The sequence below is a fragment of the Amblyomma mixtum genome, chromosome 6 (assembly GCF_055824585.1).
Source record: "Amblyomma mixtum isolate Tamu chromosome 6, ASM5582458v1, whole genome shotgun sequence".
NCBI lineage: Eukaryota > Metazoa > Arthropoda > Arachnida > Ixodida > Ixodidae > Amblyomma > Amblyomma mixtum.
The window spans coordinates 49,322,912-49,467,090 of NC_143017.1; the positions used below are offsets into that span (position 1 = coordinate 49,322,912).

Genomic DNA, 144,179 nt, shown 5'->3' on the forward strand with positions numbered 1-144,179 from the left:
TCTAATGCCACGGCGCTTGAAAGTGAGGCAAGAAGTAAACTAAGTAGAAACGTCTGGTGAGAGATCGATGCGAAAATAGGACTAACGCAGAATGATTGAGGCTAAGAATGTAAAGTCATGGACAGAACTTTTCGGGACACAGGTTCGCGAAAAGAAAATTAATTTCCACGTTGTCTCGCCTTCTAGTCACATGATATTCTTCTACTAGAAATAATAAAATAATACGCATCTCTTCACGCTTCTATGCCTTTCACAGGCATTTTGCGCCTAATCGCTCGGCTGTAAAGTTTTTCCGCGAATTTGCATCCCGCAAACTTTTGTCAATGACTCCACATAGAAAGGACGTATGCCATTAAACTTTTTTTGTGGAAATGAACGAGCATTGACCATCGAGTTGACAGGTCTCGTATCACGGAGCGCAACGCTGATTAGGCGGGAATATGCACGTGTGAGCAAGAAGTAGTCCCGTCCAAAGTGCCCTTCCCTAGGCTGTTCCGGTTAAGGGGCCCAACCCCTCTAGCAAGGGAGCCCGTTATCGCCTTCTGTTCTGATTTCTGAACGCCCTTGAGTAGCAATTAGAAAAAAAAAACTCGTAACACTCTCTTTCCTTCTGTAGAAAAGAAGAGCGTGAAGTTATAAAATTAAATATTGCGATTAGATATCACTGCTATCGCGTTTCATAGTATATAACAACGTCTTTCGACTGAACCTGTCCGCTCCAGTCTACTTAGTTTGATTTAGACAGCCTATTGCTTGCTCCACTTCCCCTTGCGTTAAATCCTGCTCTAATTTGTCTTTTATCTCGGCTATCTCGGTATCTCGGCTAGAAACACCTTCTTAGATGTGCTAGCATCTACCGGATCGATGCGAAGAGCGCCTGATAATGCTCGAAAAAGGGTGCTTTGATGCAATTGATGTCCGTTGTTAAAACACCTCTCCATTCTATTTCGTTAATGTCGTTTCTTTCAGCACGGGCGTTTTCTAAACCAAGCGCCCGTTTCGTTGGCGCTTCCCCTGCAACTGTGTCTTCAGCCCTTGCCCTCACCAGCGCTCCCCGATAGCGTTTTTCCTCGATTAGCTCTAGCTTTTGGATTCTACTTCCTCACGCGAAAGCGGGTGGTCGCAGGATCATGGACTCCCACGGAGCGGCGATAGGAGCCGTTGCTGGCCGCGAAAACAGGTTTACCAGCGACGAAGATATGGAATACAAGATCGTTCTGCCTCTCCTTGCCCACCGGTCGTGTCGTTTTAAATACGGTGTTCCCGCAAGGTGACGTGCGTGTGAGACCATACAGGTTCGAGGACTTCCGATACGCCCTCGCCGACGTTGGTGCGCTCTTCGATGTTGTGGCGTTTGGGAACGTATGAGATAAACCACGTGTGGGCGGTTACGTTCATTAGTGCGGATGCCGCAAAGAAACTGGCCGCCTTGAAGGAGCTCGAAGTGAAGGGACGCCTCTGCATCGTCTTCGAACCGGATGACCACCAGGTAAAGTTGCGCCTCCTGGATGCAACACGGCGTCACCGACGAGGACATGCGCACGGCATTCGCGGCGTTCGGCAACGTTACCGAGGCCACCCAGGAGCGTTGGCGCGTCGCCGGTATGAAGGAGAAGGGGTCCACCACGAGGACCGTGCTCCTAAAGATAAAGCCAGGCATGAAGGTGGGCGACCTGCCCCAGCAGGTTAGAGTCGGTGGCGAGTTGGCTGTCGTGGTGGTGCCCCGGGCGGCCGATGAAGTGTCTGCGCTGCGGCGGCACGGGGCACGTTCGCCGCGATTGCAAGGAGCCCAGGTGCTCGAAGTGCAGACGCTATGGCCGCTCGTAGGCTGACTGCGTTCGCACCTACGCGTTGGCTACCGGATGCGTAGCGGCGAGCGACTCGGCAAAACTCGTGGACGTCGTCGAAGCGGTGGAAGCAGCGAGCGGTGGTGACGACGCGGGCAAAATCAAGGGGGTGGTGGTTGAGCCAGCTGTTGCGAGGAGCAACACCGACACGACGGTCGCACAGGAGAGCGGGTCGCCAACTAGCGACCCATCTTTGACGGCGCCAAAAAATGGAGCGAGCCCGCCAGTGCCCGTGGACGTGGAATCAAAGGCGGCCTGCGAGAACCAGGACGATAAGGCCGACGCCCGCATCACTACCGGCGTCACTACCCTGGCGAAGCGTCCGCAGGCCGAGACCAAGCCCGACGGGGACAAGTCAGCAGAGCCCAGTGTCGAGGAACCACATGCAAAAGCGCCTCAAGCACGACGGTCCAGTCCACGGCCGCGTCCAAAGGTTCCGTCTGACAAGCGTGGCAGCGACAAGGCGCCTCCTAACAGGGGCAAGTGCTCGCGGCGGATGATACCGGCGACGAAGGCAACGTCTAGCGACATGCTAGACGCAGGAGGTAAGCACCGTGCTTCCGGTCTCTTCTTCCTATGTAAAAATGGCTTCTGCACCGCCGTTGAAAGTCGCCACCCTAAATGTTAGAGGTCTGCCAGGTAAAAGAAAACAAAGCCAGCTGTACCGACTTATGACGGAGCAAGATATTGATGTACTGGCTGTTCAGGAGACTAAAGTTGACGGCGAACAAGAGACCGGGAGCATGGTGCGACGCTTCACGTCTAGGTATATTGCCGCCGTTAGCCATGCTGTGGGCACATCGGCTGGTTGTGTCCTTTTTGTTAAGAAGTTGCCGGGGCTAGAGGTACACGGTCATCATTCGTGCATGTCGGGTCGATACCTGTCACTCGCTTTTTCGCTGAGCAACACTGACTGGAGTATTCTTTGCTTGTACGCGCCTAATGCGGTTGATGGCCGAGCCGCGTTTTTTGAAAATGTCGAAAACCGGCTTCGCACGCACAGGCAACTCATTGTTATGATCGATTACAACTGTGTCCCTAGCGGGCGCGGTTAGACAAGCGTATACGTTTTTCGAGATAAAGCACCGAGGTGTTGTTGCGAATGGTCGAGAACTGCAACCTAGAGGATGTGGCAGAGTGGCTCGAAGGATCGCGTGCTGTAAAGTGCATACGATATTAGGGCTCAAGTCACGCTCGGCTAGATCTTATTTATGCATCTGGGGCTACCGTACCTAAATGCAATAGTTATAGAGTTACGCCGGTATCATTTTCTGACCATTTTTTGGCTCAATGCATCATAGGAATCTTTAGGAAGGGGAGTAGGTTTTCGTGAGAAATGTGGAATTTAAATGACACGTTACTTCTAGACGAATTTTATAACCGAAATGTGAAAGAAATATCAAAAATAGAACCCAGTAGAAACATGAGGTTATGGCAGCAGTGGGAGCTCACTAAAGCAAGTTTAAAATTAAGAGGCCCCGCCACGGTGGCGCAGTAGTTAGGGCGCTCAGCTACTGGCCCGAAAGACGCGGGATCAATCCCGGCCGCGGCGGCCGAATTTCGATGGAGGCGAAATTCTAGAGGCCCGTCTACTGTGCGATGTCAGTGAACGTTAAAGAACCTCAGGTGGTCGAAATTTCCGGAGCCCTTCACTACGGCGTCCCTCATAGCCTGAGTTGCTTTGGGGCGTTAAACATAAACCAAACATAAACCAAAACATAAATCAATCAACATAAACCAAAATTAAAAGCAATAAAAAGAGCTACCTGTATACATTATGAGGTGAAACAACAGGAAACGGAGCTAAAGGCACTGCTTCAGAAGATGCTAAAACAGGAATGCCGAGCGCCTGGTAAATGGATAGAAGGCATAAGAAAAACCAAAGCTAGAACTAATCGAAGATAAACTTTATCGGGGAGCGCTGGTGAGGGCAAGGGCAGAAGACACCGTTGCAGGGGAAGCGCCAACGAAACGAGCTCTTGGTTTAGAAAAAGCTCGGGCCGAAAGAAACCACATTAACGAAATAGAATGAAGAGGTGTTTCAAACGGACATCGATGACATCAAAGCACCCTTTTTCGAGCATTATCAGGCGCTCTTCGCATCGCATCCGGTTGAGGTTAGCACATTTAAAGGGCAACTCCGGCGATTTTTCAGCCATTTTAAGTCGATGGCTGTTTTGTGTTCCTAATAACCTCCTGGAATTTGTACGATACAAGGTTTTCAAAAGCGACCCTAAAATAATTTTTAAACAGCAAGAAATGCACAACTCGAAACCGAAACCGCAAAACCGAAACCGGGGAGGGGCCTTCGTGCGGTATTGACTGTGACGTCACCGGCGTGGTCGCCGCGCTGTGATGTCCCCGAAGATATCGCAACTAACCTGAGCCGCGCTGCCGACATGACTGAAAGCTTTTGACTGAAAGGAGAACAACTCTTCTGAGACCAGCGAGTCTTTAGAAGACGACTTATTGGACGATTATGGACTGGACGAGTCGCCTTTCAGGTATGATCAACCGCCGCTCGAGCCCGCCGAGTCACACCACAGGCCGCGTCACCTGCAGCATGGAGACGGTCTGAACTCGGAGAAGTAATTACTTGAGTCATTTCTCGTGCATGCATTTGTGACATAGTCGTCAGAACAAAAGTTAATGTGATGCTCCCGCTGACAGCTGTTCGTACGGCGAGTGCCGGCCTACCCAGCCTGATGAAAGAATCTGCTGCCCGAACGTTGCTGCGGTGCACAACGTCCTTACAGGGGCATGCACCACCAACAGTCCTCTCTTAGCGAAGCTTTGTCTCGACGGCGAGCTTTTCGAAGTGAGTTCATGCCATAATCCAACATACCGCTTCCTCTTGACGGCCGCGCTTCGTTCAGCTGGCCACTGCGATGGGCGGTTGTACTCGAATAACGTTGGCACAGAATATGCCTTCAAGCGTCGGTTGAACGAAGCCTTAGCGAGTCCAAAGCTCTCTCTGAAGTACACGCTGTCTTCATAGCAATCTGGCGCGAAATGTTCCGAGCACAAGCGGGAATGCTTCCTCGGAGACCAATTGACACAGCGGACAGCTCTCACCCACTTGTCGCGAAGGTTCTTATTGCTAGGAAACCTATGGTAGATCACGCCCGTTGCCACAGATGAAGAGTTTGTGCATCCCACAGCACAACAGATGTTGCCGTGACCCATCACTCTGGCGTACACATCACATCAGGCACGTTGAGATGGCGCGAAATTGTACAGGCGGTCGAAATAATTCCGGAAACCTCCACTACGGTCCCTCTTTCTTCCTTTCTTCTTTCACTCCCCCTTACTTCGCGGTTCGGGCTGGAGTTCGGGTGTCCGTTACTGCGTCATTTACTTTCCTCAAAACCAATCTTCAGTTTTCCCCTGCACTGCCAACGCTAACGCGCGCCCGACCAGCCTGACACGCCGACTCGCCAGTGACGTCACAGTACAGGGGGGCCTGTAGAAGTTGCTCGATCAATGGATGCCGCTCGCGTCGAGGAGCGCTTGTCTTCAAAATTCGCTGGCGGAAAAACTACGCCGCTTTCAGGTGCGAAATTTTACAGAGGACATCAGACTACCATATAGAATGCAGACTTAAAATTTCATTTCGATCGATGAATATCGAAAAATCGTCGGAGTTGCCTTTTAAAGGGCAACTGCAGCACTTTTTTGACAATTTCGCGATATTCAAGGATTCAAATGTATATAGGCTGTAGGTAAAGCATGCCAAGTATTTTTGCACTAGCATTTAAAATAATCGATTATTGAATTTTGCGCTTCTCCTCAGCGCACCGGAGGAGTGCAGGGAAACTCAGCGTGACGTCTCGGAAGGTATGATTTCAAATTATCGCTGTCGTCAGCCACACCTTGCCCTGACGTGTTAGACAATGGCAAACAACTCTCGGCGGGGTTTGCCTTCGGTGGCGTTGGTTTTTTTCCTTCAAAGCAGGCGTTTGTGCGTTGGAAATGTACCGATACCTTCCATGACGTCATCATGCGCCCCCCACTTGGTGTTGTGCGCTGCGGAGAAGCTTGAAGGGCATCCGGATTTTAATCGGCGATTACTTCACTATTTAAAGTGCTAGCCCAAACAGTCTTCGCATGGTTTACCTGCAAGTTTCACACATTCGACTCTCTTAAGCTCGTTGATTTCTAAAACCTATGCTGTTTCCCTTTAAGGAGGTGTTTCTAGCCCACGTACCGCGTCTTGACGACGAAACAAAAGACAGATTAGAGCGGGAGATAACGCAAGGCGAAGTGGAGCAAGCAATAGACAGTTTAAACCCTGGTAAGTCGCCTGGACCGGACGGGTTCAGTGCGGCTTTCTATAAAGAATTCAAACATGTAATTTTCCTGGTCTTGAACGGAATCTTTAATGAAGCTTTTAAAGTAAAACCACTGCCTCCGTCATACAGGTCGTCCCACACTGTTCTGCTTCCCAAAACAGAAGGCACTGATAGATTACGATAGGTTACAGCATACCGACCAATAGCCCTCACTAACGTCGAGTACAAAATTTTCATGAAGGTTCTGGCGCGAAGGTTGCAGACTGTCATTCATTCCTTAGTTGGTCCCCATCAGACCTGCGGGATTAAAGGCCGGTCCAGTTTTACCAATATTCACGTAGCGCGCAGTCTTAGAATGCTGTGATGGCACTGATGGTCGGGTGGCTATTCTGCAAATTGATTTAGAAAAGGCATTTGACTGCGCCGCCCATGAACTTTTGTTTGCTGTATTAGGCCACGTTAAGGTAGGTTCTGTTATCCGTGAGGGTGTTGTCATGGCATAACGGAACTGCGCGACGAGATTGATTGTTAACTAGAGTTTGGGGGCCGCCATTCGCGCGAAGCGTTCGGTGCGCCAGGGCTGTCCCCTCATACTCCTGTTATTTTGTATTTATGTCGAGAGCCTTTTTTGAAAATACTGAAAAACGGGAGTATCAATGGATTCAATTTAAAAACAGCTGAAGTAAAGCTCTTGGCTTACGCAGATGGCATTGCTGTATCTGTGTCTGTCTTTTGCTCCTTCGTGTATAGCCCCGTTCCTTGCGCTGTTTTATTTCACCTCACTGTTTAAATTGCAGAAAGCCGGAAACGATTGACCACGTGCTCTTCAATAGTGTGAGGCACGTGTTTGAGAAGGAAAGTCTCATCATCATCATTACCATGATCAGCCTGACTACGCCCATTACAGGCCAAAGGCCTCTCCCATGTCTGGAATTAATTAATCATCTCTTTTGCCACCTGCGGCCACCGTATCCTCGGTAAATTCATAATCTCATCCGCCCACCTAACTTTCTGCCGCCTCCTGCCGCGCTTGCTTACTCTTAGAGTCCACTCCGTTGCCCTTAAGGACCTGCGGTTATCTTGCCTTCGCATTATACACCCTGCCCAAGTTCATTTCTTCCTCTTGATTTTGACTATAATTAACCCAGGCTTGTTCCCTCACCAACTCTGTCTGCTTCGGTCTCTTAATGTTACACTTTTCATTTTTCTTTCCATAACTCCCTGCGTTTTCCTTAACGTAAGCTGAGTCCTTTTCTTTAGCCTCCATGACTTAGCCCCTTAAGTGAGTGTCGGTAAGATACAGCCAGCAAGGAGACGATAACTGCATGGCTCTTCATTTCCTGACTGTGCCAAAGTTCTGACAGGGTTACCTAAAGCAATAAACTAGCAGAGGTTTATCGCTTGTTAAACCTAGTGATAAGAGCGAAAGCTCTGTTAAGCAAGGTTATGAATGGTTTGGCGCCGGAGTCGGTCCGGCGCACGCCTCATCCATGGCAAGACTGAGCGACCGAGTGCCAGCGAAGCAGCAGTTATAGCCCCCTAGTCACGTGATACAGCAGCGGTGAGGCTCCAGGGAAGCGCAGCTACGGTGCCTTACCACAGCGAGTGACGTTGTATGACGTCACTTGCCACACCTCCGCTCCGCCTGCTCAAGGTCAAACGCGCACCAAACTTGACTTTGAAAGTTGTAGTGCGAAGAGTAGAGCTTTCGCTCAAAAACCATTTTGTACCTATGACGTACAGGATAATGTGCCATCTATAATATCTGGTCTCATGTGCAGACGGAAACAGGCATAGAGACTGTAAATATATTATTAAGCATGAAATGCTTTTAGCTCCCGTTGTCGGCAGTGTGGTGACGTCACGCCGAGACCGAGAGCCATCATCCGGGCACTGAAATCCACTCATCCGGGCACTGAAATCCACTCATCCGGGCACTGAATTCCAGTCATCCGGGCACTGAAATCCACTCATCCGGGCACTGAATTCCAGTCATCCGGGCACTGAAATCCAATCATCCGGGCACTGAATTCCAGTCATCCGGGCACTGAATTCCAGTCATCCGGGCTCTAAAACGAGAACATCCGGGCACCGTACGAGACTTAACGAGATTTAACGAGACTGTCTAAGCCCTCCTACGCGACCGGCATGCAAGCGCCGGTTGGTCTCCAAACGAGACAAAAAATAACTGCTGCCAGTGCCTTCTCAATGTTTATCAAGATATCAGTGGAGCTGTGGGTTTGATAATGCACGGAATTATAATTTCCGATTTCTAATAACGCGTGCAAAAAGCACATAAATGCCATGTTACACTTCGTTGTCATACGTGATCCGGGGGAGAAGCGCTGCGTTCAAAGGGCAAGGCATCGCGCCGAACGGGTGATGGCGTTCCTCCCTTCCTTTACGGTGCGGTTCGGGTGTCCACCGAGATGGCAGAGAATTACTGCGCCATTTCCTTTCCTCAAAAAACCTTGCGTTCAAATGGCAAGGCATCGCGCTGAACGGGTGGTGGCGTTCCTTCCTTCCTGTACGGTGCGGTTCGGGTGTCCACCGAGATGACATTAGGCCCGTAAACATTTCATGCTTACTCTACTCTCGTTTACAAGAGAGGCAGAGATTTTTTTTTAAGCATGAAATGCTTTTAGCCCCCGTTGTCGGCAGTGTGGTGACGTCAAGCCGAGACCGAGAGCCATCATCCGGGCACTGAAATCCACTCATCCGCGCACTGAAATCCACTCATCCGGGCACTGAATTCCAGTCATCCGGGCTCTGAAACGAGAACATCCGGGCACCGTACGAGACTTCACGAGATTTAACGAGACTCTCTAAGCCCTCCTACGCGACCGGCATGCAAGCGCCGGTTGGTCTCCAAAGGAGTCACAAAAAAATAACTGCTGCCTGTGCCTTCTCAATGTTTATCAAGATATCAGTCGCTGTGCGTTTGATAATGCACGGAATTATAACTTCCGATTTCTAATAACGCGGGCAAAAAGCACATAAATGCCACGATACACTTCGTTGTCATACGTGATCTCTTAGGGGCTTCGCGCATCGAAGCAAAGCCGCGCAGGCGCACAGGGGCTCGGGGGAGAAGCGCTGCGTTCAAAGGGCAAGGCATCGCGCCGAACGGGTGGTGGCGTTCCTCCCTTCCATTACGGTGTGGTTCGGGTGTCCACCGAGATGACATTAGGCCCGTAAACATTTCATGCTTACTCTACTCTCGGTTACGGGAGAGGCAGAGATTTTTTATGATCATTTAACATTTTTTACAAGTGGCCACGCATACAGTGAACTACATCAGTCATTGAAACCGGCGTCAGCAGCGATCACAAGCTCTACACGCTGTCGAAACGACCGCAGGCAGTGCTGAGATGTGTCTACAGAACGTTAACAAAGACATCAACAACTTCTCCGAGTGCTACAATGGCGTTGTGTGGGTGCTTATTAGACTCCCTCTCAACCACAGCCCATACGTAGTAGTCCATTGGGAGGCCACGTGTTCGGAGTAACATGGGCATGAAAATCAGTGTATAACGCGTGTGTCGGTCCACAGTCTTCCTGGCAAACATACGGCCTCCAACCTGCTACAGAGTAATCCAGGGCCTCACAGCCGTGTTTAATACATCAGTGCAAGAAAGAGCATAGACTCTGGCACCTTGAAGAAAAAAAAATATTGAGGCATCACGTAGCCTTCACTGGTCACGACCCCGAAAACTATCAGTGACACAAGAAATTTTGTGTGCATGACAGCTGGAACATCCTCAGGGTCTGCTCACAGCTACCGATGATTGTGGCGGTTCAGGTTGTGGTTCTGGACAAAGTTATTCTGATCGGAGGAAAACCACAACATTCCAGGCTCCTTCTAGATATTTCAATTGGTTCACGAGGCGCTTGGCTCTGGTCAGGTGGTTGTCCTTGTTTGTTTTTGTCAGACAAGAGCTGTCCTTGCCGCATAACGAGACTTGTACCGAAGATTATTATGAACGACACGACTGAGATTGGCTTCATAAATCCCTGCTTCTTTGGCGAGGGCCCTCATTGACTTCCATGGGTCCTCATAAATGAAACTTTGGATGCGACTAATGAATTCCCGTGTCTTAAGAATCTCAGGACGCCGATAATGTCGTTTCCTGCGGCAAACGTTGTCCACGTCACCCCTGGCAACCTCCTATTTTTTTCAGACTTTGCACACGGTTGCCCAGGCAACCTTAAAGAATGTAGCGATGGCTGGATAGCGGTAGCCTGCAGCCAAGGAGACGATAACTGCATGGCTCTTCATTTCCTGATTTCGCCGAAGTTTTGCCATGGTTACCTGGAACAAAAAGGACTTTGTAACTATGACGCACAGGATGATATGCCATCTATAATGAGTGTTCACAAATACCTTCTGTACACCTTCACAGTCCAAAACCGCTACTGGTACCACGTTCTTGCATATGTTTTTTTGCCTGTAGCGGAAGCCTCAGATCTACAATGTCGTGATATTCCCTAAAGTAATGCAGCTTTAGTGCGAATGAACTCACCGCTTTCAGTTTCTCGGCTGGTTTGCGACGATGTCTTAGTAGTTTGAGCATCCGGTTTGTATGCGGGAACTCTGGGGTTCGATCGCCTGTGCTGCTGGGTACACAATGGTTACTTTTTTGCGGAGACACCGATGGTTTGTTGAGGCCCGATGTACATGAAATGAACATTAAGAGGGTTTCAAATTGGGCTAGCTGGTAGTTAGCATGGTGATACCCAATTGCGCTTTTGAAACGACTTGGGACAACACAGGGACGACACAAACACAGGTGCGCGAACTGTCAACTGAAGCTTTATTGTGATGTGCACACAAATATGCGTGTTAGCGTAGACACTGATTTTATGTTGAGGCACGATGTACACGAATGAGTGTTTCAAATTGGGCTCCTTGGTAGTTAACATGTTGACACATAACTGCGCTTTTGAAAACACTTGGGACAACACACGGAAGACACAAACACTGGTGCTCACACTGTTCTAACTGCTCACTTCGTGTACATCGGACCTCAACATACCATCAGTGTCTCCGCTAACCCGCATAGTGTGCGCGTTGCAATAAAACTTCAGTCGACAGTTTTAGCACCAGTGTTTATGTCGTCCGTGTGTTGTCCCGACTCTTTTCAAAAGCGCAGTTATGTGTGACCATGTTAACTACCAACTAGACCCATTTGAAACGCTCTTAATATTCATTTCGTGTACATTGGGCCTCAACATACCATTAGTGTCTCCGGAAACACGCATATATGTGTGCGCATCGCAATAGCCTCCTGTTTGGCACAAACTTTTCCCCTTCCTGGTAATAGGTTTCTGTGAACTCAAAATATGCTTAGGAAGAAAGATGAAACACTGTACCCGTGGCGTCCCTTGGCCAGGATGATCTAACGCCAGTAAAGATCAATCAGCAGCAGCATTCGGCACAACTATGCTCAAAGAGTGGAGTAAAAGGAAATATGCCTTGCCTGCACCGCTACCTTGACAGGCTTAACCTTTTCAACCACCGCTGACCAATTAGATTCGATTGAAACAGGGCATTTTTAGGTCTGAATAATATATTAAGGCTTCAAAGATGTCAGTACCTTCATTTCTGAGCGGTGGACCTCATCGGTTTATTTTTTTAATCACTTGCACAAAATTTCATGCAAATTGCCAAAGTGGTGTTGAAAAGTGCAACACTGAACTACCAGTATTTGTGAAATGAACTCCTCAGGGAGCGTGGAATCATTTTATGTTCCAAAGATGCATATAACTCTAAACAAAAAAATTGATGTAAATGCTGTTGGCACAACTTGTATGCGGAAAAATGGCGCAGGATATACACGGCTTCCTTCGCTGCTTCGTGAAGGACAGCGCATTCAGCTTCTCTCGCTGCTTAAGCTGTTTAAGGCGCCATGGTTCTCTCTCGCACTTAACGCACTTAATCAGCCTTATCGACGCGTTTGGCGGCCTTCTCACATAAGTTGGACGCGTGTTGGGTTTTCCAGGGGACCCGGAAATCAGAACACTGTGCGCAAAAAAAATTCTCCCCTTTTCCCGGCATTCGAGCTGCCTCGTTACACTGACGAATCAAACTGTTTACGGCGCTGTTTAAGGCATGCTCCCCCTTTGTTGGCTTCAGCGCAGTGTGTGGGAGGGAAAGAGACGTGCTTACCAATGACAGCCCTGGTTTTTTTCTTCCTTTCATTTGCGTCTATTCTCGAGCGGCAGCCCCATCCGCGACTTGACGTCACACAACTTGCAGTTTTTCGGCATGTGCCGATATGCATGTTCAATGCGTGTATTTATTTTCAATCTGCAGCTGCCGCGGTCCTGAACTTCGAGGCTCCGTCTCGGGGAGGCGGAGAGAAGCTCGAGTAGGAGCTGAGCGACCAGCCGAAGATCGCACGGGCCGTTGCCTCGTTTCAGGGATTCAACGCCCATTTCTATAATAAAAGTTCTATCAGTTTGAAATGTCTAAAATTGCTTAGTCCACTTGTGCACTTCATATTTCTTATGATATGGTACCACTCCTGTAGCGAAACCGCATCGCCTCCCAGTGGTCTTGTCTGGAACCAGGGAACGAGGAATGGAAGAGGCCCGTCGACTGGCACTATAACTAGACCATTTACCCATTTCCAAGGGCATAAAGAAAGCGAAAAGGGCAAGGACAGATAAGACACCCGGCGCAGCCACCATATCGAAGACTGCAACTGCACCCGAGCCTTCCAACCAGAAGTGGAAGCCTCCAAAGTGCGTCAGCTTCGTGCATTCTCTTGGCGGCCATGTGGTAGCGGCTAATCCTTTCGGTTGTCTATAGACTGGCAGTGATTCCAGACTTGTGGCACTTTGCCTACTCCGGTCATGGTCGTCAGGCAGTTGCGCTTAGCTGTCTTCGAAGCGGAATAAAGCAGTGACGTACAGCGGCCTACAGATGACAATCCCTAGAAAAAACCTTGAAACTTGGGGCCCAGAAAGGAAATAAACATTGGAGGGGAACTTAAGCTGCGCGTTAAGGGTATTACTCGATAGCGTTGATCGGTTAATGCCCATATATGCAGAATTGGTCCTCCACTAATCATTCATAGGTCCATGAGAGTCCTCGGACCAATCCTGGTGCAGCGGTTCAGTCATGAGCCACTCACTGCCCTGCTATGGCAAGTGCTGCCACCGGCGGGGGATTCTGCTACCCGGGTTGCTCTTCCCGAGAAACCTCTCGCCACCAATTGTCAATTTAACTGCCACCTGCAAACGGTGGTTATTTTATTCACATTCCGGTGGGCAGATTGTGAAGAAGTCACAAGGTCAGGTGAACGGTCAGTTGCTCCGGTGGGTCCGGCTGCGAGGATTGAAACGGCCGGCGCTGATGCCGGACGAATATTTCCGACATGTGGTGTACTAACGCTCTCACGTTTAAAAGCTGGCAAAATTTCCCAACGGAGTTGTCTGCACAGTGTCATCTCACTACGCATTGTAAAAGTTCTACGTCCTCCCTTACTGATTCAGGCTCCCCCTATCCGTTAAAAACATATTCAAAAATATTACAACATTCGCGCCTTGAAAGGCGCGAACTCCCGAGGCCCGCTAAGGGTCTAAGTAAATCAGAAGAATGTCACCTTCGCAGGCCAGAAACCATGTCTTTCAATAATCCAGCTACGCTTCACGCCATTGAGCCCGAGTCCTTTTCGGCACAGTGCAAAATTTTGTGGCCAGAAGGCAAACATGTACCATATAGCATGGGATTGTCAGGCAAATAACAGTATTGAAATCATAAATCAGCCAATGAGGGAGGGCTGGGAGGCGGCCCTGTTTAGCTCGGACCTCGAGGAACAACGGCCCTCGTCGCCAGAGCACGGGCAGCGGCTTTTGCCAACGGCCTCCCGGACTAGCGACCCGATCAGCCTTCCCTTCAACTAAGGCAATGTGGCTTTAATAAACGTTTTCATCATCATCATCATCTGAATAAACTGTTTTAGAGTCTGCCAAGCATCTGGAGCCGTCCACGTGGTGTTGAGGTCTTTGTAGCAACCAACTGCTGACGTCAGTCCCATGTCGGCTACTCCTAAATCCGCCATAGTCTACTACTTCAGAGATCAAGGCCCCCAAGCGACAGCACCCCACCTGTGCCAGAAGGGAGCCTTCCTCTTCAAAGACTCTATAAATAAAGTTTATTCTCTATCTCTCTCGGGTGAAAGAAACTAGTCGAAGTTCGGTAACGTGCATATGAAGCTGCGCAACATGCATTGCGGGTAAGGGCGAAAAAACTTTTTTGCACGCACACGAGCCTCAACGCGCTAAAAGGCGAATAAGGTAGCCTTTTCCGAGAAAGCAGTGATGAGTCATACTGATGCATTGCTTTGCGTCGATTATTTTGTATCCACGATGCCACCATCTTTTCCTGAAAAGCTTTGCAGCATGTATGTCCGGGCGCAAAAATGTAATTCAGTTACTTATCTCTGAGTTAAAAACTAAATACACTTAATTAAATGCGTTCTGGTTTATTACCAAAACTTCGTATCTTTGGCGAAAAAAATTTTTTCAGAGGTTGAAACGTTTCTTAACATTTTACGCCTCTAGCAGCCTCAAAATACGATGCATTGGGAGTATTTTTTCGGGGTGCCTGCTTCAACGGCACAGTACAGGGTATGAACTGTCCCTTACGAATGTCCTGAGGTAAAGAAGACGTATGATACATATAATATTGACCGCTGTGGTTGCAATTTCTGTGCAACCGCACCGCTTTACTGAATACTGCTGCTTTGACAAGCTTAAGCCAGAAACTGCTGCTGTCGCCTTTCACCACCCCACTTTTCATTCCCTTCCTGGGGCTGCCCTGTCGGGCTTAGACCCGAGCGACAAGCAATCGCTGATCGAGAAGGCTAGCCGGATGGCGTCATCCATCGGCGTCTTAGACTGAGGACTCCACCCATCAGTAAAGGCTATGATTAAGCCTATATAAATCTTCTCACCACTACCGTTATACTCTGTTTTATGGACCGGGGCACTTGTTCATACCTCTTCGACCATCCCAAAATGGCGTTTGCCATCCAGCTCCGCGTTGTGCGCGCAAGACAACGTCCGAGAGGATATCAAAGCGAGTGTAAGCGCAGCCTCTCAATGTGGCAACACGACTGATATGCCAAACCATAACCGGATACAACTCAAGAACGAAGTGGCTTTTCCTCGACAAAGGACCCCCTTCCAGCCAATGGCGGCGGCTGATTATCATGGCCCTGCTAGCCTTAAAGTGCAGGGAGCGGCCTGAAAAAACAGAGAGGGGTCTATCCTCGGCAAGGAGGAAGGTGACTATCCCCTTTCACCTACCACTTCCTGCATTGACACGAAGCAGCGTTATAATATTCGGTCGACGCCATTTTCTGGAAGGGGGTCCTTTGTCGGGGAAAACACATTTCGTTCTTGAGTTGTATACGACTGCAGCATGTTATCGAAATTATGTGAGCCTGACTAGCCTTCTGCACTATATTAAGGGCTAACAATTCACGTACTAAAATCTCGTCACGTGACTGTCAGCCACTACGCAGTCAACACAGAAGTTCAGCGGAACAGACAGCGACCAAAACGTCTGCGCAACATCAGCGGTTTGCGTGCACCAAGAGTCTTCTTTGCACAGACTCTCCTGCTTGCATTCAATGACTGCATACCTCACCCGACAGCCACGGATAGTCTGTGCAGAAAGACAATCTGGGCCACTAAAAGCACGCAGTTCCGTTTTTGGGCGCTCCTGGTCGATCTTGGTCGCTTGGACGCTCTTACCAGCCAGCTTGACGCCTTCGCGTTTTTGTCACGGCGTCCTTGGTCGAGGTTGCCTTCCCACCGTCGCTGCTAGGCGCCTTCATGCTCCCCGGAGCTTCAACCATACGTGTGGCAACACGCCTCAACCAGGGCTTTTTGCTGGTGCCACCAACGTGTCCAAAGCAGCTCTGACCGCAAGTGCACCCGCCCGTGCCTCTGGACGAGAAGTGCTGTGACCGGCCACACTGACGGCGCACAAGTGGTGGTTTTTAATTGCGACAGCGTTCCTGCTGGCATACAGTATTGTCTACAAATGCAAATACACACTGGATTCTCCAAGTCCAGTAACCAGTACCTAATCCTGTCGAGCCTTTTGGGTGCCAAAAACCAACAGGCGCACTTTAAAATACGTAAAAACATTGAATGCATACATTGGTGCTAAATTTCCTTCAAGAACACAGAAATGGCCATCACTGCCTTATCAGATTCTTGAAACTGATACCCTGGAGGTAGCAGCGCAGAACTAGAGGAATGAATATTTTTATCAAACAACACGTGCATTCTGTACCGAAAAATGGGGACAGGAATGTCTAACTGCTTTCTGGTTGTTCTACTCGAGTAGCATTTGAAAGACTGCGGCCGTGTCAGCGCCACTTCCTCGCATCAGGTTTCTGAAATCCACGACACGTTAATGGACCAGGAAGAGTACTATCGTTGATTAATGGGATAAAATTAAAGGAAGATTACTCTCACACGCGATTGGAAATGGGCTCCATGCATTCATGTACGGACTCATTCTCATTCAAGCCAGCAAAGCTGCAAATGAAGCTAGCCGCTTGCAAGCGCTACATTTTATATGACGCGGCATCCGAACATTCGCCTATACTATATATTTATGCCTTAACGTTCATAAGATAACATTTAAGTACCAATAGAGAATGCTCTCTGCAACTGCGCAAGTGTCGGTACTCCCTGAGAAGTGTAAATTTTCCGTTCTAACAGGCAAGTGCACTTTGAAGATAGCTGCTTTCTGAATCTTCGTGAAGCGATTAGTCCAAAATACACGCACGCGCCTCAAAATGCTGCTGCATTTTAAGTTCGTTCATGATGCAGTCTGAAGGCCGATGAGCTACTTCCGAGAATTGTCAATCTGCACACGTAGACGCCATCACACCAGAGTTCATCAGAGATAAATACTTTCTGAAGTCCCGTTAATTTCATTTACACATACACGCACTTATAGGCTTAGGCAGGCAAAAACTGGATGCGATTGCAGAAGAAAAGAAAACTATGGAATTCTCCGCCAATGTTTCGCATGAAACGGTGTCCAAGAATATGTTTTTCAGTGTAACAAAAGTTATTGTCATAAAAACATCCTATTTGCCGCGGTCGAAGAAAAACTTCGCTCGACAGTCGCCAGTGCCTAGGCATTGCACTTTTGATGCGACGACATGAACGAGCCCGGCGGACAGTTGAACACCTGGACGAAAGCAGGGTTCTCGGCCAGTGGCCAGATGCACTTGTGGCGCGCGCTAACTGCTGTGGCGGTCGACGACTCGCAGGCCGTGAGGCAGAAGCGCAGGAAGAACTGCCTCTGCACCGCCGTCCACGACTGGTATTTGGGGATCGAGTCGGAAAAGTCGTTCCTCAGTGCGTCGTACGCCCCCGGAGCACTCGTCAACCATAGAAAGAGCTCCAACTTGAATTCGGTCGCGTTCCCTAATTGCTGGGAGACGCCGGTACCCACGTAGCAAGCCATGTTCTTCAAGAACGACTGCGTGGCTTCTTGGGACCACAGCGGCTCGTCTTGGTTGAAACGGGCGGCAGGAGAGACGGATTTCACCAGCTCCCTGGCCAGCACAGCCCCGAGGGTGCCGTAGTTGAGCAGATGCTGTCGTTCTTCCCTGTAGAAGACGTGGGGGATCTGAAGCGCCGTGGAAATGTACAGAGAAGAGGTTTCATCCCTGTAGGAGGCACTCGCTTCGATCTCCAGAACCGACGCTATGTCCCAGAAGACGTTCGGCGGCCATATCAGCGACTGGGATCGGGTTTGGTGGCGGATGGCTACGTAGTTCCGGATGAACTTCTCGGTCGGCGATGACAAAGAACCGCTCTTCAACATGAGGCTGAGCTGACTTTCTAAGAGCTTCCCATTGGACACGAATGAAATACTGCCGAGGGCCTCCTGTATCCTGTAAAAGGTGCTGTTGTCCACAAAGTTTATGAAGTAGCTCTGATTGGAAGTGAGCGTTGATTTGATGATCTCGAAGATGTCAGAGACGTAGTCGTGGCTCGTTTTGTTCAGCATCAGCTGCTTCCCCAGGGAGGACCACACATTGGTCACCGCCTTGTACACGGCCCCAGAGCAGGCACGCATCACATTCCACTTGTCGTTCAGCTCAAACCTCGTTATGTAGTCGAAGAGCAGAAGGTCAGCTAGCATTTGAACGACGAGGTACCACGAGACGTCCGCATGCGCCGCGCTTTCGAAGAACCGAATCACCGCCAGTGTGTTCTCATAGTCGCGGACGAGCAGGAAGCCACTGGTCAGGGTAGACATGGCAGTCAGGCGCTTCATCGGCACATCAGTGAGCGACCACAGCGCCGGCGCTTCTTGCTGAAGCTCTGCTGCGGGGATCTTTCTGTGCGCTGACTTCTGGCGATGCTTATGCGCGACAACGATGCCGTCAAGGGCCACTACAGCGGTCGCTAGGGTCGGAGCCGCTGGCGCGCTGGCGGCCTCAAGGATGATCCTGATATAGAGCTGCAAATCGGCCACAGCCGGGAAAGACGTCTGCAGAGCGGTGCCCTTGAATGCGTACACCACTGCGGCTGCGTCGAGCCGCTGAGGGCGCTAGCGTCAGCAATCCGTTGAGGCCGAACGTGAACGATGTCTCCGCGCCCACCTTCATAGAATCGTGTGTCGTCCTGCTGTCGGTTATTCTACTCACGAGGAACTTGCGCAAAAAGAAAAACATGTCTTCCTCCAGGGTGAGTGCCCTGATCTCCATCGCAGCCAGACATTGCGAGTAGAGGCCGCCGCCGGCCCGCAGGCCACCAGCGAGCTCCGCTCCTGCGGCTTTGGCGCTGGGACTATCGAAGATGGCGCGCATCTGGACCAGGTAGTTGTCCAGGGACTCCTGAAGGAATCCCAGGTGCTCCCAGTTCCAGGTCCAGCGACTGCACACGTGTTCGTAGATGTCGTCGCATGGTTTTACGGTGTGGTTCAGAAGGCTTTCCAGAGCTTCGTACGGGTCGCTGCAAGCCAGGCCCTCACAGCGACGGACTGTTCCCGGCGGTTTGCCTCCCAACTTGGTCGCGAGCAAATATATGACACCGCACGCGAGCAAAATGGTGACGACGGCTACTGGCAGCGTAGATTTGCACAATGCGTCGATTCCAGTGTCATAGCCGCTGGTCATGAAACCTGCGCGAAAAAGAAAAGAGGATTGACTTCCACTGTTTTTCGATCAGAATACGGCCGGGTCACTGCGAAACTGCAATATTCTCAGAGACTTTTAACTTTAGCTTTTTTAAATAACGTGCTATGTATCTCCGCCAGGGTTCGGTAAAAATTGGTAAGTTGGTTTTTGAGGAAAGGAAATGGCGCAGTATCTGTCTCACATATCTCGGCGGACACCTGAACCGCGCCATAAGGGAAGGCAGGAAGGTGGGATTGAAAGAAGAAAGAGAGGAAGAGGTGCCGTAGTGGATTGGATTGGAAAACGTTTATTGTCAGCACTGAGCCCTAGTGGGTATTATACTAGGTGGCTTCGAGCCCATGGCTCTTGGCGACCTTGTGAGCCCACTCAGTGGCCCGGACTTGCGTCAACGGGTCTGAGCTGGCCAGTATAGCCTCCCACCGCTCTAGAGAAGGGACTGGTAGTAGGTCCGCCGGTGGCGGCGCCTTTTTGCAGCTCCATAAAATGTGGTCATATCCGGCTATCTCGCCGCATTGTTTGCAAGTAGCGTTGTATTGTGTTGGATACATGTGTGCTAGTCTCGACGGGCTAAAGAAGGCTCGCGTCTGGAGCCGACGCCACGTTACCTCCTGGCTTTTGTCGAGCTTTTTGTCTGGTGGCGGATAGATCCTCCTTTCCAGTTTAAACTGATTGGTGTATTCGTGAAATGATATGAATGCATCTCTCGTGAAATTTGGGGACTCGAACCGGCTCACTGCTCGGCTGACATAACCTCGAGCTATACTGTGAGCCAACTCGTTTCCCCTGTTCCCCGAGTGTGCCGGCACCCATAGTAGTGGAGGTCTCCGGAATAATTTCGACCACCTGGGGATCTTTAACGTGCACTGACATCGCACAGCACACGGGCTGCTCTTGCGTGTCGCCTCCATCATAACGCGGCCTCATTATTATTGCGAAAGCAATACTACTTGCCCTTTCACTTCTTTGCCGTGCCGCGGCGGTGACCACCATTGACCTTCATTTCACCTTGATTGCATTAGATTGGATGAGATTAGATTGAATTGGACAGGACTGGACTGGATTGGATTGGATTAGATTACATTAGATTACAGTAGATTAGATTACAGTGGATTGGATTGGAATGGATTGAATTGAATTGGATTGGATTGTATAACAGATGCATCACCACAAGTCTAACCACAAACACCACCACCAGCTACACTACCAGCTGTACCATGGCGCAGGTACGGATATTGCTTTCGCAATTACCGGGCTCAACCAAGCTAAGCCAATGCGAATTTTTTTCTTTCTCACGCGAGGCAGGCTGTCTACTGTAAGGTCTTTAAACCTCAGGCCGGCCAAGGCCGGAAGCTAACGGCAAGCAAGCCCAGAAGGCACAAGGTGGATGACATAGATCTCCTGCCCGCCGCTTTGAGTGAAAGCAATTTTTTTTATGTATTAAAGCGTTGTACTTTCCAACCAAACACACTAGAACATTTTATAAACCATAAATTAAAATTATTTTTTAAATGGTTACAAATCACAAATATGTCATTATCATCAGCAGCAGCCTGACTACGCCCACTGCAGGCCAAAGGTCTCTGCATATATTTCAAATTAACCCTGTCCCGTGCAGCTGCGGCTGCCTTATCCCTGCATATTTCTTAACGTGACCTTCCCACCTAAATTTTTAATGCCTGAACCCATCAACTAATGTTGATAATACTGCAGGGCGCCGCCCTGGTGAGCTGGCTGCCTATCGTGCTCTGCTTTAACCTGTCCCTGGCCTGGTCCAGGGCCTCGCACGCCCCTGGATTTACACTCCATCGTTTCAGGAAGGCTTCCGAAGCCGTGAAAACCATCGGCATCACGGCCGGCTGCCGAACTGGACCTCCAAGCATCTCCAAAACTGTGAAGCGGCGCGCCGCCTCGCTAACCCTAACGCGCCGCGCCTGCACCGCCGCAATGCAGCGTCTGACCGAGACCCTGCAGCCCAGACCCACCGATGCCGCCACCGCGGGTCGTGCTCCAACCACGCCGACAGCTGTCTCTTAAACGGCTACGTTAAATGCTGCCCACGCCACCGAGCACATTCCTGCCGCATTCAACGCCGTGAGCGACGGACGGCCGCGGCGCAGCCGGCAGCGTTCGTCGTCGGCGCAGCGCCCACTGCTACCCGGGATGCCAAGAGCTTCGGGGCCATAGACGCGTCGCAGCAGGCTGCGTTCGTCGCCGCCGCTGGAGCCGCTGCACCTACTACAGCCACATGTCCCACTGACACCGAGACCTGCAGCCCGGCACCCGCGTCGCAGATTGAGACTCCGGCCTAGGACTCAGACTTGCACCTTACGGCGTCCCCGGTAGACGACACTCCATCCCCGGAAATCGGCTGGAGCACCATCGGTACCAACCGTAATCCTCCCTCCGTAACCCGACCCCGCGCCGAGCTCATCACAGTTGCCATCCAGCTGCCCCCTGGGACCCTCACCCCTAAGCTACCTCTCTACGACGCACTCGCCGCAGTCACCTGCGCTGCACAACTCTCCGCCAAGAGCAGCGCAGAGATCACCCTGAAGCGGTTGTCGCCACTTGGCAGTGGCGACAACCGCTGTGAGCATGGAATGAGCATCGCTCTGCTTTTCCGCTGCAGGTTGGTGCTCGCACTGGTGGTGTTTTCACTATCAGCAGCTGCTACAGGAACCGTGACTGTCATCAGCCGTGTGTGCCTGCTGGGAAACGTATCGGCTGCATCCTCGACATCATTGACATCGGCTGCATCAGCGACACCTGCTATCTGCTACGCGGCCAGTGACGTCATCGCAACAGCTACAAAAGAGCGCGCTCGGGAACCGGACCATCACTTGGCAGTGGCGACAACCGCTGTGAGCATGGAATGAGCATCGCTCTGCTTTTCCGCTGCAGGTTGGTGCTCGCACTGGTGGTGTTTTCACTATCAGCAGCTGCTACAGGAACCGTGACTGTCATCAGCCGTGTGTGCCTGCTGGGAAACGTATCGGCTGCATCCTCGACATCATTGATATCGGCTGCATCAGCGACACCTGCTATCTGCTACGCGGCCAGTGACGTCATCCCAACAGCTACAAAAGGGCGCGCTCGGGAACCGGACCATCACTTGGCAGTGGCGACAACCGCTGTGAGCATGGAATGAGCATCGCTCTGCTTTTCCGCTGCAGGTTGGTGTTCGCACTGCATGTTACGTTGCACATTTGTTACATTCTTCCTGATCTTTCGTCGCTGCTGCCAAGTGGTGTTTTTGAGTGCTCTTTTTGCGTGGAACAGATTGAACAATGACTAAAGATCTTGCGAAATATAAGGAAGAGCTCAAAAATGATTTTGTAAAGCTGAGAGAGGAATTGAAGCTGGAAATCAAAACGGCACGAGAATCACTGGAAAGAGACCTGCGCAATGAGATACGGGAATTGCGGACTGAACAGAGGAACATGACTGACAGTCTGGATTTTGCACATAAGGATATTGAGGAGTTAAAGCAAAACCTTCAGGCTGAAATTGCCAAAAATGCAATGCTAGCCGCAGAGAACGAGGTACTGCAAGCTAAATGCTCTAAATTAGAAAGCAAAGCTAGCGACCTTGAAAATCAGCTGGTAGGTCTGGAACAGTATTCAAGATCTGCCAATCTGGAGATTAAAGGAGTCGCGAAGGCTGACAATGAGGATGTTCTGCAAATTGTATCCAAAATTGGAGGACTCATCAAGGAGCCTATCAATGAGTGCGATATTGAAGCCTGCCACCGTGTTCCAATTCGAACACCTGACACATCAAATATTGTAGTTAAATTCAAGTCTCGCGCGAAACGGGACACCACTCTCTATAAAGCTAGGAAGGCCAGAATCAGTAATGAAAACATTGGACTCGACAGCACGGACGCCATTTACATTAATGAGCACCTCTGCCCAACTCTGAAGCGGCTTCTTGGACAGGCAATCAAACGTAAAAAGGAGCAACGCTGGAAGTCTGTTTGGACGCAAAACGGGAAGATTTTCGCTCGCCAAAGTGACTCATCACAAAGTATTCAGATCATCAGTGAGAAAGACCTTGTTAAGATAGTCTCGCCGCCGACCCCCGACAGTTCAGCCCACTAGGCTTACATCTTTGCCTTCCCTGAAATGAATTACCTCGAGCTTGTTTTTCCCCACAGTGTTCGATCTCCTCTCCCATCAGAAAACTCAGTGTTTCATTTCAATGCGCGCTCCGCTATAAACAAAGAAGATGATATTGCCGATCTACTGAGCAAGTTTTCATTTAAATATGACGTTATAATGATTACCGAAACTTGGTACTATGATGGCGGCGATAGGGTTCACCTTGATGGTTACAAAAGCTTCGTCATTAATCGTGATGGCCGCCGTGGAGGAGGCGTAGCCATCTATATTGATGATTCCTGGGATTATGAGCCTGTACCTGCGTACTGCCTGATTACGAATGACTATGAAATTTTAACACTTAAGCATAACCTTGAAATCTTCGCCGTTGTTTACCGTCCCCCCAATGGCAGGTATGGACAGTTTATTGATTTTTTTCAGAGCTTTTTGGAATATTCGTGCGCGAATAGTTGTCAGCTAATTTGTGGCGGTGATTTTAATTTGAACATGCTAGACGCTAGCGCTAGTACCTATGATTTTGTGACAAGTTTCACTTCAACTGGTTTCACAAATGTGATCACGACGCCAACCCGTGTCACAGTGTCCACATCCTCTGCTCTTGATCTGTTAATCACAAATATTGAAACAGCTGTGCACCTCGCTGGTACGGTCACTGCAGATATAAGTGACCATTGCCCTGTTTTCATGTTTTATCGTTCACCCAAAATGTCGAAGAAAAAGCGCCCCGACGCTTTTACTTTCCAACACATTTCAGACGAAGCACTTAAATCTTTCGAGCAAGACATTAGAGCACAAGACTGGTCATTTATACTTGGGAAGCGAAATTCGAATGATGCATACACAGGTTTCATTGAAACGTTTATAAAAATATATTGTGCGAACTTTCCCTTCAGAACATTTCACCAATCAAAAAAGATAAAGAAGCCATGGGTGACTCCTGTTCATTTAGCAATGATAAGAAAGAAAAACAATCTGTATCATGCATTTTTAACTGCGCGCACACTGAATGCGTTCAAAGAATTCAAAGCTGCTCGAAATAAGTTAAACAGTGAACTTCGGCGTGCAAAGGCTGCCTACTTTGAGCACCTGTTTCTTGACGTAACAAAGAAAAAACCAGAAGCCGCCTGGAAAGCGATCAACAGAGTCTTAGGTCGTCAGACTAAAAATTCCGCGCCTGATAAGATAATATTCAATAGCCGTGAACTTTCTGGCCAAGAACTGACTGATCACTTCAATAAAGAATTTGTCGATAGCATAACGCCAGACGACAGTCTGCTCTCTGCAGCACCTTTAATCAATAGCCCAGTTAATAGTTTTGTTTGTCACCCAGTTACCGAGGAAGAAGTATCTAGAACATTTATGCAACTTAAGAATAGCAAAGCTCTTGACATTAATAATTTGCAAATAAAACCCATAAAGCATGTTTTGCAGTTAATTGTTCCTGTTCTCACGTACATTTTTAATTTGATCATTAAGGATGGTGAGTTTCCTATGGAAATGAAAAAATCAAGGGTAACAGTCATACACAAAGGTGGCGACCGAAATGATGTTAAGAATTACAGGCCAATATCAGTAATACCGGTGTTTTCGAAAGGGCTAGAAAAAATACTGTCATCTAGATTAACACATTTTTTTGATAAGATGAAGCTTTTTTCTGACGCGCAGTATGGATTTAGAAAGGGGAGATCTACTGAAAATGCTTTGTTAACATTGAAAGAAAAAATCCTGGAAAACGTAGAAGATAAGCTTTTCACCCTCGGCCTATTCATCGACTTTTCTAAGGCGTTTGACTCCCTCAGCCATGACATTCTTTTACACAAATTACATCTACACGGAGTACGAGGAACACCCCTTAACCTCATCGGATCTTATTTACGCAACAGAAGCCAGTCTGTGCATGTTAGTAATAAACAGTCCTCTTTTCTACCCATTAAAGCCGGAGTGCCACAGGGCAGTATTTTAGGACCCTTTCTCTTTAATGTATACATTAATGACATTGTAACCATTGATTCAAAGGCTCAATTTATTATTTATGCCGATGACAGTAACATACTGTTATCTGGCCCGGATGAAAATAAACTTGTAATATGGTGTAATGACCTGCTCGAAAAATTGGTTTTCTGGTCACAGTCTAATGGACTAAAGATTAATCCGAGAAAAACAAAAGTAATTATTTTTCGGCCACGAAACAAAATGGTGAATCTACAACAAGTTGTTCAGTGCGAAGGGGAAGAAATTGCTATTGTTAAGGAACATAAAATTCTAGGAGTCACCTTTTCAGAAACATTAACGTGGGATTCACACATTGACAACATGTGCACAAAACTTTGGAGAACAGCCGGCGCCTTATCGCGATGCCGTTCTTTTCTCCCAGTTCATATTAAACTTCAAATATACCACGCCTTGTTCTCGTCATATATTAATTATTGCAATTTAGTATGGCTAACAACTACTAAAGGGAACATTAAAAAGATCCACATGTTACAAAAAAAGATTGTGCGCAACATAGCTAACATTGACTACTTTTCTTCTACTCAACAGTATTTCCGTCAGTACAATATCATCCCGATACAAAATATGTATGAATTTCGCATGTTGCGCTCATTTTATGTTTCATCACGCCCTTTCAGACAATTTATTTCTACAATCGCATCCCTTCAACATAACAGCAATAATGCATTTACACGTAGCACTGATTTGTGGCAAATTCCCCGTTTCCGCACCAATTACAAACTACAGTCCCTTAAGCACAACCTCCCGTTAATTTTAAATAAACACTCGCAATTTACCAAACCCAGCCTTAACCAGTTGCGACAGTACTTTTTATCCGTATAGATGTTCTGGTGAATAACTGTTTTCCATTGTCCCAAATATCTTTCTTTATATTTTGTTTCACATCATACAATCATTGTAACCACATTATATAACTGTTTGTTATTTTCTTGTGCTCTGTTTTTCTCTCTTGTGTTCGACTGATGTTATTTATTTTGATTTTGAATGTGTTGAAATCATTCATATGTATGTTTTTTCGAGTTTTTACATTACTTCAAAACTGTACACACGTTTCTACTTGTTACCGCATTTTACACGTCTTTCTGTGCTGTGTGTTTAAGTATTGATAATTTTATGTTCCTTTATTTTGCTGTTTTTCAATCTCTGTATGACTTGCCCTGCCTTGTATGCTGGGCCCTGGGCCTCGTAAAGCTGACAAAAGCAGCTTTTAGCCCAGGTGTCCCACCAGAATTTTGTTTTCTGGAAATAAACTGAAACTGAACTGAACTGAACTGAAACTGAACTGAACTGAAGGCCAAGCCAGCCCAAAGCCTTGTTTTTAAAAACCCATTCTCCTCTCACCACCCACCACCTACTTTCTACCACGCATCTTCAGCTTCATGGTAAGCCTACCACCCTCAAAACATATGCCCCTAGTCCTCCCATCTCATGCATCGGCGTCATCCATAACGTCGGTGGCCACTTCACCCCTGATGACCTCATGCATGATATCGAATAATTCAAAACCGATATTCTTTCTGCTCGCATGATGGGCACCACTCAGTCGGTACTCATAACTTTCGCTGGAACCGTCATACCCCACTCTGTGTATTTTAAAGGCGTTGCCTTCCGGTGCCGCCCCCATCAGCCTAAGCCTCCCACCTGCACCCGTTGTCTCGCTCTTGGACACCGCGCCCACCAATGCCCCCAGCACAGCGTTCCGGCCAAGTGCCGTCGCTGTGCTGCTCCTGTACCCGCCGACCCTTCCGCTCATGTATGTGCCCAGCCCTGGTGCGTTCTTTGCCAGGTAAGCACCCACCATCCCTCGACCCCACTTGCCTCTTTCTCCTCGCTAAACAACGCGAGTGCGCCAAAGCTACAGATGCAACGCCACTAGGCGCGACGAGAGCAGACGCACCTTACTTCGACTCCCGCGATCTTCACCCGGAACGCAGAAATTTTTGGCGGAACCTTGGATTATTCAGCTCCATCGTGTGCCGCAAACCATCAGGACCAAGTAGACACCAAGTGTGCTCAGGTGGGATCATGTTTCGGCATGCCGATTATTGATTTCCCCCCGAGCAGCTGTTGCACTAAGCCTAACGCGTAGCCGCTGCATCGGGAATCCCCGAGCCACCGCCCAGCATGGCGACCTCCGCTTGTCGGGGATATGACCCTTTAACTGCGTCGTGCACTGAAATAATCCCTAAAGAACCTCTATAAAACGACCTGCCCGCAGAAGAAATTAGTGATGAGCATCTTGCAGCGTGGATCACTTTTCATAATGGTGGCCACCGCTCCAAGCGAGACGCCGCCTCGAACGCTAACGTGACGGCAAGAAAACAGCTGCAGACCGGCGGCTTCCGGTCATCACCTCCAGCCAAACTTTCCTGGCGACCCAGTCGAACACCGAAATTCCAAAAACAAGACATCATTATTGTGGTCAAGCCACGCATATCCATCGACCTACGGGCAGCATTCCCACCGGGCGAACTTGGCCACGCCTTGACCGCCTATGTTGGCATCGACGCGGCTCAGCAGGCCTCGCTCGTGAACTGGCCCCTGTGGGACCAAAACCTCTTTATTTGCGCAAGCCAAGACACCACCATCGCTAACAACTTGGCCAGGGAATTCATCCTTTCTTCCAGCAAAGGTCAGGTTCCCGTGCAAGGACACGTAAAATTGAACGGTGAAGTGTGCCGTGGCATTATTACCGTCAACGAGCGGGAGACCACGGCAACGCTCAAAGGCAAGATTGTGTGGAGGGACGGGGACATTGCCTTCGTCCGAAAACTGGGAAAATCTTCGATAGCGCTCATAACCTTCGTGGGTAGAAGAGTGCCGCGCTTCGTCCGCTATAGCACGACTATCACACCGGTGCGAGAACACAAGCGCACTATTCCCGCCTGCTACCGGTGTGGTACCATTGGCCATCGTGCGAACATCTGCCCCAGGCCAGTGGAAGAAAGATGCGGCCATTGTGCACAGAATGTGGGGACAACGGCCGAGGGTATGAAACCTCATGAGTGCAAGCCATCGTGCCTCGCGTGCGGGGAAGCCCACCTTACGGGCTCCCAGGCATGCAAGGGCAACTTCCGTCGTCTCCAGGCGGCGCAGCAACCCCCCGTGGTACGCCCGCCCAAGGACACTGCGGTGCAACGCCAAAAGTTTTTGCCAGGCACCGTGCCAGGAGGTGCTTCCGGCTGCCCAGCTGCGGGATCGCGGCGAGAAGGCGGCGACGCCCGGCCCCCGCCAGCCAACCCGAAGACGCCACAGCAGCCGCAGAAGACGCCGCCGCAGCAAAACCGACAAACGTCAGATCAGGGCGCTCCGGTCTTCCTGCCTGAGGACTCCCCGGATCTCGGAGGGGCTACCCAGCAGAAGGCCTCCAAGAAATCACAGGGCAAGGTTGGTGGTCGACCTAGGGTCGTTTCTAAGTCCCCTCCTCCCCCTCCTCATCCCTCTCCCGAACTCATCCAGATGCGCCGCGAAACGGCGGCGCTACGCGAGCAAGCGCTTGTTCCTGTGTTTTCTTCGTCTCGTCCCCGTTTGTTCGCGCTGTTTTTTCGCATAAGTTAAACAGCTCACGGCTGAAAACGAAATTCGCAGCATGGAAAATCCACATCGTCGCCACTGGCACGCGAAGGTGCGCCCGCCTACGAGAATCCGGAGCCCATGAGCGAAGGGTCTGTTCCCCAATCCAATGTGAGTCGTCTGGACGCTCTATAAAAGAGCGTAGCTGAAATTTATATTGAGCTTAGCGGTCTCGGCCAGCTAATTTCCGAAATTATCAACAAAACTATTGCCGAAACCACCCAGAAGATGATCCTAGCGGTCACAAGTAACATTAAAACCTGGATCAACGATTCCAACCACCTAGGGCGTCGCATTAGCCACACTAAGGAGCGTTCATCCAAATTCAACCGCCACATTGATATCAGCGAAATTAGCGAGGACCCCATTGAACCTTCTTTGGCTCAGGGCGCCGGACAGGCTGCGATGGCTGCTGGCCCAGCTCACCCCGAAATTCATCATGGCACAGGGCACTAAGCGACCCCGCCGCCCCCCAAAACAGCAGGCTTTTTCAGTTATTCAATGGAATTGCAGAGGTCTCAAAGACCAAAAAACAACGAGCTCATCTTCGCCTCTATCTCGAGAAGTTTAATCACCCAACTGCGGTAGTCGCCCTACAGGAATCTGGGGCGGCAGTGAAGGTGTCGGGATATAATACGTACCAGCGTGACCCCTCCGCCTGTCTGCTTGTCCACAAAAGCTACACAGCGCAAGAGGTCGATCTCGAATTAAGTCTGCCCTACTCGGATGTAATGGTCTCCGTCCTCCCCCTGAACAGGACTGACCCCCCCCCCCCCCCCCGTACGCATTCTTAATGCGTTGCAGAAGAACTTGCTTTGGGGCTATTTTGTTCATCATTGAAGTTCTGCCGATGGTGTTTCGAATTGTGAATTCAAACCATGAATATGTGTTTTTTCTGCTTCCGGTTCGTGGTTTATATGGCTTGCCTTATAAAAGAGGGTGTTTCCGCAGTAAACTCAGTTGGTAGTTGGCGCTCTTTCTGTCATCCCCTATTTTCCCTGTGTGTGTGTCTTTTGCGCCATTCTTAACTTCAAACATTCTTAATATTTACTGTCCCCCTCACCCTATGAACATAATTTTTTCCGACATCTTCAGTAAGGCACTGAAGGTGGCAGGCCGCGACTCCCTTCGGACTGTGGGCGATTTCAACGCCCATAGTCGGATGTGGGGTTATCGCAAGGAGGAAACGCGTGGCAGAAAGCTGACGGAGCTTATCTCCACGCTGGGCATCACCCTCCAAACCGACCCTGCAGTCTCAACCAGAGTGGGTAACACCGTCAATCGGGACACGTGCCCTGATCTTACCCTTACTCGGAACATTCAACACGCAGAATGGATCAACACCGAGGCCACCCTCGGCAGCGACCACAGCCTCATCAACACCATTCTCTACACCCGTCCCCTCAAGCGACCCCTAAACCAGGCACGACTCCCAGACTGGACGGCTTTCCGGCAGTCCTTGCCCCGTACAGTCTGGTACAAAACGGCTATCCCTCTTGTGCCCACACCCTTATACAAAATATTCGCAAACACGACAAGCAAATTCAGCTTACAGATAGGGTGACGGATGTGGATAACCATCTCCATCTCTGGGAGGCGCGTTGCAGTCTCACGAAGAGATGGCGTCGCCAGAAACACAATCTGAAGCTCCAACTTCGAATTCTCGATATCACCCAGCAGGCGGCGGACTACGCTGCCCAGCTTGCCGATTCCAACTGGGTGGATCGCTGCAATCTGGCCGCCAGGCAAATGTCTAGTTGCAACACATGGAGACTTTTCCGTAGTCTGATCGATCCCACCCAAACACGCACCGAAACCCAAAAACACCTTCAAAGAGCTGGCACAGACATTGCGGGATCGATATCTGTGCCAGGCACAGGACCCCCGGGGGCCGGAGCATCTCTATGCAGGCAGAGAAAATCCTGATCTCTATCGGCGATTTCAACTCCATGACCTACGGGCGGCTCTTGCCAAAATGAAACGAGGCACGGCTCCGGGTCGGGACAAGGTAACGGTCAAACTTTTGGCCAACCTACCGGATCCGCGTACGAAGCACTCTTAGAATACATATATGTCGTCTGGGAAGGGTACCGTCCTCTACCTACAGAGTGGAAAACTGCGCTAGTCACCTTCATCCCGAAGGCCGGCAAACCAATCAATACAGGCAACCTCCGACCCATTTCCTTAACATCTTGTGTGGGCAAACTCATGGAAACTATGGTTCGAGATCGATTCTCAGAATACTTAGAAAATCGCAACACCTTCGCGGATACCATGTTCGGTTTTAGGCCGTATAGGTCATCTCAAGACATACTCCTCCAACAAAAACATGAAGTGCTTACTCCTGTCGAGCGCCGCCATAACGACAAGACAGTCCTGGCCTTGGACCTTAAAGGAGCATTTGACAATGTTAAGCACAGCGTCATTCTCGCCCACCTGAGCGAGACTGACTGCGGCACTAACACCTTCAATTATATTAAATACTTTCTCACAGATCGGCAGGCCTTCGTCCGCATCCAGGACGAAGAGCATGGCCCGTACAGTATGGGAAGCAGGGGTACACCACAAGGCGCTGTACTGTCCCCTCTGCTCTTTAACTTAGCAATGCTTCCCCTACCCTCTAAATTGGCCGATTTCGAAGGCATCCAGTATGCGCTGTATGGGGTTTAACGTCCCAAAGCGACTAAGGCTATGAGAGACGCCGTAGTGGAGGGCTCCGGAAATTTCGACCACCTGGGGTTCTTTAACGTGCACTGACATCGCACAGTACACGGGCCTCTAGAATTTCTCCTCCAAAGAAATTCGACCACCACGGCCGGGATCGAACCCGCAAGGTAATGTGGGTCACATGGAGGAATGCCTGCAAGCAGCCGCTGACATAGTAGACAACTATGCGGCGTACTGCGGCCTCCAGTGCTCCCCACAGAAATCAGAATTCGTGAATATTCGGCCATCGCCGAAGTGTGCAATCCCCATTTCCCTCTCCCTCGCCAGCGGCCCCATCCGTGAGGCATCGGAGATCAGAGTTCTCGGACTCTTGTTCAAGAACCCCAGGTGGTCCAAATTTCCGGAGCCCTTCACTACGGTGTCTCTCATAGCCTTAGTCGCTTTGGGACGTTAAACCCCACAAAACCAAAACCAAACCAAATCTTTATTAGTAGAACACGTCGCGCAGACACAACACTGGCCAAGTTGCGTAAGGATGGAGACCAGGTTGGCCGCATGGTCCGTCGGGTCTCCAACAAACGCGGAGGTCTACGAAGCACACATGCGTTGCGACTCGCACATGCTTTCGTCACGAGTCGAATACTCTATTCGACCCCCTACCTTCACTTACGCAAGCAGGACGAAGATGTCTTGGAGGTTACCCTCCGTAAGATCATCAAAAGGACGCTCGACATTCCGATCTCCACCTCCAACGCGAGACTCCTCGCGCTGGGAGTGGTGAACACCTATCGGGAGCTGCAAGAAGCGCACCTCACCAACCAATACACGCGTCTTGCCCAGACACTGTCCGGTCGTCGCCTTTTGAACCGACTACACATTGAACACAACCATTACACAGTGAAAAGGGTACGAGTGCCCGAAATGTGGAGATGCGCTATCCACGTTCGACCCCTTCCTACGAAAATGTCCAAAGAAGACCATAATGTCCGGCGGCAGGCGCGGGCGGATGCCCTCCACCGCCATTATGGCAACATATACGGTGTAGTTTATACGGACATGGCCGGCCCGCATCGCTCTAGGGGGGGATGGTACACGGCCCCGGTCATACACCAACAAATACAGGTGGACGGGCTCACTTTCAAAGCTCCCAGCGCAACTCACGCTGAGGAGGTAGCCATCGCCCTGGCGGCCTCTCACCCTCAGGCGCAATATATCCTCTCAGACTCGCAAGGAGCTTGTCGAAATTACGAGCTCGGTTGGGTCTCCCTCACAGCTTATAGAATAATTCGGAACGCGGCACGGGACCGAGATCCTACGCTCCGCTACATAGTCTGGACTCCGGGCCACCAAGGCCTACCAGGTAACGAGGCTGCAGATGCAGCCGCCCGCGCACTCACTTCCCGGGCCCCTGGCGATGACCTTACCGATTCGGGTCTGGACAACGAACCCCTTTTAAAATTTAAAGATATAGTCAATCACTATCAAGACTCCCACCGCAAGTACCCGACCCCCCTCAATGGGCTGGGAAAAGCAGGTGAGCGTCTTCTGATAAGAGTTTTCACAAATACATTGCTGTGCCCGGCAGTCGTGAAACACTTCGACCCCTCCTTTTCTGGCCTCTGCCTATACTGTACGGAGGTGGCTGACACCTGCCATATGGTGTGGGCATGCCAGAAAAATCCTTCCCTCACCCTCCACCCCAACCAACCCGAGAGGGCTGGGAGGCGGCCCTGCTGGGCTGCCACGACCTTCCGGCCCAGCAGGCCAGGGTCCGGCGTACTCGAGCGGCGGTGGAGTCAAATGGGGTCCCGGAATAGGGGTCCCACCTAGTATTGTGAGGGGGGTGGCGCACTAGGGGCCACCTCCCAAACTACCTCTCTATGTGTAACCTGTAATAAATGTTTTTCACCTCCGACGCCTAGCTTTGCGCCGGGCCGTGCAACCCGCCCTCTCTTCCTCCTCTACTCATGAACCTCCATCAGCTCCAAACACGTCACCACCAGGCTCCTATGCCGCCATAGTTAAAAGATCCTCGGTTCCAGCGTCCCTCTCTTCCCCTACACCACCCTCTACATCCCTGACTGACGAGAGCCGCTCGTTCGACCTCCGGATCGCTATGCTGGAACGCCAGCAGCGAGAGCAGCAGCACATTTCCCACGACCTACAACAGCAGATCCATGCCTTGACCCAAACCCTCCAGACAACCATCGCCTCTCTTACCTCCCAGCTTACAAAGCTAAATGAGCACCTTGCCACATTCACCACTCCCTCCTCCACCGCCCAGGTCGCCCCTTTGGCTGATCTTGTCGAAACCACCACACAGGCACACCACACTCGCTTGGTTCAGCTAGAGACATCGGTTCTCCAAATTCTTACCATCCTCCAAGACAAATCAAAGCAATTGGAATCCTTCACTACTAGGCTCCACTCCCTGCATGAGTCACTGCCCCCGGCCAAAAAGAAGGAACGCGTACCCTCACGAGCCTCCACATCTACACTATCATAATGGCTTTTGGCGAGGACCTCGAGATTGTGCAGTGGAACTGCCGAAATCTGTGCCATAATAAGACCCCCCTCCACCAGTATCTCCTCACCCGCCCCTCCTTGCCCCATTTTCTCCTTCTCCAGGAGACTCGGACAGCCCGCACTGTCCCAGGCTACCGCGCCTACCATGCCCCTACGTCCACACCACTTGCGTCGATTTATATACGCAGCGGCGTGCTCGTGGAGCCACTTGACATCCCTCCACCCTCCTTAAATATTTGGTTGGTGTGGTCTATTACCACCCTTCTTCCCGCGTCTCACTCACCCTTTTGTCTTTCTACAACCCCCCTGTCACCTCCTCTTTATTCTCTGCCCAGGGCAAGTTCCTTCACTCTCTTACCTCTAACTCCCATCTCCTCTTTGGTGGTGACTTCAATGCCCCTCATACACTCTGGGGCTACCCCCAAACCCGGCCGCCTCCTCCACTGTCTGGCCCAGGAACGCCACCTCACCCTTCTTAATACTTCTGGCTCCCCTACTCGAGCGGGCACTGCCTCACAGCGCCCCATGACACCTCACCTCACTTTCTCACGGGGTTCACTTTCCTTTCACCGGCAGGTGACAGCCGAAACTCTTCTCAGTATTCACTTTCTCGTTCATATTCACACCTCTCTTTCCCACATCCCTCGATGTCATGCGGTCATTCACACTGATTGGCACGCCTTCCGTACTAATATCGCCTCCGACGCCTTTCAATCCTACGACTGGACGTCGCGCATCACTGCAGCGCTCACGTCCAGTAGCCGTCGCGTACGCACACATCACACAGTCCCAGACAAATATCCTCATTTTCTACGTGTATGGCATCGCCGTAAACGTCTTCAACGCTCCTTTCGCTCCCAACCCCACAATGTCCAACTATCCTCCCGGCTCACTGCTCTGCGGGCCGAGATCGTCACCCACTGCGCCTCACTCGAGCAGTCTCGTTGGAGTGCTCTTTGTGACCGTCTTGACTCTTCTTTGCATTCGCGATCCACATGGTCTCTCTTCAAATCCCTTCTTGGCACTAAGCCTGCCCTTGCTCCCACTCTAGCTAAAGCCCTCACTCAGGGGACTCCCTCTGATGTTTTTGATCAGCTCGCCTCTACCTCCCTCCCCTTCTGGCACCCTCCTACCCGATGTACTCGGGCGGACCTAACCCCGATCTGGACCACTCCTTCACTCTCCGAGAGCTCGAATCGGCTCTGGCTGCTAATGCTCCACGCTCGGCTCCCGGTGACGATGCCATTACATATACCACACTTCGCAACCTTCCTGACGGCGCCAAAGAATTCCTCCTTGAAACCTACAATGAGGCCTGGTACAGCGGCTGCCTGTCGAGCTCCTGGACCTCCTCCCTCATTTCTATGATTCCAAAGCCGGGCAAACCTCCCTCTCTCTCTAACCTCAGCCAAATCTCCCTGACATCGTGTGTTGGTAAGACCCTTGAGCGAATGGCCCTGACTCGCCTCTATAATTTTCTCGAGGCGAGGGAGTTCTTCCCCGTCTCTCATCGGCTTCCGACGCCGCGTCTGTGCTCCAGCCCAACTTTCTGTCACCTACCCCCTAAAATTCACCCACTTTTGACCGTCGATGTTCGCAAGGCCTTCGACAGTGTTTGCCACGACCACATCCTTCCCCAACTCGACTCCCTCGACTGTGGCCCCCGCATGTACTCTTATATCCGTTAATTCCTCACTAAACGTGTGCCTCGCTTTCGAGTAGACACCAATCTATCCGACCCCCACCACCTCACCCGTGGCACTCCTCAAGGTGCTGTTCTCTCTCCTACCCTTTTCAATCTTACTATGGCCCCTCTCGCCTCCCAGCTAGCTGAAATTCCCGATCTGCATCATATAATTTACGCCGATGACATCACTCTCTGGTGCTCGTCGATCTCTCCCGGTCACGTACAGGACACCCTGCAATGTGGCCTAGATCTCACTGACTCGTTTCTCGCCACCACTGGCCTCTCTCCTGCTCCTGAAAAATCCGAGCTTCTCCTTCTCAACCATTCCTCATACCAGCGCAGCGCTCACACAACCACTTCGTCTCTCTCCACCTTTCTGGCTCTCCCATTCCTGTCGTCACGCAGTGCAAAGTTCTTGGCTTCCCTTTGCATGCGGCCAAGAACGTGAAAAGCCCTCCACCACGCTCTCACCACCTGCCACTCGGTAACTAACCTCCTGCGGCGCATGGTCACTCGTCGCTCAAGTCTCCACGAGGCTCATGCGCGCCGAGTTGCCTAAGCGCTGGCCCTTAACAAGGTCTTGTACTTTGCACGCTACATTTCCTTCAATCAGACTCAACTTAACACTCTCGAGACTGCCCTTGTGGGCCTCTACAAGGCAGCTCTCAACCTCCCTATCACTACCTATACCGCTATGACCTTTGCCATAGGTCTCTTTCATCCTCTCCGTTCTCTTCTCTCGCTCCATCGTGACTCGCAGCTTGCCCGGCTTTCCCTAACCCGTCAGGGTCAGTGGTTACTGACTCAAGCGGGTATATCGCCCATTCCCATCGCCCCTTTTACCTCTCCTATTCCAACCCCGGCTCCCAATCTTCGTATCCTCCCCCTCCCGACAACATGTCTTCCGTCCTGCACGGCTTCCGCCGTCATGCGGCCGCGCAGCACCATTCACCTCTCTTTGATACCCAGGGTGTAGCCTACACTGATGCCTCCTTCGTGGCTCCTCGAGGTTGCTGCGGCTACGCCCTGTACCATCCCCACCTCCCCGCTCCTGAAACCCACACCAGCGGGCCGTATCTACACCCTACGGATGCATTGTCCCTCGAGAGCCCCGCCATTGGGCATGCCCTCCAGTCATTTGCTCTCCTTCCCTCTCTTGAAAAGTACACAGTCTACTCAGACTCACAAGCCGCTATACACCACCTACAGGTGGGTTACCCCTGACTGCCTGCTGCTACAGTGCGCTGCCTTGTTCTGTCCTGAAGGCGGACATTCCAGTGTGCCTACCGACGCTCAGCTCCCGTGAATTACTTGCATCTGCAGATTTCAGCGACGAACCCTGCTGCGCTGGCCTCAAGCCAGCTCTAAGTGTGACGTCACAGACTTCTGCGCCACCGCGCTTCTTCGGCCAAGCTGTAAACGGGTCACACGAGCAGCAGCGACGGTGGTGATCGGACGCCCCCTTATCTGCTTTGTTTTCGTCTTACAGGTTGGTAAAAAACCTACTTTTCTACTTGCCATTTTTTTCTTTCACCACCGCTGCTGCTGCCGTGTTGCTCGCTGCCGCCTTGTTTCCTACCGTGCTCTCGGTTGTAGTGTTAGGAGAAAGATTTCTCTATTTTAAACCTGTATGTTGCACAAGCTATACCAAGGCTAACATGCCGGAGACATGTCCTTCTTGCGACAAATGTCTTCCAAGTGACGGACTCGCCCTCAAGTGCGCCGAATGTGAGTACACCTACCATCTCGGCAATTGCTCTGGTGTTTCTGCGTCAACATATAAGGGAAAAGGCGAGAAAGGTCGCAAAGCGTGGCGATGTCCAGACTGTCGTAAAACAAACGCAGGAAGCTCTGACACACCCAGCACGCAACCTGACCTTGCTAGCTGTTTAGCCGGCATATGTCAAAAACTTGATGCTCTTGCTGGCCTGCCTGACCAAGTCGATGAAGTGAAGAAGTCTATTGAACTAATGTCAAAAAAATACGATGATATACTTGAGCAACAGGTAAAACACGAGAAAGAGATTAGTACCTTAAAGAAACGTGTTAGTGCACTTGAAACCAGAGTTGACGCTGATGATGTTGAGTCGTTGAAAATGACTGTAAACGACCTTGAGTGGCGAAACAGAAAGCTGAACCTTGAGGTGCACGGCATACCGGTGACAAATGATGAGAATCTGATGGAAAAGGTAAATGACGTAGCAAGATCTGTGAATTTGCCAGAGCTCACTTTGAATGATGTTGATGTTGTGCACAGACTTCCTTCAAAGCCAGGAAAGGTGCCCGGGATCATTGTACGGTTTTCAAAGCTCTCAACTCGTGACGTGCGGTTTCAGAAGCGGACAGTTTTAAGAGATGTTCAGTCAGATGTTTCAGTCAGCGAAAACATGACGCGTCAAAGCCGTGAGCTCTTGCGCTATGCAAAGGCTTGGGCAGGTGAAAATGACTACCAGTACGCTTGGCACCGGAATGGGAGAGTGTTCGTTAGAAGGAAACAACATGATCCCGCGATTGTCATCCATTGTGCAGCAGATTTGCACCAGCTATAAAGCCAGTAATTTGCGGTAACACGCGGCACTCTTTTTTCGATGTCTCTTTATACTAATCTTGTTGATCTTTCTGACCTCAGTAGTTCCATTAAGCCTGATAATCCTCATTGTTGCTCTTGTATTCATGTTAATCTCAGATCTGGTCGAAATAAGCAAGAAGAACTTGACTGTTTTTTCAGCGAAGTGGAAGCTCGTTTCAATGTTGTTATGTTTTCAGAAACGTGGTTTACTTGTGAAGGTGACGTCTATGTTATTCCGACGTACAAGTGTTTCTATTTGAACCGATCCATAAGAAGGGGAGGTGGTGTTTCAATGTTAGTTTCAAATATTATGGAATCAGAAATGCTGCCTGAATTTTGTTGTATTACACCCCATTACGAAGTCCTGGCAGTCAAGTCTGGCACAAGGATATTTTGTGTCTGTTATCGTCCACCGGGTAGCAGTTCTGCTGAGCTCTTTTTATTTCTTGATTCATTCCTAGAATTTGTTAACATCAACCAATATCAGTTAATTTTAGGTGGCGATTTTAACATTGACATGCTGGCCAACAATAACACAACAGTAGAGTTCAATACTTTACTTAACGTTCACTCCTGTGAAAACGTCATCATGTCACCTACACGGATTACGACAGAATCAGAAACACTTTTAGATCTGTTCATAACAAACTTCAAAACAGAAAGCTTGAAATCTGGCACCATCGCTTATGCTCTAAGTGATCACATGCCAATATTCATATCTGTTAATCTCACTCTGAATTCTCAACGACAACCAGACCAAACATCTTTTTATCGAGTTATAAATGATCACACGTTATGCGAGTTTAAGGAACGCTTATCTATTGTTAACTGGGAACATGTTCTTGAGGAAAGCGACCCTGAGGAAGCTTACGAAAAATTTTTAGAGATATTCACTGACATTTATAATGCTTCCTTTCCACTGAAGAAATCCTACCAATCAAAGAAAAGTAAGAAACCATGGGTCGACAAGGACATGTTGCAGTTGATAAAAAAACGAGATAAACTTTATAGACTTTTTTTGCAAAGTAGGTGCCCTGAAGAGCTGAAAACATTCAAAAAATTTAGGAACTTCGTCACAAAGCAACTTCGCGTCGCTAAAAAGCAATATCTTTATAACCGCTTTAATTCAACTGCTGGGCAATCTCAAAAAGTTTGGAAGGTTTTAAAATCTATCTTCGCTAATTCTTCCGAACCGACCACAAAAATTATTCATGAAGGGATTGAACTAAAAGGTGCTGATCTAGCAGATGCCTTTAATGACTACTTTCTTTCCTTTGCTGACACATCAAGCGGCGACGTAAATCTGTCCTATATGAGTGCCCGTAATGGTAAAACAATATTTCTAACACCTGTTACAGTAAATGAAGTAATTACAGAATTTTTATCACTTAATAATAGTAAAGCTACAGACGCGTCAGGTTTCCAGATACAGCCCATAAAATTTACCATCGACATTCTTGCACCTTGCCTCGCCCATATCTTGAACCTCTCCTTGGTTTCCGGAGTTTTTCCGCGTCTTATGCAAAGGGCAAAAGTGACAGTAGTGTATAAAAAAGGAAACAAAAATGAAATGGCAAACTATCGCCCGATATCAATCTTACCTGTATTTTCTAAAGGCCTCGAAAAAGTTATTCTTAAACGACTATCCTGCTTCACTGAAAGATATAACATTATCACTAACGCTCAATATGGCTTTCGTAAAAACAGATCGACTGAGTTAGCTCTCCTTGCTCAGAAAGAATTCATACTAAAACATTTTGAGTCAAAAAACATGGTACTTGGATTATTTTTAGATTTTTCAAAGGCGTTTGACCTTGTTAATCACTCTGTGCTGCTTAAAAAATTAGATCACTACGGTATTAGAGGCATACCCCATATGCTGATTTCCTCATACTTGCGACATAGGTCTCAGTTTGTCAGTATTGCCGGTGAATGCTCCCATTTGAAAGCGGTAGCTTCCGGCGTTCCGCAAGGGAGCATTTTGGGTCCGTTTCTTTTTGTTCTTTATGTCAATGATATTGTCCGCATTGATAGCACTGCTGAGTATATAATTTACGCAGATGACGCTAGTCTGTTTTTATCGGGTACTTCAACTGCTGATCTTGCAAATCGAGCTAATAAAACCTTAAAAGCAATAAATACTTGGACGGTTGATAATCACTTAAGAATTAACGTTAGTAAAACGGCAGCAGTCATGTTTCACCCACGTCACAAACACATTGAACTACCTCTAATTGAATTAAACAATACCAGAATAGAGTTTGTGCAGTCTGTGAAAACTCTGGGCGTTTACTTTGCAGCAGATATGTCATGGAATGACCATATTAATTACGTAGTTCAGAAACTTTCCAGAACAGTTGGTATCATGCGCCGCAATTGCTTTAATTTTCCTATGTCAGTCAACATGTTACTTTACCACTCTTTGTTCTCTTCTATAGCCAACTACGGATGTACGGTGTGGGCAACAACAACAGCTGAAAATATTAACAAACTCACAGTGTTACAAAAACGAATTATACGCATTGCATGTAAAGTGCCATATTTCTCCCACACGGCGAGCCTTTTCCATCGACACAACGTCATACCAATGAAGTCCATGTATAACTATAGGCTGTGGTATAAATATAAACTCGCCATAATGAAAAATGATGACTCCTTACTTACACTGGCTGGGCTAGGGCAAAGCTGAACTGTGTATGATACCCGAGCAGCAGAACCTTGGAATGTTAAGAAATGGCGCACAAACTTTGACAAGCAAATGTTGCAGCATACCTTACCGACACTTCTGAACCAGTTGTACTGCCACTAGAATCTTGACCTATCCAATATTTCTCTGAAAGAATTGCCCCAAATGTTCATGTAGTTTTTTTCTCCTTCCTATTACCACTTTGAGTGCACCTGTCAATTTTGCTGTCATTTATTTTCTCCTCCCTGTGTTTGCCTTTATAGGCTCTTTGATCTAATGTAGTTCTTCTTTCTTTTATAAGCACAATGTACTACGTATTGAACGTACATGTCTCATTCTCTGTACCGAACATACTTTACTTACATTTTGTTTGATGTCGTACTCCGCCACCGTCAATGCTGCACTGTAAGAGGAAGCCAGGACCTCTCAAGCTGTCTATACAGCTTTTTCCCTGGCTGTCCTCGCAACACCCAGTTGCGGAAAATTAACCTTCAACCTTCAACCTACAGAAACGCACCCTAACCCCTTCTCTCCAACAGGAGGTCGAACGAGCGGTCTCCGCATTGCAGCCTTCCATCGTTTTCCTCCGCTGGGTCACTGGGCATTCAGGGATTGATGGCAATGAGCTAGCCCATCAGCTCGCCCGCGACACACTTTTCCGGCCACCATTGATCCCCTAGCCCAAGCCCTCGGAGGACGGTGAGAGACTCACCCTTCGCCGTACCATAAAAGAGGTCTACCTCGAGCTCCGTCTAGACAAACGCCTTTTCCCTCCCCCTCATCCATCACTCACGGTGCCGGAGGCTCGCCTTCTTCGACTCATCCAAATGAATGCAGTTATCCCCCCGTCTCGCCTCTTTCTCTATCGCTATCGATCGGACCCTTCCTGGCCCAACTGCCCCTGTATCTATGCGGACCTGGCCCATTACCTCTTCTATTGCCCGGCTGCTCAGCAGTCGGGTTCCTACCTCCCACCCTCTCTATCCATAACCACCTAGCTCGACTGGCTTGGCTCTGAATGTGGGGAAGAACAGCGACTTCTGGTCGCCCAGGTGGTCGACATGCTCGGCCTGTAAATTATGGCCGAATAAAAGTCTTGTACTACTGCTACTGGACGCACGCATCATATGTCCAAACAGCGCTCACAATCGGACGAGAGAAAAGAAAGTATTACGGCGGTGTTCCCTTGTCGCGTCTTTTGCGCTGCATGTAAAGAAAGAAATAGGTCGAAATTGTCGTGACGTCACAGTGCGCGAATTTGAAACGGTGCCCATTGTACTTAGGCTGGGAACCATGCAACGAATTAAAGGGATCGTATAGTGATGCTCCAACTAAGTGGGACTGATTTTAGTTAATTAACCAATTAGCCTAACTAAGCTTTCTTGTCAGACCAGATAAATAAATAAAACCGAAAAGGGAATTTCGTCGACTTCGGGAATCGAACCAGGGTCTCCGGAGTGCGAGACGAGCACGGTCACCACTCCACCATGCGAGCTCTTTTTTTTTGTCTTTATTGCTCCACCGTGCGAGCTCGATGGTTCGGAATGTATAAAGGCGCGTCTAGTGAATACAGTGCCTTCGTTCACTCCCATCTTCCTCCCTTCCCTTAAGGCGAGGTTCAGGTGTCCATATGCGAGACAAATACATTTCCTTTCCTCAAAAACTAATTTAGCGACAATCAAGACGTAGAGCCGAACGGGCGATGGCGTTCTGTGGACTCTCTGGTAGCGTTGCAAGACGCTGTCGCGTTCCACTCTTAGAGGCGAAGCTTAACATCGTAACCACACTTAAGTGACACTAGCAGCAACACCGCGTTTGGCTTTCGCCTCTCCGCGCTTTAGGTCAACAAAGTGCCCCCCTGAATTTTTGAGTTGGTCACTTATAAAGCCGTTTCAAATCATATATATCATATATTTTACGTCGTTAAAATCATACATTCTACGTGCCGATACCTTCATGCAAGAAGCACTTATTACTTTTAGAGGTGCTACAGAGAGGTTTCATAGCATGAATGGGTAGAGCCGTAGAGCTGAAAAGAAGCACTTGTACATTCGCGGACGAAACTCTCTGGAAAGCGTGCCCCGTAACCTTAGCTCTATTAGGAACTGCCGCCGTGCGAGCGCACTTGTGGAACTGAAAGGACAAAATTTTTACTTTGTCCTCCACGAGTGTAGTCTCCAGCCGCCGCTGCCGGCTTCGATTGCAGAAGATGTTACCCTGAGATTTCGTTCCCGACAGTACCTTTCAGCTGCACTTTCAACGGCCGGAGTGAACAAAATCGTGAGAAAAAAATTGAGGGGGCACAGTGACAATCTAAGGTGCGTATAGAGGCGAAAGCGTTTTCCGCACTGACTGCCTCTGGGGCACTGGTGATGTCACCACTGGATGAGGTCACACATAATGAATGAGCATTTTCTCGACAGTTTTCAAACAAACTTCGATCAACGTTCAGTCAACATTAATTGGTGTTTGTTTAGGGATAAACTGCATGAACTTATAGATTTACACATCCCACAGATAAACATCAGAACGAACCTTCATTCTCCGTGGTATAACCGGCAATTGAAACGTATCGGTAATAGGAAGAGACGAATCTTTAGGAAAGCGAAGTCCTCCGGTAAACCGGAGCTTTGGTCGAAGCTAAAAGAAATTAGCAAAAGCTACAAAATAACATTGAAGGAAACGAAAGAGAAATTTTTAATGTGATATTGCCTTCAATGTTGACTAGCAATCCCAAAAAATTCTGGAGCATCATAAATAAGCAAGACCAATGAGATATTTCACTTCACAACTCCCAATCAAATCCTGCTCCAGCTACTAATTGGGCTAATATTCTAAATGAATCTTTTGGTAAAGGCTTTTCACGCACTTCTAATGCAACGTTCCCTGATTATGAATATCACATTGAGTTTCCAATGGATCCGATAAGGTTTGATTCTTTTGGTATCATTAAGACCATTGACAACCTAAAACTGAGTTCATCTTGTGACCCTGACAATATTACCACTAAAATATTGAAGAACACTAAAGTTTACACCGCTATCATATTATCTAAAATATTCGAACAGTCGATTGAGCTCGGCAGGTTACCAGAAGACTGGAATATAGCTAAAGTGGTTCCACTCCACAAATCTGGTGACAAGCACTCATCAGCTAACTACCGCCCAATATCGCTAACCAGCATTTCCTGCAAAATCATGGAGCATGTCATATATTCTCACTTGGTAAAGTTTCTTGAAAACAACTCATTTTTAACCCCTAAGCAACATGGCTTTCGTAAATTTTTTTCTTGCGAAACACAGCTTCTCACTTTAACTAATGACATTCAATGTTTTCTTGACCGCGGTTGTGAAGTCGACTGTATCTTTCTAGATTTTTGTAAAGCATTCGAGAAAGTATCCCATAGCTTGCTTCTTTATAAACTCAGGAAACTGAATATTGACCCTAACGTACTAGCGTGGATTAAATCCTTTCTAACGAACCGATCACAATTCGTGCACGCTAACAATTACAACTCTTCGTTAATTGCAGTAACATCTGTTGTGCCGCAGGGATCGGAGCTCGGTTTCTTACTTTTTCTTGTTTATATTAACGATCTACCTTCTAACCTCTTCTGTTCTATGAAACTTTTTGCTGATGACTGTGCTGTTTATCATGTGATTAAGAATTTTAACGACGTTGAATTGCAACAAACTGTCCTGGACGCAGTCTCTATCTGGTGCTCTAAATGGCGAATGACCCTTAATGAAACTAAATGCAAAGTGATGCGCTTCTCACGTCGTAAAATGGTTAATACTCCAGTCTATTTTATTAACAATACATCTTTAGCACCAGTTACATCGTTTAAATATCTTGGTGTGTATCAAACCCCAAACCTCACTTGGAATGATCATGTCAGCCACATTGTCGCCAACACTAATCGCATGAAGGGATACATAAAAAGAAATTTTTCTCTTGCTTCTTCTTCTGTCAAGATAACACTCTATAAATCTTTGGTGCGTGCTAAGGTAGAATATGCTTCTTCAATTTGGGACCCGCAAACTAAATCATTGATAACAGCTCTTGAAGCTGTACAAAATCGAGCAGCCCGTTTTATTTTTTCGGACTATAATCGTTCACATAGAGTGACACACATGAAAAATGTATTGTCATTACCACCCCTTCAGACGCGCAGAAAAGTGTCACGACTGAGCCTTTTCTTTAAAATTTTTCACACGAACAAAAACCTAAAAAGAGCACTGTTCATTCCACCTACATACATTTCATCACGCGTTGATCATCCGCACAAGGTCGGCATCCCACTTTGCCGCACTACTGCTTGCTTGGCATCTTTCATTCCCAGGACGTCATCGGAGTGGAACCACCTACCTTCAGCCTTACTTACTACTAACAACATTGAAGAATTTAAAAAACGGTTGCGGGATCATTTTCTAGTACATTAGATAAAATGGTCATTTTATTTATTTTCACGTTGCTATCCTGTATACAGCGATTTCGCACATTTTAAACATGCATTTTCTTTATTTTTGCCGCTTACTGTTGCTGTGTTGTGATTGCTTTGTATTATAGCTTGTGTTATGAGTATTTCTAAATGACCTTATGCCTTAACACTACTTTGTATACTTTTGTTTCTCAAAGCTAAAGTTTTTTCGCGCTTCATACTTTTTTGCAATATTGTTTACTTGTATTCTCTTCACTTCGAAATCTTGTGTAATGATGCTGCTAAATACGCGCATTAGCTATTGTTTTAAATAACCCGTTGTGTATCTATTCTGTACGTATTTGTAAGCGCTCACTGCCTTCTCTACTGCCCTCCAAGGGCCATGAAGGAACCTGAAATAAATAAATAAATAAAATAAATTAATAAATTACTGATTAATGACTAAATAGTAATTAACTGCTAATTAATGACGCTTAAGCTTCGACTTTAGCAGTGGAACGCGACAGAGTGTTGTAGCGCTGCCAGGGAGTCCACGGAACGCCTCCATCGATTTGGCGCGATGCCTTGCCCTTTGAACGCAACGCTTTTTGAGGAAAGGAAATGGCGCAGTAATTCTCTGCCATCTCGGTATACACCTGAACCGCACCGTAAAGGTAGGCAGGAAGTGGCAGTGAAAGAAGAAAGAGAAAGAGGGGCCGTAATGAAGAAAGTGAAAATTGTATTTGAGGAAAGGAAATTACGCAGTAACTGTCTCGCATATCTCGGTGGACACCCGTCACAAGCGTGACACCTCTGCTGACAAGTTTCTGTCACAACCTTCTGCGTACAACGATGAGGCATTAAATTCGTTCGCCTTAAAATTTGCTTCGAGGCGGTTTTAAAGCGGAAGCCTTTAATGCCTCATCACTGTAAGCACCAGTTGTCGACAGAAATTTCACGCTTTTCAATTGGTCTAAACGGTCGTGAGGTTACAGTGCGCGAATTTCAAACGGGGCCAATTGTACTTTGGCTAGCAACCATGCAACCAATTAAAGGGATCCTATAGTGATGCTCCAAGTAAAGGGGACTGAGTTTAGTTAATTGCTTAATTACCCAATTAGCCTAATTAAATTTTATAGCAAAGGCACATAAATAAATAAAACCGAGTAGGAAATTGGTCGAGCTAATCGAACCCCGGTCTCCGGACTGCGAGACGAGCACGCTACCACTCAGCCATGCCAGCTCGATGGTTTCGAATGAACAAAGGCGCTTCTAGTGAATACGGTGTCTTCGTTCACCCCCATCTTCCTCCCTTCCCTAACGTTAGGTTCAGGTGTCCACCGAGATGTGCGAGACACATTTCCTTTCCTCAAAAACCAATTTACCGTCGAGCAAGGCGTAGAGCCGAACGGACGATGGCGTTCTGTGATCTCCCTGGCAGCGTTGCAAGACGCTGTCCCGTTCCACTCTTAGAGGGGAACCTTAACATCTTAACAACACATCAGTGACACAAGCAGCAACACCGCGCTTAAGGCTTTCGCCTCACCGCACTTTAGGTCAACAAAGTGCCCCCCTGAATTTTTTTGCGCCCCCATGGGCAAGAAGCGAGAGTGGTATACTCCCGTGCCACACCTCATAATCCCGGGAGCGAGAGCTCACACACTAAGGGTCGCCGAGGCCACAACACGCAAGGTGGCACACTTTCAAGAGCCCAACTCCGAGTGCCTTGTCTGCGTTAGGACTAAGGCCCACTGTGGTGTTGCATGAACACCCCGGCAAGGCCCGCAACGGGCCGCTGAAGGACACGACTCGGTTCCGAGCGGAACAAAAGCAGGCTTGCGCCCGTTCCCCACGGTTTTATTCACACAGCAAACAAAGTCATTGTTGTTAGACCAGATTTACAAATCAGCTAAGTGAATTGTGTGTCGACCCAAGAGGGCGCTACACAACATCGTCTCCCCCTAGGAAATAATGTTAAGCTATTGCGAAAAATACTGCTCTCTTAACATGTGCCACGAGACAGCAAACATTATACAATGGTCATCAAACAGAAACTATCCGATTTTATGGCTGTGCTATTTCGGTTATGACGTGTTCAAAGCACAAAAATGTCTCATTTCAGCAGTCATTACACATGGCAAAAGAAAGCACACACATTATACAGTGACTATGGGCACGACATACGATCAATCTCACCCAGAAACAACACTATATTTGTACATCCACCGTAACAGAGAACACACAAGGAGATTCATCATTATACACAACCTATCACAACATCATTGTGCGCTGAATGCGAAAACATGAGGAACTTGCAAAGAAAGCAAAGTGAGTAAAGATCACAGCGATACAGGAGTATTCATTCATTACCCGCTTTATAAAGTCTCCATGACTGGCCCACTGGCCACGGACAGCTCAGTCGCGACTACAGGCCAAGAAAAACAGGTGTGCTACCCTTCGCTCCAGAACTACATCTGGTAGTCTACGGCCCAGAAAGTTGGTTTCCGCTGACGCACTGGGCGCCCGCGGCTGTGCGAACTGGAAGTCCCTGGGTCGCTTTGCTCCGGAAAACTACAACTGCTGTCCTCTGTGGATTCGTGCGCAGTGGTGCGGCCACTTTCGGCTGACTTTGACGGCCTATATTCCTTCCCCCCCTCGTTGCGCGAAGCGTTATCCAGGGTATCTGCAACAGGAGGCGACACATTTTCGGACATTTCGGCACTTGTTTCAGCTAGAAGCTTGTTTCGAGTTGCTGCCATTGCATTATCAGCAGCGTGTGCTAAGCCTGCATAGGAATAATCTATGCTTGGCGGGCTTGGAATATTTTCTGGGGCCGGCAGTACCCGGACCAGTTTAGAAGCATTCCAGACCTTACCATCACTCAGTTAGAAAGTGCTTGGACCAACCTGTCGCTGGACTTTGAAAGGTCCAATGTATTTGGATGGACCTGTTCTGAATGACCGCACCTTCACTGTGTCACCGATTTGCACGGCCGTTGGCTTTGCGCCTCTACGTCTATCAACGTAGTATTTCATTTGCTGTTGCTTATTTTCAACCCTTTGTCGCACCTGTGTTTGCTCCGAAGATGTGTGTTCTGGAGACGTTGCTGTAGCGGAAGTTTGAGGCAAGTTCCAGGTGCTTTGCTGCGAATTAGGAAAGGAAGTACAGCTCATGTCGAGTTTCGAGCGCGGTTGCCGGCCGTGCAGCAGGACTGCAGGTGACACGCCCGTAGTTGAGTGGGGTGTGAGCCGGTACCATCCCAGATGTTGCAGGACAGCTTGTTTAACGGGTTCTCCTTGGAGTTGAGCTATTTGAATGGTCTCCTTCAAAACTCTGTTGAATCTTTCAATAAGACCATTTGCTTGAGGGTAGTAATTTGATGACCGTAAATGCTGTATGCCTCTCTCTTTTAGAAAGTCTTTGAATTGTCTCGAAACATATTGTGGCCCATTATCTGTAACTATCGAGTCTGGAAAACCCTCCCTGCTAAAAACAGAGATCAGAAAGTCAATGACATCCTGGGATGTTACTGAAGGAGTGAAGTATACTTCAGGCCATCTGGAATAATAATCCATTAACGTTATGGCATACGTTGGACTCGGTGGAATGTTCAAAGGCCCCACAATGTCCATGGCTAGCTTCTGCCAGGGGCGGTCCGGCCAAGGAACTGGCTGGAGGGGTGTGAAGGATGGCTTAGCTGACTTGTCAGCTGCTTGACATATGAGACAGTGTTTGATGCATTCCTCTACCTGTCTATCAAGCTGTGGCCACCAGTAGCGTTCTCTTAGCAGTTCTTTTGTGCGGACTATGCCCGGATGTGATTCATGGGCCAACTGTAGGAAAGTGGGACGAAGTACTTCAGGAATTACCACGCGATCTGCTCGCATTAGTAGACCATCTACAAAGGATAATTCCTCTTGGATGTGAAAGAATGGCACAAGATCAACTGACAGAGCCTTCTTGTGCAACCAGCCCTTGCTGAGCTGACTGATGACCTTTTGCAGGGTAACGTCAGAAGCTGTTGCATTTTGTACAGTTGCCTTGTCGACTACTGGTGTTACCAGAGAAACGATTTCTTCCTCCTGATTGTCAGAATTTTCTGCGACGGGCAGCCTGGACAAGGCGTCTGCCACATAATTTTGTGTGCCCTTGCAGTACTCTATTTGGAAATTGTAATTCAGCAACCGAGCTGTCCAACGAGAGATGCGTAGTGGTCGGCGACCCGAATCGCCGGCGGAAAGCAAAGCAACCAATGCCTGATGATCGGTTCTGAGTGTAAAACGTCTACCCCACAGATATACATGCCACTTTTCGCAAGCAAACAAACAGGCTAGTGCCTCACGTTCACCAACTGAGTATTTTCTCTCAGCCGGCGACAGAGCGCGTGACGCAAAAGCAATTGTATGAAGGTGCGACCCTTCTTTCTGCTGTAGTACAGCTCCCAAGCCAACGTCTGAGGCGTCAGTGGTGACTACGACAGGTAATTCCGGGTTGAACATTTGCACAACAGGTTTGCATGCCAAACGTGCCTTAACTTGATCAAAACTATTCTGAGCTTCCACCGTCCATTCAAATGATTGACCTTGTCGGAGCATTTTCCGCAACAGTTCCACTAAATCTGCATAATGATGCAGGAACTTGGCGTAGTAGCCAGCTAGATCTAGGAATGATTGCAGCGACTTGACGTTCGTAGGGGAAGGTGCATTAACTATAGCTTTGATTTTCGATTCCATGGGAGAAATACCCTGGGCCGACAGGTTGTGCCCCAAGAATGTGAGTTCCCTTACTGCAAAAACACATTTCTGATTCAATTTCATTCCTGTTGTGGAAATGCGAGACAGCACTTCCTTCAAGTTGCGATCGTGCTCCGCCTTGGTCCGTCCCCACACCAAAATGTCATCCAAATAGCACACTACGCCCGTACAGCCTTTCAACACGTGTGACATAAGCTTTTGAAATGTAGCCGGAGCAGAAGCTAAACCAAAACAGACTCTTTTAAACCTAAATAGTCCTTCATGGGATATGAACGTTGTCAACTCACGACTTGTTTCCGTGAGTCCCACTTGATGGTATGCTGAAGCCAAGTCCAGCTTTGAGAACCACGTAGCTCCTGCGAGCAACTGCAAGAGTTCCTCCGTGTGCGGAAGTGGGTAGCCGTCGACGACAATAGCTTTGTTGGGCTCCCGCAAGTCCACACACAGGCGAAGGGAGCCATCCTTCTTTTTCACGACGACCAGCGGAGACACCCACTCCGATGCGTCGACGCGTTCGATGATGTCCTCGCGCTCCAGGCGCGCGAGCTCGTCGGAGACTTGTTGTCGCAGTGCTAGCGGAAGGCGTCTCAGCTTCGCACTGACGGGAGGAACATCTGGTCGGCGGTTGATTTGATGGACGTAGTCCTTGACAAAACCGAGCTCACTCGAAAACAAGGCTTCAAATCCTGGCGGTGTGTTCTCCGGAACCTCGAACGAATGACAAGTGGCTTGGAGACAAGTGAGGGTTGACCCCATCACGTTGATGTGCAGTTTCTGAATGGCGTCAAGGCCCAGCAACGAAGATCCTTGTCGAGTGACATGAAAAGTTACCGATGCTTGAGTATCGTTGTACTGTATGTCAGCTTCGAAGGTGCCCAGTGTGGGAATCAACTTGCCGGAGTAGTCCCGGAGAGCCAGGGTTGACGACGATAGAGTGTAGAAGCGTGCAAAATATTTCCGAAAATCAGCATTGTTGACAAGAGAAACGGCAGCCCCAGTGTCGACAAGTATAGGAACTGGGTTTCCTTTAAACGTTACGGTAGCTATTATCTCTTTCTTATTTTGTGGCAATTCTATGCCCAGAATATTCGGAGAATTCAGGATGTGTACTTCCTCCACGGTAGAGGCCGGCGCCTGCGACGCGCGAAGTGTCGCGGACTGATGCTGTGAGCGACAGACTAGAGCGAAGTGTCCAATTTTCCTACAATTGTTGCAACGACGATTGCGGGCTGGACAGTTTCTTGCGTTTGCATTATGTTTCGGAGAGCCACAACGATAGCAATACGGTTGACGACCCCCTTCCTGGCTTTCTCGCTCGAACTCCGGGCGCCTTCTTCCATCTTGGCTGCTTCTACCTCCTTCGTCGGTTCCGGGGACGCCACGGTGGAAACCCGACGCTGTGTAACTGCGCCATCCGCCTTCTTGCTCACGAGCACGAGCGGGCGTTCGAAAACCTGAAGTTGCTTGACGAATGCATCCCTGTTCGATCGTCGGATTTTCCGTTACAGGTTCGTCGACGCGATAAACCGGCGTTCCCTCATAAGCTGCATTTGCTTGCTGTACGGCTTCTAAAGCTTTGCCAATTTCTTCTGCCTTGGCCAGCGTAAGCGTTCGGCCAGCGTTCAGAAAACGTTCGCGCAACGCTGGGTTTGAGACGCCTTCGATGATCTGATCTCGGACGCGCTCGTCGAACGCCGAGCCAAATTCGCACGTCAACGCAAGTTGTTTAACTGCCGCTACATACTGGGTAAATGGCTCACCGGGCAGTTGAAGTCTGCGGAAAAAACGGTGTCTCTCAACGATGAAATTCGTTGTGTCTGCGAACAGCAGGTCCAAGCTCCCGACTAACTGTGTGTATTCGTCTGTGGTCGTGACAGGCTCAAGCGGCGTCTGCGGAAGTGCTTCAGACGTTATGCCGGCGACTGCGGACGCTTGCCTAGTTTCTTCATTGTTGAAATGCTGGCGCTGTCCCTCTGCTCCGAGCAGCGTGAGAAGGAGTGCCGCTTTCCGCTCCGGTGCCCAGTCGCTACCACCGGCCGACAGGAGGTACGCCTCGAAAAGTTTGAACCAACGCTTCCACGGCACTGCAGGCGAACCGGGCGCAGACAAAAACGGCGCGGGAGCGAGGCCTGACGCCATGCTGACGCAAAGTCTCTAAAGTTGCAGGAGAAGGTGGAGCGGGGCAGCAAAACACAGGGCCAGTCGAAGCAAATGGTACGTCAGTCGGGGCAAGCGTACAAACGTCACTTACTGTGATCCCATCCTCGTCGCCAAAATGTGGTGTTGCATGAACACCCCGGCAAGGCCCGCAACGGGCCGCTGAAGGACACGACTCGGTTCCGAGCGGAACAAAAGCGGGCTTGCGCCCGTTCCCCACGGTTTTATTCACACAGCAAACAAAGTCATTGTTGTTAGACCAGATTTACAAATCAGCTAAGTGAATTGTGTGTCGACCCAAGAGGGCGCCACACAACACCCACCATGGTGGCGCGTGCAGCTGACGCCTACTAGTTAATAGACTGCTAAGTAATTTCCAGGTGCACCCGTGCCGACACTCCCAGTACTCGAGAGGACGTAAGGTACTTCAGACCCGAACTATACGCTGCCCTGAAGCGACGTCTCCCACTGCGCACCTCCGTTGAGAGTATATGGCTTGCACAGCTTACCCGAGATGATGTGCCCAGGGCTGGCTCCGAATCTTCGGCTCCTGCTTCCTCCGCTGGCGGCAGAAGCGAGGCGGGCGTTCATTGTGCCTGCCTTGTGCCGGGCGTAGCTTCTTCTCGGTGTCCGATCTTCCTTCTGCGCACTGGAGGCTCGAGCGTGCGCGCGCCCTGTGATCACAAGCTAACAAAGGCATATGATAACATCCTTCACTCTGCCATTCTTGCCTCCCTTCAAACTCTTGGTCTCCCTCACCGGTTTCTCCTATCCATTCACGCCTTTTTAACAAATCGAACCTTCAGTGTACGGGTCCATGGAAAGCCCTTTGGTAACTTCACTTCCAATAGAGGAGTGCCCCAGGGCTCCGTTCTCGCGCCCACATTATTCAATGTGGCTTTTATTCCTCTTGTTAGAGCCCTAGAAACCATCCCTTCTATCCGTGTGCTTGCGTACGCCGATGACATAACCTTGTGGTGCTGTCACCCAGATGCGTCTATCCATCAGTCGGCCCTCCAACATGCGCTAGATGTCTTGACATCTCGCCTCCCACCTCTGGGTCTAACCCTCTCGCCTACTAAGTCATGTTTCATTCGCATTGGAAACAAAGCCGGCTTACGGAAAGCAGTCCCTTTAAACTTTACAGTAGATAGTTCTCCGATTCCTCGGGTAGAAACTGTTCGTATTCTTGGCCTCCTCCTTCATACCTCTGGGACTGGCACCCCTTGGCTGACAGCCACACGTAAATCAGCTCACGCTACTATAGGTCTGATTCGTCGCATAGCTATGCGATCTGGTGGCGCGCGTGCTCATACGGCCCGCCAGCTTGTGCGCTCTATCCTTCAGCCACGGATAATATATCAGGCACAATTTCAACGTCTCACCCGCAGACAGTGGGACTCCCTTGAAGCTATCAATCGTGAGGCTATGCGCGCAATAACATTTTTGCCTCGTTTGACACCCATACCCGTGCTTCAGGAGTTCGCCCAAATTAATACTCTCAGTGAACTCATCGACTAGCGGGTGGCAAACAGAGCTCGCAAACAGTCTCTACAACTTCATCGTTTAAAGACGCTCCCTCCGTGGTCGTATTGTCAGCTCACAGACAATCGCCCCACTGTTTCCCCGTCGGTATCAGCCGCGCATCTGCCTGAAGGGTGCATATTGTACACCGATGCGTCACATACTGCAGAGCGGGGAGTTACCGCTGTATATAGTCCCTCCCGTCCGGATCTCAACTCTCGTGCGACGTACACCGCAGATACATGTACCCCCCTGGCAATGGAACTTCAAGCCATTTACAATGCCATTGCTTCCCTTCCGCTCGTTCCCACATTCAATGCAGTTCATATTTATACAGACTCCCTCGCCGCCCTTAAACAGCTTAAGGCTGTTCGACGCACATTCCAGATTACACAATCAATTCACCTACTCTGCGCAAAATACCCATGTCCTGTACGCATACACTGTATTCGCGGTCATGCTCACGATCCACATAACATTCAAGCAGATGCTATGACTCACATTGACACATCAGACGACCCGCCACCTTCCCCTCTTCCCCCAGATCCGTTCCTGTCCCATGTCTCCGATTCACAAGCTCTGCGCCAGCGAACACGCGCTCTAATTCCTCCGTGTTCGCACCCTCTCCCCCGTAGTCTAACTCGGCAGGAGGAGGTATCAGTGCGCCGGATTCGGGCAGGGGGCGGCCCTGACCCCATCTGTCCGTTATCGGTGGGGTGATAAATATCTGCCAGCAACTGACAGGTGCCCTCACTGCGGCGCTGCACCGGACATTTGTGATGTGCGGCACCTGTTGTGGACTTGCCCAGCGACGGCCCCTATTAGAAAACGGCTCCTCAGGGAGGTCGGCTTGTGGTGGAACCGTGACGGGGACTATGTGAAGTGGACTATGGACAATCACTTCACCAGCAGCCTATGCGAGTACCTCGCCGAAACTGGTCTACACTCCTTCTTTTAACTTTCTGTAACCTACATTCCACTCCCCCTTTTCTCAACTTATGCCTCAAGGCAGACTTCACGAATAAAAAAAAAAAAAAAAGTTCGAGGAAAAGAAGGTTGAAGCCCTATTTTATTGCCATGCGCTTCGAAATACTAGAAACAAGAAAAAGGTGAAAATGTCAGTGGAAATACGCTTTTTTGCTCAATAGCTAAAAAAATTGGCTGTGGTTGAGCTCTGGTTAAACCTGGTTGGAAGCGATAGCTTCCTACTACTGGCTAGCCTAGTTTTGCTATGGCCAAGCTTTTAGTGGCTAGCTTTGTTTACCTTGGCTGACCCTGGCCTTTCTTAGTTTCTCTTGGCTGACCACGGCCTTTCATAGTTTATACAAATTGGCAGTAATTTAGCTCTGGTTAAACCTGGAGGATTGCGAAGGCAACGAGGAGAGAGAAAGAGACGATGAAGAGCGCGCGGCAGCGGCGGCGGCCCCGGCACGCTAGATATGCGCCGCTACTGCGCATGCGCTAGTGGCAAGCGCGGCGGCAGCACCTCTGAGACCCGCGCAGCGACGGCGGCGGCGCGCCAGCTGTGCGCCATGTGACGCAACTGCTCCTCGCGCATGCGCAGTATGGCCTTCCGCCAGCTCCGCGAAATGTCTCGACGACTCACGTAGTGTTGCTTTCGCAACAAAATAAAAGGTCGAAACTTGTCTTGTAGCTGCCGATGAGGGGCCGTGTTCGTGCAAGCGCGTTTGGCAGAAGATGGCGGCAGCGTATCGCAAGAAGAGGATCGCCCGTTCATTAGTTGTTGTTGCCTCTGAAGCGATGGCACATACCCATGGCGGGGATTGGCGAGGGTTAGGTGCAGATCCAGACAGGATAAAAATTCATCCATGCTTTTCTCGAGCTGTTTATAAATAAAAATTGAGGAATCTCAGACAAACCCCACATTAGTGCATGGTGCAGCACATTCCACACCTTCGCTTCATGGCCTCGCACGACTGCTTTCTCATGGCACATCATTCATATTGCCTAAGCTGAAAGGCCACGGATCGAGCAGTGTATTATGTACTCTGATAAATCGCGAGAATGGTAGCTAAGAACCTATGCAACGTTTTGCACCTTCTAAATTTTACGTAATCAATTTCTGGTCCAGTGCAGCGGCTTATTTTTATTTCGCTTGTAATCATTTTTTATTACCAGCATATTTAACTAGAGAAATTGTGAAAAGTTCCTTCGGAAGTATAATTCAGAAGCTACAGTTTGACGCATTACAGTGCTCATTGCGTTTGTCACTTCATGAAGAAATAATTTTCATTTTAATACACTCATAATCGGCCATCTTTTTCGCGGCCGGGAAAACGTTAACAAGGCATTCTCGAAGCCTTGAGCTGGAGATGTCATCTGCGCATTTCCATCTGCTACCTTAATCTGCCTGTGACTGCCTGCTATGGACTTTGATTACTTGCCTGCTGAGTGACAGCGATGGTGGGCCTATGTGCCGCCAGTGTATAACGTTTTCCAGGTCTCCTTAATCCTACTCGCATTTTCCAGTGCTTAAATTTATTTGCTCACACATAGATGGATATATGCACCTTCCTCGGTGATCAGATAGGTTTGTTGGCGCACTTATCCTTTTTCGTTAGTTGTGTGGTCATGCCAGCACCCTTCCTGCGCACATTCAAAAGCTGCAATAACATGACTTATTTCAATTTTTGAAATGTGCAGAGCGATGTCGCATGGCGGTTGGCTCTGCAGTGCCGACGTTGACCCGTTTTTGAAAGCGTTGTGGTATCAATGGAACCATTAACCTGACCAGTAACATAACACGTTTAAATTCAACCTATTCCCTTACGGCTTAGCTTGAATGAAATGAATGAATGAATGAATGAATGAATGAATGAACTTTATTTCCTGGGGCCTCACGGTCGGGGCGCAGCAGTTAGGAGGGGGCGCCTCCCAGCCGGCTCTCAGCACCGGAGACCGCGGAGAGAGTCTTGTGGTAAGCTGTCTCCGCCTGACGGATGATGAGTCTTTGCTGATCCGGGTCGTGCCTTCGGATCAGCGCTTCCCAGGTGGCATGGTCTGGGATAATTTGTGATTTAGCCCCAGGAGAATCCTGACACTCCCAAATTAAGTGATTTTGCGAAGTGATTCTGTGGCAGCTACGGCAGAGCTCAGGCTCCCCAGTGTCTTCATCGTGTAGTATAAAGTAGGGAAAAAATCTGTTGACCTGAAGCCTCCTCCAGGCACTGCAATCCTGGCTATTGCTGCTTGAATTCTCATATTTCCCGCTGTGAACCGGTGCCAAGCTCTGTTCCTGCACGCCATTAACGCATGAAACCGGAGCATTTCATTTTTCTATTCTTCTGGAGTGCACTGTATCTAAAGATTGCTAATTTAGCATTGTCGGCTGCGGAGAGGAATCTGTGAGTTTAAAAAGGTGACAATGTAAACAAGCGGCTGTCTTCGTATATTTTTAAGCGGCTAAATTCATTTTCTGCAATTAGCAATTGGCGAAAAAAATTCGTTTTTTGCAATTAGCAATCTGCCCCACGATGTGAGTCGCCTAGCCCCGACAGTGAATTTGACACCAGAAAGAGTGCCGCTTTGGCAACCAGAAAGTGTGTGGGCAAGAGGATTCGGCCTGCCTGGCAGTTCCCGGGTTAACACAAAACTCTCAGCACACAATGCGGCCAGCAGTATGATGGCAATTCCAGCCAAGATTTAGATGGGGACGGCACTGAGATGGAGCGCGCAGGTAGTAAGCAGGAAACGTCCTCTCCTCCATTTGTGCGGCAGGTGCTAGGGGCTCTGGCAGGTATGCCACCCCAGTCAAAATGCACTACAGGAATTTACGACAGAAAACTTCTGTAGTCTGTCGTATTTTGGGCATGTAGTATTTCTGTAGTCTGTCCTCTGTAGTCTGTAGTGTCGTACTTCTGTAGTCTGTCTTCTGTAGTGTAGTATTTCTGTAGTCTGTCTTCTGTAGTGTAGTATTTCTGTAGTCTTTCTGTAGTGTAGTATTTCTGTAGTCTGTCTTCTGTAGTGACGTAATTCTGTAGTGTCGTATCTCTGTAGTCTGCCTTCTGTAGTGCATTTGTGTAGTGTGTTGTATTCCTGTAGTCATTACCAAGTACGCTTTATTTGTCAATTAATATGCAGCTACAGAGCAGCAGTCTGACTCTGAACATTCGATGCATTCCTGCAGTAAAGCCAGATATAAAAACACCTCACTTGGAGCAAATCGACTATTTATTTACATATATACAGAATTTTTCTTCAGCAGGTCTCTCTTGTTCAGACTGTCCTAGGTGAAGAAAAAGAACAGTGATATATATAGTATGCATACACAACAAATGCATGCAAATGTTACAAAAGTCATACAGTGGAATCTTGATTATGCATTCCCCTTTCACGCAACGATCCACATTTAACATCAAATTGGCACGGGCCCGACGTAAACCCATAGGAATAATGCATTAAAGCCTCAAATACAACTGAAGAATATGCACACGCCTGGTATGTAGAAAACCAGCGAAAAGGACGCATTCACAAGGAGGAGAAGTACACAGGACAACGCTGAAAACACAACTGAAAATTCTTTACTTCGCCAACATCAGAACAGGCCGCACATGCGCGAGAGCACCACAAATGCTATCAAAACAGCAAAACACAAAACTGATTAAGCGAGCGAAGAAACATGTGGCAATCTGTGTCCCATTCATGAAAGTGTACTCTTTTGCCGTGAACTTGACAGCCCGATCAAAAAGCACGACAGGATTTGCTGTCGCGGATCTGTCGTGCGACACAAATTTGTGTCGCGCGACAAGCGTTCTTGTCGTGCTTTGTGTCGTGCGACAAAGGCTTGTGTAGTGTGTCGTGTCGTGCGACAGAGGCTTGTGTAGTGTGTCGTGTCGTGCGACAGAGTCTTGTGTTGTGTGTCGTGTCGTGCGACAGATGCCCGTGTCGTGGATTGTCGCCTTGTGTCGTGCGACAGAGGCTTGTGTAGTGTGTCGTGTCGTGCGACAGAGGCTTGTGTAGTGTGTCGTGTCGTGCGACACAGGTCCATGTCGTGGGTTTGTCGCGAGATTGATTTCTGTCGTGAGTACTGTCTTGCGACAAATCAAGCCGTGCCGCGCGACAGTGTGTGCGTCCAACGACAGAGGTACCTGTCGTGGGTTCTGTCGTGCGACAGACCCCTAGCACACCTCTTGTCGTGCGACAGAGGAGCCTGTCGTGGGTTCTCTCGCGCAAGACATTCCTGTCGTGTCGTGCGACAGACATCTCGCTTGCAACAGCGCGGTGTCTGTTTTCGGTGTTGTTGAGCAACTAATCTCTATTGCTTTATTTTATTTCCAACCATGGCATAGATTCCTTTCAAAAGAATAGTGCAATCTGTTGTGCAACCAGTAAGGTATACATATACATATAACTGGTGCAGAAATAAGACCACAGGTGGAGTTCAGTTGTAATTTATTATACCGATATAAGTGGCAAATTAGGCAGATTTCTGATACAAAATCAATAAAATTGCAGATTGTCAAGCTGTAGAAGAAAACAGGATGAACTTAATTATATATACTTTGCAGCTATACATTCAAAAACGACTGTTCATAGCTGACAATCGCAGAGAACTTTACATGACGTTGTCAATCCACTTTATAATTGTTTGCTATGTCACAAACATAAGATTCAGTTTCAAGGTCAAGCAAAATGCACTGAGCAGCAATGTCATCAACTGAGTACAAGCAAAGGTTTCGGTCTGGGGGGGCACGTTTGCAGCTGTGTATATAAGTTACACAGCGGAAAGGTGGCTCAGAGATTACCAGTTCTTGACACACGAGTGCAATTTTCCGAATGGTAAGTGTAAAACAACAGACATCAATTATAATGCAGTACACACCATCATGCATCCTGACACAATAAGAGCATGTCTTCTGACATCGGCTGTATTGTGCACTGTGAAACTGGACACCATTAAGTTCAAATCGTGCATAATGGGTAATGAGTGGCACTGTACCATGTTGCCTGAGGAAAAGTTGTGCCACATCCTCACTTAAGCTGCGTGATATAAGTGGCGCTCCAAGAACATGAGCACCATGGCCTAGCCCAATACGCTTGCTGAGAATTTTGTTTTGTCTTTGTACAAGCGACACTGACAAATCAACAAACCTACTAGCACTCTGCAGCCAGCACTTCATAATACAGCGTTCTGCAATCTGGAAAGGTGCGCCTTTTGCAGCTGTCACCAACTTTAGGAGACTCCCATTGTTGCTTTCAAACGGGAAGGTCGACAATCCCCACAGTGGTCCAAACATTTCCACACTCTTTGGGAGGTGCAACAGCTGATGGACATTAAATGTTGCATTACTCTCACCATAGAGTGAACACATTTTCTGTACAAATAAAGAAAGGAGTTGGTCGGCTTGGCGGATGTTTGCGTCAGACACAGAAGTCTGAGTCAAGAGGAAAATTCCTTGACACAGTAAGGAGAAGTGATTTATGTACCTGTCAGGAAGTAGGCCTACCATGCACGGAAGAGAATAATACAAGAGCCAGTACAGCCACTCAGTGGCCTTCCAGTGCTTTCGCTCTGCAATGGGACGGGGCAAGCGGCAAAATGACTTTGGTGGCCTGAGTTTTTGGAGGCGGCTTTCTAGTTCATGGGCGCGCCGTCCAGTATAATAGGACTCTCCAACTGCTGTCAACCATGACTCTGTTATTTGCTGTGCAACGCCCTCCAACACACAATGCATATAATCTGGTGGGAGGCTCCATACAAGGTTGAAACCTTCCAGATGCATTAGGGCTGATGGGCCTTTCACTCCACGTACCACACGATGGTGTAGGTGGGCAGCCTTCATGTCTTCCATCATTCCACTGTGAGTGCGTGGAGCTGGCAATGTCTCTTCAGTGATGTACCGTACAGTGCCTGCAAAGAAAACAGTCTTAATAACACAGAAAATGATACGAATACTTGTATTTCAAGTACTGAATTAAGCCAGAATATCTGCACCTTCTGGAAATACGTCTAAGTGGGAATAATGAATAAAATTAACAAGAAGGGAAATGTTGTAATGAGATGATATCTCAAACAGCAAATTTTTCCAGCAGCGTGCTCAAAGACACACCAGTCAAAGTAAACAATTTTGAAAGTGCTGCTTGGTCTGCACCCAGCTGGTGTACAAAGTCTAGTGCAAAAAGTATTTGCACTTATGTCCTCAGATAAATTACTTTTGCGAAGGGTATACAACAAATCTAAAAGCTAGCTGACAGCGACTCAGAGTAGCCTATATCTGCACACACACACAGACACATAATATTGTCACGTTTTAGTGCAATGATACGTGGCAATATTCTGAATAAGCTGTTTCTATCTAAGCTGATTATTCTGCACCTGATGCACAAAGCAGCTGCAAGGAATATTAAGAGCATACATCGAAAGACCATTAGCACATGGTTGATAAGTCAGTGTGATCCCTTCTGCTAAATGTGTGACTTACCTTCCACACATGTCCCCTCCTCCAGGCACCAGGAACAGCCAAAATAACCATTAAATTGCTTCATGTTCAGCAGGGCTGCCCTGGCCGGAGAGTCCACGCAGCAGCACATCACAGTAACCTTAGATAGCATAGTCTCGCCAGCGTGTTGCCATGCTATGTGTCCGATGTCCTTGAACGCTTTCACAAATGCTTTCATAAATAAATATTGTGGAGGGTGTTTTTTGCCGAACCACAATGCCCCAACAACCACATTTTGGAATCGAATGTTGAAGGGCAGTTCATTGATCATGAACTGAATCGGCCACACACTTGCCTTGCTCGATTTAAACACAGGAGATCCGTCTGTGTTCAACGTAACAGATAAATCGCACCACCTTGCCTTTAGGCTGTTTCTGATGCTGCGGTACAGCCTTCCATCTGTGATGTCATCATATGTTGCAGGTACCTTTGATGTCAATCGCTTCAAGCATCGGAACAATTCTTGAGAGTACCGCGCAATAACACTGTACACTTGCGCATGAAGGTCAAAGATAAGGAAGAAGCTGTTCCTCGCAATGAGGTAGCTGACAGTCTTTGTAGCTTCGCAAATGTCACATGTGAATACGTGCGAGGTGTCCTTTTTCTCTTTACAGCCGAAGTAGGCAAAGCACCGTTCGCAAAAGAAATGCACATGAAGCGAGTCCATTTTTTTTTCCCACATTCTGCGGAACAAATATGCAGTGTCGGGCACCACGTTCTTCCCACAAAGTGTGTTTATAAGTTTCAAAAGGCCTTCCACCTGAGACCAGGTGAGGCCTGCGTGTACAATGTAGGTCAAAATGAGGAGAACGGCCTGTGCTTTGTTGATATTTTGATTCGGCAGTAATTCTTGAGAACACTTGTCGAAATAAGCCCTGATATCCTCGCCATGCGTACCCGCGGACGCCGAGTCGGGGATCGCGCCGCTCCGGTCGTTGCTGTTGCCGCTGAAGCGATCGTCGTCGCTTTCATCCTCGTCCATAGCAGTCGTAGCCGGGCCATCAGTATCATCGGAAGGACATTGACCCACATCTTGCTGGCTAGAAGAGTGTTCAGTTCCATTGCTCTCACAAGGCGATGCGTCGTCAGCGGCCGTCTGAACGGCGCCGTTATTACCGCCGCTACCGTCAGGAACGCCCGGCTCACCAATGGTCAACATGCTTTCACCCGATTCGCCCTCGTCGGGAACTTCTCGAAGCTGTCTCATGTGCTGGTACCTGAATGTCTGTCTCGGCAGCTGTGGTGGTTCTCCGGGTTCTAGGTACCGGCGGTACCTCTTCCGCTGCGGAGTGCTCATCGTAGAAGTGTGCAAAACAATAAAAAGGGGCACCAGTGGAGGGATACCACCTGAGTAAACAAAGAGGCGCGAATCGACAAGAACGGCCTGAGGAGCAGTGTCCCCAACACAAAAGTAAAAAACCCGCGACAGGAACTTCCAAAACCCGCTAAAAACCGCCAAATGTATTTTTTGTGCCAAAAAGTTCATTTTTGTACATTTTATTCAGTCTGTAAACTATTATAACTAATAATATAAAAAGAAAAGACGCATTATTTCTTTCCCGACTATAAAGACCGTTGACTATATACTATTTTTGTCGACTAGACACTTTGTACCTCACATTAAAGGTCAGAAAAGTACCTTATAAAAATCACCGCTTGGCGGAAAAAGTCAAACCAAAAGCGAAACTGAAAAAAAAGACTTTCTTTATTTCACACTGGATGGCGCTAGTTGTCCAGGAACGCTTCAAAAAGCGGGAAAATACGAACTTGAAACCATGGAAAGCGGGCTATCGATGGGAATAGGCGCCGGCAGAAAAGAGTTAATTTCCTCAAAACGGAAGGCACATGGCTCGCCGGCCAGTGGCTGCGTGATTGCAGCGCGAATAAATGTATTGCAGGTGCTATAATATTCAACATTTCTTTAAAATGTGCCGACTAGATTGTTAAGCTTCGTCCGTTTTACGTCTTCGTCGATGCTGCGTCAACCAACGAGCGTGAACGCGTCGTCTGCTAGCGCGCGCTGCACGACGGGATTGCACCGCGCTCCACCGTCGGTCTCCACGGTGGCGCGGTGGCGCGCACGTGTGTCGTGCTCGTCCCACCCGATTGTACAGCACTGAGCGAGTGGCATCCAGCCGAACGTGGGGCACCGCACGCGAGCGTGGAAAACTCCACGAGTGCCGTCAGCCGAAGACACCATAAGACTCTTGGAGACATCCCCACTGAGGGTTGGGTGGATGGATGGATGGATGGATGGATGGATGGATGGATGGATGGATGGATGGATGGATGGATGGATGGATGGATGGATGGATGGATGGATGGATGGATGGATGGATGGATGGATGCATGGATGGATGGATGGATGGATGGATGGTTTGGTTTGGTTTGGTTTGGTTTATGGGGTTTAACGTCCCAAAGCGACTAAGGCTATGAGAGACGCCGTAGTGAAGGGCTCCGGAAATTTCGACCACCTGGGGTTCTTTAACGTGCACTGACATCGCACAGTACACGGGCCTCTAAAATTTCTCCTCCAAAGAAATTCCAGCCTCCGCGGCCGGGATCGAACCCGCGTCTTTCGGGTCAGCAGCCGAACACCGTAACCGCTGAGCCACCGCGGCGGCGGATGGATGGATGGATGGATGGATGGATGGATGGATGGATGGATGGATGGATGGATGGATGGATGGATGGATGGATGGATGGATGGATGGATGGATGGATGGATGGATGGATGGATGGATGGATGGATGGATGGATGGATGGATGGATGGATGGATGGGAGCGCCCCCTTTGAAACGGGGTGGTGGCAGATTTCCACTAGGCTCAGCTATATTTTCTTTAATTTTATTTAAGTGTGATATAATTAAGAGTATTAAACTTCACCATTTTTTTAAATCTATTTTTCAGTCTTAGGCCACTTCGCCCGAGCTCTCATAATTGGTGCGGCGCATCATTCGCTCATTTGCTAACCATCACGTGTCAGAGCTGGGCACGATACTTGAAATTTCTTTAGGCTCCAATACTGGCACAGCTAGTTTCATTACAGCTTTATAAGCTATAGTGAGGCAGAAACGATTATAACTCCATAAACAGCCTTGTATACTGTTTTACGCGGCAGCATATAGAGCTCGTTTGGTCGAAAAGCCGTCGGCGCAGTCGGCACCACTTGTCGGAAATAATCGGGGGCTGCGTAAAAGAAAATCGTATCATGTCAACCGTTTGCCGCAAAATGTTCCGGATGATGTCGTACTATTCAGCGTTTCGTGCAAGCTCGCGCCAAGGATTCGAATCTGCGACCTATAATAGGAGGCTGCGTAAAAAAAATCGCATCATGGTAATTTGCGGTTATAACGACTGATGATTAATTGATGCGTGATAGGCGATGACGTGTTAACGAAATCATGGAATGAATTGATTAATTAAAGAAAGAAAAAAATTGGAAAGAAGGGGGTTCAAATGTGTCAAAACCCTCAGAATGAGAATCCAATGCTTGATGGTGCTAATTTAAAAAAATTTAGAGCTCAATCAATTAATCATTTGAAATAACACTAAAAAAATTAAAAACACGTTCAAAGGTGTCAAACCGCTCAGAACGGAAATCACAACCCACTACGCTATTGTGTACTGTCCAATTCTTTTAAAGCTAATGGTCTTGATATGAGTATAATTGACTATATACGAACAAACTAGAAACTGTTTCGGGCGGTCTAAATTTGTTTCTGCAGCATTTGCCGGTCGTCTTTGCTCAGAGCTAAAACGTGTAACCGTGTAAGGTCTGTGAGCTCCGGAAAGCAGAACTGTTATTTATACTAGGTGTTCAACTTTCTTTGTTGAAGGCTATAAGAAAAAGAACAAACAATAAAAGCGCTATAATTTTTTCTTAATATAACAAACCTGCATCTAGCTAATTTCTCTTCTATAATTTTTTTCGTTACTTAAAGATAGTCTGCAGCCGCCGCGATGGCCCAGTGATTATGGCGCTCGGTTTCTGACCCCAGACTCAAGTTCAATCCCGGTCGAGGCGTCCTAATTTCGATCGGTACTCGTCGAAACCCGGGTCCGAACCCAACTGCGGCAGCCGCGTTACGATGGAGGCGAAACACAAAAGGCGCCCGTTTGCTGTGCGATGTCGGTGCACGTTAAAGACCCTCCAGGTGGTCGAAAGTATCCTCCACTACGGCATCTTTATTCCTTTCTTCGTTCACTTTCTCCTATATCCCTTCCTTACGGCGCGGTTCAGTCTACACCGAGATATGTGAGACAGTTACTGCGCATTTTCCTTACCTCAAAAATCAATTTTTCTAATTTCAGAGGCCTGGGTACTGCGCGATGTCAGTGCATGTTAAAGAACCCAGGTGGTGGTGGTGAAACATTATTTCCAGCGGATATAGAGGACCGACCCGAAGTCGCCCCCCGCTTAATAACGGCCACAGGTAGCCGAAATTTCCGCAGCCCTTCACTACGACCTGAGTCGCTTAGGGCCGACAGCAGGAGCCGTTTAAGGGGCCTCTTTGCAACGATTTGGTTGCCTCGCGTGGTGGCGGTAGAAATCGCTGGCGCGCTGCTGTTCTTCGGACCAGATAATATGTTGGACGTATAGAAACCGGAAAACACACGAAGCTGTCAACGATGCAGGTTCGTATTTCTGCGAGCTCAACCAGACATAAGTAATTTAGTGAGTAGCTGCATTTCCTCAAACCACCAGCCCGAAAGCGCCCCGCGATTTTGTTGCCTGGGAAAGAAATCAAACGGCGAGAGTATGCTGCTTCTGTCTCCTCGTCCAGTCTCTCAACGAGTGCGCACGAACTCTCTTGTCTATCTGCTAAAATAGGAAGAACGACGACTGACCGAGCCACGGCACTGGCATCGTCTCCTCCTAATTCTTCCCTCTTTTCAGTGTGCTAGCGCCCGAGCGAGCGCCTTTTGCAATTACTGCCCTCATCACTGCCTTGGACTTATAGCCTGCTTAATATCTCTGGGGACATGCCTCCGCGCGCGGATTGAAACTTGGAGGCCATCATATCTAGCTGATGAGCACCAAAGATATAATTCATCATTTCTAGCGGGTACAGAGGATGATAAGCTGAACGTAATGATTTACAAATTAGTAATAGGCATTGCATCACTGCATACCAATGATAGATGCAGAATCTAAGATATAAACATGCCAAATGAGAGTCAACCAAATTTTGAAGAATTTACGAAACTGTCAGTAAATCCAGCTGAAGTCAAAGCAATCCGTAATGCAAGCTGTAGAACAAGAGGGTAATCTTATTATGGTTAGTGTCGATAGCAGGAGCCGTTTCAGGGGCCTTTCTGAAACCATTTGGATATCTCGCAAGGTGGCGGTAGAAACCGCTGGCGCGCTACGGTTCTTCGGGCTAGCTAATGAGTTTAACGTGTAGAAACTGGAAAACACAGGAAGCTCTCTCTGATCGGTGCAGGTTCGTGTTTCTGCGAGCTCAACCAGACGTAAGTAATTTGATGAGCTCTTTATTTTCGCATGATGTCAATAAAGATAAAAAAAATTCAAACGCAAACGTGGAACGACTACACGTGGGAAGCGCTTCCTGCGACGCACTCAATCATATTCGGTATTTTTTCGCGTCTCATATGCCTCTCGTTATGCTATGCGGTTTCCGCGGTTGGCCATACCTTTACGTGCGTTATGCTGCCGTATTAACTCTACCAATGTCACTCCGCAATGCATATATATTCAAAGGACGGTTGGATTTCGCCCGTGTTGTTCATTCTCGCGCTGGTAGATCTTGGTATACATAAAGGTTCTCCTCTATGGTTGTGCATATCCTCTTTTTTCTGTGGTTAGCTATTCTTTATTACAGGTTGTAATGACGCTTAATAGGGCGCTAGAAAGTCTAAATCGCTACACACAATCGGTAGCAAGTCAACTTTTACTGAAACTGGTCGATTAAAAAAGAACCTTGAGCAAAGTTCACGACCTCTTTAAAGGTTTCGTGCTTCAGCGAACCAATGACAGCGAGAAAATAGCAACAGGTTCGAGAAGGAGGCACTGCTTGCATATACACCAGGCCGACAGCAGCGCGCAAGCCGGCGGTAGCGCCATCTGCCCAAGTAGAGCAGAGTATTTCTTCTCCAAGTATGCGTTCGCGCCACTAAAGTTGAACCTTAGGAATCGCTGCTCTAACGCGGTTCGGCCTGCTGTCATGTGATATGTGCTGAGCCTGAGCGTAGTAAACAAAGGGACGTCGGCGTCGTTGTGGCGTGTGAGCAGTACTTAGCTGCAATGTATTACGTGCTTATTCAATACGACGGCGAACAGCGGAAATACGTTGTCAAAGACAACGATATTCGGAACTTCGTCCCTCGAGATATTGAAGATTTTGAGCGAGGCAAATTGTACGAAGTGTTTTGGCAGGGCGACGACAAAACACGCGGGGGATTTTACGACGCCAGGATTATTCACATGACCGGTGAGTCCAGCTTTACTCAAATGCGCCTTTGACCAGTGCTCGCAAGACGTGTTCGTTCTGATATTATGATGCTTTTCAACAGAAACCGAAGAAGAAATGATGTCGTGGCGGGAAGAACGCAGAGAGAGGTCAACGAAGCGCGGCAGCCATGGCGCGCCACCCAAAAAGAAGGTAAGCAACGAACAGCGAAGCAACGAGAAGGACGAACACAGCGCTGTGTTCGTCTTTCTTCTCTTCCTGCTTCTTTTCTTTGGCCGTATGCCGTTGCGCTGAAAAACCATGAGCTTAAATCAAGAATACCAACTAGCCTAAAACTAACTGTACTGAAGTAAGCAACTAGTTGAGTGCCCTGTGCCGTACTCGTGGAGTTAATACACATTTTGCATTCGTATGTGGCGAGAACTGAGGAATGGCATGCACTGAACTGTTATGCCACCAGTTTCAGTCGCTTAGGAGCTCGGCGTGTTTTCGGCATTGCGAACATCTCGGCAATATTGAGAAACCTGAAAGGTACTTTTTTTTTTGTTCCTAAGAACCGGGTTTGAAAGTAGGATATTAAAGTGCAAGGTCTTGGCCTTCTTTCCGCGGTTGTAGACGTTAGGGCAGCGGTATCATTACTAGGGAAGTAGCAGAATCAGCTACGGATGTCGCCGCACAGCGGTGAGCAAACCAGTCTAGAGCGCGCGCTTCGGCTTTCTAGATAATCGCACGCACGTGTATACTATCCCAATAAAAAAAGATGCAAACAGCGCGGCTCCTATGCACTCCGCTGTTCGCATTTCTTGCCGCCGCGATTGTTTGTACTGCCGCTAAAATGTGAACCAAGCACATTTGGCTCACATTTCTTTTTAGTGCTTCCATTTGTAATGTGATGCATCTTGGGACGCGCAGTTTTTGTCACCCGCTGTTTAATAGTCCGCGGGCCTATTGTGCTTTTGTTCGTTCATTCCTTTCTAGCTGGGAAGTCCCCACATTTCACTGCATTGCCTTTTCAGTACTATGCATGGTTGTTTGGTTGCTTTTCCTGATTTGGGTTGGAGATAAATGGAAAGCGTTAGTGCCTCCTCTATGCTCATTGAAAAACAGATCTCTGCCACTTATTGGGTAGGGTACATCATTTGTTTGAATTCTGAAATGATTGCACCTAAAGGCAGCTCAAAATGGTGGATATTGTTCATCATATTTCCTCAATGCACTTTGTGAGGGAATGCAATAATGCACATACTTATGATAGGTGCACTTTCCAAAAGATTGTGTGACACACGGCAAATAACAAATTTGGTTTAAACCTTTTCTAGTCTTGGCAACCTGGATATGACTGTTTATGTGTTGTGCCAGATGTGTTGCTGGTTAAGAATAGGTTCTCATTTATTTGGCATGTTGTCTTGAATGTCCTTTGTGCGATCTAAGCATGAGGTTCTGTCATCTTGATTTCTTGGTTGTAGGCAAGGCAGGACGTGAGAGCGAGGGCTACTTCTCAGCGGAGAGCTGAGGAGAGCCTTTTCGACAGCCAAGACGTTGCAGCAGGTGGCAGCTTGCTCTGCAACATGGAAAAGGAAGTGGAGCACCTTCGGGCTGAGGTTACCAACCTCAGGAAGATGAACGAGCAGCTACAAAAGGCGCTATGTGCAAAGATCTTTGAAAGTGGTGCGTAAAAAGATAATGCTAACCTAGTGTTTGATATTAGTCGTCCTAGCTTTCTCTCAGTGTATGCTTGCTTGTACTGTGGAACAAGAGCATATCCTCTAACCTATTTTTTCGGTATGCTTGATGGAGATAGGATTTTTGTACATATATTCAGTAGTTATTGAACCAGAAAATTTCAGCACGTGCTTGTTGTAGAGAATGTGTGATTAGTTTATCTTGTCTCATGTGAGCAGACAAAGTAAATACTTTTCAAGCAGAGGGAATGTTCTGGTGTAATCACTGGCGGCAACCGCTTCTCGTTCTATACCTATTCTTAGCTGCCAGCTGCCAGTCTGGGGGGGTGGCACCATCTGGCCCTGGACACGTCCTCCCTTCAGCTGCTCCAGCTTCACTGTCACCAGTGCCGGAAGGTACTTGGTTTCATTCCTTTTTTATTGCAGCTGCCTTCCTGGCATAATTTTAAATATTTATGCATGTCTCAAAGCTACATCCTAGTGTCTGCTTCCCTTTGAACAGAAAAAATGTGCATTTATAATAATTATTCAACCAGCGACTTTCAACAAATGCTTCTTATGGAGAATTTCTACAGGTGGCATGCACTGGCTCACAGCCAGTGCAGCCAGTGCATGGCTGGCTCACAGCCAGCCAGGCCATTGTTGCCAGTCAACATTCACAGTGCTTGAAATAAATCTACTCATGGACTTGACACATATTTTATTTTACTTCATTGCTTCTCTTGTCACTGGCAACCATTTTTTTTATATGCTTAGCTGCCAGCTGCCAGTCTGGTGTGGTGGCACCATCAAGTCCTGAGCATCTATCACCTTCAGCTACAGCATCTTCACCATCACCAATGCCTCAGGGTACTTGGCTTCATCGTATTTTTATTATAGCTGCCTTCCTTGCCTACTTTTAAATATTTCTGCATCTCTCAAAACCACATCCTAATATCTGCTTCCCTTTGAACAGAAGAAATGAGCATTTGGCATAATTATTGAACCAGGAACTTCGAACAGATGTTTCTTATGGAGAATGTGTAAAGTGCATCGTGTTTCATGTGAGGACGGAAAGGAAATACTTTTCAAGCAGGGAGAAAGGCTTCATGCCTTTGCTACCAGTTGACATTCATGTTTTTTGGAACAAAGCTACTCGCAGGCGTGACGCATATTTTATTTTACTTCATTGCTTCTGTTGCCTTTGGCAATCATTTCTTTTTATCTATTCTTAGCTACCAGCTGCCAGCCTGGGTTTACGGCACCTCCAGGCCCTGGACACGTCCTCCCTTCATCTGCACCACCTTTGCCGGCACCAGTGCCTCAGGGTACCTGGTTTCATTACTTTTTATTACAGCTGCCTTCCATGACTAAATTTATATTTTTCCATGTCCCAAAGCTATATCCTAGTATCTGTTTGAAGAAATCAGCGTTTGCAGCAAGAAATTGCCTCAGCTCCTTGGATGGTACGTTAATACAGGCAAGCCCACTTAAAATGGCCGCAGTTATAATAATAATGCTTGCTTATTACCTGTGAGGGTAGTGCTACCATCAAAATATGTATTAGGTCCATGCCATCGTATGAGATGCAACAAACTATATTGGCCGCACAAATTGGTTACAGCGAACTATGAGACCCTGTAAAACTGCCCCTGCTGTCGGAAACCCTCTTTTTTCTCGGGAGCTGAGATATTGCTGACCTGATATTGCTGGTGGTGACCCCGGCATCGGAGAGCCAGTCACTGACGAAAATACAAGCATTAACACGTTATAACTACGAACGTTGTCCAGTCGCCAGAAAAATGATGAAGGCGATGACGAGGAGGCTGACCTACCACCATCTGTTGTGGAGGCTTCCGCTGCGGTTAGCTATATCTCCTTCCTTAAGCTCCCCGCCGCAATGGCTCAGTGATTAGGGCACTCAGCTACTGAACCAAAGCTCCCAGGTGTGAACCCAGCTGCGGCGGCCGCGTTTCAATGGAGGTGAAACGTGAAAGGCGCCTGTGTTGCACGTGTCATTGCACGTTAAGCATCCCCAAGTGGTCGAATTTATTCCAGGGCCCTCCACTATGGCATCTCTTTCTTCCTTTCTTCTCTGACTTCCTCCTTTACCCCTTCCCTTACTGCGCGGTTCAGGTGTCCACCAAGATGTGAGACAGATACTGGGCCATTTCATTACCTCAAAAACCTATTTTCCTCCCTAAGGCAGCTAATGGGTAACACCGAGATCGGGAAGGGGTATTCGACTGTTCTGGAGAGCTTGGAAAGCAATATAATAAGCCTTAGTTTAAATAGACAGACGTGCATAACGAATAGCGGTCTGGATTTTGTAATTTTGACCTTAACATGGAAAGTCCACTTACTTTGAACTTCGGATATAACGAACGCAATCCACGCAACTATGAGGTTTGTTATGAGTGGGCTTGACTGTGTGTAAACTGGTGACATACTTGGAGTGGGACAAATGTTCACTTTAGTAGAACTTGAACCACTAGCAGGGATCAGCTGACCATTGTCTTTTTCTTGTGCTGTTATACTGCAAATGTGTCAGTGACTGTTTTGAGAACAAACAGGCGTTAAAGCCCTTGTCCACACCTAGTAGGTGTAACATTGCAGTGTCCTAAAATTTTGTGGGTTTCCACAAGGTCAATATTTTTATCACAAATTATTAGGCACTTTTCATGAATGAATTTCTTATTTTGGGCTTGAAATGAAATGGCTTTCATACCCTATGCTCCTGGCTGTATACAATGAAACTGATATTTTGCTGACCTACTAGCTCTCCTTCCGTATGGAACTGATGGAATCGTTTGTATCAAGAAGGCAACTTGTGTGTGAATAAAACTGATTTATTACTGTATGCTACCGTTAACAAATTCATACAGCACTATTCTCCCTATCATCGTGAACCTTCAGTGTTTACTGTGCATCTGATACCTGCAGTTGGGTTTGCACTTGGCCTACTGTAAAGAAAAATTAGTTGAGTGGCTCATTGTTTCATTGTTTTTGTTCATGGTTTTTCACGTAACGCCGGTTTTAAGCCCAATGCTTTGGGTGTTTTCTTACACTCCTGAAAAGGCCTATACTTAGCACTGTGCAATTCAGGAAAGTTTTTGTCTGGTAGCAAAAATTTACAAATCATGTGAGCTGCGCGTGTTATTCTGTATTATTTTGGCTGTGTTACTCAAAAGGAGCTTTTGACGCCTAGTATTTTATTCATAATCTGCATGAATATTGATTAAAACTGCATATATGCATTACATTTTTATTTGCTATTATTGTTGCCATTGCCTACGCCTGACCAAGCCACTTATTAAAGTTGTAAATAAGTCATCATTTGGCAAGCACGCGTCCTAATTACGAGGCATTGAAGTTGAAGTCCATGCCCAGAATTTGCAAAAAATATTGCACTTTGAGCAATCCTACCTTTTTCAAAAGTGTTGAGAAGAAAGATAGTTCTTGAAACAAGTAAAATCTTTGTAATGCACAGAAAATTTTATTGTACTGATTACGTTCTGCAAAAGTGCATTGGTAATTTTTACAGAGAATGACTTTGTGCTGTTGCAGCAGCCGCAGCTGTTGGGACTGGACAAATTCAGGTGCAGACTATTCCAAGGCCAAATAAAGGTATGTACTTCCATATTCTGTGCTAACCGCCTTTATTTCCTGGCCACTGCGGTGGCTCAGTGGTTATAATGCTCGGCTGCTGACCTGAAGGATACGGGTTCGATCTGCCTGCAGCGGCTGAATTTCGATGAAGGCGAAATTCTAGAGGCCCGTGCACTGTGCGCTGTCAGTGCACGTTAAAGAACCCCAGGTGGTCGAAATTTCTGGAGCCGTCCACTACAGCATCCCTCACCGCCTGAGTCACTATGGAACATTAACCCCCCTCCCCAAGAAATGCACCAGCACATTGCATTTCTAAGCGCCAAAGCATCAGTCGAGCTGATGCAACCTGCGGTGAGGAATGCTGGACGTCATTCAAGCCTTCTTGTTGGCTTGGTAGTCAAAGGAAGGTGCCTTGCATTCTTGACACACTGTGTTATGTGGTCTCCCAATCACAAGGAGTGGCGGACAGTGTGTGCCAACAGCATGGCTGTGTGCCAGTCATGCTGGTGGCAAGTAGGATAGTGACCCTGTCCTTGCTTTCTATGCCTCCCGTGCAAGGGTCATCTCTGAAGGGGATGATCTTATCTGGAAATGCCTTGCAAAGCAGCACGGTCTTTTTGTCATTGAAAAAATGAAGGCCATCTGTACTAATGTGGTAAAATTGGGCCAGCCTATCTTCTCTGCAGCTGTGTCTAATAAAAGCATGCTCCAATTTCGGCACATCGACATTTTTCTGTGTTGCTTGCTGCACTCCCTTTAATTTCTGCTCGTTTTTACAGCACTTGGACAGGCTGGCCAGGAGATTGACGAAACTGTGGGGGCATTGAATGAGGCAGGAGAGGTAAGCTTTTTAACCCCATTTTTCCTGGCATGCTATACAGACTCAAAATTTTCGATTTTTATCCTTGACAAATGCCCAGCTAATGTCACGAAGCTTTTATAATGATGGAGTGTCATAGTGTGGTGTATCCAGCTGCTGCCTGCTTAAAGTCGTGGCCTAACGTGGAGTATTTTTTCATCAAAATAATTTTGTAGTAAGGAGCAGTTAACCACCTTTTCAATTCAGAACTTTGCAGCTATTGTGAAAGTTCTCTGCAGAGATTGTAATATTGAATTGTCACCGATTTAGATTTGAAAGGAAAAGGTGAAATTAACTTCAGAGGCATAACTAATGCCGGAATGAAAATGTATTGAAAATAATTTTAACAAATAACTAGGCTTCAGAAAGAGTGATTACATTGTCTGGTTTTTATTCTCAGAACTTGATACTTAGGTGCTTCAGGTATTGATAGTTCAACGACACTTGTTTTTGAGGATAATGAGAGTGAAAGTTCGCATTTATCTCCCACTTTTTTTTACTCAAACCCATTACGTTAGGATTCCAGTTGACCTTGCATGATGCGCCGTGCCATGTAAGTATGTGTGGACATATTTGCTAAAATTATAGAATCTGGCACCTTTCTCTTTCCACTTAGCACTAAGTCTGTTAACGCACTAGTGTGCCAGTCCTAGTGTGAATGGCTCTGCAGTGATGGATCAGTATTTAGGGCACTCAACTGCTGAGCCAGAGGATGCAGGTTCAGTCCCGGCTGCAGCAGTCTCGTTTCGATGGAAGTAAGTCGCAAGGTGCCAGCGTACTATGCGATGACAGTGCTCCTTAAAGAACTCCAGTTAGCTAAAATTGCCACAGCTCTCCACTGCAGTGTTTCTCGTGGCCAATTTTGCTTTGGGACGTTAAAGTCCATATAGAGTTTCACAAGGGAACAGCAGGTCTCAATTAGTAGCGAGGTGCTGGAAGTAGTAAGGGAATAATACGTCTAGTTATGGCATGTATTGGCCACTGATCCGGATCATGAGCCGAAAATAACTGGAAAAATAAGACTGGGGTGGAGTGCTTAAGGCAACTTCTCTCAGATCATGAATAGCAGTTTGCCATTTACCCGCTGCTGTGTCGCAGGGGTTAAGGCGCTAGTCTACCAAGCCAGGGTACCCAGTTGTAAACCCGACCGCGGCGGCCGCATTTCGATGAAGGCTGAACGCGAAAGGCGCCCGGTGTGCTGTGTAATATCAGTGCACGCTAAAGATTCCCAGGGGGTCGAAATTATTCTGGAGAAAGGTCGGCACCTCTTTCTTTCTTTCTTCTTTCACTCCCACCTTCCTCCCTTTCCTTGCAGCACAGTTCAGGTGTCCACTGAGATATGTGTGACAGATACTGCACCATTTCCTTTCCTCAAAAACAAATTTACCAGTTTACTACTATCCCTCAACAGAAAAGTAAACAATATCTGTATTTTACTGGTACTCATCTATGAGTCAGAAATGTGGAGGCTAACAAAGAGGGTTCCTGCTTAAGTTAAGGACAACGCAGCGAGCTATGCAAAGAAAAATGATAGATGTAACGTTAAGAGCTCAGAAGGGGGGGGGTGAGAGATCAAACGCGAGTTAATGATATCCTACTCGAAATCGAGAGGAAAAAATGGGTTTGGGCCGGGCATGTAATGCGAAGGCAAGATAACCGCTGGTCCTTAAGGTTGACGGAGTGGATTCCAAGAGAAGTCAAGCAGAGCAGGGAGCGGCAGAAGGTTAGATGGGCAGATGATATCAAGAAGTTTGTGGGGATACAGTGGCAGCAATTGGCAAAAAAAAACAGTTAATTGGAGAGATGTGGGAGAGTCTTTTGCCCTGCAGTGGGCAGAGTCAGGCTGATGATGATGGTCATACCATCCTAGTGTAAATATGTATGTGTTCTACCAGAAGTACATTGAGTTAAAAATGTAGACTGAGGATACGGATGTCACTACTTAGTAAGCTAGGCTAGGTGATGCTGGATGACTTGTTCTGTGAGCTTTCAGCCTCCTTTTGCCTTGAGAAGCTCCTCGTAACATCTTTGCATCATTCACTTTTAACTTAATGTGCACGATATATCGGTGTATGTCATAATTGCTTATTAGAGCATGCAGCCATTTTGCTGCTTGAGTGTCAGGGAAAATCAGGGCAATAAGAAACATGTTTAAATATTACTCTTCCTTGATTAACACTTGTCAGCCATCTGTAAAGGTGTCCCTTGGTTTCAATTTGCCAAGTAAATTGGAATTGGCAGTACATGATTGAATGTACATACACTAGTGCATGCATGCACATGTATGCTATGTCAGCTGCACCATGCATATACATAATATTTGCTTCTGCAGGTCCACTTGGGTCATGGCAGTTACACTGCACCGGCTACTTGGGAGAGGCTCTTGGCCTTGCCTGGGGACTCTGCCTTCTGCAAGCAGTTGGCTGTGAGCATCTGGGGAAGCGACGTGCTTTCCCAGAGGACATTGACGGGAACACTTTCTAACAATGCCCGTTCTAAAGGGGCAACAAAAGTGTTCCCGCCACTGTCCCCTGTAAAGGTGGCTGCAGTGTCAGGTGAGCTGAAAATTGTAATTCAGGTTTCACGTGTGACTACCCTTTGAATTTTATTGGTGCCACCAGAAGAGTGTAATTTGCAAAAATCGCAGACCTCCCTCTTTATCTCTTAGCACTCCACATCTTTTCAGAGTACTTCCTAAGCATTGTTCTTCCATTCTGAGCAGCAATAAAAAAAAAGCCAGCACGTGCACCGTATAAACGTGTATAAGGGATGCACTTGTGTACAGGCCGAAGTAAACACTAAAAGAGAGTGTGTAAGGGCGCACACAGACTTTCCATGAACCACGTGGGAATAGCCTTCGAAATGCATGCGCTCAGGCACTTGCAGGTGCTGCCAACAGATGGCGCCCTAGGCCGCGGGTCATCATCAGTAACTTTTTCTTCTGCCACGAGCTCCCGCTCTCCGTATGAGCATCAGTATCTCCAACTTTTTGTTGCTGTCAAAGCCACAGAAGTTGTGGTAGTGTGGTAGTTTTATGTAGTTGTGTGTTTTGTGTGCTACCGCCGAGCATTGCAATTTTAGCAAGGTGGGCAAGCACCTTAATAACTTACACAGCTGGGAATTCGCCCTTAAACGCAGCAAGCGTGTGACAAGCAGAAAATTCGATGTGGATGAGAAATCCATCCAGCGATGGTGCAACCAGAAGGGTGCGTTAAGGAACACAAGCTGCAAAAAATGCGATTTCTGAGGCAAGCCCTGCAAATTCCCCCGAACTGCAAGGGCTGCTCTGCTATGTTATGGAAGTGAGGAACAGTACACGTTGACAACGGACTTGCTGTGTGACTTCCTGTGGGATGAGCATGCACCAGAGCACAGCCCCAGCTCTTATTGAGAAGACTCAAGGAGTGATGACTGAATGTAGAATAACTCTCACTCTTTCCCTGATTTGTGTGTTTTTGCTTAAAAAGAAAAAAATTTTGCACATTTCGAATATGGGGTGCAACCCGAAAATTGGCCCTCATATATGGAAAAAAAGTGCGACCCTTACACACGTTTATTCGATCTTTTTATTTCGTTTAGTGTTTCATTGCGGGATTGAATAGTCTGCAATTTTCCTATAAATCTAAGCATGCATTTAAGACCCATTGGAAAATTTCATTCGCTGTCATGAGCTTGTATTGCTTGGTAAAGTTTTCTGCGCTGTAGTACGCAAGAAGTTTGATAAAGTTTTGAAATTGTGTTTTTTCTTAAATTTGGCTGTGAGTTTCACGCTGAGGTACAAGTAAAAGTGCATAAGAACGAGTTACCAAATTAGACGGCCAGTTTTATTCTATGTTGCCCAATGATTTTAATTTGAGCAATTTTTTGGGGGAGCAGAATTTTCTAGACTTGGGGTCCTAGAGGCCTAGCTTCCCTCAGGGTTTTTTTCTTTTTTGCAGATTCCTTCTGGTATTTCCTTAAGTTGAAGGGTTGCCCTCCTGAAGAATTTACGCGGCGGCACAAGAAGGTGGCTCGGTATTTGGCACAGAAATGCTCTGATCTGCGCCGCTCATAATTCAGTGAGTATTTTTTGCCCACAGCAAAGAATTCATTGCTAGTGCATGAAAGGTAAATGCATATACAGTTAGTTGCTCTCCCATAAGTTCATTTGAGAGCTGCACATGATGCAAAACTGCAAGAAAACATTTACTTTACTCTTACTTGAGCCCTACTCACCTGCTGATTTGTAGATACCTCTTTAGTGGCTCTGTAAGAGCAGTAGCTGAAAGAGTGTGCAGCTGAATGGATAGCATTTAACGTGCATAAAGTAACTGTGTAATATACATGTCTCATTACCATGCCATTATTCGGTGTACCCTTTCACGGTGTACCCTTATTGCAGAGCTTAAGTGTCCCCTTAAATTTTTTTTCCAGGTTCGACCAGCCGAGAGTAGAAGCCACCAAGGCATCGTGGGATTTGTGCCATTAACAGAGTAGCCTGGAGTATTTTGTGCAATAAAGTGAGCATTAAATTTGTTTTTGGCATGGCATTGCTTTGGGGTGCATGCATTGAGCTCACTGCTCTGCAGCTACCCATGCGTGTGGAGGGAAATGGCTTTGAGAACAATTCTGGAGTCCTGACGACACAACACAACAGGACAGAGGACACAACAGGACAGAAGACACAACAGGACAGAAGACACAACAGGACAGAAGACACAACAGGACAGAAGGCACAACAGGACAGAAGACACAACAGGACAGGACACAACAGGACAGAAGACACAACAGGACAGAAGACACAACAGGACAGAAGACACAACAGGACAGAAGACACAACAGGACAGGACACAACAGGACAGAAGACAGACAACATGCCAAAAACATGACAGGACAGGAGACAGAAACACAACAGAAATTTTCTGTTGTAATCCTGTAGTGTTTTTTGACTGGGAGAGCTGTCGCTGACGCAATCAGTCCCTAACTGCTTGATTTTAAAAGCTTCTAAGATTTCTCGTTCTATCTGTGTTTTGCCGCGGCTGATTTTGACATTATGGAACAGAGGGATGCAGTCTTTGCAGTGGTTGCAGTGTCTTGGAAGATTTGCTGTGTTGCCTGGCTGCAGCGAAGTGCGGTGCTGCCTCATACGGTCGTTGACGCATTGACCCGTTTGACCTATGTAGGCCTTACCACAGGACAGTGGGAGCGAGTAAACAACATTGATTGTGCATTTGGTGAACATGCTCTGGTGTTTAACATTACATTTCTTTTTTGTGCTGATTTTTGAGATACGTGAACAGATACTTGAAACTAACTTCTCGTGACAGTGTCGAAGCGGCCGCAAATGACATTTTGACCTTCTTTACCGATACCTGTCCTGACTTGAGTTTTACTCATGAAGTACCCCTTGATGACTCAATTAGGTTTTTAGATTTGACTCTCACCTTCTCTGATGAAAGCCATGTTTGCTGGAGCTACTCTCCACGGACCAAGCAAAGCCTGCTGCCCTACTCCTCCTCACATTCCAAACTTGTGAAGAGAGGCATTGCCAACCTTTGCCTCGGTAATGCTCTGCGCAGGTCTTGTGCACACAGTATGCAAAAGAGTTTCTTAGTGCAACTTGACCGCTTGAGGTCAGCGGGCTACCCTGAGGACGTCCTCGTTTCTATTGCTGAGACCTTGACCAGTAAATTTAAGTCACAATACAAAAGAGATGAAACGCCTAGTGAGGAATCCAGACCTGCTGTAATGCCATACCTGCATAAAGTCTCACATAACGTTAAGAAGGTAGCCGAGAAATACGGTGTTAAGGTAGTCTTTTCTGCGCCCACCAAACTGTCGTCGCTTTGTTCACGTATCTCAAAAATCAGCACAAAAAAGAAATGTAATGTTAAACACCAGAGCATGTTCACCAAATGCACAACCAATGTTGTTTACTCGCTCCCACTGTCCTGTGGTAAGGCCTACATAGGTCAAACGGGTCAATGCGTCAACGACCGTATGAGGCAGCACCGCACTTCGCTGCAGCCAGGCAACACAGCAAATCTTCCAAGACACTGCAACCACTGCAAAGACTGCACCCCTCTGTTCGATAATGTCAAAATCATCGGCCGCGGCAAAACACAGATAGAACGAGAAATCTTAGAAGCTTTTAAAATCAAGCAGTTAGGGACTGATTGCGTCAGCGACAGCTCTGTCAAGTTCACGGCAAAAGAGTACACTTTCATGAATGGGACATAGATTGCCACATGTTTCTTCGCTTGCTTAATCAGTTTTGTGTTTTGCTGTTTTGATAGCATTTGTGGTGCTCTTGCGCATGTGCGGCCTGTTCTGATGTTGGCGAAGTAAAGAATTTTCAGTTGTGTTTCCAGCGTTGTCCTGTGTACTTCTCCTCCTTGTGAATGCGTCCTTTTCGCTGGTTTTCTACATACCATGCACCAACTGGCCCAACAAGCTACGCTTCTTCAATACTATGCACACGCCGCTTCATACGATGGCTGGCGGGAACCGTCCGGAATGGGAGAGACATTGGCATGCAGAGCACTTTACTGACAGAAGTGACATCAACCAAGCTGTTTCCAGATAGAAATCAAGATGCAGACGTGCATGCAACGTGTGACCAAGTGCATCATGGCCTGTAATGACGGTTCTGCCAACGGCTCAGAATGAGTCCGTGCATGCAACACGCATCTATCAGTGCGAGGCGGTCCGCCTGGCCCGTTTTTCCGCGCGCTTCACTTACGAAGACGTTGCGGGAATAAAAACTGCACGTTCATACCACCATAAAGTTATTGTAGAGGCGGTAAACAGAGTAGACATTTCTGTGATCGCTGGTGGCTAGTTCAAAAGCGCTTCTCGCTACACCTTGAGTAAAGCACATGTTAGGCCTACAACACCAAGCAAGCGGTGTACTGTCAGCCGGCAGAACGCACATCACTGCAGAAATCGTGCCAAAGGTGGACATTGCGCTTTCTTTTTTCCTTTAAGATACGAATTCTTAGTACAGATACTGCTACCTGCTTCTGCGTAGTGACAGCGGTTTTAGAGAAAGTTTGAACAGAAAGACATGTCGCTGGCATGGCCGTATACTGTGCACTGCACATCTCCGAAGGGTAGTAGTCATATTCCTGGCGCGTCGTTCATATTTTTTCGAGATTCATCCGACATCTACTTAATGTACAGGAACAGAGCGCTCGCCTGCCTTGTCTAAAGCCGCCTCTTCCACGCTGAAAAGCCTGGCTGCGTGCGGTCTCAGAACAGTCTGCTAATGTGGTCCATAAGTGCTGTTAACAGTCTGGTTCATAAATATAATCTTCTGTGCGTCATCTGAGTAGCAGACTATCCTTAAGCAGAACTTGGGTAAAGCAGTATCTCACTATAGTAGGCAAATTCCAGTGAGATTTGCAGGTTATTCCAGTGCCTAAGTGTACCATACAGACAGTTAGGAAATACAGTCAAGTTACGAGTTTTGTAAGCACATGAGCTTACCCAATCTATTCATGCATATAACAAGAGACTATTGGCTTGAACAGATATTTACCGCCGCAGGCCACAGCACTTCTGTGCCAGGTAGCGCGTCACCTTCTTGTGGCGCTTTTGGAGATCCTCAGCCGAGCAACCCTTCAGCTTCAAATAGTGCCAGAAGGAATCTGCACAGATGTGGTAATAAGTAATGTTAGTGTGGTTGAATATAAAAAAATGAGCAGATCAAATAATGAGCATTAATACACCTAACATAGGTTGTCAATTCGAATCCGTGCTGCAAGAAAGGCTCTAACTTAACTAGTAAGTTTATGCTGCACGACAGGCTGAATCGTATGACACCATCTGGTACATTCATGCCAAACGGTTCACCCACAAATTTTACAGGAATGTCGTGACTAAGCAGGCAGACTTTAATGCCTGCCAGACAGATATACATATACTGATCGATATAGTTTAGTTTCGAGCTGTGGTGTTCGAGCATCACACTGCCACCTGATATTTTATTCCATTATCTAACCACCTCGGCTCCCATGGCAACTACTGGGATACACTGCTGCATTGGAGGCTGCCAACTTGGGTTCTATCCGTGGAATCAGCACAACTCAGGCTCAAAACGCAACCAGGCTGAGAACGCAACGCCATGCTCTAAAATTACTACCTCGGGCTAATAGCTCTGGGAGCAAAGCTTCACACACTGGTGCATAATATTATACTTCAGATACACCCAGCAAAGCAGTAGAGAGAAAAGCCCTTTGATGAATAACAAAATTTAGCTGGAGTTTAAAAACCCACTTGCACTCTGCGTAGGTTTGGGACTTGGGGGAAAAAGAGAGGTGCAGGAAATTGCAAAGGTTTTCAAGCAATTTCAACAAAATTTCAAAAATTATACAGCCCCTGAATTAGGGATGGCATACATCAAAGTGGTGACAAATGGAGTGACAAAGTTCCTTACACAGTGTGTGCACTGATGAGGAATGAGGAGGATTTAGTGTTTAACTGGAAGATTAACAGCAAATAAAGTTTATTGCGCATATCTGCTGCCTATGAAAGGCTAACCGCCGAATTCAGAAGTGCGCCTCAACTCGATATTCCGTCTCCACTCTGTGGAGTGGAGAAAACAACTGCTCTTCCATTTGATGGGCAGTTAGGATTGAAGAATGCCACTCGGCATTTCTTCAGACAAGGAGCTGCTCTAGAGACCTTCTTCCAACTGCCATCCCTCGAGGAAGCATGAAAGGCAAATGATGATGAGAATAAGGCGAAAAATTGCCTTTGGCTACAAAAAAGCATGGCATGGCTATTAAGTGTGTTTTATCACGCTGCACCACCTTAAGAACACAAAGAACCTCACCGTTTATTAGCCTAGTAAAACATCGTTTGCAAGCTGCCTGACGAAAGCAACAGAGAAAAACTACCGGAAACGCTTGCACATCTGGCAACCTTTGCCACCAATGATGTAGCGTCTATGTAGGCATTTACGAATGGTGTAAAAACTGCCGTTCGTCAACTTGTGGGAGGTTTCGCTGGCCTGCAGAGGCCAGCGGCGAAGCTGAGAAGTACCAAAATGGGTTTGGATTTATGGGGTTTAATGTCCCAAGTGACTCAGGCTATGAGGGATGCCATAGTGAAGGGCTCTGATAATTTCATCCACATGGGGTTCTTTCACGTGCACTGACATCGCACAGTACACAAGCTTCCAGCATTTTGTCTCCATCAGAATGCGACTGCCGCGGCCAGGATCGATCCTGTGTCTTTGAAGTCAACAGCTGAGCACCGCAACCCCTGAGACCGCTCCATCTTCAAATTATGCATTACATAAATGACACTGCATCACAGAAAAGGACTAACAGTCATGGCCAAACTGTAGTTACAGCCAAAAGTTGGCACCATGAACCTGCTCCCCACATCCAAAAGCTTAGACAGCTTCAGCCAACACACAGGAATCACATTGTCTCCCAAACCCCATGACACTGCCTCCCAAAGAAGGTGGCAGCCAATAAGTGGGCAACAAAAAAGTAAACTGTGGGTAACAACTTGAACGTCTTGCATCACGCTACAAGGTGATGTGAAATTTGAGGAAAGGCCCCAAGAAGCACATAATTTTTAGATTTTCAGAGCACTCTTAGCCCTTTAAATGCCAAATGTTTTTCTAAAAAACATGCCAGAAATTTTAAGCAATCAATTTTTTGTGTACATTATTCTTGAAGCCACTTCATTGCATACACATGGGTAGCTGCAGAGCAGTCAGCTCACTGCACCGATTGTGGTTGACAGCACTCAGACATACAGACAAGGGACAGAAACAAAAAAGATGATGGCACAGGCACTGAACTTAAAACTTTTTCCAGGACTGCCGACATACTGCATAAATACCCACACCACAGGCACCAACACGCAGCGATTTATGCACTCGTGGTAACAAGAAGTAGTGGAAAAACAACAAAAGCTAGAAGCAAAAACCAGAGGACACAGCACAGGATAAAACCAGAACAAGGTGGGAGAAAAATTTATAAGCAAGTCATTTTTAAAAGACTGCCAACAGTGGATAGGTTTGACCAAAACAATATTTAAGAACTGGTCTGATAAAATGGAACTAAAAAACCTTATACACAAACACAGACCAAGCACAGTGAAAAAAAAATGAAGGAGAAATGGCAAGAAAAACACGCAATAGAAGCAAAATGGTGATTGGGTAAGCAAACGAGAATTGAGCAGCAAACGACAATTGAGCAACAAGCGAAGGTGAAGTGTGCTAAAAATTAAAAGGATAAAAAGGGAATAAAAACGCGCATGAGCCACAAAGGTGAAGCCAACAGTTAAGATGGTTAAAAGTGGAAGATGACGTACAGTGAAGCCGAGAGATAAAATATAAAAAAGTGAAATTCAATAACCAGTATGAAGGCAAAAATCAAGGAAAAACACCAAAAGAGGGAAGTTGGCGGAAGAGGCAAGGCATGTAACACACATGTAGAACCAGGGCTAGATCAAGTACATCCACAAAGAAAGGCAATCCTCCGAGTGAAACCAAGCGTGTTCTTTACATTCACCCGGAGCCTGAAAATCTCTGCGGCTTCCACCATTGCATTGCGTCAGCTTATTACGGGGCTCTATTAACACAGTGGCTTTCTCGAACTTTGGGCAGCATGGCTTTTTTGCGTCCCATTATCAGCAGTGGACTTGCAGGTACCTAAGAGATGTACCCGATAAATCAGTGTAATGCTCTCTTAGCCTTCCATTGATGCCAATGTATACCTTGAAGCAAGAAAAAGGGATTGAGAAAGCACTTCCTGTGCATGCCACTAAGGGTTTCTGTGCAATGCAGTGCAGCCTGTTTCTTTTTTCTTTTTCATTGACGATCCTAGAGAGGTGTGATAGGTGATGGGGGGGGGGGGGCGGCAGCAAAAAAAGCATCTACTCTATCTCTCGAATTTTCTAAAGGTAAATTTCACAGAACCTTAAGAAAATCGGAGAGAAAGCAGGAGTAGACATTGCCTTTTCTGACCCCCTAGCACCTATTGCAGTTGCGGAATCCTAAATGAAAAAAAAAGACGCTGCACCACGTAGCACAGAAAACCCTTAGCGCCATGCGCGGAGGGCATTTAATCAATCCTTTTGTCTTGCGGCAAGGTATACATTGGCATCAATGAAAGGATAAGGGAGCATAAGATTGATTTATCGGGTACATTTCTCGGGAATCTGCCAGTCGGAATGAGCAAAACCACACACAGAGGCAGGTGACAACACAAGGCCGTACTGACAACTGAAAATTTATTGAACAGCAGTGCTTATATAGACAAGTCACATGTGTAATCTGCAAACAATCGTAAAGAGGCAAAAAAATTCAATGGCAACCATAGAGCTGAGCAAATATGACAATCACCTTCTCAAAAATGAAACAAAAACAACCGGGGGAAACACAGACAGAAACGCTAATTTTCCTGAAAAATGAACACAGTAGGCGTGCTGACACACTTATCTTGCTCCGACCTCAAGATGGCAACAGCCTCGACAATTTCTCTTTCCAACTGCTCCTTTCTTCATCCAATAATCTGTGTGCAGTTCAGTTTGGGATAGCAGTCTACAATGAGACAGTGAGTGGGACGGCAAATGCCTCCGGGTCTACTCAAGGAACACGCATACTCTTGCAAACAAATGTGTAAACATCTACCACTTTGGACGATGTAAAACTGGCCACAGCTGAGGGGAATCTCGTACAACATGCCCGTTGGCGGTACTTTTTGAATGCCTCATGCCATGTGCAACGGGGGTGGTACACGATTCCTCTCAGCTGTGGTCGATTTTATACCGGCCAAATTGGTAGATGGTGAAACACTCCCTTGCAAGAGTATTAGCATTCCTTGGGTAGGCCCGGACGACCTTGCCTGCCTGTCCACTGTCCCAGTTGTAAAGACTGTTAACCTAAACTGAACTGCACATTATTATTGGATGAATAAAGGGCCAGTTGGAAAGAAATTCTCAAGGCTGTTGCCATCCCGAGGTCGAAGCCAGATAGGTGGGTAGCATGCCTTCTGTGTCTATTTTTCAGAAAGAATTAGAATTTGTTTCCCTCCCTAGGTTGTTTTGCAATGATTGTTTGCAGATTACATGCGCAACTGATCCATATGAGCACTCATTTCTTGAATAAATGTTCAGTTGTCGTACCGCCTTGTGTTTTGCCTGCCTTTGTCCCATCCTGTTTTGCGGTTTTTCTAACGATTTCCAACCAACTGGCCTACAAGCACGTCCTAAATCTGCAAGTCCATTGCCAAAACTGTGACCGAAAAAAGCCATGCTACCCATGTTCGAAAAAGTGCCATTGTGTTAAAAAAGCACCAGAATAAGCCGACATGACGAACTGGTGAGAGCCGCCGGGATTTTGAGGCTCGAGGATTAATGGGCAAGAACACCCTCAGAAAAAAAGATTGCCTTTCTTCAGGATGTTTGACCTAGCCCTGGTTTTAAAACCATCTTGCATGCCTTGACTTTTCTGCCAGCTCCTCTATTTTCGAGTTTTTGTTTGCTTTTATCTTTAATACTAATTGAATTTCATATTGATATTTTATCTCTCTCGTTTTTTCAGTAGCTCATCTTCCTCCTTTAGCCATGTTAATTCTTGGCTTCACCTTTGTTGCTCATGTGCATTTATTCCCCTTTTATTCTTTCAGTTTTTTAGCTCACTTCACCTTTGTAGACCAATTCTTGTTTGCTTGCCCAATCACCATTTTCTTTTCACCGCATGTTTTTTCTTGCCATTTTACTTTTATTTCACTGCCCTTGATCTGTGTTTGCGTGTAGTGTTTTAGTTCCGTGTTATCAGACCAGTACTTGAAAATTTTGGTCAAACCGTTCCACTGTTTCACGTGCTGGTGGTCTTAAAATGACTTGCTTAAAACTATTCCTTTAACCTTGTTATGGTTTCATCCTTCCCTGCTCTATAGTCTTGGTTTCTGTTTCTAGTTTGTGTTGTTTTCCCACTATTGGCCATATCACTTATTGTTGCCATGAGTGCATAAAATTGCCACCTGTTGGCGCCTGTGTTTTGGTTATATATGCAGTGTTTCGGTGATTCTGGAATAAACCTGTAGTCAGCACCTGTGCCCTCATATTTTTTCTTTCTGACCCCAGTCTGTGTTTCTAAGCTCTGTCAACCACAAAGGATCAGACCAACTAGACCGACAGCTTGTCCTATTCAAGCTCAATGCGTACTTTTCAAAGAAATGCTATGGCGAAAACACTGTACTTACAGTAAAGCCTGCTTGACTGAACGAATACCACTGGCAATTCGCAAATTCCCAGCCTGCTCCTGGTAGCTGGCTCAAGCCGCACGCAACTTTGTGGCTTGCACGACTTCCACGCAACTCTTGGTACCTTGAAACTGAAACATAGAGGGATGAGTGAGAGATATCAGATTTGATATGCTTGTATTGCTGCAATGACTAAGAAAAAACGATATTTTCCATAAGAACAATTATTATTTCACACTAGCTTCGCAGAGTAAACCTCGTTTATCACGACCTCGTTAACACTGACATACTGCACAGTCCCAGCCTGACTGCATCTAGTTCTATGGTGTCATATGCTTGTTAGCTATGAGCCCTTGGCCTTGCACCGGTTAATACAGACAACCACGGAACGGGCAATCAGCTCCGAGCTTTTGAGTCATAGATACTCACAAGCTCAGTGGTCCCAGGGGTTCTAGAAATATTGGCAGGGCGACACAGTAACAAGCATTCCGCACCACTTGCTCTCGCTTCATTGCAAAAAACCTCTCACAGCAGACCTGTCCTCCATTTTGCAGTGTGAAAATAATCAAATTCAAAGCATGCACACAGAATGTGGACCTCTCTTCGAACAGAGCTTCAGAAATACGGGTATAATTATTGTAATTAAACCTACATGCAGTTTTCAATTTATCCTAAAATTTTATGCAACTCGACGAGCAATAAGCATTAAAAAAGAATTAAAATAGCCAGCACTGTTTAAACAATATAGCTACGAAGAAATACGAGACGTATACACTACTCTCCAGTGGTTCTTTAGCTTCATGCATTATCAATCTACACTTTCTTACAGGCACATTTGCACGCGAAACTTGGGTTTAACCCAATCTTGATGAATCTTTCTGGAATGCAACAATCAGAAGAAACCAGTTTTACTCAAAAACAAAGGGCCCTATACAATGCATCACAAGGCCAGCTAGGCACACTCAAGACTACAGCCCCTTCCACAAGTCTCCAATTTGCCTGTCCTCTACAAGTTGCAGGATCCCTGTCCACTGCTTGTCGAATTTCGCTATCCCGCCTTGCTAGTTCTCCCACTGCCCTTCTCAAACTCTTGGAATTCTGTTGCTCTAGCAGATCATCAGCTATTGTATTATTTTTTGTTTTAGCACTACACACTCCATGCCAACAATGCTGGATAATGTACTTTAAATAGGTTTGTAGAGTGTGCAAGTGGCTTGCAGCTTGACGAATAGGTGAGAAAAAAACGCGGAGCCTGACAAATAGGTGTGAAAAAAACGTGGGTTATTTGGAAGAAATGGGCTTGGGCAGGAGATGCAAAGGCAAGATAACCAGTGGTCCTTAAGAGTGATAGAGTGGATTCCAAGAGAAGGCAAACGTAGCAGGGGGCAGCAGAAAGTTAGGCGGGCGGATGAGATTAAGAAGTTTGTGGGGATACGGTGGCCACAACTGACGAAGGACAGGGTTAATTGGAGAGACATGGGAGAGGCCTCTGCCCTGCATTGGGTGTTAGACTGATGATGATGACAACCTGGTGAATTTGCCTCGCAACAACCGCTGCAGCCCGATATTTTGTAGAGCAGCACAATGGCCTTCATTTTTTGAGTGGCGAAGTATTCAGCATTTTGTTTCAACCATGAGTGTAAAGGGAAGACATTTTATGTTGCACAAAAAGAAGGAATTACATGCATACTGGGCTTTGGAAGAATGCCCTGTGGACATTACAAAACACTGCCATCCTTGCTTTATCTCTGCCAGGTAACAAAATTCATTATTCTCCAAATACTTTGGACAAAGACAAGCTGCCGTGCACTCATTCGAGCTCAGTGGACTTTCCCTCAAACCAATCTTCAGTAAATAATATCAGGATTAGGCAAAAGTAACTGTAGTGTATTTGGTAGAGAGAGGGTGCGGTAGATGGTCCTTGGCGATCACAAAATGAACAAGGGAGGGGAAAACCTCAGGTTGCTAGAGCCAACGTTTCGACAAGGGGACTTGTCTTCGTCTGGGCAAAGCGTTCATCATCGGCAGGGGTTAAATAGGGCCTTCGCTCCGAGGAGGAAGGCCCCGGGGGTGGGGAAGGAAAGTGGTGTGGGAGGGGATGCGTGTCAGGAAGGGGAGGGAGGTGAATCATGATTCGTTAGGCTGCAATAGTGGAACAACTTATATCCGGGGAGTGTATAATGAACAAAAGGCTTTGAAGGGGCTGCGACGGGGGAAGGGGATGAGGCGCTGGGTGAACCTGCAAAACTCAGATAAAAGGATTAGTCAGCGTGGTACAGGGAAATGAGAACAAGGAAAAAAAAATAAATAAATAGGCTGACACTGGAAGGAGAAAGGAAGGGGGGCATTTCCAAGGCAGGACAAGGCAGGGGGGGGGGGGGGGAAATGGCTCGTGTTCAGAGAAAGCCAAAAAGTGGGGGCGGAGGGGGTAACAGGAGTGTCATGGTTTCCGAGAACTGGTAGCAGGGGATTAGGAGAAAAAAAAAGTGAACAAAGGGAGAGGGTGACAAGGCCGGAAATGGGGTGGAAGATATGACATCGGAAGGGTGCAAGGAGCGACAGTATACTTATGTGAGGTTCTAGGAAATAGTCTGACCACGTGCAAGACATTTGTTAATTTAAAATTATGCTGACCCTGGAATGTACCTGAGAGATTCCAGGTTTCCTCTGGACATGTTGATCCCTGTTGGTTGCAGTGTTTTAAATTTGTGGATTAGGAATGCTTCTCTGTATTTTCTGTCCCTAGTCGATTTGAAGCCTGACTGAAGAATGAACAATTTGAGTTCGTCGAATTTGTGATGGCGTTGATTAAAATGGGTCGACACTGCCTTCTGTTCATTCCGTGTTGTGTCAGCCCGGTGCCCGTTTAATCTGGCACTCATTGTTTGTCCGGTTTCTCCGATATATTGTTTCTGGCAGTAGGAGCACTGGAGCATGTAGATAATATTGGACGATGTGCAGTCAAAACTGGTCTTTATATCGAAACTGAAATCGCTTGCCGTACTTTTAACCGTAGTGTCCCTTTGTAAATGTTTGCATGTCTTGCAGCTAGGTCGAGAGCATGAAGTTACTGTCGGTGGTGGTTTCTTACCGAGCCTAGCATGCACCAGGATGTCCCTCAGGTTTGTGTTGCGTCTGTATGTTACCCTTGGTGCGTCGGGAAATATTTTCTTGAGACGGTCGTTACCAGTTAAAATGGGGTGGTATTTCCGCAGGATATTGTTTATGTTTGGAAGCGCGTTTGAGTATTTCGTTATAAGTGCAGGAGGTCGTTGACTGTTAGCTTTTGTTCGTTTTTTTAAGAACTACATCTCGTTTCAAAGTGGTTGCTCGTTGGAACGCATTATTAAGGGTTGTCTGTGGATGGTTTCTGGTGATTAGTGTGTTTTTAGCGAGTGGAGGTGTTTCAGGTAGTCATCGTCGTCGCTACATATTCTTCTTAGTCTCGTTGCCTGTCCTACGAATATACCTTGTTTGCAGTGTCTTGGATGATGGCTAGTGAAATCTAAGTATTGTTGTCGGTCAGTAGGCTTCCTGCAAAGTGTGGTTTTGAGCTTGCTATTTTCTAAATGGACAGTGGCGTCAAGGAAATTGACTTGCGTTTTCGAGGAGTTGAAGGTGAATTTAATGCTGGAGTGGAATGAATTGAAATGTGTGACGAATGCCTTCAGGGTCTCAGCCCCATGCTCCCATATCATGAAAATATCATCTATGTACCGCAGGTATATGAGTGGTTTTTTTAGAAATGAATTTAGAAGTTTAGATTCTAGTAGCCCCATAAAAATGTTCGCGTAGGTGGGTGCGAAGGGAGTGCCCATGCTTGTTCCAAATACTTGAAGGTAGTAAGAAGAATTGAATTCAAAGTAGTTGAGTGTTAGTACCAATTCAAGTAGCGTGAGGTACACTTCAGTTTCGTGCGGGTGAGGACTTTGAGTTAGAATTTTTAAGAGTGCGTCGATACCTTCATTAATGGGAATATTTGTGTACAAAGCGGCGACGTCAAGTGTGACAAGTATGCTATCCGCTGGGATAATGGAAGCGTCATTCAGAGACTCTATTATGCGGAGAAAGTGCGGTGTATCCTCGACAAAGGAAGGGAGGTGGGTGGGAATATCTGCAAGATAGTTGTTCAGGAAAATTGATAAGTTCTCTGTGGGCGTGTTATTGTTTGAAACGATAGGTCTGCCGGGGATATCTGCGGTAAACAAGTCTTCTGCGGAAACCTTATGGATTTTGGGAAGTAGGTAAAAGCGTCCTGCCTGTTTGTTTAGCGGATTTAAAAAGTGGTAATCGGACTGCGTGATTAGTTCTCTTGATAGTAAGTTTGCCAGTTTGTTCAGAATCAATTTGCAGAACTCTGAAGTGGGATCTGAATCTAATTTCTTATAATGACAAGCGTTGTTAAGTTGCCTAAAAGCTTCTTGTTTGTATTTTTCGGCTGGCAGGATAACTATGCTACCTCCTTTGTCTGCAGGTTTAACGACTATATCGGTTCTAGAAGCTAAGTGGTTCAGAGTAGCCTGTTCCGTTGGGGTAACGTTCCTGCGTTTTCGAGCTTGCTTTGTTTGGTCTATAATTTCTTTCGAGACAGATTTAATGTACAAGTCTAATTCTGGACTCTGCTGCGCTTCCGGCGTCCACGTGCTTTCGGCTTTGAGAGGGATGGGATTAAGGCTGGTTACTGCAGTAGGGTGAGCACGTGTTGACCACGTGTTACAGGAAAGAGCTAGGTTAGTAATTGGGGTGTTTGCTTTTTCGGCAAAGAATTCCTTAATTCGCAATCTTCGCGCAAATTCTGTGAGGTCTCTGTGAAGTTCATACTCGTTAAAATTATTGTTAGTTGGACAAAATGTAAGGCCATGCTTCAGAATCCGTTTGTCGCTATCACTTAGGGATTTGGAAATATCGACAATGTTGCTGTCAGTGTCCTGCGGCGGAAAATGCGTATCTTTTGTCTGTATCGAAATTGGAGGGCGGTTGTTAAACTGTCCAGATGTATTCGTATCTAGCGGAAATTTATCTCTAATTTGTTTATGCTGCTGTTTATCGTGCAGCTTGCGTTCCTTTCTGGCAACAAAATCTGCTAGTGCCTGGCTTTCGCCCGAATTTAGTTCTATCTTACTAAGTTGATCATCGAGGGAATTTAACTGCTCTTGACAATGTTCTTTTAAAATAGCTATGAATGAAAGGGATGCGTCATTTGAAACCTTTTCCCATCGAGCGAGGAGTTCAGGCCTGAGCGCACCGAGGGAGCACCTAACATTAACTCGAAGTCCTTTGGGTATTGTCCTGTGCTGCGAGTAGGATTTGTAAGTGTGTAGGTGGAATCGGTAGTTAGTTTGTTTAGTGGCTAGTTTTCTGGCGACCAGGAAAATTCGTCTTTTGGGTTCGGGGCGATTGGTGCTGCCAGATGTGAGTCATCTGCGCTTGTGCCGAGTGGACCTCTTGACGGGTGTTGTGTGTTTAGGGGACTTCTGTTTGGGGGTGGTATCGGTGTCGAGGTCCGCGTCGGTGACAATCTGGGTGCTAGTGTGCGTCACTAATCGCTTAGGTGTCTGTGTGAAGTGGTCGCTTTGTTGTTTAGTGGCTACTTTCGGTGTGATTCCTACGTGCTGTTCCGCTGGTGTGGGATCCACGGTTACCGTCTGTGTGCCAGCGTCGCGAGTCTCTGGAGTGAACTGTGTGGAGGTGTCCTGGGTCCTAGCGGGGGCAGGCTGTGTTCGTTCAGGGGTGTTGTCGCTTTTGTGGGTGGTCTGTTGTTGAGTGTTGGCCAGAGTGGGAGAGGGAGCATGAGTGGGCTGTAGCGTCCGCCTAAATGTGTTTCTCAGCCGGTACTTTATGTTGTCTGCCATTACTTGGACGCCAAAAAAAATTAGGGTGAAGTCCATCTCTGGCCAGGAGTGCCTCGGGTTCATGATGGATCTGAGCGTGGTGGATGATTTCAACGTCTTTTTGGTAATGTTCCATGTCCAGCAAAAAATTGTTGAGCTTAAACGAGTCCTGTGCGTGAGCTGCGAGTTGGCGGAATTGTGGCATGTGTCTGTGGTGCAAGTTGACTACCGTAGGAAGCACGGTTGTCAAGTGCAGTTTCGTGTTTGGTCTGTTGGCATGGACCTCGTGTACCAGTGTATTCATGGCCTCAATGGTCTGTTCCGCACTGCTGTGTTTTAGGTCATTAGTCCCGCAGTGAATGACGAAGTGCGTGATGTTCTGTGGTGCAGCGACCATAGAACTAGATGCAGTCAGGCTGGGACTGTGCAGTATGTCAGTGTTAACGAGGTCGTGATAAACGAGGTTTACTCTGCGAAGCTAGTGTATTTCAGTGAGTCAGTGCCTTTTACAGAAAGTTTTGGAAACAGAAAAGTTTATGAGCTTTGTGAGCACATGATTGCCCAATCTATTTACATAGTGAAATGGGAAATTTGCCTTCCTATTCAATTTATGCACATTCAAACGATATTTACCGCTGTAGGCCACATCAGTTTTGTACCAGGTAGCACATGCCAAAAAAAAGCCTTGATAGCGTAATAAGTAATGTGTGGTTGACTATAGAACTTAAAATCTAGGCCATATCTCTTGGATCTAATCTTGACATATTTCTGCATAATACTATACTGCAGATACAAAAAGCAAAGCAATAGAGAGAGACAGAGAAACTTTGCTAATGAAATGAACAAAATATTTACTTAAAATCACTGACCTGTTACTCAGCATGAGGGAGGAAATAAGAGGGAAAGACGAAGGAAAACAGGTGCAGAAAATTGTTAATGTTTAGAAAATAATAAATTTAAACAATTTTTGGAAATGATGTATCCATTACTTTACTTGGTTTTAAAGGGTTTAATGCCACAAAGCGGCGCAGGCTATACAGGGCGCTATTGTAGAGGACTGGAAAATTCTTTAGGTGTGCTGACATCACACGGTACCTGGGCCTCTAGCATTTCGTCTCCATTGAAATGAGACTAGTACAGCTGGAATCAAAACTGGCTGGAATCGAACCTGCCTCTTCCGGGTCAGCAGCCAAGCACAATAACCACTCAGCCACCATGACGGCTCCCATTTGGGGTGACATGCATCAATGTGGTGACTGACGGGTCTGACAAAGTTCACTTCAGAGAGGGTGTGCATTGATGAGGTTATGTAGTTCAATTCTCCCTATGCCACATAATTAGACAGGTAAAAATTTATTATGAGCATATGCTGCCTATGGCAGGCCAAGAGATGTAAGACACAAAGCATATGTCCATAAAATGAAAGCAAGAAGAGCACAATTTCCTGCTGTGAGTAACCGCTCCACTATCCAAAAGGATAGCCAGCTTCTTTAAAAAATGTATGTCCTGCCTATGCCCATTTATGATTCCCGCTCAGATTTTAATTCGCATTTATTTCCAACCAACTCAGTTCTCTCCCAATCTCTTATCATTAACCCTATGATTTTCCTGAGTGGTTCACCGCACTGTTCTCAATTTTAAGCCCTTTATAAAGTACCCCACTTTTCCCGACAGCTTAGCAAAGGCAAAGCAGTTTAAAATTTCTTTTTGAGCATACTGCAAGGTGCTGCTCGTAACTTCTGAGTGCATGCCTAAGGCAATAAACCCCTTTCTTATTCTCCCAACCATTTCTTTGAAATGCTCTATATCTGTGCATGACCTGGCCGAGGTGTATTCTGTTTCGACTTCCAGTACCTTACTGCATTTCATAAAAAGGCCTCTTTCCTGATTATTAAGCATTGATTTAGCTCTCATTTTCACACTGAGTATTGATGTCCTCAATCATTTGCAAGAATTCATCACTTATACTACAACTCACCACTAATACTACAATAACATGAAATCAAATATAACTGAGCGGTTCTCCATGAGTCTTCACATTTCCTGAACCAACCTGCTGCTATGCAGAGAGGGTCACCTCGTCTAGCATCATCACATCTTGTTCAGGGTATGTGGGTTGTGCAAAGTAAACAACCGTTGATTTCAGGTCACTGCAGTCAAAACTACAAAGTAGCTGGTGCAATGAAATGTTAGTTCTAAGAAGGTCTGCTCGTTTTTTTTTATGCGGGCCCAAGTGAACACAGGCTAAACTGCATGCTGTTTGATGTCAGTGCAGGATAAAGATCCCCAGGTGGCCAAAATTTTTCTGCAGCCCTCTGCTACGGCACCTCTTTTCTTTAACTCCCTCCTTTATCCCTTCCCTTGCATCATGGTTCAGGTGCCTATCAAGATGTGAGACAGTTACTCTGTCACTTCCTTGGCTCAAAAACCAATTTTAAATTTTTCAAGGATACTTTCAAGAACGTAGACGTACAAACTGTACAGTTAACCACATGCCACAGCAATAAACCAGCAGTACATCTGCGCTGACAGGAGCCTGCCAAGTACGCTGCAAGGATGCTATGCCACGCAAGATTTGGTGTCATCATACAATGTTACTTTACTGACTGACATTTCAGTGTACAAGCAAGAAATACCATTAAAGTATTATTGTACAGCACAACGTTTTTAAAAGATAAACGAACATTTTGGCCCTTTTAGAGGACACACATGCATAAAAGGCAACAGGTGTGGAATATTCACTGCACCTGAAGCAGGCTCAACTTTATAATAACAGCGCAGTGTCAAGAGCTACATGAGCGGCTATATTTCGTACAAATTTGCAGTTCATGTAATAAGCTGAGGTACTGCTGTAAAGTGCATGTAGAGTTCTGCATGCATTTTTAAACACAGCAGTGAGCCTATGTTGAAAATATTTTTCAAAACAGGCAGGTAAGGTATGCGTAACTGAAAAAGATAATTACCATGAATGGCTTGGAGGGATGGCACAGCTGAAGGCAGGAAGCACGCATGGCCCAGCAGATGCTGGCAGCTGGCAACTGCAGATAAATACGTCCCGACCAACAGCTGTCAGTGCCAGTGACAATGTCATGAATGACGACAAAACAAACTGTCGACTGCTTCAGAAACTAAAATAAGGTATTAATATAGGAACACAAAAAGCAATGAGGTGGCCCATGACAAAATAAATAAGGAGATTGTATGTGAAACACACATACACATTCTTTGAGTACATTTACATGACTGTCATAACCACATTGAAAGATGAGCTGGCTGGAATACCACTTTATTTTTATGCATGATGAAAAGAGCCCAACTATTCGAATATAGCATGCGCAGGCTTTAGTTAATTACTATTAGGGTGCCTTGCACCAGCGTCTAATGTATTCTTAAATTGAACGTAGCACCCAGTCGACCAGTTTACCTTGCATAAATAAGAGAGAATGCAAAAGACATGCATTCAATACCAAGGAGCCCGATATCTCACGTCACAACTGAGCATGATACGAAAATTAGTAGTGCATTTAACAAATTGCACACAAATAAAAACAGCAAAACATTTGTCGAGTGGTAATGCAAGTAGGGGCAAGAGCAAAAAAAAACTACCGAAGAACACTGGTGAGTGAGGTGCAGGGAGGTCTGTGGGTAGGGTTCCGTGCCTGGGAACAGTTCCGAGCGCGGAGAACTGCTGCCGGCAGTCAACCAAGAATAAATAAGAGAAAGTGAAAATGAATAACAAACCATCACCAACTGCGAACGACCTGAAAGCGGGCCGCATAAGCGAGGCATACAGAAAAAGCTTGAAATCCCAAATAAGTGTGCAGTTGCATCCCCAACAGTTCAGTGCCCTGAAGGAGAGGAAGCATGGACGCCTACAGTTCAGGGAAGACACAAGAACGCCCTAACTGACATAATATTGCCAAATTCTGTTCCAATGGGGAAACACAGATAAAAAGTTTACAAATAACTAGTAAATCTGCGCCAGCCTTCCACATGCGATCACTGTCTTCAAAAAAATTTGCATGACGAATATTAAGAAGTAAGCACTGATCCGATGAGCACCAACACCGAGCAAAACCATCCGTCGTCTGTTCGCAGTTCGCCTAGCGCGAGTGCTTCATCGCGCAGCACTGCCGCTCATAATAATCTTCTAAATAGCACAAATCCATCCGATGGGTACCAGCCGCGAGCAAAATCGCCCGTTGTCAGTTCCCTTGCCTGTTCTCAGCTGTCCACGCAAAAGCGCTCTCACCCGCGGCACTGATCGTCGTCTTCTACGCAGTACAAATCCATGCCAGTTGAATGTAGTAAACATTGTCTGTAGTTTTTCGCAGCGCTAGCAAGCGACCGCATAACTCTGTTGTGATCTCTGGTGGCATTTTTATTTACCACGGCACCTGAGTACTAAACGCAGACATAGACTATGAAGCAAGACTTGTCACGCAGGCTATACGTCCGTTCTTTTCTGGCAACGCATTATAGCTGAGGCAACCGCACGCAGACTGCCTCCACTGCCATCCCTATATAGCCGCACACTAATAACGCGTGTGAATACAGATCAGTAATAGAGAAGCGGTGACGGTACTCACCAATCGTGCAGCTCATCCAGGCTTAGTAAAACCGCGCCGTCGTCTTCATTGCCTTTCCAGATGACAAGACGTCGTAGCGCTGCCTTTCTTCATGGCTTTGCCCGTCCAAACTCACCGATGTTGACTGGGCGTAATACTCGTCGTTGGCTTCCAAAACACACTTCTGTTCTTCACACATGTCCGCCGCACAAGCACTCAAACAATGCCATGAAAAGCCAAATAACACAAAACGTGAGGCAACGCACGCACTGACATGGCGCCGGCGCCAGCGGCTTTGCCCTTGTTTTTGCGTCGTTGAAAAACTGCAACTCAAATGCGCTTTTTTACTATTAATATTTAAATTATGTTCAGAAGAAAAATATCTCAATTTTTTTAAATTTATTTTTTTATTAAGTGCGAACACTAAAGCGCTTTTAAATACTTTTGTAGAAGCTGCGATCCTGTGATCCCATCACCCAGGGTGCCCCGAATGTTCTAGCAGACGACGGAGCAGACGACGGCGCAGACGACGCTGTTGACGGAATGAAATTTCGTTTGCTGCCAGCTAAAATCTCTTAATTGCGACAAAACGGGCAAAGAAATGCACCGTACCTCAAGCTGGTGCATATCAAGGATATGTTGGACGTGAGCGGTAGGACTGAGAGCAGCTGCGATGCATTACTTTGACTGACGCGGGCATGCTCGACGGAGATTTACACGAAACTGAGAGCTTAACTGCGACCCGTACAAGCGGATAACTTTGATATCAACTGCTTTGCGAATCTACGCCGATAGTTGCGTCACACTTTAGCTGATATGCAACAGCGGCTCGCACTCGCCGCATCTTGTTCGCGTGTACTTTCACAATTGAGCAAGAGCCCACATGGAAGCCGATAGAAGCAACTGTGTTTTCGAGTTCAGATTGTTCCGCGAAATACGAGCAGCTTGTTTTAGCACGCACTCGAATTGTAGTTCTCAGCCAGTGCGTCACGAGCGGTGACGATGGCCTCGATGACGAGCGTAAGAATCACCTTAAGGTGGCCGCAACGAAGCCGGTATCCCAAGCGTATATGTGCGCTAAAAGTTGTTTACCTGTGCTGCAAACGTGGGCTCAGTCGCAGTCCAGCCGCTAGCTGCTCAGTTTTCCAGCCTTGCGAGCCCAAGTCGCTAGCTGCTGAGCATTGAGGGAGCCGAGCTTTCAGAAATGACACTGCCCGCGAGTGCGCCGGGCGACAAGTTTGCACTGCTCCCTGGATGTCGTATTCGTCGCTAAGCCTGGCAGGTTTCATATCGATGCCAGAGCTGAGAGTGCTTTCGAACTGGCTAGCGCTGAGGTGCTACTCTCTTCACTGTACGTTGTACTGTGAACCATGTCTCGTAGTGAAATAAAGATATGCGCGGTTTCCGCGCTAACGGTGACGTCGAGGACGAGCTTAATAAACGCTGTAAGGCAGCAGATATTCGATGCATATATGTGTGCTAAATTTGTTCACCTATGCTGCATGCAAATGTGAGAATAAAGTCTCGCTCAGTCGCAGGACAGACGCTCGCTGCTCGATTTTCCAGCTTTGCCTGCTCAGTTCGCGAGCTACTGAGCCAATCATTGAGCGAGCCGAGCTTTCGGCAACGACGCCGCCCGCGGGCGCGCCGGCCAACGAACTGCGCGCTGCTCTCTAGCTACCCTTGTCGTCGCTAAGCTTAGCCGATTGCACATCGACGCCTAAGCTGAGTGCGATTCGGAACTGGCAAGCACTGAGGTGCTACCCTCGCCACCGTTTTACTGTGAGCCCCGCGTCATAGTGAAATAAGCTCGGTTTCCGCGACCCCTTCAGGAGCAGAGCTAGCAGAAGCCAGGCGAGCTGCAATGGGCAGCAGAAGTGGCTGTGGGAGAAAATTTGTTTTGCTGTTATCACTTCTACCAACAACTCGATATTGGCTAACGATACTCTATCCCAGAGCTTAGTAAATGGACGTGAACAAACAATACCAGTGAATTTTTCTGACGCCGGCTTCCAGGCTGGCAGGCCGGTCCCGAGAAGAGCGCCCTTACGCTTGCATGGCAGTGGCGCACGTCAAAACCGCCCCGACATTCTACTCTTCGCTCAGGTTGTCGTAGCACACTGTTAATAGCGAGGGACCAGAACACTTTAGTGGACCGAGCGTGAGGGACCAGAACACTCTAGAGGACGAGGCGCGAGGGCGCAGGAGACTGAACCAAAGCGCGCGATCGACTGACGTCAGTCCCAAGACTTCTCATTTCACGTGAGAATCAAACGAGCAGGCGAGCTGCAGGTCACTCTTGTAGGTGTGAGGAAGTGTCGTGGAGCTGCTGCCCGATCGCAAGCGACTGCTGGCCGCATGGCCTTTGCTATTGCGAGTGTGAATGGACATTAAACGCACGTTTACAGTAGGAGTCACAGAGTTCGCGCGAGTTAATTAAGCCCCTTGGTCACGGAGGGGGAGCCCCGAACTAATACATCCTCATGGGGAAGTCACTCACTGACCGAATTCTTGCGGCGCGACTTCATGTCGCAGAACTCGCCACCCAATCCTTGGCGTCGCGGGGTAACGCCACGTCGACTGACAAATATTCGGGTTCTTGCTCCTCCTGGAAATTACAGCGAAGGCGCGACGCAACGGTCCACGCGCGCGCCCTTTCTAGGCGTCCGTGTTCAAACACGCTCAAGGCTGTACTGGGCCTTAGGATTCGCACGCTGTTCTCTATATTTAGCGAGATGGTTGTGTCACTGTCATGAAATTTTCAATGGAAGCAATGAACGAAGTCGTAAGAATATATATATATTTTTTTCATATTTTATGATGATCTTGCAGCATGCGCGGCTAAAAACTGAAACGTGGAAACTTGATATGGGAGTCGCCTTGATCATTTATACAGGCAACAGGTCATGCGTGCGTAACATACATGCTGCCTTTGTGATAGCAGGACGATTACTGCGAGTAATCTTCCAGCTTTTTCGCCATCAGGTTACTCTCATTACGTGACGTTAAGCGACGCGTATATGTGACCTTAGCCTTTTCTCCGCATGTGGTAGTGGGTACAGTACGTTGCGAGACGCACAGGTCACAGCAGCCACGAGTACACTGACCTTCAGTAGCGCTATTCGTCATGCTCGCGCCGGATGGAATGAAGACGCTCGCGTGGCTCGCAGCATGCCACTACCGCAAGCACTGCCTCATTCACAGGCACCGCTAGCATTCTCGCTGGTGCATATGCTTTCTCTTGAGCATGGTCTTCTTTCGCTCACACTGTCATGTGCGAACTGAAGGGAAGATTGATTGCGAGCGGCGCCTCTCATCCCCGCCAATTTTCGTGCGGCCGGTAGCTAGGTAGGGAAGCGAGTTGCAAACTCGAGTCGCGTTTGCGAATTAACACTTCATTTAATTCCCTCGATGATCGTCGCCAATCGATCAAAGCAAGTCGCATCGTCTTCGTGGCTCGCCAAAGTGCAAGCGATTTAACACGAAATTGGTGAATGTCCGCCTATCACTATCCCACGATGGCGCTACAGAAATTCGAGATTTCTGTAGAAAACCACAATTACCATCGACTGCAACCTCTAACACGACACTTGCCTCGACAGATATTTGTCCCAAGACAGAACCCACGACAGATATTTGTCCCAAGACAGAACCCACGACAGGTATCTGTCGCAAGACAGATACCTCGACAGGCTGTAGTGTCCCGCGACTGAACCCGCGACAGGCAACTCTGTCGAGGCACGCAGGCCCTGTCGCGCGGCACGACTCTCCCTGTCGCACGACAGCACCTACGACAAAAACCTGTCGCGCGACAAATCCTGCGACAGGCACCTTCTGCACACTACAAAATACAGGAATGATGACTGTCGTGCGACAGAACCCACTACAAACACTTTTGTCGCAAGAACCCACGACACGAGCCCCTGTCGCACGACACAATGCACTACAAGAGAGCTTGTCGCGCGACACAAAATTTTGTCGCGCGACAGATACGCGACAAAAAATTCTGTCGTGCGTTTTGATCGGGGTACCTCATCTATTTCATGAATTGTTGGAAGAAGAAGCGCGCAGGGCTGCCGCGAAGGTGTAAGACATGAAGAGGCCCCTGCCACGAGCACCGTCAAGTCCCAAAGCACACAAAGGGGCACAGACCTACCCGGTGAATGACGATACCAGCTAAGAAAGCGGATAGCTAAATCGGACTAGTGGAATCTACCAAGTAGAGTCGGGAAATGGATAGCTCTGTATCATATTACAACTAATAACAATGTTCATCTTCATGAGCTAAAACACTGCAGTTGCCAGTTATATCTTTGTTACAATGAAGTAGTACCTTCACCGGAGAGCATGCCCTATCTATCACATACTTGGCTTCCTATCGCTATGCCCCCTTTTTCGTTTATTTAGAAATATCCGAAATTCGAAATACCCCGTTCGACTGTGCGGTATCTTGTGCTCGAAGCTACAAACTTCACGTTTTCTCCGGAGAAAAAAGTGGCGGCTTAGCTGCTGGGTCAATGCTCTGGCTTAGAGCGGTAGCGTCTTTTCATTAGAAGCCAGGAAAATTATTGGAGCAGACACTTAAGATCCGTCTTAACGGTATGACGCGATAGCGTAGTAGGTTAATTCCCACATATGCATAATGTCAGTCTCTACTTTACGTTCATAGGTCAATGGGAGTCCTCATATCACTCCTGGCGCAGTGTTGCAGCGGCTATGAGATGCACCAATGACCTGCGATGGGAGGTGCTCCCAGCGGTGGGGCTTGTGCGGCCCAAGTTGCTTTTCCCGAGCTACCAGTCATTAATTTAATTTTCACCTGCCACAGGGGCCAGTTTGCTCACTATCCGGTTAGCAGGTTGTGAACACGACGCAAGGTCACGTGACCTAGGTGGCCCACCCGCCTCCTAGGTTGCTCTCCGGGGGCCACATGTCAGAGCCACGCCCGTGATTTTTCCCTCACAACGCCGACAACCCCGACGCTGAATTTTCTGTGTAACAAGGCCTTTGACGCTGCCGCGTTTATACGCCGAATCGGCTCCGGGTTTCTTACGCAGCTCCAGCCGTGAACACGTGCCGGTCTCTGGTGTGGCTTGAAGATACTGATACCAAGAAAGCAGGTGTTTGACGGGCAGTCTCCGTGCGTTTCATAATGCGGAGGCCACGAGGACGGCGCGTGGTCCGAAATCTTCTAACCCTGCTGCTGCAGAGGAGTAGTTCGCCCATTTTTAACCATCCACTAAAGAACGGATAATCATCTTGTTGCGAAGCGTAGCAGTGCGCTGCTTCACCGCTGCCGACTTGCTGTGCCGAACGCGCGTGCACCCACATGCCCTTTGATATGCACTTACACAACTCCGCTTTGCATCAGTCTCCCCTCGGGACCGATCCGGGAGTCCAAGGAGATCCGCGTCCTTGGTCTCTTCATACACCACCAACGCAGAGTCGACACCACCCTAGCCAAACTTCGCACGGCGGGAGACCAGTTGGGCCGCATGGTCCGCCGGGTCTTCAACAAGCGGGGCGGATTACGAAGCAAGGATGCACTGCGGCTTGTCCATGCTTTCGTAACGAGTAGAATCCTCTACTCAACCCCCTACTTGCACCTGCGCAAACATGATGATGACCAACTGGAGGTCATCCACCGGAAAGTCATCAAGCGGGCTCTCGACCTCCCGGTCACCACGTCCAACCAGCGACTTCTGGCCTTGGGCGTGGTGAACACATTTCGGGAGCTTCGAGAGGCCCACTTAGTCAACCAATACACGCGTCTTGCACAGACCACGTCCGGTCGCCGCCTCTTGGACCGGCTACACATCAAACATGACTACCATATTGAGGAAAGGGAAAGAGTGCCAGAACCCTGGAGACGCGCCCTCCGGGTCCGACCCCTTCCCCGCAACATGTCCAGAGAAGACCATAGCGGTCGTCGCCAGGCGCGCGCGGAAGCGTTGGCGCGATACTATGGTAACCAACAACATGTGTATTACGTGGACGTTGCCGGCCCACACCACGGGGTGTGGTACACGGCCGCAGTCGTACACAACACAAACACAGTCAACGGGCTCACTTTCAAAGCCTACAGCGCAACACACGCGGAGGAGATTGCCATTGCTCTTGCTCTCACTACTCCCAAGTCGAAACACATCATCACCGACTCGCGAGGGGCCTGTCGGAACTATGAGTTCGGCTGGGCTCCCCCGCTTGCCAGGCGCATATTGGAATATAGCTGCCGATGCGAAGATCCAACTCCACGCAACCTGATTTGGGCCCCCAGTCACCAGGGCCTCCAGGGAAACGAACAGGCCGATCAGGCCGCCCGCGCACTCTCTCCCCGGGCTATCTCCCTGTCCTTGGGCGCCTACTCCCAGTCAGACAATCTGGCCCTTACATTCAAACACATCACCGATTACTACAAGGAGGAGCACCGGCGCTACCCGGCCCCTTGTAAGGGACTGGATCGCGCTGACGAGCGCCTCCTCACCAAGAGAGAGAGAGAGAGAAAAGGACGGAAAGGCAGGGAGGTTAACCGGGCGATGCCCAGTTGGCTACCCTACACTTGGGGAGGGGAACAAAGGGGAAAAACCTCCTCATCAAAATTCTTACTAACACTGTACTGTGCCCGGCGGTACTTAAACATTTCAACGCATCCTTTGATGGCACGTGCCAGTTCTGTGGGGAGGTGGCTGACACCTTCCACATGGTTTGGGCGTGTCAATCAAACCCATCTATCCCCCCCAACCCCAACCCCACCAGAGAGGACTGGGAGGCGGCCCTGCTCGGCTGTCAGGACCTAAAGACCCAAAAGGCCTTGGTTCACCGGACGCGGGCGGCGTTGCTTGCCAATGGGGCCCCGGAATAGGGGCTCCACCTAGTATATTTAGGGGAAAGGGCCAATAGGGCCTACCCCAATCACCTCTCTGTAAATATTTATTGCATTATAAATGTTTTTCACCACCACCACCATCACCGCTGCCGACTTGCTGTGCCGAACGCGCGTGCACCCACATGCCCTTTGATATGCACTGACAACAAAAGTTTCGTCTTTTAATTTTCCAGCTACTCAGCAAATAATTCATTTCCCGTGACGGTTTCACCTTTCCCTTATTTGCAGTGTTTCCAAGCTTTCGGTAATTAAAACTTGAGAAGGACTCTCGATTAAGAGTATGGTACGATAGTCTTGATGGGTTTCGATTTGCGGGCCGCTTCGCAGGCACTAACACCGTTCTTTCTTCCACCATCACATAACGTTTAAGCTCCACTTAAGAGTAGAAAGCAATAGCAAAAGAGAACCCTCCCGCGCAAATACTCTTTTTCTGTCACTTAGGATTTCAGCCTCATCATCATCATAGAGAATCTGTCATTAAAAGCACTAAATTGTTTGTTTCTGTCATGTATCTCTCCACATCCATAAAATTATGTAAATGCTCCAACATAACACGTGGTGTGCAGTTGCTATTACCTGTGGTTTTTTTTTTCATTGCAAACTTTTTTTTAATTTATTTTTTTTTTACAATTTGACTATGGGCATTTGCTAATACCTATTTTTTTATTTTAACTGTTTTCTTTCTTTTTTACTGGTTGCAGTTGAACCATGTATTTGTTTGCCTCATTGACATGTATATTAGTTGCTGATGCTCTGCTCTTGTATAGGGGATGGGAGCCTAGTCAAGCTGCATTATAGCTGCTTTTTCTCCCATCTCCTCATGTATATTTTTTTTTATTTATTTCATACTGCAGATCGTCTTACAGATCCAAGCAGAACAAGATAACACAGATACACGAGTAACAAGTAAAATAAAAAGAAATAACAAGTAAAATAGAAAGAAAAACTAAAACTAAAAATAAAAAAGGCATGCAGGATGACTATGCGCTTACATTTTATCATGTCAGAGAATTCCACTCACTGATGGTACGCGGGAAAAAGGAAAAGTTAAAAGTGTCAGTTCTAGCAAAGTACGGGGTAAGTGAACCGGGATGATGGTGACGTGTGATGCGTGTAGCTAAAAACGATAAATAGGGTGCAGGATCAAGAGCCAGTTTGTTATTTATGAGCAAGGAAAGAAATTCTCGTCGAACATTTTTTCTTCTTATCTCAAGAGGTTGGATACGGTTAGATTTCATTAGCTCAGACGGAGAATCAAAAGGTGAAAATTTAGAATAAATAAATCTTATGGCTTTTCTTTGGATTCTTTCAATTTTCTTAATATTAGTATTAGTATAAGGATCCCACACCACGCATGCATATTCGAGCTTAGGCCTGATTAGTGAGTTAAACGCGAGAAGTTTAACCTGAAGGGGAGCTTTGGAAAGTTTATTTCTTAAAAAATAGAGTTTGCGAAAGGCGGACGAACAGATATTTTCCACATGTGAATTCCAGGACAGATTGTTAGTTAATGTTACACTCAGGTATTTAAAACTGGAAACTTCCTTTAGTGGTGTTTGTCCGAGATGGTACCTGTGCTCAAAAATATTTTTTTTTACGTGTCACGCGAAGGAAGTTTGTTTTTTCTTTGTTTAAAGCCATGTCCCATTTCTGGCACCAGGTAAGGATGTTAGTTAGAGAAGTGTTTAGGTCAATCTGGTTATTTGAACATGTAATATCTCTGTACAGCAAGCAGTCATCCGCAAACAATCGAATCTCAACGCCCGGAACAGTTGTGTCGACGATGTCATTAATTTATATAGTAAGAACAATAAAGGCCCAAGTACGCTCCCCTGAGGCACTCCAGAAGTGACTGAAAGAGCGCCCGATTCCTCTCCATCAATCGAGACATACTGCTTACTTGGGAATCATAAAATAGAAATCGTGGACACCTTCAAATCACTCGGTGTAATTTTTGACGCCTGTATGAGCTGGACCGCACACGCAACACATCTTCGCAAGAAATTAGCTCCTTCCGTTGGTTTTCTTGCTCGGTACCGCACTGAATTTCCTCCCTGTATAAAACGAATGATTTATCATGCCCTATTCCAATCACACATTAACTATTGCCACATAGTTTGGGCTACCACATCCAAAACAAATCTACAGAAAATCTAATTCTCCAAAAGAAAGCTATCAGGATTATCGCAGGTGCCAGTTTTACTGCCCATACGGCTGAATTGTTTACTAAGTATGAAGTAATTCGTGTCAATGTTTTTCTTGAGTACCGCCTATTATACTATCTCAAATTTTCTTCACCATCAGTATGTAATTTTTTGCTTAATATCGCATTGTTAAAGCCCATAGAAAAGTATGTTCAAACCCGATCAACTGCAAAATGGACACTTCCACGAGCTAGAACTAACTATGGTAAACAAGCACTTAACTTCCTTATACCTAATGTTCTAAACAGCTACGAATCTAACCAGCTGAGCATGTATAACCTCCGACCACATGATTTAAAAGTGTACTTTGTAAATAATATTCCATAACTTCTTTTCATATATTGTAGTTTGTGTATGTATCGGTGTCCTTTTCCCCTTTGTAATCAACCCAGCAGTGTATAACTTTCAAATGCATTTGTTCAGTTTTAATTGTTTTTTTCTAGTTTCAAACTACATCTCTGTGTACCCATCAGTTCAATCGTAAATATTATAAATTCTTTCTACAGTGTGCTCGTATGCGATCTGCCACCGTTGTATGCATGTGTTTATTTTATTATTTTGTAATGGCTCTTAGATGAGCCACAGGCATTTTCAAGCTATTTTCTTTAGCTTTTGGCCTGTGGCTCATCCTAAAGACTGTATGCACATTTGTAAAATAAAATAAAGTTTGGTTTGGTTTGGTTTGGTTTGGTAAATAGTTTGAAATCCAGGTAACTAATATCTCAGGAAGGCCAATAGATTTAAGCTTTAGAATTAATTTATCATGAGGGACTTTGTCAAAAGCCTTGCTAAAATCTAAAAATATTAGATCAACTTGGCCATTATTGTCTAAGCTTAATGCAATGGAGTGAACAATTGTTACTAATTGGGTTACTGTTGAATATCCTTTACGAAAACCATGCTGAAATTTGGATAAAATGGAGTGCCGATTTAGGAATTCATTTATGCGATCAGCAATGACGTGTTCAATTAATTTGCAACAAGATGAAATAAGGGAGATTGGGCGGTAGTTTGACAGCATTAAACGATCTCCTTTCTTAGGTACTGGGATGATTCGGGCGGTCTTCCAGTCAACAGGCAATTTCCCAGTTCGCAAGGATGCTTGAAACAGTACATACAAAAACTTTGCAACCGATTCGGCATATCTTCGCAGAAAAATGTTAGGAATGTTATCAGGGCCACATGCTTTTTTGGTTTTCAAGTTCAGTAGCATAGAAAATATCCCAGCATAAGAAACAAAATTGACTTCGGTGTCATGAAACTGTGCGACTATTGGGGTACATGAACTGGAATTCGAAAACACGCTTTGAAAATATGTATTAAAATGCTGCGCAATGGCTCTCTGGTCTGTGATTATGGAACTGTTGACTGATATCTGTGACACAACAGCCTTTTTTCCGGTTATGTAATTCCAGAACTTTTCTGGTGCGTTCTTTATAAAGTTTGGTAGAGACGTACTGAAATAGTAACTTTTGGAATCGCGGACTGACTGTGAAAGATTCTCCTGTAGTTTCTTGATTATGCCAGGTTGCACTCGTTGCTTTTTTAATCGTTTGATTTTGCGCTTCTGGTGTATGATGTCACGCGTCATCCATGGAGTCTGTTTGTTAACTTTCTTACGTTTGCTCGGCACAAAGTTATCAATGCAGTAGTGGCACATGCGCTTAAAACGGTGCCACAGGATGCAGGCGTCAGTGTCACCGAATTCAGTCAGACAGCTTTCCATATAATCTACTATGCATGCGTCATTGGCACGGGAGTAATCTTTGAAAGTCCTAATCGAAGAATTTTGATGTTTCTTAGGCGATAAAAGAGGAAAGCTAACATCTACTAAATAATGATCAGAGAGCCCCTGCTCAACTTGTACAGAATATTCAGCGATATCACGTTTTATGAATACCAAATCTAGAACAGAACTGCTCGAACCATGTACGCGTGTTGGCTTATCTACCACCTGAATCAAATCATGCGCTAGCATTATATCAAACATGACATCGATGATTTGGTTATGGTGCGAACATGTTTGAAACAGCTCCCAGTTGACGCCAGGTAAATTGAAATCCCCAATTAGTAGAGTTCGGCTCTTTTGGAATTGTGACATATGCATCTGCAGTTTGCTTAAGTAGCTCGGTCGGGAATCAGGAGGCCTGTAGATTGCGTACAGAACTAAGCTATAACCCCAGCATGTCAGCTTTAGGCACAAGCATTCAAGGTCAGCGACAACGTCCAGAATAAAAGCATCTATTTGATTTTTGACTAGCACGGCCACACCACCTCCCCTAGATGACCTGTCGTTTTGGAATACCTGATATGTGGGAGGAAAAACTTCGTCGTCTAATATTTCACTGCGAAGCCAAGTTTCTGTTATTACAGCGATGTGAGGATCGTATTGGAGTAAAGCTATTTCAAGGCTGTCTGTTTTATTAATGACACTTCGAGCATTTATGTTTAGCAAATGCACGTGCTTCTTTTGAGTGTGAGAGTGACGTCACGCCTGAGATTCCACAGTGGGTGATTCCACAGCGGTTGATTCCACCGCGGGTGAGTCCACAGTGGATGATTCCACAGTGGATGATTCCACAGTGGATGATTCCACAGTGGATGATTCCATTCCCTCAGTTTCTGCAGAGTGACCAGCCATAACTTTAATGCGTCTGTTTTGCGTTTCATCCCAAACGAAAACATCTTTTTCGATCCTCAGCCTATCATGCACGAGAAAAACCTTCATTTTAGCATTCCTTTCTGCCTTTGCACTTTCCCACAATAGCTTGCGTTTCTTTAGGGTTGAACGGGAATAATCATTTTGTATGAAGAAGCCGGACCCCTTTAGTTTCTTCACGTTTTCTTGTATTGCTTTCTTTTCAGCAAAATTTTGGAGATATATGATGACTGGTCTCTTCCCAGTTTGCTTTCCGAGCCTGTGAATGCGCCCAATAGACTTGACCTCCACATTAAGTTTATTAGTGAAGATTTCTTTATCTATCTTTTCTCTTAATGAATGCTCCGTCTCATCAGGGCTTTCAGCAACCCCGTAAATGACTAGATTCGAGCGCCGACTACGGTCCTCTAGGTCTGTCAGTTTTCTAGTTTGAAAAGTCATGACTTTTTCAATAGACTGCAGGCTGGTTTGAAATTGTTCAGTGGTGTCCGAAAACTGTGTAGTGTCACCAAGTCGTTTCTCCAATCGAGTAAGCGTCAATTGGAAGCCACTGAACAATTTTTCCATATTGTTTACTTGTTCTTTTAAGTGGTTCATGTCGCTTCGCAAGGCAGACTGACCCTCGAGTAACTGCTCGAACAATTCTTTCTGCGTTGGGCCAGGATTCGTTTCTATATCCCCGCTACACATTAACAACAGTGCCACTGTATTCCAACAATCAACAATCAAAACACAAATTGCCTGTGGGCTCGGCAGCACTAGTAGACCACGACAGTCGTCTCTGACAGCATCTACAAAACGCTTTTCACCAACCTGAGTGAAGAATAGAAGAGGGTTGGTCATAGTTGTTCCAGTGCCGCAAAGCCCACTGGCGATGCGATGAAAATCCAGTCCCGAAAAAGACGCCCCTTCCGTTGATGTCCCTGTCACTTGCGCTGTCCAAGTGAATCCATCGACCACCGGCAAATCGGCGGGAGAAAGCGCACGTTGGTAAAAATTGTCGAGCTTGCAGTAGGCTGGTTGGCTTCGCTTCACCGTAAGTTCGTCGCTGGCCTGCGCCGGAGCAGACCAAAGCAGCAGCACCTGAGTGAAGAATAGAAGAGGGTTGGTCATAGTTGTTCCAGTGCCGCCAAGCCCACTGGCGATGCGATGAAAATCCAGTCCCGAAAAAGACGCCCCTTCCGTTGATGTCCCTGTCACTTGCGCTGTCCAAGTGAATCCATCGACCACCGGCAAATCGGCGGGAGAAAGCGCACGTTGGTAAAAATTGTCGAGCTTGCAGTAGGCTGGTTGGCTTCGCTTCACCGTAAGTTCGTCGCTGGCCTGCGCCGGAGCAGACCAAAGCAGCAGCACCTGAGTGAAGAATAGAAGAGGGTTGGTCATTTATTTTCATGTGTATTACATGAAAATAAATCAATTCAATTCAATTCAATTCAAACTCATATATGCGGAACTGGTGATTCGCTAGAATCATAGATCGCGGAGAGTCTTCATACAACTTCCCGTGGAGTGGTGCAGCGGTTAAGCGATGCATCACTGGCCTGCGATGGGTGGCTGTTTCAAACTGAGCCATCAATGAGGGGTATGACTCCAGGTTGCTTTTCCCGAGCAATTTTCACGACCAAGTGGGCAGTTTGCTCGCTGTCCGATAGACAGGTTGTGATGACGTCACAAGATCACGTGACCTAGGTGGTAGGCTGTTTTTCTCTGCGCCAAAGTTGCCGCTGAACGGAACACGTTCTTGTTGTTGTTGTAATTGTTATCCTCGTAAAATGGCACATGCCCACACAGCGGGATACTCTTAACGCCATCGTTTTAAAGACAGAACTTCAGCCTTCATTTTCCCCAGCGGTAGCCAGTGATTAAATATGCGCGCACGCTCAGGCCCCCTACAGCGGCAGGTAGAGGAGCTCAGGCGCCAAAATCAAATTCTCGCCCGTAAAATTCAAGAATTAGAAGCTAAGCAGGCCGGGCAGTCCGAGCCCATGCAGAACACTGAGCCCGAGGATAGTGATGACGGATCCTCAGTATCATCTTGCCTAACTAGCGTCTCGCGGCAAACCGCGGACACGGTGGTCGATTCGGCCCCCGCGGACGCCGGCCGCTTCGAGGCCCTGGAGCGTAAAGCCGAGCAGTTGGAGGAGCGGGTGGCAGCGCTCCCGAACCAAATTATGATTGCGGTCCGCGAGTCCTTTTGAGGACATGTTCAGTTCCGCATTTGCTGCAATGCTTCCCGACATTGCGGCCCAGGTGACTGACTCTGTCCTTAAGGCGGTGCAGCCCTGGGTCAGCTCCCAAATAAAAAATTCTCTCTCCTGGGACTCCCCGAAGCTAAAACGTAAAATAGCTCCTCGACAGGCAGCGGAAGAAAGCGGTTCCGGGCCGATAGCCGCGGCGTTGATGCAACCCCTACCTGGGGCTGCGCCGGCCCCCGAACCGAGTGGCTACCCAGCACTGTAAAATAAAAACATCAATATGGCTGGCAAACCTTCTCAGAAAGCTAAAAAAAATTAGACCAATTCGAAATCATTCAATGGAACTGCAGGGGTTTCAGAGCCTGCAAAAAACGGTCACATCTCCAGCTCTACCTGCAGTCCCTTGGTGACATGCCGGCGCTTCTTGCTTTGCAAGAGCCCGGCAATGATGCTAAATTCTCTGGGTATAGCTCGTTTCAGGGGGGGGCCCCTCGACCTGCATCCTGGTGCATAAAGCATACACCGCGATTCAGGTCGATCTTGATCTGGAGAGTGAGCAAGAATACACCATGGTGAGGGTTCTGCCTCTCAGGCGCCGCGACCCGTCAATACATGTGCTTAATGTCTATTGCCCCCCGCATAAGCCGCGTGTTACGTTCAGCGAAATTTTCTATCGTGCTCTCAAGTCGGCTGACAATGAACCCCTGGTGATCATTGGGGATTTCAACGCACCCAGTTTACATTGGCAGTCCCTTCGCGTACTGGGAAGGCGGCACAAGTGCACCCGGAAAATTACTCAGCAATCCGTTAACTATGCGGCGTTAGCTGTGCAACGTCGCCATGGTGAGCTTTAGGCCTAACGCAGAAAAGAGGCTCAGTACGGGCTCTCCGGAAGGTGTGCACCCTAGTGTGACGTGGCCTAGGTGGGCATTCGATGTGTGTGCTCTCCCGCTCCCGAGATCGTGAGGCGAGGCACCCTTATCGCTCTCGTTTGATGCTTTGGGGGAGAAGAAGCCTCTTCGAAACATTTTTTCCTCATGATCATATTCACAGCAGCCACTGAAAGTGCGGCTGCAAGGCTACAAGTGGTCACTACCGATTAATGCTATGAGACCTGAAGTAATAGCTTCTTATAAGAAGGTATCAGGACATAGACGTCCAACGCAGAATTTGAGTAGGCTAGTCCACGAGATTGCTGATACCCTCCAACATGAAGGCTGTCTGAAATATGGCGGATTTGTCAAAGTTTATGTGCACTTGTTTCATCACTGCTCCGGTCATACATGTGCATGCCAAGCAGAGCCTGCTCTTTAGACAGATATTGTTCTATGAATAGCCGCCGGCGTACCTCAATTAAGCTTTGTCTCCTTTGTGCCCTTGCAGACAAGCGTCGCCTTTTGTTGTGCTTTTCTATCAGCGGTATACAATGGAATGCCCACGATAAAGCCTCTGTATGCGCCGGAAAGATGTGCAAGGCACGTGGAAGATGGTGGAGACGGTGCACTTGTCGCGAATTGTTCGCATCTTAATAGTTAAAGAAGTCTGAGTTTCTTCGGGCATTATAGTGGGTATCTTTTTAGAACCAGGGCCACACTCCGCTAGGATCAGTGCATGGAGATTTGTTGTTTCTAACTTACTAATGCTTTCAGTAGGGGCGTAATTTCTCATGCTGGTCAGTGCATGACAATTATACAATTCTGCTCTCGTTGAAATAGTAGCTTGAAATATTAATGCTACAACTTGCCAATAGCCCTGCTGCAGTTGTAAACTTGTCCATGACCTTTCTGCTTAGCCCAAGTGACGATTAATGAGATTTTATAAATTTTCTTCGCGGCGTGTCTTTCTCTAAGGCAACCTCGTCATTTCCTTTTCAGAGCCACTTTTGCCTCATTTATTTCTGAAACGTTCTGTGTGACCGCGACTGCGCACATTGCCTTAGCCTTCCTGGCAATGCTTACAACTACGGCAGACGGCAAATGCGTTTTATTACCCAATGAGAAAAAACCAAAACAACAAATAATGAGCTTACGATGACGCTGAAGGGAATACCCCATCCGTTTTTTTGACACTTTCAACATCATAACCACCACACCGAACTACGTCCGCTCCAGGACAAAGCCATCTCCATATCCCTTCAATTAATCCTGCGATGTGCAAGCTACGGCCGCCTTATTCCTTCAGATGTCTTGATCGCATCCGCCCACCTAACACTATGACGCCCCCTGCGACGGCTGTACCTACTTTTGTCTTCCCAATACATGCCATACGTATCGTCATTTCTTCTTTCGGATTTCAACTACGATTTCAATGACGCCATACAAAGTCAGAATTCTTAACGCGATAACGTTGAGGGCCTCGTGCTCCAAAAAATCCGACGTCGGCGTTGTGAGCGAAAAATCATCGGCATAGCTATGGCAGGTGGTCCCCAGAGAGTAACCTAGGAGCCAAGTGGGCCGTCTAAATCACGTGACCTTGTGGTGTCATCACAACCTGCCCACCAGATAGTGAGGAAACTGATTACCCTGGCAGGTGGTAATTAAATTAATGATTGATAGCTCAGGAAGAGCAACCTGGACCGCACCAGGCCCACCACTGGGAGCTCCTACCATCGCAGGGCACTGGTGCCTCGCTTAACCACTGCATCATTGTGCCAGGAGGGGTATGAAGACTATCATATATCTATGAGTGTAAAGTACAGAACAACCTTCTAAATATATGGGATTTAACGAATTACTCTATTAGGCAGATAAATAACCCATTGCGCTATGATTCTTAGTACGCAAGCACGCATACCCTTTACAGCACCGACCAAGGATCTTGTCACCGTACGTACGATCTTTTGCCGTTACATAGCAACCCGAATTACTACCCGAGTTACTCGGGTAAACTCGGGTAGAAAGTCTAGTAAGCTCGGGTAATTTCGTAGGAGCTTCGCGGCAGCTGCGCGAGAGGCTGCTCGGGAAGATAAACATGGGTCGCACAATCCAAACCGGCGGCTGTGATAGGAACAGCCACATGCCAGTGCAGTGGTGCATCGCTTAACCGCTGCGCACCCGCGCTGTTACTGGTATAAGGACGCGGCGCCATTTAAGGATGCTAAGTAGAGAATTGCCAGTTCATCATGTATGGGCATTACACACTGAAAATGTCACGTCGCATCCTTAACGGGAAGCTTAAGTTCCCCTGCCAATTCAAGAATGAACAACTGCTTTCGCAGGTGTATTCGGTTTAACAACGTTAAACCCTTACCAATTCTTATGCATCTGTGATGATTTCAGATGGGCTTTATAAACGGCCCAGTCGTAAATTACCAAGGTGATTGTCGTCAATTAATGTAATATATAGTAGCATAGCAGTGACAGCAGCAAGGCCGCAGGCGCGCACGAGTTCTGAACACAAATTGTTTATTGGGAAATACTGGAATGTTTTAGGTTGCTTAATTTCCCGGCGTTACACGATAGCTATGAGGGACATCTTTATGGAGGGCTATCAGTTCATTTCTGCCCTCGGAGGTTCTTTTACAACTCATAAAACAAGTGCTTTTGCTTTCTTACATCGAAATGCCTTCGCCGCAGCCGGTGTTCAATCTTGCCACCTTGGGCTCACGAGAGTAGGGTTATAGCCCCTAAGGCATTGCGCGGCTTTAGTCGGTTATACTGGTGTCCTCGAAAGAAACTGAGCTGGGTTTCGGCGGTAGCGAAGCGCATTTGGCAGCCGTCGGCATCGGAATGGCCGAGTTTTTTGTCCACACTCCATTTAAAATGAATGAAAACATTTGGGAAACCGGTGTACATTCTTACAAAGTCCGAATGCAGCAGACTGGCAAATATGAGGTCGAGGATAATGTAGTCACGTCCAATGGCGTTACACAGACACAGCTTGCCTTGGATGGGGAATAAAATAATTATAAGGACAAGGCAATAACCGAAGAGCACTGTCACTGTAAACGTCACAGAACCATTGAGAATTTCGCAGTGAACTTTACGTAGTGCGCTTAACAAAAAACGTTCTAATTTTTTTTTTCTCCGCAGGTTTCATGACCAGTGGCTATGACGCTGGAATCGACGCAGTGTGCAAACCGACGCTGCCAGTAGCCGCCGTCGCCGTTTTGATCGCGTGCGGTATCATATATTTGCTCGCGACCAAGTTGGGAGGCAAACCGCCGGTAACGGTCCGTCGCTGTGAGGGCCTGGCGTGCAGCGACCCGTACGAAGCTCTGGAAAGCCTTCTGAACCACAGCGTAAAACCCTGCGACGACATCTACGAACACGTGTGCAGTCGGTGGACCTGGAACTGGGAGCACCTGGGATTCCTCCAGGAGTCTCTGGACAACTACCTGGTCCAGATGCGCACCATCTTCGATAGTCCCAGCGCGAACGCCGCGGGAGCGGGGCTCGCTGGTGGCCTGCGGGCCGGTGGCGGCTTCTACTCGCAATGCCTGGCTGCCATGGAGAGCAGGGCGCTCGCTCTGGAGGATGACATGCTCTTCTTCTTGCACAAGTTTCTCGTGAGAAGAATAACCGACAGCAGGACGACACGCGATGCCATGAAGGTGGGCGCGGAGACATCGTTCACAGTGGGCCTCAATGGATTTCTGACGCTGCGCCCTCAGCGGCTCTACGCAGCCGCAGTGGCGTACGCATTTAAGGGCAGAGCTCTGCAGACGTCGTTCCCGGCTACGGCTGATTTGCAACTCTATGTCAGGGTCATCCTTGGGGCCGTCAGCGCGCCAGCGGCTCCGAGGCTCGCGACCGCTGTAGTGGCCCTTGACGGCATCGTTGTCGCGCATAAGCATCGCCCGGGGTAAGCGCAGAGAAAGATCTCCGCGGCAGAGCTTCACCAAGAATCGCCGCTGCTGTGGACGCTCACTGATGTGCCCATGAGCGCATGACTTCCATGTCTGATTCGTTGACAGCGGTGCAGAGGCAGTTCGTCCTGCGATTCTGCCTCGCGGCCTGCTAATCGTCGACCTTCGCAGCAGTGAGCGCGCTCCACAAGTGTATTTGGCCACTGGTCAAGAACCCTGCTTTCGCCGAGGTGTTCGAGTGTACGCAGGGCTCGTTCGTGTCCTCGTATCAAAAGTGTAATGCTTAGGCACCGGCGAATTCCGAGGGGTGTTTTTCTTCGATCACGTCAAATGCGGTGTTTTTGCGACGAGAATGTTTGTTGCACTGAAAAACAGTTCTCGGACATGGTTGCATGTGAAATTTAAACGGAGATGAATGATATTATTATTCTACAATCACATCACAGTAGATTCGCGGGACTAAGCTTATACAAGTGCGTTTATTGAAAGTTAATTAACGGGACCACTTCTTACAACATTTTTCTGATATCTCGGATTTGATAGGGCGGATGTCTGCTGAACGAGAATTCCCGAAGTGGCCCGCCGGCCTTCACAATGTGTCAGGAATGAACTGAAAATGCTGTTAGCGACACCAATTTGAGGAGCGCACGTGTCTGTGGGACTAGTTGCTGGATCAACATTCAAAAAGTAGCTTTTCTTAGTTCATTTGCCGGCTGAGAGTGATGATGACAATTCTCAAGGGGAACCGGGTGCTTGCAATTAAATAAACGTTCTCTATGCTGAAATGTGAATTTTAAGATTTTAAATAAAAACATATATAGCCGACTCTGTTTAAGCGTCGTGTATTATAAACGTTTGTGCTTGCAAGCCGCTAGCGTAATCTGAAACACTGCCTGCTTAATGAAAATGCGCTTGTTAATTCCCCTTTAATTTTATTCCATTATTCAACGAGTACATTCATTAAAGGCTCATCGTACTCACGAATCTTTCACGTGGCCCGGATCTCGGAAACTTGGGTGCGTGGAAGCGGCATCGTGGGAGGTCCTTGGGTGTGTACACCTTGAGTGCGCTGACACCCTCGCAAGGATTTGAGTGCAACACGAGTAGAACAACCAGAGCGCTGTAAAGCATGGAGACATGCCTGTTCTTTGGGACAGAATGCATGTATTCTCTGAGAAAAAACTTTCTTTAGTTGAGAAATGTTGCCTGCAGCCTACCAAATATCCCATCAGAGAAGAAAGCGACAGAAATTTCTCTTTTGGCAGGAAGTATAGCTCCAACTTATGCATTGATGCATGTATGCAGGCATGCGTGCATGTATGTATGTATGTATGTATGTATGTATGTATGTATGTATGTATGTATGTATGTATGTATGTATGTATGTATGTATGTATGTATGTATGTATGTATGTATGTATGTATGTATGTATGTATTGTTGGGACGCAAGGTAGCAGATCCCACCGCTGCCACCAGTTGTTGTGTCTCGAGGTAGCGTGGCTGGGATGAGGAACGTCTGAATCTTCGCAGTTGGAGATTACAAAAACAAGCAGATTTAATGGCAAGAAACTGAGACACTTATTTACAAAAATTTACAAATAGAAGAGCAAGGAATCAAAAGTTAAGAGATCATAGCGTCGAGCGTCTGGATGAGCCTGTTATCCAAGGCTCAGAGCCACTGGATGAACCTATTACCCAAGGTTCAGAGCCACACTGGATGAACCTATTACCGAAGGTCCAGAGCGTTCGTGCCCACTTTGGTCGCAGGTTAGATAGCCCAAGACTCCGCCCCTGCACCAGGGGACCTTCCATCGCGACACAAAAGATCGGCACCAGCACCACCATCGAAGACCTGTTGAGCCCCCTCACTAGGCGGTAACTCATGGGGCACAAAAGATCGCCACCACACGTCACAGACGCAGCTGGCCAAGACACCTGTTTAGAGCCCGCACGTGGGAACTGGCAAGTCCGCATTCCTAAGTCCGCAGTCCGCATTCCTATAGCATTGTGTCGTGTTGACGTCACAGCCGCAGCTGCGCAGGCTTCCTCTGATTCGTTCCGGGTTCTTTTTTCAAGACGAGGGACACCCTTTCTTCTCCTGTCGTCGGTTGCTTCTCGAAGGGGAGGTCGTTTTCGCCGAGCCGAGTGTGGGAAGAGCCTCGTCGGCCACTTCCCAGAAAGTCACCCTTTTCTGCGAGGTCATCGTGGGGTCAAGTTGAAGTACAACGACCCGTCAAAATTGCCGCCACGTTTCATCTCCGGTCTCAAGATGAATCGTAACAGCTACCTTCCCCGCCAGACGAGTCTCGGCGAGTAGCAGTCATCGCTGCTGCATGAAGAGACGACTTGCAGAAGCATGCCAGAAGTATGCCAGAAGCCCTCTGCCGCTCGCAGCGTGGTCTTCTATTACGCCGGCCAAATTCTTTGAGGCGTCTCTGAAACTTCAACCACATGCGCAAGCAAGCACTCAACTTTCCTCCGAGCAAACCAGTTCCAAAAGAGGGTGCTATAATCCGGTTAGTATAGCCGTTGTGAATAGCCCACACTGAAAACTCCCAGGACCCACACAAGCTGAGAAAACCCGAACCTGCTACTGTGCCCTTCACTTTCAAAAACGCACGAAAAAAACTATTAGTAGCAATTTTGGTTCTTAAAGAGCATTCCGGACTGCTTAAAAAAAAGAACAGCTAAGAAGTCCGCGTCCCTTCCTGCATGTACAAAAAAAAGTAAACAGCTCCAAAAGCTGCATAACTGAGTGAAAATCCTGTAGTCCACTAACACCACTCAGCATTACCACTAAAAAAGGGAACTCGTTTGCCTTCACCCCTGTCTCGTTTTTTTTTTTTTTTTTTTCTTACAGTGAGTCAATGCACAAAAAAAAAAAAAAGGCAAACACTTATTCCCCGACTTGGACATGCTTCAGCCGCGCCCTGCGCGGTCGTGGTCGGATGGCCGGTCCACAAGCAGGTGCTTCAAGAAAACTGCGTGCCTGATTGGTTCCGCCTCCGCTCGACCTACCGAGGAAAGGGTGCCTCCACCATTTCTTTGTCCCTGCCTGCAGCGACTCCCTCCGACTCACGCGCTCTCTGCGGCGCCCCTTTGTGTGGCTGTCGAGCCCTATTCTTCGTAACATGTAGCATGCGTCACGTGTCCAACGACCACGCCGTCTGTCGCTCTTTCGGCCCGCAAGGGCAGTCACCTGGGCTTTCATCGTGCCCATCCGCCTTCGGGAAAATGACACTGTGGGTTTTCCCTTTCCCTCAACAGTTTTCGCGGTGCTGTCCCGTGTTAATTTGCCGGCCCTCGCATCAGCATGAACACCTGCCCTGGCACTTCTCAATCGCTTGTCGCGTTCGCGATGTTTGTTCAATGGACAATGGTGCCTTCGGCCTGCAAGGGCAGTCACCTTGGCTTTCCTCGGGCCCAGCCGCCTTCGGGAAAATGACACTGTTGGTTTTCCCTTTTCTTTCACAGTTCTGGCGGTGCTGTCCCGAGTTAATTTGCCGGCCCTCGCATCAGCATTAACACCTGTCCTAGCAATCCTCATTCGCTTGTCGCGTTCGCGGTTTTTCCTGCGCCGCGACGCTACTTGCGGTTTACTCACAGTGCCAGGCGGTGGCTCAACTGTTGAATCATCCACTCCTGTGGTTCCATCTGAGCACCAAAGCTCATTTTCCTGCCTCCTTTCTTTCGGAGCAGCATCAAACCCATTTCGGATTACAGAATCAATCGCGTTTCTGTGGCACCTTCCGGCGAGCGTTGGGCTCTTGCCTGGCGCTTCACTGTTACCGTCAGGCAATTCCCGTTCACTCTTTGTGCCCCTTAGTACCGCCTTAACTTCCTGACTGCTAGCGCTCGCCAGCTGCACCTGCGGTGTCCCCTCTCTGTCTCTGTCATTTCTTTCACACCGAACCTCACTGCATTCTTTCTGGCGCGGGACCTCTGTTTTATCTGCCAACGCGCTATCTGTCTCAGGGTTAACAGTAAGCGCGTCACACCTTTCGTTTTCCTCGCGAAGCTTTCGCCTTTCTTGTTCTTTATCCACACGGAGGCTTTTCTGCGGAATAGTTTCACACCTCTCGCCTGCCTCCTTGTTGAGAAGAGGTACCACTTGCTGGGGACAACCGCCCGACCTCTTGCTCAACTCCAATTCTAACTTACTGAGCTCAGTCCTTAGCTTCAGTAGTTTTGCTTCCCTCTCACGTTCGCGCTGACGCCAGTTTTCCTCTCTCTCTCGCTCCTCCTGCTGTCTGAGCTGCTCTTTTTCTCGCTCTTTCTTTTTTTGTTCGATGAGACTCCACTCTTCAATGAGCTCCTCATCATCTGCCCCCAAATTAGTAATGGCCTGAATTATCATGGGTTTTCGTGCCAAACCCCTTGTCTCAATCCCCAATTCCTCACACAACAGCAACAGGTCCGACTCCTGCAGTCTCTGTAGGTCCATGATAGTTCTGAGTCTGAGCTATTTCCAAAACAACTATGCAAAAATACCAAACCTGTAAGATTTAAGCACAGGTGTCTACCAGTTCTAAATTTTAACCCTCTTTTAGAACCTGGTCCACATCAAAGGAAAAGCCAAGCACTCACCCACACACGTGATCATGACCCGAGACAGCTGCACTCTCGCTGGCCGACCGTTGTTGTCGCTTGTGGCTTCAGATTCTCATCGCTGATCCACAGTTGTTGGGTCTTCGTATCTCACCAGTCTTTGTTCCACAGATGTCGGGACTTCCAGGCCTCGAATCCCAAGGCTTCGGATCCCACGGCTTCGGATCCCACCGCTGCCACCAGTTGTTGGGACGCAAGGTAGCAGATCCCACCGCTGCCACCAGTTGTTGTGTCTCGAGGTAGCGTGGCTGGGATGAGGAACGTCTGAATCTTCGCAGTTGGAGATTACAAAAACAAGCAGATTTAATGGCAAGAAACTGAGACACTTATTTACAAAAATTTACAAATAGAAGAGCAAGGAATCAAAAGTTAAGAGATCATAGCGTCGAGCGTCTGGATGAGCCTGTTATCCAAGGCTCAGAGCCACTGGATGAACCTATTACCCAAGGTTCAGAGCCACACTGGATGAACCTATTACCGAAGGTCCAGAGCGTTCGTGCCCACTTTGGTCGCAGGTTATATAGCCCAAGACTCCGCCCCTGCACCAGGGGACCTTCCATCGCGACACAAAAGATCGGCACCAGCACCACCATCGAAGACCTGTTGAGCCCCCTCACTAGGCGGTAACTCATGGGGCACAAAAGATCGCCACCACACGTCACAGACGCAGCTGGCCAAGACACCTGTTTAGAGCCCGCACGTGGGAACTGGCAAGTCCGCATTCCTAAGTCCGCAGTCCGCATTCCTATAGCATTGTGTCGTGTTGACGTCACAGCCGCAGCTGCGCAGGCTTCCTCTGATTCGTTCCGGGTTCTTTTTTCAAGACGAGGGACACCCTTTCTTCTCCTGTCGTCGGTTGCTTCTCGAAGGGGAGGTCGTTTTCGCCGAGCCGAGTGTGGGAAGAGCCTCGTCGGCCACTTCCCAGAAAGTCACCCTTTTCTGCGAGGTCATCGTGGGGTCAAGTTGAAGTACAACGACCCGTCAAAATTGCCGCCACGTTTCATCTCCGGTCTCAAGATGAATCGTAACAGTATGTATGTATGTATGTATGTATGTATGTATGTATGTATGTATGTATGTATGTATGTATGTATGTATGTATGTATGTATGTATGTATGTATGTATGTATGTATGTATGTATGTATGTATGTATGTATGTATGTATGTATGTATTGAGAGGGGGTTGCCGTACTAGTGAACTCAGCAATACAGTTCACCAAAGAGCTGAGCGGATGGCAGCAAAATCAGTCAGTCTACACAGCCAGAGAGCTGGAGCCGCGCGCCGGCACACTTCGTCGTCAACTTCTTCGTCTGCCATCGAGGCAACCTGAGCCGCATTCATAATAGTTCAGGCGCGTTCATTGTAATTCACTGCAATGGCCCAGGGATGGAAGAGGAGCCATCCTGGCGACCTATGGTGATGGCAAGAGGAGCGGGTCGTAATAAGTCTTGAGGCGACTGACATGGACAAGCTCACGGCCGCGACGACGCAAGTCCGAAGACGGTGTAAGCGGCTCTACAATATAATTAACAGGGGACGTTGATTCGACGACGCGGTAAGGGCCATGATGTTCTCGGCGAAATTTCGAAGACTGTCCTGGTGTAGTGGAGGGGACCCAAAGCCAAACTAATGAACCTGGAGAGAAAGCGTGCGCGGTTTGATGGGCATCGCGTTCATGCTTTCGGCGACCTTGGGAGTCCGAGGTGAAAGAACGGGCCAGTTGGCGACATTCCTCGGCCTGCTTGGCGAGTTCGGAAAGGGGCGTGCATTCAGAGGCGTGGGAGTGTACGGCAAAACCGTGTCCATTGTGGAGGACGGCTCACGGCCATACAACAGGTAGAAAGGGGAAAATCCGGTGGTTGACTGAGTGGCGGTATTGTATGCGTACGTCACAAAAGGCAGGACAGCGTCCCAGTTAGACTGATCTGACGAGACATACATGGTGAGCATATCGCCGAGAGTGCGATTAAAGCGCTCAGTCAGCCCGTTAGTTTGATGGTGGTAGGCAGTGGTGGTCCGATGAATGATGCGACACTATCTGGCAAGGGGCCGCTCGTACGGGGCGCGGGAGACTTGCGTCGCTGACAGGCGATGCAGGAGCGGACGTATTGGCGAATGTACCCGTACATGCCCCGCCAATAATAACGTTGAGATATTCTTTGAAACGTCTTCAACACACCGGCGTGGGCATATTGTGGGTCAGCGTGAAACGAGGCACAGATCTCAGAACGTAAATGGCGAGGTATCGCGAGGAGCCACCGTCGACCATGTTGCGTGTAGTTACGGCGGTAGAGCAGGCCATCACGGAAGGCAAAATGGGGTGCCTGGCGGCGGAGAGTGCGCGAAGGCACAGCAGTGTGAGCGTTGGTCACGACGTCGATGATCGACGCAAGCCACGGGTCTTTGCGCTGTTCCGCAAGCATATCAGAGGTGGTAAGAGGCGAGAGGACGGGTTCTGGCACGGATGAGCATGCAGCGGCGGTGGGCAGAGGAGATCGAGATAGAGCGTCAGCGTCCATGTGCCTGCGGCCAGAGCGATATACAACGCGGATGTCGAACTCCTGAAGGCGGAGAGCCCATCTGGCGAGGCGGCCGGCCGGGTATTTAAGAGACGACAACCAGCAAAGCGCGTGATGGTCCGTGACGAGATCAAACTGGCGGCCGTACAGATAGGGTCGAAATTTCATGAGTGCCCAGACGATCGCTAAACATTCCATCTCCGTAACGGAATAGTTGCATTCAGCCTTGTTGAGCACCCGACTCGCATACGCCACGACGTATTCCTCATAACCATCTTTCCGCTGAGTCAGGACAGCTCCGAGGCCGACGCCACTTGCATCAGTATGCACCTCGGTAGGGGCTCTCGGATCATAGTGGCGAAGTATGGGCGGCGAGGTAAGAAGACTGCGCAGTGTGGTGAACGCGTCGTCGCATTCGGGGGACCAAGCGGACAGGTGGTTGTCGGTTCCAAGCAGTTTCGTGAGTGGCGCAATGATCGACGCAAAATTGCGGACGAAGCGCCGAAAATAGGAGCACAGACCGATAAAGCTCCGAAGCTGCTTAATTGTTGTCGGCTTGGGAAACTCCGCAACAGCGCGAAGTTTGGCCGGGTCGGGGAGAACGCCTTCCTTAGATACAATGTGACCCAAGATGGTTAGCTGCCGGGCGCCGAAGTGGCACTTCTTCAGATTAAGCTGTAGGCCAGCGTCGGTGAGGCAAGTCAGAACCTGCTGCAGGCGCGTGAGGTGAGTGGAGAAATCTACCGAAAAGACAACGATATCGTCCAAGTAACAGAGGCACGTATGCCACTTCAGCTTGCGGAAGACGTTATCCATCAATCTTTAGAATGTAGCTGGCGTGTTGCACAGGCCGAATGGCATAACGGTGAACTCGTAAAGGCCGTCGGGGGTAACGAATGCGGTCTTCTCACGGTCAGCGGCAGCCATCGGGACCTGCCAGTAGCCCAAACTTTTGTAGCCCAATCTTTTGTACATAAATGACATTATTAACGTGCCCTAACAGCAGACATCATACTATATGCTGATGACACTAACGTATTTTTTTCTGGTGCAAACTTATCTAATGTTCAGCGCGAAGCTAACATTTGGCTAAAGAACATTTCTGAATGGCTAAGAATAAATAAATTAGAACTTAACATTAAGAAAACAAAGTACATTGTTTTTCGCCCTCGTGGTAAGCATATTGATGAAAACATAGCGCTAAAATATAACGGTGAGACCATTGAGCGCTCCATTTCTCATAAATTTCTGGGAGTTTTGTTTGAAGAAAACTTGAACTGGTCAAATCATATCGACAGCATAAAAACCAGTATTGTGAGATCTATTGGTATTATTAATAAGTTAAGAAACTTGCTACCCCAACAACTGAAAATTCAGCTTTATTATAGTCTAGTGCATTCACGCCTTCAATACTGTTTATCCGTTTGGGGAACTACAACAAAAACCAACTTAGATAGGTTATATACATTACAGAAACGAATAGTACGCATTATAGAAAATGCACCTTACAGGACTCATTCTGCCCCACTTTTCAAGAAGAACACTGTGCTAACTATCGAAAACCTGTTAAACAGAAAAACTGCAATTGCCATATTCCGCGCAGTCAAGCTTAATGAAACTGAATTTTTCCGAAAATATCTGCTGAAAGAACACAGCTACAACACAAGGTGCACAGCTTACAACATATGTAAAATACGCACAAATTATGGCATGCAAAAGCAATCCTTTGTTATACCCGATTTGTTAAATCGTCACCCAGCCATCATGACAATTGTAAATCAATCACCGTCCATAGGGGTTTTCAAAAAGAAGTTGAATGCCTACTTAATGTCATAGTAGAAAGGACTTGACTTCGTACATTTCTTGCTTTTTTGAGTGCTAGTTTCTTACCTTTGCATCACGTTTTGTATCGCTGCATGTTTTTTTTCTTTTTTTTTTTTTTTCGTTTTTTCACCTGTAATTCAGTGCCTGCAACCGTTTTCATGTCCACATTTTCCTTCCTTTCTTTTCCTTCACCGTATGCTGAGGTGCTGTGTGTATTGAGAGGCTGACACTCGTCAGGCACCTGTGCCTTTTTGTCAGCCTCTTAGACAGACCTGTACATTTGTATCACGTCTGCCTGAAATAAATAAACTTCAAACTTCAAATAAGAGAGGAGAAGTATTCGGCGCCTTGGAGACAGTCAAGAGCGTCATCGATGCGGGGAAGCGGATAATTGTCTTTGTGGGTAATTTTGTTCAGTCGCCGGTAATCGACACAAAATCTTATAGAACCGTCTTTCTTCTTGACCAGCACCACAGGAGAAGACCAAGGGCTGCGAGAGGGACGGATGACGCCACGGTGCAGCATGTCTTCAACGTGCTCACTTATCACTTGACGCTCAGCCGCAGACACGCGATAGGGGCGCTGCCGAAAAGGCGGGTGGGAGCCGGTCTCAATGCGACGAGCCACGGTTGATGGACGGCCTAAAGGCTGATGGGCTGCATCGAAAGCGAAGCGGAAAGTGTGGAGAAGGGCTGAAAGCTGCTGACGGTAAGTGGACGGAAGAGTATCGTCGATGGCGGCGCGGAAAAGTTCGTCAGGCTCAGGTTCAGTAGCGAGCTCGGAATGCATGGCGTTTAGGAGGGACCGCTCGCTGCCTCGTGGACATTAAGGGCAGAGAGAAGGCAGACATTTGTTAGGTTGGGGCAACCAAAAGGAAATAAAAATAATATGCCCCCGCCTGCACCGCTTACGCACAACAGGCTCAACCCAATTGGAAAATAAAAGAGGAGGCCCGTAGGCAAGACATGTTTTCGCCACCCTTGGGTGGAAAAATAAAATAATAGGGGAAATGCTACATCAGCGACCCACAACCGAGGAAGCGGGCCCGGGGAGACTCCCCTGATCTCCCCTGGGAAGTAGCGGAAGGATGGGATAAATGGATGGGAAATTGGACGTTGGATTGGGTTGTGGGAATTAGGTGGGATTGGGGACAGCAGGATTTTGACCAGATTTGGCTTGATTTGATCCTGAGTTCCTTTTCAGGCCTCCTTGAAGGGCGAGCACTCAGTACACCAATAGTGGGCCCTCGGCGTCGAACGTACTCCCACACCACAGAGAACGTTTTGCCGGCGATCTCCGACCGTCCGAGACAGGGAAATCCTAACAGGGGCTCGACTAGGATCCCCTCCCCCAAGCCAGGTTCCGCCACCCCGACCCACCCACAGTACTAAGAGACAAATATTTCGCAGCACTCGTTCGGTGCTTCGGCTCTTACTCCGCAGTACTCGCACACGCTGCAGCCATCCTTTCACGGTTTTCGCGGCGATCGAGACCGATCACCCTGGCAGAGTATGTGAAACTTCAATCCATACTCCCACTCTTTCATGGTTGAAGTCTCAGTTGATGTCCGCAGCGACATCACGTGCTACCACAAGGTATATCTGCACGAGCCCGGGCCAGGCTTGATGCCCGCCTGCGATTTCACCAGTCTACTAACCGTTACTCAGACAGCCGCCGGGCTTTCCCGCGTTTCGGAGCTTACTGGCGTCGGAGTTTGCTGCTACTTACTCCATCTCTTTTCGTGCTTTAAGGCCAAGGGCGGCTTCCCCAAAACCCAAGCTTGGATCGCCCAGCCGCATGCCCCCGCGAGGCACCGAGCTCTTCGTGATCGGAAACCAAGGCGTCCGCGGCTGGGTGGTACGCCCTCGTACCGAGAGGGAACCGTGACTTTCAATTTTGCGAATTTTGGAACGACCTCGTCTGCCCGGGCGATCTCGTCGATCGGCAAAACAGCTAAGTCGGGACCGCGTCTACCGAGGCGCCAGCACCAACGGCAAAACGACAAAGTCCCGACCGCGTCTACCGCGTCGACCACGCCAAAAGCAAACAGCCGTTCTAGTCACCAGTTCTGCTTTTAAGCCGGATTCCACGTGCCCAGTCCGTCTCCCTTCTCGGACCTGCTCTCCCACTCAGGCATAGGGCATCGTGGGCGCGACACGCTCACAATGTCGCGGAAAGTCTGCTGCACCTTTCCTGGGGATTCGCAACCCCAAGAGTGGATTCCGGCGGATCCACCCACCGCTGTGCGTTGCACCGGAACAAAGCCTAGTAGCCGAAACTACACCGGCCCGTATCCGGTGGCAGGGGGGGGGGGCACGGGCAGGCCGCACAGTCGTATTTCCCCCCCAGAGAAGGCAGACAGGTTGAATGCAGCCAGGGGACTCACCAGGTAGCAGAGTAAGGGCACACGGGGATGGATTGTAGAGCAGCATCTTCGTGACACCCCGCCGGACATCGAGGACAGCAGAAGGTAGCGGCAGGTTCTTCCGGCGTACAAAGGAAGCAGACGGCGTAAATAAAACGGTGTCATCCGACGCGGCACGGCACGACAGAGAAACAAGGGCAGATGCTCCCGGCGCTACCTCAACATCTTCAGCGATAGTGACCTTGAGTGGCTAGGGGGCAGAGGTTTCAGTAGTAAGCTCGTCAAACAAAGGAGAAAATTCAACTTCAGCGCGGGCGCAATCGATGACGGCGTTGTTGTGTGACAGAAAGTCCCACCCGAGAATTATGTCATGTGAGCATGAGGACAGCACCAACAATTCGACTGGATACAATATATCGTCAATGATGACTCGCGCTGTGCACGAGGCGAGAGGGGCAATGCACTGTTCACTAGCGGTGCGGAGCAAGAGACCCGTAAATGATGTAGTGACTTTGCGCAAGCGGTGGCAGAGTTTTTCGTGAATCACTGATACTGAGGCACCCGTGTCGATAAGCGCATGTACCGGCAGTCCGTCGACGATGACCTGAAGAACGTTGCGTGGGGAAAACGGAGGCCTTGAGCTTTTCGAACAGCGCGCAGTTCTTGCCTCCGGAACTGCGGATCCTGTTTCCCTCTTCAGCGGAGGGAGGGCGACGGCGCATTGGTGACAGTGAGCGGCGGCGCGGCGATGGAGAACGTCGGGTCTCGTAAGCACGACGGTCGGGGGCGTACGCGTCTAGCGGCGAGGATGGAGATGCCGAATAAAACATCTGAGATGGATGCACAGGGGTTGAGATGGTTGGCGATGCCACCATGCGACGGCGACAGTGGCGGGCGACATGTCCCGGGTACCCACAGGAGTAACAGATGGGACGGTTATCCGATGTGCGCCAAGGGTTGTAAAGCCGCTGCGGTGACGGCGAAGAAACCGGGGCTGTTCGTAGAGACGGGGCCGGGCGCAGGACGGGCTGACGAGGTGGAACAGTCAGGGGCACGGAGCGCGCCGCTGCTTCTGCGTAGGTCATCCGGGCGGGTATAGGAGATGGTTGGGGATACTGAGCCTCGGCTTAGGTTAAGGGAGCAACCGAAGGGACTGGATGTGCAGTAGGAATAGCCTCGGCAACTTCATGGCGGATGACCTCCTGCAATGGCGCCACCAGAGGAGTCGCAGCGTCGTGACTGGAGGGCATCAACGAGAGCTGACGCGCGGCTTCCTCCCGAACAAACTGCTTTATCTGCGGTGACAGTTGCGCCGGATCGGTGTCAGATGTGAGGGAAGCAAGCGATTCTTGCTGCGAGAGCGGAGAACGGGTGAGGATGCGTCGCTTCCGAAGTTCGTCAAAGTTCTGGCAATGGGTAATGACGTCGGCGACTGTGGTGGTATTGCGTGCCAGAAGCATCTGGAACGCATCGTCGTCGATTCCTTTCAAAATGTTCTCAATCTTGGCGTGCTCAGACATAGAGGCATCGACTCGTGTGCACAGGTTCACAGCGTCCTCTATGTAGCTGGTGAAATTTTCACCAGGCAGCTGCGCCCGACTTCGCAGGCGTTGTTCCGCGCGCAGCTTGCGCACCGCAGGCCTGCCAAATACATCAGAAAAATTGGACTTGAAGGCTGACCACGTGGGGATGTCGGCTTCGTGGTTTCTGAACAATAGGTTCGCAACGTCCGAAAGGTAGAAGATGACGTTGTTGAGTTTCAGTGCATCGTCCCACTTGTTATGGGTGCTCACCCGTTCGTACGATGCCAGACAATCCTCGACGTCATCGTCGCCGGTGCCACTGAAGAAAGCGGGATCACGCTGCCGCAGCGCTCCAGCGCACAGAACGGTCGGGGTGGGTGGGGCAGGACTGGGCACGGAGTCCTTAGGCATTGTGAGCGGCGGGAGAAGACGGCTGCGAAGGTCCAGAGCGTCAGACGACCGCAACCTCCACCAAATGAGAGGGGGTTCACGTACTAGTGAACTCAGCAATACAGTTCACCAAACAGCTGAGCGGATGGCAGCAAAATCACAGTCAGTCTACACAGCCGGAGAGCAGGAGCCGCGCGCCGGCACACTTCGTCGTCAACTTCTTCGTCTGCCATCGAGGCAACCTGAGGCGCATTCATAATAGTTCAGGCGCGTTCATTAATTCACTACAGTATGTATGTATGTATGTATGTATGTATGTATGTATGTATGTATGTATGTATGTATGTATGTATGTATGTATGTATGTATGTATGTATGTATGTATGTATGTATGTATGTATGTATGTATGTATGTATGTATGTATGTATGTATGTATGTATGTATGTATGTATGTATGTATGTATGTATGTATGTATGTATGTATGTGTGTATGTATGTGTGTATGTATGTATGTATGTATGTATGTATGCATGTATGTAAGCATGTATGCATGTATGCATGTATGCATGTATGGATGTATGTATGTATGTATGCATGTATGCATGTATGCATGTATGCATGTATGTATGTCTTTTGTATGTATGTCTTTTGGGTCAGCAGCCGAGCACCATAGCCGCTGAGCCACCGCGGCGGCGTATGTATGTATGTATGTATGTACGTATGTATGTATACATGTATGTATGTTTGTGTATGTGTGTATGTATGTATGCATGCGTGCATGCATGCATGTATATATGCATGTATGTACGCATGTATGTACGCATGTATGTGTGTATGCATGTGTGTATGAATGTGTGTATGTGTGTGCGTGTGTGTGTTCATGTATGCAACCATCCATTGTTCTTAACTTTTCTATCGATACCAAAACCTGAGGTGACAAACACTGCATCTAGCGGTTTGTGATACCTAAAAGTCTTGACAAGTTTAGATACTGGCTGTCCAATGTGTCCGCCTGTCACCTTTCTGCGCACTTGTTGCGTGCACTCGCAAACACCCTTAGAGCGTGTGGGAAAGCGGTCCCGGTCACAAAGGAGACGCCCTGGACTCAGCGCGGCAAGCTCAGCCAGAGACCAAACACGAGGTGACAAGGAGTGTGGTCGTATGGTGCCCGGCTTTCGCCGGTCGCAAGCCAGAGATGGGTCGGAGCCAAAGGTTCACAAATAAAACACAGTTTACACAACAAAGAGACGATACAGAGGATTTAACAATAACTCGTACGAGCACATACAAAGTGATTTACAATACAGCGCAATTCGTGCAAAGTAGCAATCGCGAAAGATTGTTGGTACAACAGAGATACTACACCTAAGGTGCACTGATACAAGAGTGATAAACGAACGAGCAAAAGAAAATTTCTTCACCAGGCACTGTGACAGTTCGACGACCCGTCCTGCCGCAGGACCGTCCCGCAGGCTGGCTCACGTGTGCTGTGCTTTATGCACAGCACACGGGCGCCTCTTGCGTTTCGCCTCCATCGAAATGCTGCCGCCGCGGTCGGGTTCGAACCCGGGAACTCCGGCTCGGTAGACGAGCGCCTTAGCACTGAGCCAACGCGGCGGGTATTCCTGTAAGCGTCGAAACTTTTCGGTGCATACGCAGAAGACAATTTTTCAGTCTTTCTTGTAGCTCTTAATATGAGCAAGCTTTGAGTATTAATGCATTTGCGTACCATTTCACGACAAGTTTTTGTGTTCACTCAAAAAGATTTGAAAATACTCCCAATAAATAGTGAAGTGTTTGCCAATGTCAACCTGCAGTACTCAAGCGGCACTAGTCTTGTTCCACTAGCCATCTGGAGATTCCTTCCTTCTACCGCTAGGGCTGCTATAAATGCTTGGACACGTTAAAGATCATTGGTGACTTGCTGTTCGGATGATAACATTCCTATTCTTGTTTCTCTCGATGAAGTCCAGTTAGCGGACGCAAGCCACGTAATGACTTATGCCTATAAAGCGAATGCTTATGCCCCTAAGAGAAGGCAGGTGGCGTAGGAAAGCACTACGAGTGCGCCTAAATCTTATTCCTCCTATCAATAAGCTATTATTACGGTGTTCTTATCGACACGACAAGCTTCAAAACAGTCAGTCTTTTACAGCCGTCAGGTGGCTCCGGTTGCCGATGTGCACGAGACGTTTCGAGTCAGCAGACAGTTAGGATACGGTGCTGTTATAATCCTGACACACATATTGGACAATTTCCTTCCGAAGAAACTATTTAGGTACGCAAACACATCAGGAAATCTGGATGATCGACACGACTTATCTTTATGTAGTGCGAAATAGTGCACAGAAACTAACTAAGCGGTGTTCGAATTTTGGTGGCCGAAATTCTAGAATCCCGTGTGCTGTGCGATGTCAGTGCACGTTAAAGAGCCCCGGGTGGTCGAAATTTCCGGAGCCCTTCACTACGGCGTCTGTCATGACCTCAGTCGCTTTGGGACGTTAAACTCCCATAAACCATAAATCAGAAACTAAGTAATGAGCTAGAGGTATGCGAAAGGGCCGCATTATTCTTTTGTTTCAGTACTTGATCATCGTTTAATAGCAGGGGCGCAGCCAGGGGGGGGGGGGGGGGGGGCTTATGGGGCTTCCCCCCGAAATTTTTTCGAACTGTCACGCACCGCTGAACAAAACAACCACAGGTGCCGGAAGTCATTCTTTGTTACCTACAATGTCTTTTTCAGACTGAAAAACATTTTGGCGCGAATATTGCTAACTCGGGTTGGATTTCGTGGCAACGGCATGCAGCTGGAGTCACGTAACGCAGGTATCAGTTGGCATCATGGTCAACATTACCATGCGAATACGAAAATTTGGAGGATATCAATAAGCGATCTTGATTGACCTTGTTTATTGAAAGCCCTGCCCATGCGGCGTTTCAAAACATACACACTCGGATATTGCTTATTTCAACTTGCGGCATCACTCATGCGTTTCTTTTGTCCTTCTCTTTCCTTTTTCGCTAACTGCTTTTAGTTTTTCTTTGAACCAAAGGAATTGGTTTATTGGGGTTTAACGTCCCAAAGCAACTCAGGCTATGACGGACGCCGTAATGAAGGGCTCCGGAAATTTCGACCACCCGGGGATTTTTAACGTGCACTGACATCGCACAGTGCATGGGCCTTTAGAATTTCGCCTTCATCGTAAATTCGGGCGCCGCGGCCGGGATCGAACCCGTGTCTTTGGGGCCAGCAGCCGAGCGCCGTAACCACTGGGCCACCGGGGCGGGGCTGAACAAAAGGAGTACCGTTCTGTAATTATGGGTGTAGAATAATTGTCGCCCTGCCGGCAATTAAAAGAATACGTACTTTCGTATTGATTTCTGCGTTATTCCTTTATTATGCTTTGCTGGTTTCTGACTAATGTAGTTCAAGACTTGGTGTGATATTTTCTTTATTATTAAATACGCCGCCGCGTTGGCTCAGTGGTTATGGTGCTCGGCTGCTGACCCGAAAGATGCGGGTTCGATTCCGGCCGCGGCGGTTGAATTTCATTGGAGGAGAAATTCTAGAGGCCCGTGTACTGTGCAATGTCAGTGCACGTTAAAGAACCCCAGGTGGTCGAAATTTCCGGAGCCCTCCACTACGGCGTCTCTCATAGCCTTAGTCCCTTTGGAACGTTAAACCCCATAAACCAAACCAAACTTTTTAAATAGGCAAAAGCATCGAAGCATTCGTATTAGTTATGTCTGCCACGGTCTTTGAGACATACGAATGCACTATTTTATTTAAAAAATACATGCTTTACTTGTTTAGACAGTGCGTAGCGTTATCTAATACACAATGACATTGTCAATATGGCAATGCGGATAATATTCTTGCGTATGATCCCTCCACCACTGCTATGAGGAGGCCGCGCTGCAACATGAGCCCTCCCCCCCCCCCCCCCCCCCCCAAACAAAATTTCTGGCTATGCCACTGCTTGATAGGTATTCTTATTCCACGGGAAAGTTTTGCTGCACTGCTGCCTCTAGTTAGCTGGCACGGAAAGATAGCGTCGGTATGTCGTTTCCTTGTGTGCAGCTCGACCTGCGATGAAACGAGCAGTGCCTGTTTCTTAGGCAACAGATGTGGCTCAGTATGGTCAAGTACTTTTTTTCACGTTCCTGGTGGAAACGTCGTTTATATTTGTGACCTTTATTTGCATGTTCTTGAATGACTGGAATGCTGGTTACCAGTAATTTTCTGCTACCCTCTCTTTTCATTCATTTTTTATCCCCTCAGCTTTCCCCCTGTGTAGGGTAGCGAAACGATTATTCTTCGTGTTAACCTCCCTGCCTTTCCTCTTCTACCTCCTACTCCTCCCTCCCGCGCTCTAGTGGCTCCTCTCGCGCTGTTACATTGAAATCATTCATTTCCTGATCCAACTGCAGCGAATCTCACCGAGCGTCCCTGATCTGGTAAATACTAGTATTAAAGCATATCTGTTTCTAAATTTCAGAGGCTTCTTCTCGTTGCCATATCTTCTGTCTGCTTGGCTCGTCTTACGTTTACTGTTCTTTTTTTTGCCGAACCCCAACGGTGCCGTGATCTGGACAGTTCGGGCACAAGTAGTTGTCACTTTGAAACGAGCGTGACTGAGGGTCTTCTAAGCCCGAACAAACATTAAATACCAGATCTAGGAGCGACGCATCATCACTGCATTAGTGTAAGTTAATAATCCATTTGGTGACTGAACATTGTGAAATAAAAAAGGGGAAAAAACTAGAGGATAGATTGAATTGGTACACGAAATAAAAGGCAGGGCCAGAAGAAAAGTCGATACATACCCAAGCAAAAAAAAACTGCCGATTACGTTATTTCCTTATGCGTAATTTAAACGCCGCACATCAGCTGTTCCAGCTTTTCGATAGATCGTGGCAAAGAATGCGAGCAAGGTATGTATGTACAATTAAAGACAGGTTTTTATTTTTCAGACATATTCCTTCTTCAAGAAACACTCCACTAACAGTAAAGTTACACTTGAGAAAGATTACAATACAAAAGAATTATTGCACTTAAAGGGAAACTGCATAGGTTTTATAAACAAACGAGCTTAGGGGGTCGAATGTGTGAAACTTGCAGGTAAAGCATGCGGAGTCTTTTTGGGCTAGTACTTGAAATAACGAAGTAATCGCCGATTAAAATCCGGACACTCTTGAAGCTTCTCCGCAGCGCACAACGCCAAGTGGGGGCGCATGATGACGCCATCGTTACATTTACAACGCACAAACGCCTTCTTCGAAGGAAAAAAACCAGCGCCACAGAACGCAAACCCCGCCGAGAGTCGTTTGGCAGCGTCTAATGAGTCAGGGCAGGGTGTGGCTGACGACAGCGGTAATTTGAAATCATACCTTCCGTGACGTCACGCTGAATTTCTCTGCACTCCTCTGGTGCAGCGAGGACAAGCGCAACATTCAACTGTCGCTTACGTCACTTTTTTTAAATGCCAGTGCAAAAACACTTGGCATGCTTTACCTACAGCCAGTATAGATTTGAATCCTTGAATATCGCTTAATCATCAAAAAAGTGCTGCAGTTGACATTTAAAGTGCACACTCACAAGAGAGAGAGGCAAACAAACAAAACACAATTTGTTCAATGAAGCTAAAACGGCCGCTCGGGTGCTCAACGCCCTTCTTATATAGGCTAGCTCCACGTCTGTCTATTCTTCGAGCCAAAGCAGGCGTTCACGTGCACAGTGCTGGCTGTGCAGTCTCCTTCTCCTTCTCGCGCTGGGCGTGGGTCCTCATTGGTCCAAAGCCGGGAGTGGCTTCGAGGAGCATCTGGAACTTTCTGTCGTGGCGCCGCCGCCGTCGCGTGAGTGAAGAGGGGGGGGGGGGATATCTCTTAGCGCACGCAAGGCTACGTCCTCTCCGTCAACATCACTTAGAAATGACTCGGAGAGTTTAGAACAATCAACGGCAATCCCCCTACGCGCCGCGACCCCGAGCGGTGGGAAAGGGGCAGCCACAAACAAAAGGCTAGTCGCCGTCCAGGGGTTCCTTCTCCCCCATTTTATCACGCGTGCCGACGAGAGCAATCCGAGCGGCGCTGTTTTTTTTCTTGCTAAAGAGGGGAGGAGGTTGAGCTTTTGCTCTCTCCAGGTTACAACGGACAACGGCGATGCCGCGAAACGCAGAAACGGGCGCCGAAGAGCTGCGCTCTAAAAAAAGGCAACAAGCCTGTTTATTCAAAAACTAAAATACGTCATTACGTATCTGGGCTCAGGAGAAAAAGTTTTACTGGTACATGATGTCCAACTGCTGCAGCACCGTCTAAGATGCTTTGTTGCAAACAGCTGCAGCGAGGCCAACCACGGGTGTGATCTGTTGTCTTCACGCCACACAGGTATCTTTAAGTGCAACAAGGCACAACGTCTGCAATGTGGGTGCAAAGTCTAGAACGTGCAGACCCGCCAGCTCCTCTTCGGCGAAGTGCTGGGGCAAGGCAGGCTGTGGATCTCCTGGAGGGAATTGACCTACTGGGATACGTTTCGAAGTATGGCCAGGAAACAGGAATACCCTTGTTCTCAATCCCACAGCACGCATTCAGCACTCTGGCACAAGGGCCCGTTCGCTTCGGTCTCACTGTGCGCCCATCATGTGCGGATGTGCGCCCATCAGATTATGCACGCGTGTGCATACACACGCTTAAGCGCACGCACGCACGCACGCACGCACGCACCCCCCCCCCACACACACACACACGCACGCACGCGCGCACGCACATGCACACGCACACACCACGGAATTTTTTTAATTTTTGAGAAAGGGGACTAAACTGCTAACGCAGGAAAGAAACCTACTACAATACTCTAACCCTGAGTGGGAATCGAGTCAGTGGCGGCGGGCGCAACAGAGAAGCTTCGTGTACTGACGAATTAGGCTACTCGGCCATCTTCGAAGATTCTTTTTATTGTTGCCGCATGCATGGAATATCAGGAACCTCCCTGACCTCGTCTTGCCTTACTTGACTGGGTCGAATTCCGCGACCTCGGCATACGGCCTCATGCCACTATCACTCCCTTGCTCTGCCCGCACATAAAAATTCCTGAAGGCGCACACGTCAAGAAAGGGCGATCAGTCAGGAGGTTGAACTTTCGCAGCATATACGTTTTGAGCTAAAATGAACTGTTCTCTGAACAGTGACCTCGCCGAAAGTGGCGATTGTGCGTGTTTATCAAGCATACAGCTTCTTCATACGCTAAGCAGTCTTATTAACAGGAAAAGTTCACACGGAACTCCGATGTCCTTCATTACTGGCACAAATCTTATAGTGTAAGCCATGACCTCAATGTCCTTTTTAAGAGAATGATGAAGTGAGCTATGTCTCAAGCGAACATAGCGTCACAAATAATTTCGTTGTTCAATAGTTCCTCCTTGCTTGCAGATGTAGCAATTCACTGATCATGGGACATACGTCCGCTTGGCTCGATGGCATGTCCTAACACGTAAGGTCGACTTTTGAAGTCTAAGAAAGGTTTTTGGGGCCTATTGAATGTACATCCTCTGAACTCGCCTTAATATAAGGCCGTCAAGAAAGGCTAGGTAAGGCTGCACGTAGAGGAAGTAATGACCGATCAGAACCTTTGTCAGCTGCCTTCTGGAGAAGCCGTACAGGTATTCTCAGGAAAAGCGAATACTTAGGAAATCAAGTGTATCAGCATAAAATTCCCTCAAGGCTATGTACATAAAAGACAGATAGCATTTAGTCACCTAATAAGCACAGCTGCCAGGAAACGGTGGTTTTCGGTTTCGAAAAATAAAAATCGTGAAACAGGTTACTGGAGAAAAACTGCACGAAAGACTCACCATACTTTATCAAGGTAGCATTAAATTCTGTCCACGCATGGGCTCCCTTTGAAAGCGACCCAGAAAAGTAAGAAAGATTATATTTAACTAATTTACGATCGTCCTCTTGCAATGCACCAATTGCAACATATTCACAGCGTAACGTCGCATCGAAGACGTCGCAAGTTTGTGTCGGTACAGACACGAAGAGCCCCCAACCAATGCAAGCCTGCTTTTTTATCGTATTCTTTTCATCAGAGCAAGAGACGGAGACGACATCAGCATAGGACAAAATCTTAATTTTACACTGTACTAGCGACAAGCCACGATTAGCTGTGTTTTTCAAGAAACTTAGCTATAGGTGGTCGAGACATATAATGCGAGTTACAAAGGCGATGTAGAGCAGGAGATGAAAATAAAATATTTTTGGTAAACTCTCTAGATGTATGCTGCAGGTGTGCCAAAGTGGGGGGGGGGGGGGGGGGGGGGGGGTGACTGGCAAGCCGCTTTTGGGGTGACAGAAAGCTGTCTTGGCTGTATATACCTGCAAATACAAGACAACTTCCGCTCATAGTGGGCGCATGCAGCGGTCCTGATAGCGCCCGCTTAAGCATTTTTCGCCGGAGAAATTCCCGATTGACACAGCCTTCAAGAGAGACCTGTTATTCGCCTGAAGGGGCCTCCGAAACATCTGAAGCTGAGAGGTTTTGTAGATGAAAAATCCATCAGCTTTTCTTTTTATGTATCTCATCAGATAGAGTCTAGTATATATGCACAGCCGGTGTACACTAATTCTGAATTCATTTGAGTTCGCGGCTCTTGCGTAAATTTAAATCTTTTTGCAGCGGACAGTAAAACATCTCGCATTGAGCAATTTTTCAGTGCTGTTTTAGAAAAGTAAACAGCAAAACAAGGTTGAATAAAAACCTACGTTTATAATTTTTTTATGGTCTGAACCCGTTTGAACCCGTTTGAACAGGTTCGACGCTATCCGGAGCGGTTCGAACCGGAACGGAATGTCGCTCCGGAGCCGAACCCGGAACTGAACACGAAAGGCGTGAACCCGAACCTGAACCGAACCCGAAAAAATTCCGGTTCGACACCCTGGGTAAAACACAGAGTTGTTGTAGGGCGTGCAACCCCACACGTCAATCCGTTTACCAATGGAACGGGGCGAGCTTAAATGCGGGCATATTGGAGCATTTCCAGCTGTTTGATCTCGATACCACTTGTAGGTGTAAGGGTCAACGAAGTAGATATGCTGCACAGAACGCAGCGGTTGGCTACTAATGATGAACATACGGTGCCCCGCCCAAATGCAGAACGACAGAGAATCCTCGGCTAATCACCACCCACCTCAGGACAGCTCTATATCTTTGTGTTGGTATCGAAGCGGTAAGGGCTGCAGTCCGAGTCAGGTTTCCGGGCTCCCAAGCCACCGCATACGTACGCACAGTCGCCGTAGGGTACTACGTTCAAGTCTAAAAACAACACTGGTCTACCGCCGGGTAGCGGCTTCGTCCTCACAATGTCCCGACGGTAGTATGCAGGGTAGAAAATGTGCTCGTCGATGAAATCCCTTTCTACGTAGATGAGGTCCAAGGAGTAGATGTTGCCCTTAATAGCGACAGCATGGCTATTGACAGTTCGTGGAGCATCTTTTAGCTTTAATGTCCACATTTCAGACAAACAAATATTAAGTCTAAGACAGGATCTTGGCCCTTGTTTTATGGCTGAAAGCAGGAGCGTACACATTATAATTCTGAGGTAAGTTTGACTTTCCAAGAAACTGCCAGACGTGACAAACAAAGTAAAAACTGGTATTCTTATTACAAAGCATCGCACTTAAATACTAGCCCGCCGCAAACATGCGCCTTGCGCCATAAGAATGCGCCATAACCTTGAAAACAAACATCATATCAAAGCACATCGAAAGAAGCAGGCCCATTTTGCTAAAGGCTTCACATTAATAAAAAAGCCTAATCTCGAACGCAGTCAGCGCTACAGAATCGCGGCCTATAGTTATGTCTGCTAAAGTTGTGGTTTCCCCTTGCTGGTCTTGTTGCACGGCTAAAGAAAGCAGCGCGAAAAGAGGAAGGCGAACACTAAAGCTAACAGGATAGGTGCCGAACTAGCAACAATTTATTGAGAGGAACGAGCAGCTTTTTAAACATCAGCAAGGACTCGTGACACCAGAAAACATGAACAGCGCACGAAGCAAACAAATCTTCACATCAAAACACCGTCCATCAATAGCCTTATCAAACCTTTGGCGGTGTACGTCAGGAATTGAACACGCAGCAGGCCGAGTGAGCCCAAACTAAGACCAGTTTAAAACAAGGAAACAGTGACAATAGGAAAAAAATGAAAGCCGCTATCCAGAGCAGTTATAAAGAAAACGTGAAGTCAAAAGTAAACGTTAACAGGAACGAAAACGTGTCATAAACTCAAACGAAAAAGATAACTAAACGAAAACATTCCTAAGAAGAATAACGAAACGAAGCGAAAGCCGAGACATAACTACGCAATCATAACAACGCCCACGGGGCAGCTTGAGCCAAAACGAGCAAGGAAAGCAATAACGGAAAGGCAAAGTGAATACATGAACGCAAACTTGTGAAAAAAATAAACTTTCGAGGAAACCCTTATCCTTGTCTGTCAGTAAAATATACGGTGTGTTGGCACACTGGTCCCGAGATTTTATCCCACACTATTTGTCACAATCACACATTTATCTTAAAAGGATGACGTAAACGCGCGGGTGAAATTGCGGACACATTTTACTGACGCAACACAGCCATATAATGCTCTCGGATTAATAATATCAGCCAAGCACAAAAAAGCAACTAGCTTGCTCAGTAATGAATTAAAATAGGCCATTTCGTGGCTAGACAGGTGAACAGAAGTTGTATTCACACATGATATGCATCTTGCAGAGGCACCGTCTAAATGGTTTTGTCACACACAGTTGCAATGTCTTCACGTAGACAAACACAGGGCTTATCTGTTGTCTTCACCTGTCATGGCATTATACGTCTCCATTACGGTCGGCGCCGCGTCGCCGATCTCCAAACGGGCATCTATGACCGCCGCAAGGCACAACGTCTCCAATGTGGGTGCAAAGTCTAGCGCGTGCAGATCAGTCAATGCCACTTGGGCGAACAGGTGGGGCGCGACGAGCTGCCGATCTCGTGGAGGCGACTGTCCTTCTCTGATGCGCGTCGATGTGCGGCCGCGAAACAGAAACGCCCGGTCCCCAATCACACAGCAGGCCTGGAGCAATCTGGCACAAGGGCCCGACCGCCTTGGCCTCACTTGCGTCCAGCGAGACCTCCCTGGGTCGTACTTGTGCAGGTCTGCAAAGAGTGCGTGCTGCTGCAGGTTGTAACCTCCAAAGACGTACATCTCTCCGTTGCACGCGAAGACGCTATGACTGATGCGCCGCGCTGGGGCTACGCCTTCTATGTGCGGGCGCACCCAAGTCAAGTTCACAGTGTCCAGGTAATACACAGAGTTGCTGCCAGGCGCGCTTCCAAAAACATAAATCCGGCTACCAATGGCACAGCCCGAATTAAAAGGCGGGCACGCTGGAACGTCTCCAGTTGTGTGAACTCGATGCCACTTGTAGGTATCCAGGTCAAGGAAGTGCAACGTATTACCTACCTGCACGCTGCCGATGATGTACATGCGGTTCCGCATCATGCACGCAACGTGGCACATATACCTCGGCTCATCACCGCACACCTCAGGACGGCTCCACGTCATTGTGCTGGTATCGAAGCGGTAAAGGTTGCCATGCGAGGCCAGTCGTTGGACCAGTCCCCCAAAACCGTACACGTACGCACAGTCGCCGTAGGCTACAACGTTAAAGTCTAAAAACTGAACCGGCCTTTCGCGGGGTGGCGGCTGCGTCCTCTCAAGGCGCCAGCGGTAGCGCGCAGGGCAGAAAATGTGCACGGCGACGAAGTTCTTTTCAGAGCTGGTGATGTCGAAGGAGTAGATCTTGCCATTAATAGCGACAGCGTGGCTGTTGACAGCACTCGGAACACCTTGCAGTTTCAACGTCCACATTTAGGAGAAACAAACATTCACTCTGAAGCGAGATCCAGCTATTTTTTTTTTTTTGCTTAAAGCAGGTGACTACTAAGCGTAATTCTGAAGTGGGTCTTAGTCTGAAAGTACCTGATATACTTGCGCTCAACGGAGAACTGGCTTCCTTAATAGAAAACTTCGCAGTAAAATACTAATCCACGGGAGTGCACGCATGCGTCTTGAGTAACTAGAAAAGAAACGTCATATCAAAACAATCGAAAGAAACACGGTAACTTTGATACAGTTTTTCACATTGATATAGGAGTCTTACCTAGCGCGCAGTCAGCCCTAGAGAAGAATGCCGCACAGTCATATCTGCTTCTTTGTAAATACGGATGGTTTGTACAACTTCCAGCACAATCAAGTTTGTGGGGATAAACTGTCTTGTCTGAATAGTAGCCAATTTAAAAGATTTCAGTATGCTGGCAAAGTTCACAACGATGAGCGTTCCACTGATTTCAAAATTTCCTTCAAGGCGTTCTTTCACGCACATTCCCTTTTTGCACATGCCAATGAAGATATCACTTCCACGGTTTCCGATGCACTACGCTAAGTTTGTGCTGTGCGTATTCGGTGCTGTGGCATACGTCGCAGGCTCTCCTAATTGGGTGGTGTCTCCTGCTAGCTTGCTCCGTTTCTTTTTTTTTGGCGGGGGGGGGGGGGGGGGAGGGACAGGGGCGGGGGAGGGGGGCGAGGCAGAAAGCAATGACCTAGCTTTGATTTACTTCGCTATCTCCTGTGCGAAATCCCGTACATACATGATACTTCAACCGAGTTCTTCGTCTCTTCCCAAACATTGTTTTCAATCACTTCTTACGCTGCCGCGGTGGCTCACTGGCTGTGGTGCTCGGCTGCTCACCTGAAAGAAGCGTGTTCGGTTCCCGCCGCGGGGGTTGAATTTCGACGGAGGCAAAAATTCTAGAGGCCCGTATACTTTGCGATATCAGTGCACTTAAGAAACCCCAGGTAGTCAAAATTTCCCGAGCCCTCCACTACGGCGTCTCTCATAGCCTCAGTCGCTTTGGGAACTTAAACCCCATAAACCAAACCAAACCAATCTATTCTTTCTCCGCAGACTTCATCCGCCGGAGCAGCCTCTTACAAGTAAACACCAGCACACTTTAGGGGAATGCAGTTCTCAGCACCGAAACCATTGTGACTGGTAGCCTGTCAGGATTTTGTGCACTGCGTTTACGGTTGCAGTATTTACGGTGTCCGGACTAGACAGGTGTGCTGAACTGCGCATCGGTCACATGCCTTTTCGTTGCTTTGAGGTGGCGTCACTGGTGTCTGACACTTCTCGGCAGTTTCATCGCGTAGCTGACGCGCATACAAAGTTCTCCTACTGAAGTTTTACTGAAGAGGAATTTATTGTGGGCAAAAAGCATGACGGGAAAGACAGAGTCATGACAAAATAACGTTCATGCTTGCCGAGATTAGTAGATTCTGTGCCTTGATCTGATGCAGCGGCCGTGGCAAAACAGTGCTCTATTTTTCGATATTGAGGTCTACGAATGCTATCACAACAACTGCACCACCATCCTGCACCATCGCATTATTATATGCAAGATATTGTAACTGAATGCTGAATAAAATTATGTACGTGTGGTATGCGGCTTTGGATTTCAAAGCCAAATAAAAAACTAAAGTAAATTACCAAAATAAGTGAAATAAAGGCTCGTAGTAGAGTATCGCGGTATGCTGGCACTTTAGTAGGTCATTATTAAAAAAATCGTTCGGAACAGGGGGCACGGGATTACAGACAGGCGGCCGATAATATAAGAGGGAGGTAGCTTGCCGGGCACAGTCAACTATGTTAATAACGTTACTGTGAGTCCTCCTTTCCATACTGATTCTCTTATCTAAACATGCCCATTCCCATATCTAATGCCGCGGCGCTTCAAAGTGAGGCAAGAAGTAAACTCAGTAGAAACGTCTGGTGAGAGATCGATGCGAAAATAGGACTAACGCAGAATGATTGAGGCTAAGAATGTAAAGTCATGGACAGAAGTTTGCGGGACACAAGTTCGCGAAAAAAAATTAATTTCCACGTTGTCTCGCCTTCTAGTCACATGATATTCTTCTACCAGAAATAATGCACATGCCTCTTCACGCTTCTATGCCTTTCACAGGCATTTTGCGCCTAATCGCTCGGCTGTAAAGTTTTTCCGCGAATTCGCATCCCGCAAACTTTTGTCAATGACTCCACATAGAAAGGACGTATGCCATTCCATTTTTTTTTGTGGAAATGAACGAGTATTGACAACCGTTTTGATAGGTCTCGTATCACGGAGCGCAACGCGGATTACGCGGGAATATGGACGTGTGAGCAAGGAGTAGTCCCGTCCAAAGTGCCCTTCCCTAGGCTGTTCCGGCCAAGGGGCACAACCCCTCTTGCAAGGGAGCCCGTTATCGCCTTCTGTTCTGATTTCTGAACGCCCTTCAGTAGAGATTAGAAAAAAAAACTCGTAACACTCCCTTTCCTTCTGTAGAAAGGTAGAGCGTGAAGTGATAAAATTAAATATTGCGATTAGATGTCACTGCTATCGCGTTTCATAGTATATAACAACGTCTTTCGACCGCGTTTCATAGTATATAACAACGTCTTTCGACTGAAC

General features: G+C 47.7%; 3 protein-coding genes across 5 annotated transcripts; 2 read left to right on the forward strand and 1 right to left on the reverse strand.

The window, feature by feature from the left end:
* The first annotated feature begins 28,764 nt into the window (after positions 1-28,764).
* On the forward strand, positions 28,765-116,407 carry LOC149339034 (uncharacterized). The gene is made up of 2 exons (XM_089550865.1): positions 28,765-28,850; positions 115,632-116,407. Exon 2 carries the CDS (start codon positions 115,637-115,639, stop codon positions 116,405-116,407), a length of 771 nt encoding a protein of 256 aa, XP_089406991.1. The 5' UTR covers positions 28,765-28,850; positions 115,632-115,636.
* On the forward strand, positions 67,709-78,565 carry LOC149339035 (uncharacterized). 3 transcript variants are annotated; one of them, XR_016283477.1, is made up of 10 exons: positions 67,709-67,941; positions 68,024-68,112; positions 69,387-69,588; positions 69,906-69,998; positions 70,817-70,909; positions 73,149-73,208; positions 73,970-74,031; positions 76,382-76,604; positions 78,011-78,107; positions 78,463-78,565. XR_016283477.1 is itself a non-coding variant. In XM_089547860.1 (10 exons), the coding sequence occupies exons 1-9, from the start codon at positions 67,755-67,757 to the stop codon at positions 78,101-78,103; spliced, it is 1,125 nt and encodes a 374-aa protein (XP_089403986.1). In that variant the 5' UTR covers positions 67,709-67,754; the 3' UTR covers positions 78,104-78,107; positions 78,463-78,565. The 3 variants fall into 3 exon arrangements, 2 of the variants coding, with proteins under 2 accessions (XP_089403986.1, XP_089403987.1); XM_089547860.1 differs by having other exon boundaries at positions 77,988-78,107; XM_089547861.1 differs by lacking the exon at positions 78,011-78,107.
* A 24,062-nt stretch (positions 116,408-140,469) lies between the features above and the next one.
* Positions 140,470-141,540, reverse strand: LOC149339036 (kelch domain-containing protein 3-like). Its single transcript, XM_089550866.1, has one exon. The coding sequence runs from the start codon at positions 141,538-141,540 to the stop codon at positions 140,470-140,472; it is 1,071 nt and encodes a 356-aa protein (XP_089406992.1).
* Between the last annotated feature and the right edge of the window lie 2,639 nt (positions 141,541-144,179).

Coding starts and splice junctions, on each gene's coding strand:
- LOC149339035 (XM_089547860.1), top strand. CDS start 67,755: ATGTATTACGTGCTTATTCAATACGACGGCGAACAGCGGAAATACGTT. Junction 67,942..68,023: donor CAGGATTATTCACATGACCG/GTGAGTCCAGCT, acceptor GCTTTTCAACAG/AAACCGAAGAAGAAATGATG. Junction 76,605..77,987: donor AAAGGTGGCTGCAGTGTCAG/GTGAGCTGAAAA, acceptor TCTTTTTTGCAG/ATTCCTTCTGGTATTTCCTT.
- LOC149339034 (XM_089550865.1), top strand. CDS start 115,637: ATGACCAGTGGCTATGACGCTGGAATCGACGCAGTGTGCAAACCGACG.
- LOC149339036 (XM_089550866.1), bottom strand. CDS start 141,540: ATGTGGACGTTGAAACTGCAAGGTGTTCCGAGTGCTGTCAACAGCCAC.